Source organism: Urtica dioica, chromosome 3 (assembly GCF_054948205.1).
Source record: "Urtica dioica subsp. dioica isolate 48M chromosome 3, U.dioica_male_clone48M_v1_H2, whole genome shotgun sequence".
Lineage (NCBI taxonomy): Eukaryota > Viridiplantae > Streptophyta > Magnoliopsida > Rosales > Urticaceae > Urtica > Urtica dioica.
The window spans coordinates 25120862-25264354 of record NC_142758.1 but is presented as its reverse complement, the minus strand read 5'-3'; the positions used below and the strand labels follow the sequence as shown (position 1 = coordinate 25264354).

Here is a 143493-nt window from a genome sequence, read left to right as displayed (position 1 = left end):
CGAAGAGTGAACTAAACTCGAGGAGTCATGTTAAGAGTCAACACGTGGACTTAGCAGTCGACTCGTGGACTCGAAGCTCAACTCGAGGAGTCATGTGAACAGTCAGCACGAGGGCTTAGTAGTTAACTCGTGGACTCGAAGCTCAACTCGAGGAGTGAACTTAACTCGAGGAGTCATGTGAAAAGTCAACACGAGGACTTAGCAGTCGACTCGTGGACTCGAAGCTCAACTCGAGGAGTTATGTGAACAGTTAGCAGGAGAACTTAGCAGCCGACTCGTGCACTCGAAGCTCAACTCGAGGAGTGAACTCAACTCGAGGAGTCATGGGAAAAGTCAGCACGAGGGCTTAGCATTTGACTCGTGGACTTGGAGCTCAACTCGAGGAGTGAACTAAACTCGAGGAGTCATGTGAACAGTCAACACGAGGGCTTAGCAGTTAACTCGTGGACTCGAAGCTCAACTCGAGGAGTTAACTCAACTCGAGGAGTCATGTGAAAAGTCAACACGAGGACTTAGCAGTCGACTCGTGGACTCGAAGCTCAACTCGAGGAGTTATGTGAACAGTCAGCAGGAGGACTTAGCAGCCGACTCGTGGACTCGAACCTCAACTCGAGGAGTGAACTCAACTCGAGGAGTCATGGGAAAAGTCAGCTCGAGGGCTTAGCAGTTGACTCGTGGACTTGGAGCTCAACCCGAGGAGTGAACTTAACTCGAGGTGTCATGTGAAGAGTCAGCACGAGGGCTTAGCAGTTTACTCGCGGACTTGAAGCTCAACTCGAGGAGTTAACTAAACTCGAGGACTCATGTGAAGAGTAAGCACGAGGACTTAGCAATCGACTCGTGGACTCGAAGCTCAACTCGAGGAGTGAACTCAACTCGATTAGTCATGTGAACAGTCAGCACGAGGACTTAGCAGAAGACTCGTTGACTCGAAGCTCAACTCGAGGAATCATGTGAACAGTCAACACGAGGGATTAGCAGTTGACTCGTGGACTTGGAGCTCAACTCGAGGAATAAACTCAACTCGAGGAGTCATGTGAAGAGTCAGCACGAGGACTTAGTAGTCGACGCGTGGATTCCAAACTCAACTTTAGGAGTCAACTCAACTCGTGGAGTCATGTTAAGAATCAACACGAGGACTTAGCAGCCGACTCGTGGACTCGAAGCTCAAATCGAGGAGTGAACTCAACTCGAGGAGTCATGGGAAAAGTCAGCTCGAGGGCTTAGCAGTTGACTCGTGGACTTGGAGCTCAACTCGAGGAGTGAACTCAACTCGAGGAGTCATGTGAAGAGTCAACACGAGGGCTTAGCAGTTTACTCGCGGACTTGAAGCTCAACTCGAGGAGTGAACTAAACTCGAGGAGTCATATGAAGAGTCAGCACGAGGACTTAGCAGTCGACTCGTGGACTCGAAGCTCAACTCGAGGAGTGAACTCAACTCGAGGAGTCATGTGAACAGTCAGCACGAGGAGTTAGCAGAAGCCTCGTTGACTCGAAGCTCAACTCTAGGAATCATATGAACAGTCAGCACGAGGGCTTAGCAGTTGACTCGTGGACTTGGAGCTCAACTCGAGGAATAAACTCAACTCAAGGAGTCATGTGAAGAGTCAGCACGAGGGCTTAGTAGTCGACGCGTGGACTCCAAACTCAACTTTAGGAGTGAACTCAACTAGAGGAGTCATGTTAAGAGTCAACACGTGGACTTAGCAGTCGACTCGTGGACTCGAAGCTCAACTCGAGGAGTCATGGGAAAAGTCAGCTCGAGGGCTTAGCAGTTGACTCGTGGACTTGGAGCTCAACTCGAGGAGTGAACTCAACTCGAGGAGTCATCTGAAGAGTCAGCACGAGGGCTTAGCAGTTTACTCGCGGACTTGAAGCTCAACTCGAGGAGTGAACTAAACTCGAGGAGTCATGTGAAGAGTAAGCACGAGGACTTAGCAGTCGACTCGTGGACTCGAAGCTCAACTTGAGGAATCATGTGAACAGTCAGCACGAGGACTTAGCAGAACACTCATTGACTCGAAGCTCAACTCGAGGAATCATGTGAACAGTCAACACGAGGGCTTAGCAGTTGACTCGTGGACTTGGAGCTCAACTCGAGGAATAAACTCAACTCGAGGAGTCATGTGAAGAGGCAGCACGAGGGCTTAGTAGTCGACGCGTGGACTCCAAACTCAACTTTAGGAGTGAACTCAACTCGTGGAGTCATGTTAAGAGTCAACACGTGGACTTAGCAGTCGACTCGTGGACTCGAAGCTCAACTCGAGGAGTGAACTCAACTCGAGGAGTCATGTGAACAGTCAGCACGAGGGCTTAGCAGTTAACTCGTGGACTCGAAGCTCAACTCCAGGAGTGAACTCAACTCGAGGAGTCATGTGAAAAGTCAACACGAGGACTTAGCAGTTGACTAGTGGACTCGAAGCTCAACTCGAGGAGTTATGTGAACAGTCAGCAAGAGGACTTAGCAGTCGACTCGTGGACTCGAAGCTCAACTCGAGGAGTGAACTCAACTCGAGGAGTCATGGGGAAAGTCAGCACGAGGGCTTAGCAGTTGACTCGTCGACTTGGAGCTCAACTAGAGGAGTGAACTCAACTCGAGGAGTCATGTGAAGAGTCAGCACGAGGGCTTAGCAGTTTACTCGTAGACTCGAAGATCAACTCGAGGAGTGAACTAAACTCGAGGAGTCATGTGAAGAGTCAGCACGAGGACTAAGCAGTCGACTCGTGGACTCGAAGCTCAACTCGAGGAGTGAACTCAACTCGAGGAGTCATGTGAACAGTCAGCACGAGGACTTAGCAGAAGGCTCGTTGACTCGAAGCTCAACTCGAGGAGTGAACTCAACTCGAGGAATCATGTCAACAGTCAGCACGAGGGCTTAGCAGTTGACTCGTGGACTTGGAGCTCAACTCGAGGAATGAACTCAACTCGAGGAGTCATGTGAAGAGTAAGCACGAGGGCTTAATAGTCGACTCGTGGACTCCAAACACAACTCAAAGAGTGAAATCAACTCGAGGAGTCATGTTAAAAGTCAACACGTGGAGTTAGCAGTCGACTCGTGGACTTGAAGCTCAACTCGAGGAGTGAACTCAACTCGAGGAGTCATGTGAACAGTCAACACGAGGGCTTAGCAGTTAACTCGTGGACTCAAAGCTCAACTCGAGGAGTGATCTCAACTCGAGGAGTCATGTGAAAAGTCAACACAAGGACTTAGCAGTCGACTCGTGGACTCGATGCTCAACTCGAAGAGTTATGTGAACAGTCAGCAGGAGAACTTAGCAGTCGACTCGTGGAATCGAAGCTCAACTCGAGGAGTGAACTCAACTCGAGGAGTCATGGGAAAAGTCAGCACGAGGGCTTAGCAGTTGACTCGTGGACTTGGAGCTCATCTCGAGGAGTCATGTGAACAGTCAGCACGAGGGCTTAGCAGTTAACTCGTGGACTCGAAGCTCAACTCTAGGAGTGAACACAACTCGAGGAGTCATGTGAAAAGTCAACACGAGGACTTAGCAGTCGACTCGGGGACTCGAAGCTCAACTCGAGGAGTTATGTGAACAGTCAGCAGGAGGACTTAGCAGCCGACTCGTGGACTCGAAGCTCAACTCGAGGAGTGAACTCAACTCGAGGAGTCATGGGAAAAGTCAGCTCGAGGGCTTAGCAGTTGACTCGTGGACTTGGAGCTCAACTCGAGGAGTGAACTCAACTCGAGGAGTCATGTGAAGAGTCAACACGAGGGCTTAGCAGTTTACTCGCGGACTTGAAACTCAACTCGAGGAGTGAACTAAACTCGAGGAGTCATATGAAGAGTCAGCACGAGGACTTAGCAGTCGACTCGTAGACTCGAAGCTCAACTCGAGGAGTGAACTCAACTCGAGGAGTCATGTGAACAGTCAGCACGAGGACTTAGCAGAAGCCTCGTTGACTCGAAGCTCAACTCTAGGAATCATATGAACAGTCAGCACGAGGGCTTAGCAGTTGACTCGTGGACTTGGAGCTCAACTCGAGGAATAAACTCAACTCAAGGAGTCATGTGAAGAGTCAGCACGAGGGCTTAGTAGTCGACGCGTGGACTCCAAACTCAACTTTAGGAGTGAACTCAACTAGAGGAGTCATGTTAAGAGTAAACACGTGGACTTAGCAGTCGACTCGTGGACTCGAAGCTCAACTCGAGGAGTGAACTCAACTCGAGGAGTCATGTGAACAGTGAGCACGAGGGCTTAGCAGTCGTGGACTCGAAGCTCAACTCGAGGAGTGAACTCAACTCGAGGAGTCATGGGAAAAGTCAGCACGAGGGCTTAGCAGTTGACTCGTGGACTTGGAGCTCATCTCGAGGAGTCATGTGAACAGTCAGCACGAGGGCTTAGCAGTTAACTCGTGGACTCGAAGCTCAACTCTAGGAGTGAACACAACTCGAGGAGTCATGTGAAAAGTCAACACGAGGACTTAGCAGTCGACTCGGGGACTCGAAGCTCAACTCGAGGAGTTATGTGAACAGTCAGCAGGAGGACTTAGCAGCCGACTCGTGGACTCGAAGCTCAACTCGAGGAGTGAACTCAACTCGAGGAGTCATGGGAAAAGTCAGCTCGAGGGCTTAGCAGTTGACTCGTGGACTTGGAGCTCAACTCGAGGAGTGAACTCAACTCGAGGAGTCATGTGAAGAGTCAACACGAGGGCTTAGCAGTTTACTCGCGGACTTGAAACTCAACTCGAGGAGTGAACTAAACTCGAGGAGTCATATGAAGAGTCAGCACGAGGACTTAGCAGTCGACTCGTAGACTCGAAGCTCAACTCGAGGAGTGAACTCAACTCGAGGAGTCATGTGAACAGTCAGCACGAGGACTTAGCAGAAGCCTCGTTGACTCGAAGCTCAACTCTAGGAATCATATGAACAGTCAGCACGAGGGCTTAGCAGTTGACTCGTGGACTTGGAGCTCAACTCGAGGAATAAACTCAACTCAAGGAGTCATGTGAAGAGTCAGCACGAGGGCTTAGTAGTCGACGCGTGGACTCCAAACTCAACTTTAGGAGTGAACTCAACTAGAGGAGTCATGTTAAGAGTAAACACGTGGACTTAGCAGTCGACTCGTGGACTCGAAGCTCAACTCGAGGAGTGAACTCAACTCGAGGAGTCATGTGAACAGTGAGCACGAGGGCTTAGCAGTCGTGGACTCGAAGCTCAACTCCAGGAGTGAACTCAACTCGAGGAATCATGTGAAAAGTCAACACGAGGACTTAGCAGTCGACTCGTGGACTCGAAGCTCAACTCGAGGATTTATGTGAACAGTCGGTAGGAGGACTTAGCAGCCGACTCGTGGACTCGAAGCTCAACTGGAGGAGCGAACTCAACTCGAGGAGTCATGTGAAGAGTCAGCACGAGGACTTAGCAGTCGACTCGTGGACTCGAAGCTCAACTCGAGGAGTGAACTCAACTCGAGGAGTCATGTGAACAGTCAGCACGAGGGCTTAGCAGTCGTGGACTCGAAGCTCAACTCCAGGAGTGAACTCAACTCGAGGAATCATGTGAAAAGTCAACACGAGGACTTAGCAGTCGACTCGTGGACTCGAAGCACAACTCGAGGATTTATGTGAACAGTCGGTAGGGGGACTTAGCAGCCGACTCGTGGACTCGAAGCTCAACTCGAGGAGCGAACTCAACTCGAGGAGTCATGTGAAGAGTCAGCACGAGGACTAAGCAGTCGACTCGTGGACTCGAAGCTCAACTCGAGGAGTGAACTCAACTAGAGGAGTCATGTGAACAGTCAGCACGAGGACTTAGCAGAAGGCTCGTTGACTCGAAGCTCAACTCGAGGAGTGAACTCAACTCGAGGAATCATGTGAACAGTCAGCACGAGGGCTTAGCAGTTGACTCGTGGCCTTGGAGCTCAACTCGAGGAATGAACTCAACTCGAGGAGTCATGTGAAGAGTCATCACGAGGGCTTAATAGTCGACTCGTGGACTCCAAACTCAACTCGAAGAGTGAACTCAACTCGAGGAGTCATGTTAAGAGTCAACACGTGGACTTAGCAGTCGACTCGTGGACTCGAAGCTCAACTCGAGGAGTCATGTGAACAGTCAGCACGAGGGCTTAGCAGTTAACTCGTGGACTCGAAGCTCAACTCCAGGAGTGAACTCAACTCGAGGAGTCATGTGAAAAGTCAACACGAGGACTTAGCAGTTGACTAGTTGACTCGAAGCTCAACTCGAGGAGTTATGTGAACAGTCAGCAAGAGGACTTAGCAGTCGACTCGTGGACTCGAAGCTCAACTCGAGGAGTCATGGGAAAAGTCAGCACGAGGGCTTAGCAGTTGACTCGTGGACTTGGAGCTCAACTAGAGGAGTGAACTCAACTCGAGGATACATGTGAAGAGTCAGCACGAGGGCTTAGCAGTTTACTCGTGGACTCGAAGCTCAACTCGAGGAGTGAACTAAACTCGAGGAGTCATGTGAAGAGTCAGCACGAGGACTAAGCAGTCGACTCGTGGGCTCGAAGCTCAACTCAAGGAGTGAACTCAACTCGAGGAGTCATGTGAACAGTCAGCACGAGGACTTAGCAGAAGGCTCGTTGACTCGAAGCTCAACTCGAGGAGTGAACTCAACTCGTGGAATCATGTCAACAGTCAGCACGAGGGCTTAGCAGTTGACTCGTGGACTTGGAGCTCAACTCGAGGAATGAACTCAACTCGAGGAGTCATGTGAAGAGTCAGCACGAGGGCTTAATAGTCGACTCCTGGACTCCAAACACAACTCAAAGAGTGAACTCAACTCGAGGAGTCATGTTAAGAGTCAACACGTGGAGTTAGCAGTCGACTCGTGGACTTGAAGCTCAACTCGAGGAGTGAACTCAACTCGAGGAGTCATGTGAACAGTCAGCACGAGGGTTTAGCAGTTAACTCGTGGACTCGAAGCTCAACTCGAGGAGTGAACTCAACTCGAGGAGTCATGTGAAAAGTCAACACAAGGACTTAGCAGTCGACTCGTGGACTCGATGCTCAACTCGAGGAGTTATGTGAACAGTCAGCAGGAGAACTTAGCAGTCGACTCGTGGAATCGAAGCTCAACTCGAGGAGTGAACTCAACTCGAGGAGTCATGGGAAAAGTCAGCACGAGGGCTTAGCAGTTGACTCGTGGACTTGGAGCTCAACTCGAGGAGTCATGTCAATAGTCAGCACGAGGGCTTAGCAGTTAACTCGTGGACTCGAAGCTCAACTCGAGGAGTGAACTCAACTCGAGGAGTCATGTGAAAAGTCAACACGAGGACTTAGCAGTCGACTCGAGGACTCGAAGCTCAACTCGAGGAGTTATGTGAACAGTCAGCAGGAGGACTTAGCAGCCGACTCGTGGACTCGAAGCTCAACTCGAGGAGTGAACTCAACTCGAGGAGTCATGGGAAAAGTCAGCTCGAGGGCTTAGCAGTTGACTCGTGGACTTGGAGCTCAACTCGAGGAGTGAACTCAACTCGAGGAGTCATGTGAAGAGTCAGCACGAGGGCTTAGCAGTTTACTCACGGACTTGAAGCTCAACTCGAGGAGTGAACTAAACTCGAGGAGTCATATGAAGAGTCAGCACGAGGACTTAGCAGTCGACTCGTGGACTCGAAGCTCAACTCGAGGAGTGAACTCAACTCGAGGAGTCATGTGAACAGTCAGCACGAGGACTTAGCAGAAGACTCGTTGACTCGAAGCTCAACTCTAGGAATCATATGAACAGTGTTACCGGTCCGTCTCGGTCCGGTAGATCGACGACGGCCACGCTGGCGGCCGTCCTGAGCCCGGCGCTCGCCCGGGGCCGGCACTCGCCGTGGCCGGCTCTCCACGGCCGGCTCTCCAGGACCGGCGCTCCAGGACCGGCGCTCCAGGGCCGGCGCTCCAGGACCGGCCCTCCACGGCCGGTGCTCCAAGGCCGGCCCTCCACGGCCGGCGCTCCAAGGCCGGCCCTCCACGGCCGGCGCTCCAAGGCCGGCCCTCCAAGGCTGGCCCTCGGCCAAGGGGTTCCTCAAACACCTCTTGGCCGCCTATAAATATGAGGGTCTCTCCCTCGACCCAGGTAATCCGAATTTGAGTACTGAAACGCTGTCGAACTCGTACCTCGCTCGTTTCTCTCAAGTCTCGACCTCTAAACACTAAACCCTCTACAAACCACCTCAATCCTACTAATGTTGAGCGTCGGAGAGGTAAACAGAGGCAACCCCTCTGTTTCCCCTTTGTAGTTCACACCTTTCTGTTCACGTTTCAGGTGCTTGGACGAGATAGAGATCATCTACAGCTAAGGGACGGCTTGGGATACCAAGCCCGAAACGCTCGAGTCGAGACGAGACCACTTGGTCCGGCCTTGGGTCTAACCGTCTGCGACTCCTAAATCGTTGTCCGAAAAACTGCGACAACATTTTGGGGCTAGAAGGAGGGGATCTCTCGACCTTGACGACGCATTCCCTCTACCAGTTTTCTCCCTTTGTTCTCACGACTCTCGAGAGATTAGTCACATTCCCACTACCTCCGCGGGTACCCGAGCGACGAGCTTGAGGTACGGTCTTCGACGCCTCGCACATCGTCTTGAAGGGCAACCTCGCGATAGCGAGAGCCAGCCCAAAGACCCGATGATTGACCCCGAGGCCGTGCTCCGAGAGGACACGGCCCGGCGGCTTGCAGAGCTCCTTGACCGCCCTGGCGTCGACGTTGAAGATAGGTCCGCCAAAGACTACTCCGACTCCGAATATGTGGGGGAGTCGAGGACCAACGAGGCAACGCCTAGCCTCGCCCCTTCGCGGCCCGAGAGGCCCAACGACGCTTTGGCCGGGCCGTCGCACCTAGCGCGGTAGCAGGCGCGGTCACATTCCCGGGGACTCGCCCCCTCGGTTTCAAGAGGTGGCCGGACACGGCCCCTCGCCGAGGAGAGAGCGACTCTGGTAGACGATGGGGCCGACAGCCGAAGCGCCCGCCGGACGGCCCGACCAAGGGCGACCTCACCTCGCCCCGCACCGAGTGCGGACCTTAGAGAGCGCTTGACGGCGCAGAGAAACTCCCGAGGGGAGGATCTCCGCCAAAGGCTAAACTCTCGAAGGGACGCGCTCCCCGCCGCAACTCTCGGCCGGCCGCAGGCCAATGTCGTGGACCAAGCGTCCAACGAACGCCAACCGGTGACTCCCGTGGCCCCGACGGTCGGCCCCGCTGACGGGCTCGACATGGTCACGATGATTCAAAGCCTCCAGAATCAAATCATCGAAATGAGGGAGTCTGGGAGGCAAAGGCCGTACGGAGGGATCGAGGAATCATACTCTCCCTTCGCCGCGCAAATCCTCGCGCAACCATGCGTGGGGAACTTCAAGTTACCGTCCATTCCCCCCTACGATGGACGTACGGACCCCCACTTCCACGTCCAACACTATGAGACGTGGATGACTATGCAGGGGCAGGCGGACGCCACCCTCTGCCAAGCCTTCAGCCTGACCCTCACAGGCTCGGGGTTTGTGTGGTTCCGAAGCTTGAGGCCGGGAAGCATCCCGTCTTTCCGGGCCTTGCGAGAGGCTTTCCTCGCCCGATTCGCCACCCTCGTGGCGCAAAAGAAGCCGAAGACCCACCTCCTCTCTATCCGACAAGGAAGAGACGAGACGTTGAGACAATACCTCGCTCGCTTCACCGAGGAGTCGCACAAGGTCGAAGGGTTCGACGACAGGGACGCCATCACGGCGATCACCGAGGGAGTGCGCACGAGCGACTTCCTCAAGTCTATTGTTGGCCAAGTCCCGCGTGACATGGCGGAGCTGATGACAAGAGCCCGCACATACATGGGAGTCGAGGACTATCTCGATGGCCGAGATGGCCGAAAGGCAGGAGGACAGGGGAGTCACCGCCGCGACGATCGAGATGAAGATCGTCCCGACCCCCGAAAGAGGAGGAATAAGGGAAGCCAGGCCCCTAACGGCCGTTCCCTCCCCGGGCCGAAGCCGTCGCATGTCGACAGCTTCCGGAGGTTCTCGCCATTCACTCCTCTGAACACTCCGCCGGAGCAAATCCTAGCTCTGCACCGTGACAAGTTGGGGAGCCCGACCCCGCTCACGAAGGATCCCGCCAAGAGGGATCAAAGCAAGTACTGTGACTACCATCAAGATCACGGGCACCTGACATCCGAATGCTATCAACTCAAGCGTCAGATTGAGGCCCTGATTTAAGATGGGAAGCTGAAAGAGTACGTCCTGAGAACTATCGGGACGGCCGCGGCGCACGGAGGTCGCCCGCGGCAAGGGAAGAAAGGCCCGGCGACGGTGACTGTCACGGACCGCGCGACAAACGAAGAGCCGGAGAGCTCGCAACTTCACGTCGTGGGTGCAATCTTGGGTGGCCCGGAGTTCGGAGACTCGGCTACGCAAAGGAAGAAGTACGTGCGCGAAGTTTCCCAAGGGAAAATAGCGCACTACATCAACCACACGTACGAGGTCCCTCCTCCGGCCCCCTTCGAGTCCATGTTCTTCACCGGACAAGAAGCAACACGAGTTCTCCATCCACACAACGACGCGATAGTCGTCTCTGCCCCGGTCGCCAACAACCTCGTCCGGAGAATCCTGATCGACAATGGGAGCTCCGCCGACATAATCTTCAAATCGGCGTTGGACAGGATGAAGCTATCCGGGGTAAGACCGACCCCGATCTCAACCCCGCTCTTCGGCTTCTCTGGGGAGAGGGTTATGACGGAGGGAACTATCGACCTCCCGGTTACCTTCGGTACGCCGGGAGGGCTCGAGGTTACCCACATCGTGTCGTTCCTAGTGGTGGACCAGCCCTCGGCTTACAACATCATCGTCGGCCGCCCGACTCTCAATCGGTTGAAGGCCATAACGTCTACGTACCACCTGATGATGAAGTTCCCGACTGAGAAAGGGATCGCCGTGATGTTGGGAGACCAATCCATGGCAAGGATGTGCTACATCCAGGGCGTGGACGGAAAAGGGAAAGGGAAGGTGGTGAGCACCGTCTTCCAACTCGGAGACAAATTCCCGTGCAAGTTAGAGGAAGGAGGCACCTTCGGAGAGCTAGACCAAAGGGACGAAGTCGAGCGTCGAAAGGTGGAGACACCGGACGACCTCGTTCCCGTCGTGTTGGACGACGCCAAACCTGACCAAGTAGTCAAGGTAGGCGCCCAACTCCCGTCTGAGACCCGAATCGAGCTCGCCGCTTTCCTCCGAGAGCACAAAGATGTCTTTGCGTGGACACACGCCGACATGCCGGGGATCGACCCCGAGATCATGGTTCATCGTCTCAACGACGACAAGAGGGTGGCCGAGCGCGTTCAGCCGCGACGGGCGTTCAGTGGGGAGAGGTACCAAGCCATTGGTGAAGAAGTTGACAAACTTCTCGCCGCCGACTTCATCAGGGAGGCGGAGCACCCCAAGTGGGTGTCCAACGTGGTGATGGTAAAGAAGCCAAACGGGAAGTGGCGGATCTGTATCGATTACAAAGATCTCAACAAAGCCTGCCCGAAAGACAGCTTCCCTCTCCCGAGGATCGAGCAGCTCATGGACGCCACGGCGGGCCACGAGTTGCTGAGCTTCATGGACGCCTATTCAGGCTACAACCAGATCCGCATGCACGAGCCGGATCAAATTAAAACCACCTTTGTTACGAACCGCGGACTTTACTGTTACAAGGTCATGCCCTTTGGCCTAAAAAACGCGGGAGCAACGTATCAGAGGCTGGTGAACCGCATGTTCGCCAATCAAATTGGCAAAACTATGGAGGTCTACGTGGATGACATGCTTGTCAAAAGCCTCAAAGCCCACGACCACGTTCGAGACCTTAGGGAAATGTTCACGATCCTGCGGCGCTACAAGACGAAGCTTAACCCCAACAAGTGTGCTTTCGGGGTCGAGTCTGGAAAGTTTCTGGGCTACATGGTGAGCCGCCGCGGGATCGAGGCCAATCCTGAGAAGATTAAGGCGATCTTAGAGATGAGGTCGCCACAAAAGGTCAAAGAAGTTCAAAGCTTGACGGGAAAGATCGCCGCCCTGACGCGATTTGTTTCCAAAGCCACTGACAGGTGCCAACCGTTCTTCAAGGCACTGAAGAAGACCGATGGGTTCGTATGGACGGAGGAGTGCGAGGAAGCATTCCGCGATATGAAAGCCTATTTCACCTCCCCCCCGTTCCTCGCAAAGCCGAAGAATGGCGAAACCTTGTTCCTCTACCTCGCGGTTTCCGATAGGGCCGTGAGCGCGGTTCTCATACGCGAAGAAGACAAGGTGCAGTGGCCAGTCTACTACGTTAGCAAGGCGCTCCTCGACGCCGAAACCCGATACCCCGAGATCGAGAGACTGTCCCTCGCCCTCGTCATGAGCGCGAGAAAGCTCCGGCCCTACTTCCAGGCGCACCCCATCGTGGTCCGCTCGGGGCATCCCATCGAGAAGGCCCTTCAAAAAGGGACCTCCTCTCGAATGGCGATATGGTCCCAAGAGCTGGGCGAATACGGGGTCGAGTTCCAACCGAGAACCGCCATTAAGGGTCAGGCCCTCGCCGACTTCATCGCCGAGTTCACAAGCGCGCCCCCAACCAACGAGGGCGACGAAAGAAGTAAGACCACGGAAGACAAGGAGGACGACCATAGCGAGTCGTCAAGGAAGAGAACCAACGACTCGATAGGGCCGATCTGGGACTTACACGTGGATGGCGCGTCAAACGCCCGGGGGGCTGGCGCCGGCATTGTGCTCACAAATCCCGATAGGGAAAAGCTGAGGTACGCCCTGCGGTTCGAGTTTAAGGCTTCCAACAACGAGGCAGAGTACGAGGCTCTGATTGTTGGCTTGGAGCTAGCGAACAAGTTGGGCGCCCAAAACTTGCGCATCCATTGCGACTCGCAATTGATCGTGAATCAGGTTAAGGGCGACTACGCCGCAAAGGAGCCACACATGATCGCCTACTTGTCCAAGGCCCAAAAGAACTTGGAGGCCCTGTCGTGGTTCGAGATCGTCCAGGTCCCTCGAGAGGCGAACGTTGACGCCGACGCCCTAGCTCGCCTCGCGTCTGGGATAGACGAGGAAGGCGAGGGCAGCGTCCCAATCGAAGTGTTGACCCGACCCTACGTCTCGAGAGGCGATGTAGGGGTCATTGACGAGACTCCGCCTCCCTCATGGATGACCCCGCTCGTGGAATTCCTTAAACGAGGAGTCGTCCCCGAGGATAAAGATGAAGCTAGAAAGCTGAGAAGCCTAGCCCCAAAGTACACGATGAGGGAGGATAGTTTGTTCAAGAGAGGCTACTCCATGCCCCTTCTCCGTTGCCTGACCGAGGTGGAGGCGAGGAAAGCACTCCACGAGGTGCACGAGGGGGTGTGCGGTAACCACGCCGCCGGGCAATCTTTGGCATTGAAGTTGCTAAGACTTGGATATTTCTGGCCAACCTTGAAAAAGGACTCCCACGAGTGGGCCAAGAAGTGTGACAAGTGCCAAAGGTTCGCCCACATTCCGCGCCAAGCACCGGCCCCTTTGTGTCCGATTATCGTGCCGCGACCTTTCGCGAAGTGGGGAATCGACCTCATCGGCGAGCTACCTACGGCCCCGAGACAATACAAGCATGCGATCGTGGCTATCGATTACTTCACGAAGTGGGTAGAGGCTGAACCGCTAGCAAAGATCACCGAGGCGAACACGACAAGCTTCATTTGGAGAAACATCATCTGCCGCTTCGGGATCCCTGCGTCAATTGTAACCGACAACGGAAAACAATTCGACAATGCGCGCCTCCGAGAAATGTGCGAACAGCTTGGCATTAGCAAGACTTTCTCCTCTCCCCGCCATCCCCAAGCCAACGGTCAGGTCGAGGCTGTGAATAAGACGATCAAGGAGAACCTGAAGAAGAAGCTGGAGGCAAGAAATGGGGCTTGGGCTGACGAGCTCCCCATGGTCTTATGGGCATACCGCACCACCGCCCGAAACGCGACCGGCGAAACCCCTTTCGCTCTCGCGTTCGGCGTCGAGGCTGTGGTACCCGTCGAGATCAAGTTGCCAACCTTGCGCATCGAGGAGTACGACGAAGCCGCCAACGATGACGCGATCAGGCTCGAGCTAGACCTCATAGCCGAAAGGAGGGCGGACGCACTTACCCGGCTTGCTGCGCAGAAGAGGAAGGTCGAGAAGTACTACAACTCGAAGATCAAGCTGCGGAAGTTCGCCGACGGAAGCCTCGTCCTTCGAAGGGTGTTCCAAAACACCAAAGTGCAAGGTGCGGGAGTTCTAGGCCCCACCTGGGAAGGCCCGTACCGTGTGCGCCGAGCCATCCACAATGGCACATACGAGCTCGAAAAAATGGAGGGACTCGTGTTCACACACCCGTGGAATGCGGAGCATCTCCGGCAATATTATCAATAAATGTTCATTCGTCCATTTTTACGCTTTGTTGTTCTCATGTAACTTTCGATTCTAGCAAAGTCAATTTTAAATTTCAAGTTTGGCCAAAGGCCTGGGATGTAATTTTTGAACCATTTCGATAATTTAATGAATTACATTTCACTTCAAAACATTGTATCTTAGTTTCTAGCCTCCTCTACGAGCACCCAAGAAACTCGGGGGGCTAAGGGGGATAGGGCGAGAGTAACGAGCTCGCTTACTCTACTTTCCACGCGCCAAGCGGTAACAAAACACCCGTAAATCGGATCCGCGCACCGGATCTCCGACTTCGTACCCTCCTCGTGCGACGCTCTCGCACGGGTCGAGGCCGTATGCCGAGAGATAGCAAAACGTCGACGAGTTGGATCCGCGCACCGGACCTCCGGCCTCGCACGTCTTTTGCTGCGACCCTCTCGTGCACCGATGCACCTTGCGCACCGATAGGCGGCAAGGCATCGATGGATCACGTCCGCGCACCGGATTGTCGATCTCGGCAGCCAAAACCCAAAACGTGACACGCGTACCAACGAGTACCACGCTCACTGGGAGCTGCAAACCCGTCCCGATACGCACGCCGATAGGTAGCGTACTCGCCGGAGGATGAGCGCGACGGCCACCCAGCTCGCGCACGCCGATAGGCAGCGAGTCACGAATGGATGGTCGGAAATCACACCCGCCGGATAAAACTGGTCTAGCCAGCGTCCGCGGGAAACTTCGCCGCCGAATGCGGCAGTAAGCCGTGCAAACCGGTTACGCTAAGCATAGTAAGCCGGGCTCGTAAGACACGCACTATTCAAATTGCGCAAATCGATTACACTAAGCGTAGCAAGTCGAGAAAATAAGACGCACGATGAAAAGAAAGCTTCAATTAAAGCAAAACGATATTGCATAAGCAACCCAATAAGAAAAGTACGAAAGTACGACGCAAACATAACAATAATCCGAAAGAAAGCACAAAGCGAGCGCTAAACAAGTGCGCGAAAAAACCAAAGAAAACTTGGCTACTCCGAGCCATAATCGACCTGCTCTTCGTCGTCCTCAAGGTGAGGGACGCCCGACCCGTCAACGGTTCCTCCACCAGACCGACAGTTTGACGACTGGGCGACCTCCGTAGGGACTTCGGGAGGCAGGTCGTCCTCCGGCAACTCGTCCTCCAAGGGAGGAAACATGGCGTCAAAGAAGGAAAATGTGATCCCTCGAGACGCGTTCTCCTCCGCAGTCGCATCCTTGACCCGCATAGCCACCTCGTAACGGGCCACCTCTAGCGAGAGATCCCAGTCCTCCTCCAACTCTGTCTTCAATCGCACGGCGTCGTCCTTCTCCTCGATGAGGGTCTGCACCTCCGCCCGCAGGGTTTCCCTCTCCCTCTCGGCCCTGACCCGGGAGATCTCGCTTGCCGACAATCGGGCGTGGACGATGTTCAGCTCTTCATCTCGGCTCGAGAGGGCCACCTGGAGTTTCTTGGTCTCCCCTAAGAAAGTCTCGGCCGCCTGCTCAGCCTTCTCCCGAGACGCCTTCTCGGCCGCCGCCTTCTCGCGGGCTCGCTTTAGTTCCTCCTCAAGCGCTTGGAACTCTTGGACGGGGCGGACCCCCGCCAAGGCAGCGGCATGGGCGGCCGCTGTATCCTCCTTGTCTTTTTCCATGATCTGCATGCGACGCAGCAAGTCCCGGAGAATGCGGTCGCTCCGTTCTTGGCGTGCGAGCATCTGTGGGAGCAAACAACGTACATGCAATCGAAATAAGCACAACAAATCACAAATGAGGAAAACAAGCGAGTCATACCTTTCGGGCGTCGCCGATCCCGCTCTGGAAATGCTCAAGGTCGCTCACCGTCAGGAGACTCTTGAAATACTGTAGAGAGGTTTCAAGGATCCCCTGAGAGCATCGGTCCCTCAGCTCCGCCGCCTCCGCCAGGAGCATCGACTCCATGCCATCTGGCGTCGCCGACGTATGAGCGCGCTTGTGGCCGGAGGACGAGCCGGGAAGGATCGTCGACGACGGTCGCTTATTCGAGGAGTTCGCCTCGGTCCTCGCCCGCGTTGGAAGCCCCCCATGGCGGGCCTCAGCTTGTGGTTGAGCCGCGATCACGGCCTCGGCGTCAGGCGCCACCCTCGGTGCCTGCGTGCGTGGTCGGTGTCGTCGGGTCATCGTATCTGAAAAAGATGAAGAGGTAACAGGTTAGAGTGCAAAACAGTGGAATATACATTAACTAGAAGCTTGTGTGTGGTCGGTACCCCCCACGTCAGGGGGAGGAGCGGACGAGCCCCCCGCCTCTGATTCGGGGTCCTCCGTAGCCTCCGCGACGAGGCCCGAGCTCGGAAGGGCGTCGTCTCCAGGCGGGAACCACCCAGTCCTTGCCATTAGGTCTGGGGACTCGAAGTGCGGTCCTTGCCGCCTCGATTCCGGGAGCGCCCTGATCACCGCGTGAAGCTCAGAGCCTTCGATATCGCCCATAGGTGGAAAATCAGCCGCAACACCAAAGAAGAGAGGCGCGACCCCGAAGGCTGATTCGGACACCCATATCCAAGGATATCGGTGCTTCGAATTAACGTTGCTGACGATGACGAAGCGCTTGCGGTGTAGCGCTAGGTAGAAGCCCGGCTTCCCCGGCACCCCTCGTATCGTCATGAGGTCCTGGATGTCGTCGGCGGTGACAGCCCTCTTCTTCGCCAGGTAAACCATCATGTGGCACGCTGCGACCACCCGATAGAAGGCCGGAGACATCTGTAAGGCGTGCACCCCCAGTCGAACTAGCAACTCCTGGATAACCGGCTGAAAAGGCAACCTTAGCCCACCGCGGAGGCTCGCCTCGTGGACCGCGGCGTACCCCCTTCGAGGGCGGGACGGAAGATCGTCAGGCAACGGTCTGAAGATTGACACAGAGTCCGGGATGCTGTAGCGCTTCCTGAGGCTCTTGAAGCTGACGATGGAGATCAGGCTCGGGACATCGACGCCCGAGCAGTCAAGGTTACCCCGCACGGCTGACTCTCCTACCGGGAAGGACGAGGTCCGCGTTTCCTCCTGCGCAGTAGAGGAAAGTCCCCTCGCCGCGGGTGCTGCACGACGGCTCGACGAGTCGCCGGAGTGCCCGGAGTCCGGGGCGGTGCCCGAGCGCTCGACCGGCTGCCGGCCAGCCGGGTCACTGCCATCGGGCCAGCTCGTCCTGTGGCCGGCAACGTCCTCTCCTGCGTGCGCGTCAAGCCCGAGGACCCAGCCCGCCTCCTGGCTAGGTGGCTCCTCCACGCGCGGCCCCGGCGACCTCCGGCCTTCGGCGCACGCGCCAGGCCCGTCGGCCCGGCCCGGCTCTCGGCCAATCGGGTCTCCGGCGTTTGAGGCCTGCCCGGGCGTCCCGGCGTTCAGCCCAGGCGCGTCCTGCACGCCGGCCCGGCCCAGCTCGCGGGTTGCTGGGTCCTCCTCGCACGCATGTCGCCCAGCGGCCCTGTCCGGCCTTCGGCCGGTTGGGCCCTCCTCGCGCACGTCGGCCCGGCCCGACTCCCGGCCGGCTGCAGTCTCCTCACCTAGGCCCGGCCCATTGGGCCCTAGGGTTTGCAGGGCCACCAGGATGGCCGCCTCTTCCTCTCCGGCGTTGGGCGGCCGGCACTCCTCCTGTCCGGCGCCGCCGACCCCACCTGCAGCGTCGGCCGCCGCCGGCGGCGCTCCCCCGTCGTAGACGCGCTCCAGCCCGGCTGGGGCCGACCCGCCTGGGCTCCCATGGCCGCCGACCACCTGCAGCACAGCCCCACCCGAGGGGGTGGGGTCCCCCCTGATGCCAACGCCGCCCCGGGCGGCGCTCCTCTGCGCCAGCGCGTCCTCGCCGGCGTCGGCCTCGCCAGACGCGTCGCCCGCGTCCTCCACGACCGGCTCGGCCCCCCCGGGACGAGGGACGTCTCCCCCAAGTCTGGGTTCGCCCTAGACGGCGCCGACTCGGCCGGGCTCGGCCTCCTCCACGCCGGCGTCGGCCTCCTCTGCCTGGTCGGCGTGCTCCCCGGTCGGGATCGTCGCGCGCGACTCTTCTGGCGCGATCCCGGGGCTGGGTCCAGCGCAGACGGCGCCGACCCAGCCAGGCGCGACTCCCCCGGCGTTGGCGGCGGCCTGCACAGCGCCGCCGGTCTACTGGGTGGTCGGCCCCACGCGCGCGGCCTCCATGGCGCGTCCCTCGGCCAAGCCGGCCTCGTGCTGGTCGGCCCGGCTGTCCCCGGCGGCTGGTGCCATCAGGCCGGCGCTTTCCTGCCGGCGCTGGCCGTCTCCGGCACGCGCGCCCTCACCCTCGTCGGCCAGCCACGCTTCAACCAGTGAAAGATCCTCTCCGGTCATCTCAATAGCGTTGAACGAATGCGATGAGTGTCGTGTGTCGGGTGGTGTTGATGGGGGCGAAAATTGAGCCCAAAAAGCATCCAAATCCACGTGGTTTTCCTCAAACAAATCGTGTAAGCCATCGTCAACGGTCTCACATCCCGGGTCAATGGGGTCCATGGGCGCGAATAACGAAGCGAGCACGATCGACAAAAAATATAATAATAAAAATAACATGAAAGGACGTCGGAGCATACCTCTTGACGGCGGGCTTCTCCGATGGGCCAACGTCGGACTCTGAGTTTACCACGCGATTTACAATCGATGATAAACTCGGGGGGCTAATGTTTCCGTCTCGGTCCGGTAGATCGACGACGGCCACGCTGGCGGCCGTCCTGAGCCCGGCGCTCGCCCGGGGCCGGCACTCGCCGTGGCCGGCTCTCCACGGCCGGCTCTCCAGGACCGGCGCTCCAGGACCGGCGCTCCAGGGCCGGCGCTCCAGGACCGGCCCTCCACGGCCGGCGCTCCAAGGCCGGCCCTCCACGGCCGGCGCTCCAAGGCCGGCCCTCCACGGCCGGCGCTCCAAGGCCGGCCCTCCACGGCCGGCCCTCCACGGCCGGCGCTCCAAGGCCGGCCCTCCAAGGCCGGCGCTCCAAGGCCGGCCCTCCACGGCCGGCGCTCCAAGGCCGGCCCTCGGCCAAGGGGTTCCTCAAACACCTCTTGGCCGCCTATAAATATGAGGGTCTCTCCCTCGACCCAGGTAATCCGAATTTGAGTACTGAAACGCTGTCGAACTCGTACCTCGCTCGTTTCTCTCAAGTCTCGACCACTAAACACTAAACCCTCTACAAACCACCTCAATCCTACTAATGTTGAGCGTCAGAGAGGTAAACAGAGGCAACCCCTCTGTTTCCCCTTTGTAGTTCACACCTTTCTGTTCACGTTTCAGGTGCTTGGACGAGATAGAGATCATCTACAGCTAAGGGACGGCTTGGGATACCAAGCCCGACACGCTCGAGTCGAGACGAGACCACTTGGTCCGGCCTTGGGTCTAACCGTCTGCGACTCCTAAATCGTTGTCCGAAAAACTGCGACAACAAACAGTCAGCACGAGGGCTTAGCAGTTGACTCGTGGACTTGGAGATCAACTCGAGGAATAAACTCAACTCAAGGAGTCATGTGAAGAGTTAGCACGAGGGCTTAGTAGTCGACGCGTGGACTCCAAACTCAACTTTAGGAGTGAACTCAACTAGAGGAGTCATGTTAAGAGTCAACACGTGGACTTAGCAGTCGACTCGTGGACTCGAAGCTCAACTCGAGGAGTGAACTCAACTCGAGGAGTCATGTGAACAGTCAGCACGAGGGCTTAGCAGTCGTGGACTCGAAGCTCAACTACAGGAGTGAACTCAACTCGAGGAGTCATGTGAAAAGTCAACACGAGGACTTAGCAGTCGACTCGTGGACTCGAAGCTCAACTCGATGATTTATGTGAACAGTCAGTAGGAGGACTTAGCAGCCGACTCGTGGACTCGAAGCTCAACTCGAGGAGTGAACTCAACTCGAGGAGTCATGTGAAGAGTCAGCACGAGGACTAAGCAGTCGACTCGTGGACTCGAAGCTCAACTCGAGGAGTGAACTCAACTAGAGGAGTCATGTGAACAGTCAGCACGAGGACTTAGCAGAAGGCTCGTTGACTCGAAGCTCAACTCGAGGAGTGAACTCAACTTGAGGAATCATGTGAACAGTCAGCACGAGGGCTTAGCAGTTGACTCGTGGCCTTGGAGCTCAACTCGAGGAATGAACTCAACTCGAGGAGTCATGTGAAGAGTCATCACGAGGGCTTAATAGTCGACTCGTGGACTCCAAACTCAACTCGAAGAGTGAACTCAACTCGAGGAGTCATGTTAAGAGTCAACACGTGGACTTAGCAGTCGACTCGTGGACTCGAAGCTCAACTCGAGGAGTGAACTCAACTCGAGGAGTCATGTGAACAGTCAGCACGAGGGCTTAGTAGTTAACTCGTGGACTCGAAGCTCAACTCGAGGAGTGAACTCAACTCGAGGAGTCATGTGAAAAGTCAACACGAGGACTTAGCAGTCGACTCGTGGACTCGAAGCTCAACTCGAGGAGTTATGTGAACAGTCAGCAGGAGAACTTAGCAGCCGACTCGTGGATTCGAAGCTCAACTCGAGGAGTCATGGGAAAAGTCAACACGAGGGCTTAGCAGTTGACTCGTGGACTTGGAGCTCAACTCGAGGAGTGAACTCAACTCGAGGAGTCATGTGAACAGTCAACACGAGGGCTTAGCAGTTAACTCGTGGACTCGAAGCTCAACTCGAGGAGTGAACTCAACTCGAGGAGTCATGTGAAGAGTCAGCACGAGGGCTTAGCAGTTAACTCGTGGACTCGAAGATCAACTCGAGGAGTGAACTCAACTCGAGGAGTCATGTGAAGAGTCAACACGTGGGCTTAACAGTCGACTCGTGGACTCGATGCTCAACTCGAGGAGTGAACTCAACTCGAGGAGTCATGTGAAGAGTCAGCACGAGGGCTTAGCAGTTTACTCGCGGACTTGAAGCTCAACTCGAGGAGTTAACTAAACTCGAGGAGTCATGTGAAGAGTAAGCACGAGGACTTAGCAGTCGACTCGTGGACTCGAAGCTCAACTCGAGGAGTGAACTCAACTCGAGGAGTCATGTGAACAGTCAGCACGAGGACTTAGCAGAAGAGTCGTTGACTAGAAGCTCAACTCGAGGAATCATGTGAACAGTCAACACGAGGGATTAGCAGTTGACTCGTGGACTTGGAGCTCAACTCGAGGAATAATCTCAACTCGAGGAGTCATGTGAAGAGTCAGCACGAGGGCGTAGTTGTCGACGCGTGGACTCCAAACTCAACTTTAGGAGTGAACTCAACTCGTGGAGTCATGTTAAGAGTCAACACGTGGACTTAGCAGTCGACTCGTGGACTCGAAGCTCAACTCGAGGAGTGAACTCAACTCGAGGAGTCATGGGAAAAGTCAGCTCGAGGGCTTAGCAGTTGACTCGTGGACTTGAAGCTCAACTCGAGGAGTGAACTAAATTCGAGGAGTCATGTGAAGAGTAAGCACGAGAACTTAGCAGTCGACTCGTGGACTCGAAGCTCAACTCGAGGAGTCATGTGAACAATCAGCACGAGGACTTAGCAGAAGACTCGTTGACTCGAAGCTCAACTCGAGGAATCATGTGAACAGTCAACACGAGGGCTTAGCAGTTGACTCGTGGACTTGGAGCTCAACTCGAGGAATAAACTCAACTCGAGGAGTCATGTGAAGAGTCAGCACGAGGGCTTAGTAGTCGACGCGTGGACTCCAAACTCAACTTTAGGAATGAACTCAACTCGTGGAGTCATCTTAAGAGTCAACACGTGGACTTAGCAGTCGACTCGTGGACTCGAAGCTCAACTCCAGGAGTGAACTCAACTCGAGGAGTCATGTGAACAGTCAGCACGATGGCTTAGCAGTTAACTCGTGGACTCGAAGCTCAACTCCAGGAGTGAACTCAACTCGAGAAGTCATGTGAAAAGTCAACACGAGGACTTAGCAGTCGACTAGTGGACTCGAAGCTCAACTCGAGGAGTTATGTGAACAGTCAGCAAGAGGACTTAGCAGTCGACTCATGGACTCGAAGCTCAACTCAAGGAGTGAACTCAACTCGAGGAGTCATGGGAAAAGTCAGCACGAGGGCTTAGCAGTTGACTCGTGGACTTGGAGCTCAACTAGAGGAGTGAACTCAACTCGAGGAGTCATGTGAAGAATCAGAACGAGGGCTTAGCAGTGTACTCGTGGACTCGAATCTCAACTCGAGGAGTGAACTAAACTCGAGGAGTCATGTGAAGAGTCAGCACGAGGACTAAGCAGTCGACTCGTGGACTCGAAGCTCAACTCGAGGAGTGAACTCAACTAGAGGAGTCATGTGAACAGTCAGCACGAGGACTTAGCAAAAGGCTCGTTGACTCGAAGCTCAACTCGAGGAGTGAACTCAACTCGAGGAATCATGTCAACAGTCAGCACGAGGGCTTAGCAGTTGAATCGTGGACTTGGAGCTCAACTCCAGGAATGAACTCAACTCGAGGAGTCATGTGAAGAGTCAGCACGAGGGCTTAATAGTCGGCTCGTGGACTCCAAACACAACTCAAAGAGTGAACTCAACTCGAGGAGTCATGTTAAGAGTCAACACGTGGAGTTAGCAGTCGACTCGTGGACTCGAAGCTCAACACGAGGAGTGAACTCAACTCGAGGAGTTATGTGAACAGTCAGCACGAGGGCTTAGCAGTTAACTCGTGGACTCGAAGCTCAACTCGAGGAGTGAACTCAATTCGAGGAGTCATGTGAAAAGTCAACACGAGGACTTAGCAGTCGACTCGTGGACTCGAAGCTCAACTCGAGGAGTTATGGGAACAGTCAGCAGGAGAACTTAGCAGCCGACTCGTGGACTCGAAGCTCAACTCGAGGGGTGAACTCAACTAGAGGAGTCATGGGAAAAGTCAGCACGAGGGCTTAGCAGTTGACTCGTGGACTTGGAGCTCAACTCGAGGAGTCATGTGAACAGTCAGCACGAGGGCTTAGCAGTTAACTCGTGGACTCGAAGCTCAACTCGAGGAGTGAACTCAACTCGAGAAGTCATGTGAAAAGTCAACACGAGGACTTAGGAGTCGACTCGTGGACTCGAAGCTCAACTCGAGGAGTTATGTGAACTGTCAGCAGGAGGACTAAGCAGCCGACTCGTGGACTCGAAGCTCAACTCGAGGAGTGAACTCAAATCGAGGAGTCATGGGAAAAGTCAGCTCGAGGGCTTAGCAGTTGACTCGTGGACTTGGAGCTCAACTCGAGGAGTGAACTCAACTCGAGGAGTCATGTGAAGAGTCAGCACGAGGACTTAGCAGTCGACTCGTGGACTCGAAGCTCAACTCCAGGAATTATGTGAACAGTCAGCAGGAGGACTTAGCAGCTGACTCGTGGACTCGAAGCTCAACTCGAGGAATGAACTCAACTCGAGGAGTCATGGGAAAAGTCAGCACGAGGGCTTAGCAGTTGACTCGTGGACTTGGAGCTCAACTAGAGGAGTGAACTCAACTCGAGGAGTCATGTGAAGAGTCAGCACGAGGGCTTAGCAGTTTACTCGTGGACTCGAAGTTCAACTCGAGGAGTGAACTAAACTCGAGGAGTCATGTGAAGAGTCTGCACGAGGACTTAGCAGTCGACTCGTGGACTCGTGGAGTGAACTCAACTCGAGGAGTCATGTGAACAGTCAGCACGAGAACTTAGTAGAAGGCTCGTTGACTCGAAGCTCAACTCGAGGAGTGAACTCAACTCGAGGAATCATGTGAACAGTCAGCACGAGGGCTTAGCAGTTGACTCGTGGACTTGGAGCTCAACTCGAGGAATGAACTCAACTCGAGGAGTCATGTGAAGAGTCAGCACGAGGGCTTAATAATCGACTCGTGGACTCCAAACTCAACTCGAAGAGTGAACTCAACTCGAGGAGTCATGTTAAGAGTGAACACGTGGACTTAGCAGTCGACTCGTGGACTCGAAGCTCAACTCGAGGAGTGAACTCAACTCGAGGAGTCATGTGAACAGTCAGCACGAGGGCTTAGCAGTTAACTCGTGGACTCGAAGCTCAACTCCAGGAGTGAACTCAACTCGAGAAGTCATGTGAAAAGTCAACACGAGGACTTAGCAGTCGACTCGTTGGACTTAACAGTCAGCAGGAGGACTTAGCAGCCGGCTCGTGGACTCGAAGCTCAACTCGAGGAGTGAACTCAACACGAGGAGTCATGGGAAAAGTCAGCACGAGGGCTTAGCAGTTGACTCGTGGACTTGGAGCTCAACTCGAGGAGTGAACTCAACTCGAGGAGTCATGTGAAGAGTCAACACGAGGGCTTAGCAGTTTACTCGTGGACTCGAAGATCAACTCGAGGAGTGAACTAAACTCGAGGAGTCATGTGAAGAGTTAGCACGAGGACTTAGCAATCGACTCGTGGACTCGAAGCTCAACTCGAGGACTGAACTCAACTCGAGGAGTCATGTGAATAGTCAGCACGAGGACTTAGCAGAAGACTCGTTGACTCGAAGCTAAACTTGAGTAATCATGTGAACAGTCAGCACGAGGGCTTAATAGTCGACTCGTGGAGTCCAAACTCAACTCGAGGAGTGAACTCAACTTGAGGAGTCATGTTAAGAGTCAACACGTGGAGTTAGTAGTCGACTCGTGGACTCGAAGCTCAACTCGAGGAGTTATGTGAACAGTCAGCAGGATGACTTAGCAGCCGACTCGTAGACTCGAAGCTCAACTCGAGGAGTGTACTCAACTCGAGGAGTCATGGGAAAAGTAAGCAAGTGGACTTACCAGTTGACTCGTGGACTTTGAGCTCAACTCAAGGAGTCATGTGAAGAGTCAGCACGAGGGCTTAGCAGTTTACTCATGGGCTCGAAGCTCACCTCGAGGAGTGAACTAAACTCGAGGAGTCATGTGAAGAGTCAGCACGAGGACTTAGTAGTCGACCGTGGACTCGAAGCTGAACTTGAGGAGTGAACTCAACTCGAGGAGTCATGTGAACAGTCCGCACGAGGACTTAGCAGAAGACTCGTTGACTCGAAGCTCAACTCGAGGAATCATGTGAACAGTCAGCACGAGGGCTTAGCAGTTGACTCGTGGACTTGGAGCTCAACTCGAGGAATAAACTCAACTCGAGGAGTCATGTGAAGAGTCAGCACGAGGGCTTAGTAGTCGACGCGTGGACTCCAAACTCAACTCGAGGAGTGAACTCAACTCGAGGAGTCATGTTAAGAGTCAACAGGTGGACTTAGCAGTCGACTCGTGGACTCAAAGCTCAACTCGAGGAGTGAACTCAACTCGAGGAGTCATGGGAAAAGTCAGCACGAGGGCTTAGCATGTGACTCGTGAACTTGGAGCTCAACTCGAGGAGTGAACTCAACTTGAGGAGTGATGTGAAGAGTCAGCACGAGGGCTTAGCAGTTTACTCGTGGACTCGAAGCTCAACTCGAGGAGTGAACTAAACTCGAGGAGTCATGTGTAGAGTCAGCACGAGGACTTAGCAATCGACTCGTGGAGTCGAAGCTCAACTCGAGGAGTGAACTCAACTCGAGGAGTCATGTGAATAGTCAGCACGAGGACTTAGCAGAAGACTCGTTGACTCGAAGCTCAACTTGAGGAATCATGTGAACAGTCAGCACGAGGGCTTAATAGTCGATTCGTGGACTCCAAACTCAACTCGAGGAGTGAACTCAACTCGAGGAGTCATGTTAAGAGTCAACACGTGGACTTAGCAGTCGACTCGTGGACTCGAAGCTCAACTCGAGGAGTCATGTGAACAGTCAGCACGAGGGCTTAGCAGTTAACTCGTGGACACGAAGCTCAACTCGAGGAGTCATGTGAAAAGTCAACACGAGGACTTAGCAGTCGACTCGTGGACTCGAAGCTCAACTCGAGGAGTGAACTCAACTCGAGGAGTCATGGGAAAAGTAAGCAAGAGGACTTACCAGTTGACTCGTGGACTTGGAGCTCAACTCGAGGAGTCATGTGAAGAGTCAGCACGAGGGCTTAGCAGTTTACTCGTGGACTCGAAGCTCACCTCGAGGAGTGAACTAAACTCGAGGAGTCATGTGAAGAGTCAGCACGAGGACTTAGTAGTCGACTCGTGGACTCGAAGCTCAACTTGAGGAGTGAACTCAACTCGAGGAGTCATGTGAACAGTCAGCACGAGGACTTAGCAGAAGACTCGTTGACTCGAAGCTCAACTCGAGGAATCATGTGAACAGTCAGCACGAGGGCTTAGCAGTTGACTCGTGGACTTGGAGCTCAACTTGAGGAATAAACACAACTCGAGGAGTCATGTGAAGAGTCAGCACGAGGGCTTAGTAGTCGACGCGTGGACTCCAAACTCAACTCGAGGAGTGAACTCAACTCGAGGAGTCATGTTAAGAGTCAACACGTGGACTTAGCAGTCGACTCGTGGACTCAAAGCTCAACTCGAGGAGTGAATTCAACTCGAGGAGTCATGGGAAAAGTCAGCACGAGGGCTTAGCAGTTGACTCGTGAACTAGGAGCTCAACTCGAGGAGTGAACTCAACTCGAGGAGTCATGTGAAGAGTCAGCACGAGGGCTTAGCAGTTTACTCGTGGACTCGAAGCTCAACTCGAGGAGTGAACTAAACTCGAGGAGTCATGTGTAGAGTCAGCACGAGGACTTAGCAATCGACTCGTGGACTCGAAGCTCAACTCGAGGAGTGAACTCAACTCGAGGACTCATGTGAATAGTCAGCACGAGGACTTAGCAGAAGACTCGTTGACTCGAAGCTCAACTTGAAGAATCATGTGTACAGTCAGCACGAGGGCTTAATAGTCGACTCGTGGACTCCAAACTCAACTAGAGGAGTGAACTCAACTCGAGGAGTAATGTTAAGAGTCAACACGTGGACTTAGCAGTCGACTCGTGGACTCGAAGCTCAACTCGAGGAGTGAACTCAACTCGAGGAGTCATGTGAACAGTCAGCACGAGGGCTTAGCAGTTAACTCGTGGACTCGAAGCTCAACTCGAGGATTCATGTGAAAAGTCAACACGAGGACTTAGCAGTCGACTCGTGGACTCGAAGCTCAACTCGAGGAGTTATGTGAACAGTCAGCAGGATGAGTTAGCAGCCGACTCGTGGACTCGAAGCTCAACTCGAGGAGTGAACTCAACTCGAGGAGTCATGGGAAAAGTCAGCAAGAGGGCTTACCAGTTGACTCGTGGACTCGAAGCTCAACTCGAGGAGTGAACTCAACTCGACGAGTCATGTGAACAGTCAGCACGAGGACTTAGCAGAAGACTCGTTGACTCGAAGCTCAACTCGAGGAATCATGTGAACAGTCAGCACGAGGGCTTAGCAGTTGACTCGTGGACTTGGAGCTCAACTCGAGGAATAAACTCAACTCGAGAAGTCATGTGAAGAGTCAGCACGAGGGCTTAGTAGTCGACTCGTGGACTCAAAGCTCAACTCGAGGAGTGAACTCAACTCGAGGAGTCATCTGAAAAGTCAGCACGAGGGCTTAGCAGTTAACTCATGGACTCGAAGCTCAACTCGAGGAGTGAACTCAACTCAAGGAGTCAGGTGAAAAGTCAACACGAGGACTTAGCAGTCGACTCGTGGACTCGAAGCTCAACTTGAGGAGTTATGTGAACAGTCAGCAGGAGGACTTAGCAGCCGACTCATGGACTCGAAGCTCAACTCGAGGAGTGAACTCAACTCGAGGAGTCATGTGAAAAGTCAGCACGAGGGCTTAGCAGTTGACTCGTGGACTTGGAGCTCAACTCGAGGAGTGAACTCAACTCGAGGAGTCATGTGAAGAGTCAGCACGAGGGCTTAGCAGTTTACTTGTGGACTCGAAGCTCAACTCGAGGAGTGAACTAAACTCGAGGAGTCATGTGAAGAGTCAGCACGAGGACTTAGCAGTCGACTCGTGGACTCGAAGCTCAACTCGAGGAGTGAACTAAACTCGAGGAGTCATGTGAACAGTCAGCACGAGGACTTAGCAGAAGACTCGTTGACTCGAAGCTCAACTCGAGGAATCATGTGAACAGTCAGCACGAGGGCTTAGCAGTTGACTCGTGGACTTGGAGCTCAACTCGAGGAATAAACTCAACTCGAGAAGTCATGTGAAGAGTCAGCACGAGGGCTTAGTAGTCGACGCGTGGACTCCAAACTCAACTCGAGGAGTGAACTAAACTCGAGGAGTCATGTTAAGAGTCAACACGTGGACTTAGCAGTCGACTCGTGGACTCAAAGCTCAACTCGAGGAGTGAACTCAACTCGAGGAGTCATCTGAAAAGTCAGCACGAGGGCTTAGCAGTTAACTCATGGACTCGAAGCTCAACTCGAGGAGTGAACTCAACTCAAGGAGTCAGGTGAAAAGTCAACACGAGGACTTAGCAGTCGACTCGTGGACTCGAAGCTCAACTTGAGGAGTTATGTGAACAGTCAGCAGGAGGACTTAGCAGCCGACTCATGGACTCGAAGCTCAACTCGAGGAGTGAACTCAACTCGAGGAGTCATGTGAAAAGTCAGCACGAGGGCTTAGCAGTTGACTCGTGGACTTGGAGCTCAACTCGAGGAGTGAACTCAACTCGAGGAGTCATGTGAAGAGTCAGCACGAGGGCTTAGCAGTTTACTTGTGGACTCGAAGCTCAACTCGAGGAGTGAACTAAACTCGAGGAGTCATGTGAAGAGTCAGCACGAGGACTTAGCAGTCGACTCGTGGACTCGAAGCTCAACTCGAGGAGTGAACTCAACTCGAGGAGTCATGTGAACAGTCAGCACGAGGGCTTAGCAGAAGACTCGTTGACTCGAAGCTCAACTCGAGGAGTGAACTTGTTGTACTTTTAGCCCTAATCTATGCAACCAAAATGATCTAGCAACAACTACTCAGATTCGTGCAAGAAAGTAAAGTACTGAAATGAAAAGACACAACCAGATTTTTCCCGTGCTTCGATCCAAAAAGATCTACGTGCACGTTGAGCTTCGTAGGAGATACTCGGTCTGTACTAGCTTTGTCTCGATTACACCCTCAAGATCACCAATCTCTCAAACTCACGAATACAACCTCACACTCTCAATCACAGGCAATTCTTTTTACCCGTTTCACACAAGAAACACGATCAAGCCGATCGCTCAAGAACAAACCACTCAGAGAGAAGAAGAATAGAGAAAACCCTAACACAGTATTCGAACAGGACACAATGACTCGAACAAAAGGTCTTGAGCTCATTTATAAGAGATAGGCTATCACGAAGAAATGCTCGACTGTCAGATCAGGTGAGATCAACGGCTTCTGTTCTTTTATGCGCTACGATGTCGTTTCACCGACAGAGCACAACCCTAAGAAGCTGAGGCCTTTTGATCTTCATCCCAGTGGGCCTCAGCTAATGGGCTTCGGCAAAAGAGTTGCTGGGCTTCCAAATCCAACAATCTCCATCTGAAGCTCAGCAAGCTCCACCTTAATCGAGACATCACCAATACAGACCGGCTTCTTCAACCACATCATCGCTCGGTACCTGCAAACACATCACTCAACAAACAATAAGTCTAAGCAGTGCTTAAACTTAGTGTTAGTAACCACTTTAGTACCCATATCAGTTGGATTACTTTCAGTATCAATTTTCTGGAGCTTTACCACGTCAGAGGCGATCAAATCCCTGATGTAGTGAAACCTTATGTCCACATGTTTTGTTCTTTCATGATACACAGGATTTTTACTTAAGTGTATAGCACTTTGACTATCTAAATAAACATCCACAGTGTTACTGATAAGATGAGCTTCTTTCAATAAGCCCTGAAGCCAAACAACTTCCTTAAAAGCATCACACACAGCAATATATTCAGATTCAGTGGTAGACAAGGCAACAACAGACTGCAAGTTAGACTTCCAAGAAATACAATTGCTCCCAAGAGTGAAACAGAACGAAGTAGTAGACTTTCTATTGTCCCTATCACCACCATAATCAGCATCAACATAGCCAATCAGATCAAACAAAGAGCTACGCTTGCCATAGCACAAACCAATATCAATAGTACTACTTACATATGCAATAACACATTTCAACGCATTCCAATGCACATTTCCAGGATTAGACATAAACCTACTCAGAACAGATATAGCATAAGATAAATCAGGCCTAGTGCTAATCATGGCATACATCAAAGAACCTATAGCATTTGCATAAGGCACAGATTCCATTTTCAGGATTTCAGACCTGGATTGAGGGCACTGTGTCTTATCAAGAATAAAATGAGGAGCAAGAGGCATCAGAACAGTTTTGCAATTCAAATTACCAAACTTAGAAACAACCTTTTCAAGATAAGGCTTTTGATGAACACGAAGCATGCAATTTTTCCTATCTCTATCAATAATCATACCAAGAATTTTTCTAGCAGGGCCTAGATCTTTCATATCAAAAGCAGAATTAAGATCACTCTTAAGCTTGTTTATCTTAACAACAGACTTGCTAGCTATAAGCATATCATCAACATAAAGTAACAGATAAACAGGCATATCATTCAGAGAAGAGAAATAAAAGCAACTATCATATTCACTCCGAGTAAAACCAATACCAAGGACAAAAAAATCAAATTTCTTATACCATTGCCTGGGGCTCTGTTTCAAGCCATACAGAGATTTCTTGAGGAGGCAAACCTGTTCTGCATTTGCTTTGTCAATAAATCCCTCAGGTTGTCTCATATAAATTTTTTCCTCCAAGTCACCATGGAGAAAAGCAGTCTTGACATCTAACTGTTCCAATTCAAGATCAAAGCAAGCAACCAGAGAGAGGATGATTCTAATCGTTTTGAATTTGACCACAGGGGAGAAAATCTCCGTGAAGTCAATTCCCTCTCTCTGGGTGTAGCCTTTTGCAACCAATCTAGCTTTAAATCTAGGAGGGTCCTGATCAAATAGACCCTCTTTGATTTTGTAAAGCCACCTGCACTCCACCAATTTCTGTGTCTTTGGCTTTTCAACCAAAATCCAAGTCTTATTAATTTCCAAAGACTTCATCTCATCTTTCATGGCCTCAAGCCATTTTTCTTTGTGTTCAGAACCCATGGCATCCACATAAGACTCAGGCTCAAAGGTTTTCAGGTCTTGGGCAGCTATCAGGGCAGTGTAAACTAGGTCAGCATATGAGAACCTGGCAGGTGGTCTAATGTCCCTCCTAGTTCTATCTCTAGTCAACTGATAGTTTTCTAGCTCTTCCTGAGCTGAAACATCATGATGTTCAGTTTGATCAGTGTGCTCTAACCTGATAGGTGGCTCCTAATCAGTGGCCTGATCATCATTGTGCTCAACATCAGGTTGAGGTTCCCTATAAGGCTCAGGGGCAAGGACACTAGGCTCCACCTCAATGGTTGGACTCTCAGTTTCAGGGGCAGACTCATCAAGGGGGGTGTCAACAGGTTCAGACGGTAATTTACAAGGAAAGTTTTTCTCATCAAACACTACATCCCTGCTAATGATGATCTTAATACCCTTAGAGTCTCTATCCCATAACCTATAACCTTTGGTTCCCTGTTGCTGTTGGTATCCTACCAGGACACATCTGATGGATCTCGGGTCTAACTTACCTTCTCTATGGTGAGCATAGGCAGCACAGCCAAAGATCCTAAGGTGACTCAGGTCTGGCTTCCTATTGGTCCAAACTTCTATGGGGGTCTTAAACTCTAAGGTTCTGTTTGGGCTCCTACTGATGAGGTAGGTAGCAGTGTATAAGGCTTCACCCCAAAAGGCTTTAGGCAGACCAGAGGTAAACAGGAGGCCCCTAACTTTTTCTAGCAGGGTCCTATTCATTCTCTCAGCAACCCCATTTTGCTGAGGGGTACTCCTAACAGTTCTATGCCTAAGGATGCCATGTTCTTTACAGAAATTATCAAATTCAGTGTTGCAAAATTCCAAACCATTGTCAGTTCTAAGTGTTTTCAGAGTCTTGTTGATTTGATTTTCCTCAAGGAGTTTCCATTCTGTAAATCTAAGGAAAGCTTCATCCTTAGTTTTAAGAAGGAAGGTCCACACTCTCCTTGAGTAATCATCAACAATACTCATAAAATACTTGTTTCCACCATGAGTTTCATGACTTTCTGGACCCCACAAATCAGCATGTACATAGTCCAGGTTGGCACATGAGAGATGAGTGCCAGCCGTGAATCTAAGTCTATGTTGTTTTGACATGACACAGGGTTCACAGAAAGACAAGTCAGATAGAGAGTTCTTACCCAACATACCTTGCTTATGCAGAACAGTCAAGCCCTTTTGACTCATATGTCCCAGCCTCAGATGCCAAAGTTGGGTCTTTGCATTGTTAGTATCAACAAACAACGAACTATGCACATCAAGATTGTAATATTTACCATCAAGAATATACAGACCATTGGTAAGAGTAGCAGACAGAACATGCTTATTATTTTTGCAAACAGTAAGAACACCATTTTGAGCACCATAAGAGAAAACTAACTTATTAAGCACTCCCAAGGAAATGAGATTCCTTTTAAGGTCAGGAATGAACCTAACCTCAGTCAGAGTTATCACTTTTCCATTGTTCAACATCAGATTAACAGAACCAATACCAACCACACCACACATGTTGTTATTTCCCATATACACATATTGGTTAGACACAGGAGACAAGTCAACAAACCAATCACTATGAGGACACATATGGAAAGTACAACCTGTATCTAACACCCAATTATCAAAGCTAGTATTCTCAGATACATTCAACACTTCAGAAGATTCAATCACAGGGTTAGAAGAGGAGGCAACATTGGTTTCAGGGTTAGTATTACTCTTGTTCTTTTCAAGCCATTTGAAACAATCTTTTCTCAAGTGACCAGCCTTACCACAGTGATAACATTTTCTGGTTTCTGACTGGTTCTTGGAAGATTTTTCTTTGGCTTTCTTGTTCTTGTTATTTCCATTACCAGACTTATTCTTAACAAACAGATTAGTACCAGACTTAGACTTTTGAGTCTTCAATTCCATCTCCCTAGTCTTAAGAGCAGAACATAACAGATCATAACTAGGAACAGTACCAGAGTATTGAAAAGCATCCTTGACAACTTGATAACTATCAGGTATTGAGTTCATCAAAATCATAACAGTGCTGGTGTCATCTAACTCGTGATCAGTCCCTTTAAGCACAAGGGTGCGCTTAAGGAACTCATCCAAGTTGTCATCGACAGACTTTGATGAATCCATCTTATAAGAAAATAAAGATGCTTTCAAATAAGCCAGATTAGGAGCAGACTGATTAGAGAACAGGGTCTCAAGTTTACCCCAAAGAGCAAGATGGGTCTTACTGCCATATACCTTTCTGATGACGCCATCTGAGAGGTTGAGAATGAGGAGATTGAAGGCTTCTTCATCGATCTCCGACTTTCTCTTTCTGCAATCTTCAGTCCTGAACTCTTCTTTGGGCTCAAGGGTAATCAACACCTTGTGGTGAGAGAGCAGGGCTCGAATCTTAGTGCTCCACACTCCAAAGTCAGTCTTTCCGTCATAAGCAGAGATTTCCAATCGTCCAATCCCCATCCTCAGTTTCTGGGATTCAAAGAAACAAACACAGAAGCAACACAACAAGAACTGAGCGAGAACTTAACACACAAGAACAGTAGATATATAAAACAGATCAATCAAAGAAACAAAGAAAACCCTAGGATCCAGCGAAACTAGGGTTAGGGCAAGGATCGCTCGAAGAACACGGGTCTACGAGAAGAAAAAGGCTCTGATACCACTGTCGTACTTTTAGCCCTAATCTATGCAACCAAGATGATCTAACAACAACTACTCAGATTCGTGCAAGAGAGTAAAGTACTGAAATGAAAAGACACAACCAGATTTTTCCCGTGCTTCGATCCAAAAAGATCTACGTGCACGTTGAGCTTCGTGGGAGAAACTCGGTCTGTACTAGCTTTGTCTCGATTACACCCTCAAGATCACCAATCTCTCAAACTCACGAATACAACCTCACACTCTCAATCACAGGCAATTCTTTTTACCAGTTTCACACAAGAAACACGATCAAGCCGATCGCTCAAGAACAAACCACTCAGAGAGAAGAAGAATAGAGAAAACCCTAACACAGTATTCGAACAGGACACAATGACTCGAACAAAAGGTCTCGAGATCATTTATAAGAGATAGGCTATCACGAAGAAATGCTCGACCGTCAGATCAGGTGAGATCAACGGCTTCTGTTCTTTTATGCGCTACGATGTCGTTTCACCGACAGAGCACAACCCTAAGAAGCTGAAGCCTTTTGATCTTCATCCTAGTGGGCCTCAGCTAATGGGCTTCAGCAAAAGAGTTGCTGGGCTTCCAAATCCAACAGAACTCAACTCGAGGAGTGAACTCAACTCGAGGAGTCATGTGAACAGTCAGCACGAGGGCTTAGCAGTTGACTCGTGGACTTAGAGCTCAACTCGAGAAATGAACTCAAATCGAGGAGTCATGTGAAGAGTCAGCACGAGGGCTTAGTAGTCGACTCGTGGACTTCAAGCTCAACTCGAGGAGTGAACTCAACTCGAGGAGTCATGTTAAGAGTCAACACGTGGACTTAGCAGTCGACTCGTGGACTCGAAGCTCAACTCGAGGAGTGAACTCAACTCGAGGAGTCATGTGAACACTCAGCACGAGGGCTTAACAGTTGACTCATGGACTCGAAGCTAAACTCGAGGAGTGAACTCAAATCAAGGAGTCATGTGAAAAGTCAACACGAGGACTTAGCAGTCGACTCGTGGACTCGAAGCTCAACTCGAGGAGTGAACTCAACTGGAGGAGTCATGTGAAGAGGCAACACGAGGACTTAGCAGTCGACTCGTGGACTAGAAGCTCAACTCGAGGAGTGAACTCAACTCGATTAGGCATGTGAAGAGTCAGCACGAGGGCTTAGCAGTTGACTCGTGGACTTGGAGCTCAACTCGAAGAGTGAACTCAACTCGAGGAGTCATGTGTACAGTCAGCATAAGGGCTTAGCAGTTGACTCGTGGACTTGGAGCTCAACTCGAGGAGTGAATTCAACTCGAGGAGTTATGTGAAGAGTCAGCACGAGGGTTGAGCAGTTGACTCGTGGACTCGAAGCTTAGCTCGAGGAGAGAACTCAACTCGAGGAGTCATGTGAAGAGTCAGCACGAGGGCTTAGCAGTTGACTCGTGGATTCGAAGCTCAACTCGAGGAGTGAACTCAACTCGAAGAGTCATGTGAACAGTCAGTGTTGTCGCTGTTTTTCAGACAACGATTTAGGAGTCAAAGGCGGTTAGACCCAAGGCCGGACCAAGTGGTCTCGTCTTGACTCGAGCGTGTCGGACTTGGTATCCCAAGTCGTCCCTTAGCTGTGAATGTCCCTTGAGTTCGTAAGAGTACCTGAGAAGGAGTAAAGAACAAGTGAACTAGGAAGGGAAAACAGAGGGGGGGCCTCTGTTTACCTCTCCGACGCTCAACATTAGTAGGATTGAGGTGGATTATAGAGGTTTTAGAGGTGGTGAGAGGCTAAAGATGAGCGAAACGAGTGAAGTACGAGTTCGACAGCGTTTCGGGACTCAAAATTGGATTACCTGTGTCGGGGGCTGAACACCTATATTTATAGATGACCAAGGGGTGTTTGAGGAACCCCTTGGCCGAGGGAAGACTCCAGAGTCGGCCATTGGCCGGGGGAAGACTCTAGAGTCGGCCAATGGCCGAGGGAACACTTTAGAGCCGGCCATTGGCCGAGGGAAGACTCTAGAGCCGGCCATTGTCCGAGGGAAGACTCTAGAGTTGGACAATGGCTGAGGGAAGACTCTAGAGCCGGCCATGGCCGAGGGAAGACTCTAGAGTCGGCCAATGGCCGAGGGAAGACTCTAGAGCCGACCATGGCCGAGGGAAGACTCTAGAGCCGGCAATTGGCCGAGGGAAGACTCTAGAGTCGGCCAATGGCCGAGGGAAGACTCTAGAGTCGGCCAATGGCCGAGGGAAGACTCTAGAGCTGGCCATGGCCGAAGGAAGACTCTAGAGCGTCGGCCATTAGCCGAGGTCGAGCTGAGGCCGAGGTTGAGCTCATCAGGCTGAGGTCGAGCTGAGGCCGAGGTATAGCTTGTCAGGCCGAGGGATGCGAAGTCGAGCTGAGGTCGAGGTCGAGCTCGTCAGGCCGAGGTCGAGCTCACCAGGCCGAGGTCGAGCTCGTCAGGCCGAGTTGAGGCCGAGCTAAGCAGGCCGAGCTAAGGCCGAGCTAAGGAGGCCGAGCTTAGGAGGCCGAGCTGAGGCCGAGCTCATCAGGCCGAGGTCGAGCTCATCAGGCCGAGGTCGAGCTGAGGCCGAGGTCGAGCTCAAGAAGTTGGAGGTCGGCCATGGAGCTGGAGGCCGAGCTCATGAGGCCGGAGGTCAGCCATGCGTCGGGGTAGTCCCGGGGTGGTTTCTATCACGGTCGTCGCTGCTCTACCGGGCCGAGATGGACCGGTAACATTAGCCCCCTGAGTTTCCGGTCGAGCGTAGGTTGAGTGGAAACTCAAAATCTACACTTTCATGCGGATGCGGGATGAACGCTCTTGGGTTTGTGTCACGGGGGACGGCCTTTGCGCATCGCGATGGACGGCCTTTGTGCATCACGAGGAACGGCCTTTGTGCGTCACGAGGGATGGCCTTTGTGCGTCGCGAGGGACGGCTTTGTGCGTCACGAGGGACGGCCTTTGTGCGTCGCGAGGGACGACTTTTGTACGTCGCGAGGGACGACTTTTGTTTCGAGTTGATCGCGCGTGGCTTATTTTCTCGACCTACCAATGAAGGTGTGATCTATTTGCACGGCTTTACTGTGCGCGGCTTATTTTCTCGACCTACCAATGAAGGCGTGATCGATTAGCACGACTTTATTGTGCGTGGCTTATTTTCACGACCTACCAATGAAGGCGTGATCGATTTGCACGGCTTGGGCCTCGGCGAGCGCGATGCCACTTTTGTGTGGCCGGGTTTCCCGTGGGCGCTGGCTAGACCAGATACGTCCGACGGACGCAAGCCTTTGAAACCCATTTGAAACTCGCTGCCTTTCGGCTCACGAGCTGGGCGGCGAGCGCGGTGCCACATTTGCGTGACGAGGTTTCCCGTGGACGCTGGCTAGACCAGATACGTCCTGCGGACGCAAGCCTTTGAAACCCATTTGAAACTCCCTGCCATTCGGCTCACGAGCTAGGCAGCGAGCGTGGTGCCACATTTGCGTGACGAGGTTTCCCGTGGACGCTGGCTAGACCAGATACGTCCTGCGGACGCAAGCCTTTGAAACCCATTTGAAACTCGCTGCCTTTCGACTCACGAGCTGGGCGGCGAGCGCGGAGCAACATTTGCATGGCGATGTTTCCCGTGGACGCTGGCTAGACCAAATACGTCCGACGGACGCAAGCCCTTGAAACCCATTTGAAACTCGCTGCCTTTCGGCTCACGAGCTGGGCGGCGAGCGCGGAGCCACATTTGCATGGCGAGGTTTCCCGTGGATGCTGGCTAGACCAGGTACGTCCGGCACGCAAGCCTTTGAAACCCATTTGAAACTCGCTGCCTTTCGGCTCACGAGCTTGGTGGCAAGCGCGGAGCCATATTGCGTGGCGAGGTTTTCCGTGGACACTGGCTAGACCAGATATGTCCGGCGGACGCAAGCCTTTGTAACCCATTTGAAACTCGCTGCCTTTCGGCTCACGAGCTGGGCGGCGAGCGCGGTGCCACATTTGTGTGGCCGGGTTTCCCGTGGGGCGTTGGCTGGACCGGATACGCCCGGTGGACGCAAGCCTTTGAAACCCATTTGTAACTCGCTGCCTTTCGGCTCATGAGCTGGGTGGCGAGCGCGGACTCGGGACTCAACTCGAGGACTCATGTAGAGCCTGCACGAGGAGTATCAGTCGACTTGTGGACTCGGGACTCAACTCGAGGACTCATGTAGAGCCTGCACGAGGAGTTACGTGAAGAGTCGGCACGAGGAGTATCAGTCGACTTGTGGACTCGGGACTCAACTCGAGGACTCATGTAGAGCCTGCACGAGGAGTTACGTGAAGAGTCGGCACGAGGAGTATCAGTCGACTCGCGGACTCGGGACTGAACTCGAGGACTCATGTAGAGCCTGCATGAGGAGTTACGAGAAGAGTCGGTACGAGGAGTAGCAGTCGACTCGCGGACTCGAAACTCAACTCGAGGACTCATGTAGAGCCTGCACGAGGAGTTACGTGAAGAGTCGGCACGAGGAGTATCAGTCGACTCGCGGACTCGAAACTCAACTCGAGGACTCATGTAGAGCCTTCATGAGGAGTTACGTGAAGAGTCGGCACGAGGAGTATCAGTCGACTCGCGGACTCGAAACTCAACTCGAGGACTCATGTAGAGCCTTGCACGAGGAGTTACGTGAAGAGTCGGCACGAGGAGTATCAGTCGACTCGTGGACTCGAACTCCACTTGAGGAATGAACTCATCTCGAGGAGACATGTATAGGGTGTTTTTCTCTTTGGGACCTCCGGCCTGACCATCGGCCCCTTGAGACTTTGCTACACTTTTGTTTTTGTTTGTTGTTTTGTTTTTTTTTTTTTTTGAGCGAGTGAGTTTTAGTTTCGTTGAGCATTGTTTCCCATTAGCCCCCCGAGTTTATTGTGTACTCGTAGAGGAGACTAGAAATTATAATGCAACAAGATAAAGGCTTCGAGGCGAAATGTAATCTAATTACCATGTCGAAATAGTCAAAAATTACATTCCCAGGCCATTGGCCTTATTGAAATTTGAAATTGTCTTTAAACCGAAAATAAAATGATACGACGAGAACGGGAGCGGGCTTCTACTGTAGTACCAGCTTCCGCAGCTTGATCGAGCTAGAGGATGGTGCTCACCATTTTTGCCTTCCCTTTCCCGTCCACGCCTTGGATGTAGCACATCCTCGCCATCGACAGGTCTCCCAACATGATGGCAATCCCCTTCTCAGTCGGGAACTTCATCATCAGGTGATAGGTGGACGTTATGGCCTTCAACCGGTTGAGAGTCGGGCGGCCGATGATGATGTTGTACGCTGAGGGCTGGTCCACAACTAGGAAGGATACGATGCGAGTGACCCTCTCCCCTGAGAAGCCGAAGAGCGGGGTCGAGATCGGGGTTGGTCTCATTCCGGATAGCTTCATCCTGTCCAGCGCCGACTTAAAAATTATATCGGCGGAGCTCCCGTTGTCGATGAGGATTCTCCGGACGAGGTTGTTGGCGACCGGGGCCGAGACGACTATCGCGTCGTTGTACGGGTGAAGAACATGGACTCGAATGGGGTCAGAGGAGGAGCCTCGTATGTGTGGTTGATGTAGTGCGTTATTTTCCCTTGGGAAACTTCACGCACGTACTTCTTCCTTTGCGTGGCCGAGTCTGCGTACTCCGGACCGCCCATGATCGAGCCCACAATGTGCAGTTGCGAGCTCTCTGGTTCTTCAATTGCCGCTCGGTCCGTGATGGTCACTGTCGTCGGACCTTTTTTTCCTTGCCGCGGGCGCCCTCCGTGTGCCGCGGCCGTCCCGATTGTTCTATGGACGTACTTTTCCGGCTTCCCATCCTGAATGAGGGCTTCGATCTGGCGCTTGAGCTGGTAACACTCGGACGTCGGGTGCCCATGGTATTGGTGGTACTCACAGAACTTGCTTCGTTCCCGCTTCGCAGGATCCTTCGTGAGTGGAGCGGGGCTTCCTAGTTCGTCGCGGTGCAAAGCTAGGATCCGCTCTCGCGAAGTGTTCAGAGGGGTGAATGCCGAGAACGTTCGGAAGCTATCGACGTGTGGGGGTCTAGGACCCGGGCGGGAGCGATCGCCAGGGGCCTGGCCTCCCTTGCTCCTCTTCTTTTGAGGGTCGGGACAATCTTCATCTTGACTGTCACGGCGGCGACTGTTCTGCCCCTCCGTCCCCCGGCCACCTCGGCCGTCGAGGTAGTCCTCGATTCCCATGTAGGTGCGGGCTCTTGACATAAGCTCCGCCATGTCTTGCGGGACCTTTCCAACAATAGACATGAGGAAGTCGCCCATGCGAGCTCCCTCGGTGATCACCGTGATGGCGTCCTTATCGTCGAACACTTCGACTTTGTGAGACTCCTCGGTAAAGCGAGCGAGGTATTGTCTCAAGGTCTCGTCTCTCCCTTGTCGGATAGACAAGAGGTAGGTCTTCGACTTCTTCTGTGCCACACGAGCAAGGAAAGCTCCTCGCAAAACCTGGAAGGACGAGATGCTCCCTGGTCTCAGACTCCGGAACCATTCAAATTCCGACCCTGTGAGAGTCAGGCTGAAGGCTTGACATAGGGTGGCGTCTGACTGTCCCTACATCGTCATCCATGTCTCGTAGTGTTGGATGTGGAAGTTCGGGTCCGTCCGCCCGTCGTAAGGGGGAATGGATGGGAGTTTGATGTTCCCCACTCAAGGCTGCGCGAGGATTTGAGCGGCGAAGGGAGAGTATGACTCCTCGATCCCTCCATGAGGCCTCTGCCTCCACGACTGTTGTCAATGGTGCCCACAAGAAGAGTTGTAGTGTGTATTTATGTACATTTGATGTCATATAGTCTTATGAAGACTCTTGCTTGTAATTGCTTATCCATTAATAAAAAGTTGAAACGTTCATTCAATCTTCCTTGTTTGATGCTTTATGATAAAACATTAGTCTTTAGTCCATAAACAAACTAAACAACTTACGAAGAGACAAATGTAGATTTGCATGAACAAACTCTTCGTAGTTTGCTTAAAACGATATATTCGCAATCTAAGGGTCAAAGGACTATTGACCTCAGTATGATTGTTAGAAGAATATATGATGTCTGGTTATGAGGCATTGAGAGTTGGAGACTCTATAGTTCTTCTAGGTATCTTCCGAAGGTACTGAATTGACCAGTTCACTTCTAGAGACAAGATAAGAACAAACCATTTAACCTCTTATGTCTCGAAGTCACTACGTATGAATTGCATCGTGCTTACCTTAATCCTAAAATGAGACATGTCATTTCACACCTTAGTATTCTCATTTGAGAAAGTCAGAGTTCGGACTCACTATGTTATTCCGAACAAGGCCTATTGGTGAAGTACTAAGTTGTGAGAATGTCATGAGTAACTTTGTGAAGTTCTCATAGATATTGAATTCATGTACAAGATTGCTGAAATGCAATGTATATCACCTCATGCTTAGTTCCTTGGAGTGTGAATAAATGAACTGGCCAGTGTACAAATTGAGTCTTGACTCTTTTGGATGAAACAATGTGACTTGTTAGCTCCTCGTCAATACATTGTTTCTAACTTATTCACAAGCGACAAAGGAGTTGAGGAAATAACAGCTAGAAGGGTAAAATGGTAATTTTGTAAATCCCGACTAGCTGATGATATTCATGAAGGGTAAACACAGATAATATTCAGTGGATCCGCTCATCATAATTAGGTTGAATTCTTGAGTAGAAAATAAATTCATTTGAACCGAGAGATTTTCAGTGTCAACTCTTTAGTGGAGTCAGTTGGCATTAAGCTAAACTTGGAAAAGGTTTGTGAACTTTTGAGTCCAAGTGTTTAGCTCAAGCTTTGTTCATTTGGATCCATGAGGTCACTGTCACAAATCATATCGAGTAGGAATAGTTAAACTAGAAGCTAAGTCAAAACAAGAACGAGACAAGTTTTACGAAAATTGTCAAAAGGGTAAATTTGTCTTTTTGGACATAGCATGAAATGAATGTCTATAAATTTTTTTACATGGTCATATGATGGCCTAGATCACATGGCCATGATGTGTTCATTGGGCCTTGTGGACGCTACTACAAATGTTGGATTACACAACGGAAATTCCACAACGGAACACAGTATCGTTGTGGAATCTATATGCTTCCACAACGGTACAGTCGTACCGTTGTGGAATGTCCAAGATTCAACAACGGGACACCGTACCGTTGTGGAATATCCAGGATTCCACAACGGTACCACAGTACCGTTGTGGAATCTTTATGATTCCACAACGGTACTGTAGTACCGTTGTGGAATTCTGGACATTCCACAACGGTACAGTGACCCGTTGTTGGATCTCGCCGCGGCCAAGGCTCAAACTCGCCGCGGCCAAACTTTTCCACAACGGTACACTGTACCGTTGTGGGAAAGGTATGAAGTCAGACATCTCGCCGCGGCGAAACTTATGAGTCGCCGCGGCGAATCGATTCCACAACGGGACAATAACCCGTTGTGGAAATTTTTTACGACATTTCGCCGCGGCGAAGGCTTAAACTCGCCGCGGCGAAATGTCGTAAAAAAATTTAGGGCTTCACTATAAAAGCCTCATTTCGATTTCTTTTTTCATTTTTTACACTTTCTCTCGCCTCAGACCTTCATTTCGGCCGATTCTGTGCCATTTCTCCTCCCAAACCAACCTTGAAACTTCGCCGCCATTTCGCCGCCGCCAAATCTCGCCGCCCTCCTCGCCGAAGCAAAATCTCGCCGTGCTCTTCTTTCTTTCTCTCGGTGTCGCCTCCCTTGCTCTCTCTCCCACCAAATTCTTTTATCAAGGTATGTTTTTATCTCAATTTCATATCAAAATCCTAATTTTTATGAATACTTTGTGTGATTTATAAACTAATTTATGATTTTGGTTGTAATTTATGATATTGGGGGTGTAGATTTGGCCGAAATTAGGGTTTTTTATTTTGGGTTTTTTGTTCTAATTTATGATTTTGGGTATAATGTTATTTTAGATTTAAAATGAGTTGTATTTTGATATTGTAGTTAAATTGAGGTCGGATTTGAGTTTGAATTTGTGTTTGTGATGAGTTTTATGTTTTATTTATTTGAATATAATGTGTTTTTATATGTATTTAGTGTTGAATTGAGTTTAATTTTGTGTTGAAGATGATTTATTGTTTGAAAATGTTGTTGAATTTGAGTTTGAAATCATTTGTTCAATTAGGTGAAAATGGGCCGTTCAAAGACAACCGCCGGTCACAAAGAAGCCGCCCCTAGCTCTTCTCGCCCCCCCACAAAAAAAATAAGAGGTCTCGTCAAGCCGAACCCGAACCCGTAGTGGATTATAATAGTCGGGTATTCACTAGCAAGGCCGCAGAAGAACGCTATGACATCCTCGTTCAACGAAGTTCGATCTTTGAACGAGGGTTGAAGGTGAGCTCAACCACGCCTATAGGGTCTCAAATCAACAATACCATCGAAGGTTTCTCTTGGAGAAAATTTTGTGCCACACCCGAGCACAAAGCAAACGTTACGCTCATGTACGAATTCTACGCGAACTTACCAGATCACGAGGATGATGTGGTGACGGTTCGTGGTGTAGACGTTGATTGTAGTGTCGGAGCCATCAACGCATTGCTAGGAACCCCGGACATCGAATTCGAGAATGAGGGTTATCGACAATGGTTGAGAAATCCTAATCTCGATGAAATGTTGAGTGTGTTGACTACTCCAGGAGAGAATTGGGTCATGGACAAAGGAGTTAGAAAGCTTTTCCGTAAATCACTGACGAGGTTAGACTTTTCTTCTTTTTTGCGCATATTATTTTATCTATTGTATGTTTTAAATAGAACGGTGTTTATTTTTTCTATTAATTGCATGTTTTAAATATAACGGTGTTTAATTTACAGGCTCGCAAAAACGTGGATTTATTTCATTTGCTCCCGTCTCTTTCCGATAAAGCACTTCACCCGTCTCGACGAGGAACATGTCCATCTTTTGTTTTGTATCATTCGTGGTAACACCATCAACGTCGGTCGATTCATCTACAATTGGATGAAGAGAATCGACTACAAGAATATCAAAAATGGGTTGCCGTATCCGTCAATCATCTACGGCTTGTGTCTGAATGCCGGTGTTGGAGGCGCAAAACACGACACAACCAAGAAGTGTGGGGCGCCTATTAATGACAAGACGATCGAGAGATACATTGTCAAAGAGCCGGAAGAGGAGGAAGAGGATGAAGAAGATGAGGATGAACTGTCACTCAACGAGCCACTGTTGTGTTTACAACCACCTCCGGGGTATGATCCCGCCACCCAAGAGTACATTGCTCGGTGTAGCCACTATCTCGTTGGCGGGTATCAACACACCCAAGATTACATGTACCAACAAGGACAATATGGCGCCGCGGCTTTCGAAAGATTGAACGAGATGATTGGTCGATGGGACATCAATCAGGAGAATCAATACCGGTTTCCTCCATATCCTCAATACACATACTATCAGGCGCAAGCACCGCAATGGCCACCGCATATGGCACCTCCTCAGTACCCGGGGCCACCACCACCACCACCACAACCACCTACGAATGACAACGACGACAACGAGTAAATTTTTTTATGTGTTTTTTGAAACCTTCTAAGTTTAATAATTGTTTTCATCTTTTTTTTATGTGTGTGAGACTTAAATATTTATGTCTTTATGTGTGTTTGATACTTGTTTCAGATTTTAATTTGTGTTTGAGACTCGTTATGGTATTGTATGAATTTATGTTTGAGACTTGTTATGGTATTGAATGGATGATTTGAGTATTTAAAATTTATGTATTGATTGTGTTTGATATTACTTCAGATTAAAAAGTAATAACTATAGATTCTCCCCGATGAAGAAGACATTAGCCGCGGCCACATGTTGTTTTGGCTGCGGCGAGTCATCTTCGCCGCGGCGTGTTTATAAATGGCCGCGGCGAATTGGGTTTCTAAAAAAACATAGACTCTGGAACTTATTTCGCCGCGGCCAGGTGTTCTATTTGCCGCGGCGAGACATCTTGGCCGCGGCGTGTTTTGTACATGGCCGCGGCGAAGTGGGTTCCTAAAAAAACATAGACTCTGGAACTTATTTCGCCGCGGCCAGGTGTTCTATTGGCCGCGGCGTGACATCTTGGCCGCGGCGTGTTTTGTACATGGCCGCGGCGAGACATCTTGGCCGCGGCGTGTTTTGTACATGGCCGCGGCGAAGTGGGTTCCTAAAAAAACATAGACTCTGGAACTTATTTCGCCGCGGCCAGGTGTTCTATTGGCCGCGGCGAGACATCTTGGCCGCGGCGTGTTTTGTACATGGCCGCGGCGAAGTGGGTTCCTAAAAAAACATAGACTCTGGAACTTATTTCGCCGCGGCCAGGTGTTCTATTGGCCGCGGCGAGACATCTTGGCCGCGGCGGGTTTTGTACATGGCCGCGGCGAAGTGGGTTCCTAAAAAAACAAAGTATCTGGAACTTATTTCGCCGCGGCCAGTTGGTCTATTGGCCGCAGCGTGTTTTCATCATGGCCGCGGCGAGTTATCATGGCCGCGGCGGAATATTAAGCCTTGACGTTTTATAGTCTTGGAAGCGGCCATATTAGTATTTATCAACAGGATATTAACAATAATTATATAAAGTATATATCATAAAATAAACTAAAATACATATTTTTTTTGTTTTCACACTAAAATATGATTGATATCCGAACGATGTAAATGAGAAACATCATCATCATCAAAATCTTCGATCTCTTCATCAACAAGTGGCAAGCCGGATGTGAATGGGGGGATATTAGACATGTTGTCGTCTTCATCTTCTTCAATATTTCTCGCTTTCATGTGAACCACTAATGACAAATCTGGATTGACGGGTTCTGGTACGTAAAACACTTGAGTTGCTTGTGAGGCCAAAATAAATGAATCATTCTCGTAACTTGTACGTCGAAAGTCGACAATTGTAACTCCGTCTTTATCAACTTTAACATGATTGTTGTCTGCCCATTTGCACTTAAACAAAGCTATTCGTAGCCCACAATAATCAAGTTCCCAAATGTCTTCAATGTACCCATAATAGTTCATAAAAGCTTTTTTTGGATTTTTATCCTTTGCCGAAGAAACGTGTAATGCTTCAGCAAGTAATGTAACACCACTATTTTGAACGGGATGCTTGTTGTCTCTTTCTTTGGTGTAAAAAGTAAAACCATTAACAGACCAAGCAGTGTACCTTGTAACCATTGACGAAGGACCGCCAGATATTTTACTCAACGTTTCTGAATGTCCTGATTCTTGAAATAATCGTTTTCCAAGCCACTTCTGAAACAAACGATTGTGCTCTTCTTGTAACCATTTTTCATTTTTAGCTCTTTTTGGATCATTTGCCCTCAATTCTTTCAAATGAATATCCACAAACGGCGTGACCTCGGAAACGTTATGCAAGACATGGAGACTGGCTTGCTCCCACTCTTTCCGGTTGACGATAGAATAAGTACCTATACATAACCACTCATATAAGTAGTGGTCCTCTCATGAATAAGTTAAATACACAAAAGAAAGTGTCAGAAAACATACCTGTAGATAAAGCTTTTGATTCATGACTTGTGTTCTTTGGCAACCCAATCGCATCTGCATTAGTTAAATACTCCGAACAAAATTCAACGGACTCCTCAGCTATATAGTTTTCTACTATGCTCCCTTCCGGTCTATTGTAGTTCTTCACATAACTCTTCAACACTTTCATGTAACGTTCGATTGGATACATCCAACGTAAAAATACGGGCCCACATAATTTCACTTCACGTACCAAGTGAACAGTTAAGTGAATCATGATGTCAAAAAACGAAGGTGGGAAAAACTTCTGTAGCATGCATAGAGTTTTTACCAACTCCGATTGCATGGAATCCAACCGAGTAGGATCAATAACCTTCGAGCAAATCGAGTTGAAGAATACACATATCTTGGATATTGCAAATCTCACATCGGGTGACAAAATTCCACGCAAGGCGAGAGGTAACATTTGTTGTAGAAGCACATGACAATCGTGAGTCTTCATTCCAATAAGTCTCAAATCTTTCATAGATACAAATCTCGTATAGTTTGAAGAATGACCATCGGGAACTTTGATAGACGCAAACCATTTACACAACTTCTTCTTCTCCTTCCGATCTAGAGTATACTTAGCCGCTGGAAATTTAGTTTTTTGTCCGACCTCCTCATCGGCGTGTAAAATACTTCTTATATTCAGCTCCTTGAGATCACTTCTAGATTTTATTCCGTCTTTCGATTTATGTGGATCATCAAGAAGAGTACCGATAACGGATTCGCAAACATTTATCTCGATATGCATAACATCCAGACAATTCCGAACGTAGTGCGTCTTCCAATACGGAAGGTCATAAAATATCGATTTCTTCTTCCAAGGATTCTCTTGAAACGACTCTTTAGTACTAGCACGACGCTTTCTTTTTCCAAGGACTTCATTGACGTTTTTTACCATCTCGTAGACATCTTCACCAGACAAAATTCGAGGAGGGAGCCGTTCTTCTGTGTTGCCATCAAATGCTTGTTTTAACCTTCTAAATGGGTGGTCTCTTGGTAAAAATCTTCTATGCCCGAGAAAAACAGTCTTCTTACTATGCTTCAACCGAATGGAAGATGTGTCTTTCATACAAATAGGACAACCAATCGAGCATTTCACAGAATATCCTGACAAATTTCCATAGGCCGGAAAGTCGTTAATAGTCCACAATAACATTGCCCGTAAGTTGAAAGAATCTCGACGATAAGCGTCTTTAACCTCATAGCCCTTATCCCATAACATCTTCAAATCATCAACAAGCGGTGCCAAATAAACATCGATATCATTACCTGGTTGACTCGGTCCTGATATCAGAAGCGTTAACATCAAGAACTTTCTCTTCATACAGAGTTTTGGAGGGAGATTGTAGTTCACCAATATAACCGGCCAAACACTGTATTTACTGCTCATCATGCTAAACGGGTTCATACCATCAGTTGCTAAACCAAGATGAAGATTTCGGGGATCAGCACTGAAATCCTTATACTCAAAATCAAAGGATTTCCATTGGGCAGCATCGGCAGGATGTCTGAGAACACCATCATTGACACGTTTTTCGGAGTGCCAAACCATGTTCTTCGCGTGTTTGGCACTATTAAACATTCGTCGGAAGCGTGGCATTGGAGGAATGTACCATAACGACTGTAATCATAAAAAAACAATAAGAAGCATACCATTATAGGCTATACATGTATTTGATAATCGAGTAGTGAAAACATACCTTAACTGGAACTCCTTTGACTCCGTCACGTGGCATTTTACCCTTCTTCCACCTCGACTCTTTGCAGATCGGACATTCATCTAGATTTTCATGCTCGTGTCTGTATAAAATACAATCATTCGGGCACGCATGGAACTTCTCGTACTTCATACCTAATGTGCCCAAAGTCTTCTTCGCCTCATACATACTTAAAGGAACTTTATTGTCTTTCGGAAAGGCTTCTTTAAGTGTTTCCAACAATTTTGTAAAGCTAGTGTTTGTCCAACCACCCGACGCCTTCAAATGAAACAACGTAACTAAAAACGACAACTTCGAAAAGCTTGTACACCCTTCGTATAATGGTGTCTCCGCATCAATCATCATCGACTCAAACAACTCCGGCCGGTCAACAAAATCGTCCTCCAAATCATTCATCATTCCGGGCATATCATCAACATCATTTTCAATATCATCAACGCTATTGTTTATCGTCGAACGAAAAACCTCACCATGATAGTACCATCTTTGATAGGAGGTCATTATTCCATACGCAAACAAATGGGTTCTAACAACATCAAGCGAAAAATGCCTATGATTTCCACATCGAACACAAGGGCAACGAATAGATTTCACGACGTCCATATTATCTCTAGCGAATTTACAAAACTCATCTACACCTTCTTGATATATCTCAGTTAATCTATTCTCCCACATCCATTTTTTCATCTTCAATGATAGAAAATCCTAGATTTTACAACAAATACCCATTCTAATTACCAAGTTATAAAAAACAAGTATATTCAAAGCAAGTAGGAGAATAACTTACAAGATTTGGACGTATAGTTGAGAGTGATAACCAAGAATGGCGCAGAACAGGTCAGAATTAGGTTTGGAGTGGGTTTCCGAATGAGGTTTTGAGATTAGAAAGTGAAAATGACGAGAAATTTTAATTTATAGATCCAGTGCGCGATGTTTCGCCGCGGCTAACACTATACCTAGCCGCGGCGAATAGATTCCACAATGGGACAATCGTCCCGTTGTGGAATACACTCGCCGCGGCGAAAGAAATACATTGCCGCGGCGAAATGAGTTCCAGTAAATCTGAGAACTGTTCGCCGCGGCTATACTATACTTTGGCTGCGGCCAGGTATACGTGGCCGCGGCGAACTGCATACGTGGCCGCGGCGAAATGAGTTCCAGGGGCTATGTAAATCTGTGAACTATTTCGCCGCGGCCACGTATAAAGATCGCCGCGGCGTGAATGTTTCGCCGCGGCTAAGTATCTACATGGCCGCGGCGAAATGAGTTCCAGGGGCTATGTAAATCTGTGAACTATGTCGCCGCGGCCACGTATGAAGATCGCCGCGGCCAGAATGTTTCGCCGCGGCGAATCAGATACGTGGCCGCGGCGAAATATTCCACAACGGGACGGTCATACCGTTGTGGAATGAACTCGCCGCGGCGACGTTGGACTTTGGCCGCGGCGAAATATCGCGGTCAGACCCTAAAACAGTTTTCCCACTCGATTTTTTTCAAAATTTTCAGAAATTTCATTTTTCTTCTTCTTCTCTCTTTCTCTCTGACCCACCCTCTTCTTCTCTCTTTCTCTCCGACCCACACCCACTACGTCGCCGTCGTCTCTCTCTCTCCTCTTCTTTCTCGGCCGCCGTCCCTCTCTCTTCTCTCTTCTTCCTCGGTCGCCGTCCCTCTCTCTCCTCTCTTCTTCCTCGGCCGCCGTCCCTCTCTCTCCTCTCTTCTTCCTCGGCCGCCGTCCCTCTCTCTCCTCTCTTCTTCCTCGGCCGCCGTCCCTCTCTCTCCTCTCTTCTTCCTCGGCCGCCGTCCTTCTCTCTCCTCTCTTCTCCACAAATTTCTAAGTCCACAAAACCTTGCCTCCGACCACAACCCTCCGACCAAAAGTCCCGACAACGTCATTGACGTTTTATCTCTCCACCACGCCTCCGTGCTCGTCATCTTCACTCCGGGTAAGTGTTTTTTCTATGTAATTTGTATTTTTATGTTGAAATTAGGTTATGGGTAAGTGTTTTTTTTATGTAATTTGTATTTTTATGTTGAAATTAGGTTAGAATTGTGTATTTGTGTTTAAGTTATATAGAAATTGAATATGGAATTTGATATTTATGTAGAAAATTAGTGTGGAATCGAATTTCGATTTGAGTTTATATTGAAATTGGTTTGAATTGAAATTGAATTTAAGTTTGAGTTTGTGTTGGAATTGGTTTGAATTGAGTTTATGTTGAATTTTGTTTTTTCATAGATTATGTCTAATACTTCCACTAGTACCGTTAGCGGTAAACGGAGATCCACCAATATCGATGGTCCCGGGAAAAGAAGAAATACTCTTATGCCCAAGATTAATAAGGTTAAAACTCTTGGTAAAAAGATAAACGTCAAATTTAATGATAGAGATGAACCATTGGATAAGGAGGGTGATGAGTTATCGAGTTATTTTGGCGTGTTAGCTAGAGAACACGTTCCAATTTCGATGATCGATTGGAGACTAAAAGAGCATAAACAGCTAAAAGAAAGGATTTGGAACGAAATATGTGAAGCATTTACGGTCCCTATCGAACTTAAGAATAATTTTCTTATGAGAGTTGGAGAAGCGGCGAGGTTATTCCGTCACGAGCTATACAACGATCTAGTCAAAGACAACCTCAATGATCCAAGCGTCTTGAAGAGGCCGGAATACGTTTTAAAACGCTATGGAAATATCACCGAAGAAGATTGGATAAAATTTGTTGAGTATAGACGTTCCGATATGTTCAAAAAATCATCGGACAATGGGAAAGAAATAGCGAGGAAGAACGTGTACAAATCTAGAACCGGCCGAAATGGATATCGAAAACTTGATCAACAAAAGGTTAGATTTACATGTTTTATTTTGTTGTCCATGTTTCATAATATTTATTAATTAATTTGTGGTATTGCTTGATAATAGTACGAGGAAACGGGTGAATGGCCTACAAAAGAGGTATTATGGGTTGAGTCGAGAATGAAGGGAAAATCATCTCAAGAAGTTACGGATGAGTCTATGGAAAGTGTCTTGCAATCTAAGGAACATCCCGGTCGTGTTCGTGGGCAATCTAAATACTCGTCCTGTTGCAATTCCGTATCTCGTCGGTCAAACTCGAGTGACGAGGTAACTAAGTTACGTCGAGAAATGTGTGAGTTAAAATCTTTCATTATGAAAGCCTTAACTCAAAATGGTTTGAGCCTCAAAGATGCTAATGACGAGTTGCCTAGTGTCCTACGTCCCACAAATGAAGAGGAAAATATTGGTGTTGATGAAGAGATGCCTAAGGGTGATGATGTAGAGATGGCTAAGGGCGGTGATGAAGACATGGCTAAAGATGGTGATGAAGACAAGGCTAATGAAGTAACGTCTTTAGGTAATTTTTAATTTTTTAATATAAGTAAAAAAGTCAAATATTTTTATATATATTTTTTAATAACATTAGTGAATTTATTAGATAAACAATCTCAACATGAAGTTGCCGACAAACCCGATAGTGTTCGAGCAAGTTGCTCAATGAATCCAACCACGCCGGTGACACCGTGTTCGGATGAAAGCATAGAATGCATTCTCCTCCTTGATGATTTCATGAATGGAGGCACGATTCATGTAGCAAACGGGCGAGCGTACATGAATGCCGAACACGTTCATTTTTCATCTTTGGAGGATGTAAACGTTCGAGTGAGCATTGCGACGGCTTTGATTAAGAAAGCTTTTTTGCCGATTCCCACCGATGAAGCCAAGACTATTGAAGAAGCCGTAGGGGGCTTCGTTAAGTGGCCAAAGAGATTAATAGAAACTGAAATTGCAAAAGAGAGTCGCGGCTCGGTGGTCACACAAGTGTTGAAGGTCGGTGGTGGTAGTGAACCTAGCGCCGATGACGATAAGAAGATTTCATATACGTTGATTAATCCAAAGTTTCGATTGCTCGCCCAACATGCCAACCGAGTAATGTTACCGAAAGGGGATGCAATCAATGTCAAAGTTTGTGCAAGTATCGCCGTAGAGCGTATTCCGGTGATGTTTGACGATGTTAAAGAATTCCTTACATACGAGGAAATAGGCGCGTCATGCATAACGGTTTACATGGGGTAAATATTTCTTTTATATTCTTTTTCTTATATCAATATACAATATTTCATTTTATTAACTAATCCAATAATTGTTTTTCGTAGTTATCTACAATCCATATTAGACAAAAATAAGCGGAGTGAAGTAATGTGTTTTGTTGAAGCGGGTTTGAGTTGCTACCTCCAAACCAACAACGATGAGGCCCATTTATCCGAACGCGTCAAGCAAATCGGTAAAATAGTACGAAATTGCAAACCAAAACAACTAGTTTTGATGCCGTACAATTTAAATGAACATTGGATGCTTGTTGTCTTCGATCTTTGGAAAGATCAAGCGATGTTCTTCGATCCGTTGAAAAATAAAATCCCATTGGATTTAAGGATGTTGATAAAAAAGGTAAATTAATTACATGTTATTTGAAATATTTCATTTCCACTAATGCTTCTTTTCTAATTTGTTTTTTTTTTGGCGTATAAGGATTTTTTCGGATTTCAAGCTTCACAATCAAGAAGCCCGAAGTAACGGTCAATCAACCTTAATCACAAATGCCTCGGCTCCCAAACAAATCGGAAACACGGAATGCGGGTATTATGTTTTAAGTTATATGCGTGATATTGTTGGAGTTGGTATAGATAAATTACAAATGAAGAAGTCATATACACCGGATAACTTAGAGAGAGTTCGAGAAGAGTGGGTGTTATACGTACAAACTTTTATAGAATGTGAATATTAGTTTGATTTTGGATATAGATATTTATTTTTGGATTTTTTGGATATATATTTGGTTTTGGATGTTATGTATATATTTTGGATGTTATGGATGTATTTGGATTTTTTGGATATATATTTGGTTTTGGATATATTTAATTTTCAGGTTTTTAATTGGAAAACAAAAAAATAGCTCTCAGGTACAATTTGGCCGCGACGTGTAATCATTACGCCACGGCAAAGTTTCATGGGAATTCATCTCGCCGCAGCCAAAGGTATTCCTTGCCGCGGCGAGAATTTTTAAAAAAACAAAATTTTTGTTCCCCGCGGCCATGTATGTCATTGGCCGCGGCGAACTATTCCACAACGGTATGTCTGTACCGTTGTGGAAGATCACGCCGCGGCGAGTACGTACCGTTGCCGCGGCGAGAAACGGAAATCAACATAATTCTTGTTCACCGCGGCCATGTATGTCATTGGCCGCGGCGAACTATTCCACAACGGTACGTCTGTACTGTTGTGGAAGATCACGCCGCGGCAAAGTCAATACGTGGCCGCGGCGAGTGTTAAAAAAAATTGATTCATTTTTCACAACGGGACCGTCCCGTTGTGGAAACGTGGAGGTTTCCACAATGGTACTGTACCGTTGTGGAATCCCTAAGATTCCACAACGGTACGAGTACCGTTGTGGAATCATTACACAGCGGAGGATTCCACAACGGTACAGAACCGTTGTGGAATCCACTGTTTGTAGTAGTGGGATTAATTTCATTTCATAGAATTTTACTTGAAAATTCTCAATGGGCTTTTCTTATGTTGTCATGAACAAGTAAAGAAAAATCTAGAAAGTCTTTCTAGAAGCCCTTTGGCCGTCCAACCCAAGAGAATGGGAGACTAATTTCGTGCAGCCCCGTAGAGAAAAAGAGAGTTTATTTTGTGCATTGATGTATGAAGATACTTGCCAAAAGAAAAAAGAGGAAACAAATTTCCTTTAGAAGGAAAGTGCATTTTCGGCCAACTAAGAGAGAAAGCAAATGAGGAAACAAATCCAAAGGCTTCTAGAAGCTCATTTGGACGTGCAAGAGGTATGAGGAAACAACCTTTTGAAGGTAATCCTCCTCCTATAAATATCCCACCTCATTCCTCTCATTTCATTCATTCCACATAAGTTAGAGATTGAGAGTCTCTCTCTCTAGAACTTGTTGCCACCCCTCTCCTCTCTCTCTCTAGTCAATTTCCTTTTATTGTTTTGGCACCTAGGTCCTCATTTGACCTAGAGTTTAACTCTGTAACTTCAAGACTCGTTCTTAAGTCGTAGTGTTTAAAAGTGCCCACTCACTAATTCCTTTTATTTCGAGTGATTTAGTGATAGAAACTATCGTGGTTGCTCGAGGTGCCGAGGAAAGAATGAGAGACGTGCTGCGAGGAGACGAGCGTTGCAAACTTTCCAAAAGCTTCTCAAAGTTCAAGCTTCAAGAAAGGTTAGTAAACTTCTTAGCTCATAATAGTTTTTATTTATATGTACTTTCTCTTTGTCTAGGTTAGTAAAAACTGTTTTACTTGTAAAAGAAAATTTTTAAAATTCCGCCGCTTACCGAAGCGTTAATTATTTTCTTAAACCCTAGATCGATTCCAACAAATGGTATCAGAGCTATGGTCAAAGATATGCATGTACATGTTTTTAAAATTATGAGCTTGAAAATCGTTTTCGAAAGTTTACTAATTTTGTGACAAGTTAGAATTGTAATCTTAGATTTTTTTTTAATTTAATGCTCTTGTCTTTAAATTAAAAAGCATGTTGATTTTCTATGAGTTTGGGATGTTTTTAAAACACATTAGAATCAGTTCTAAAAGTTTTTAATTTTTTATATTGAAAAACGTGTTTTAAAGGTTTGAGAAATTTCGAGTAAAATTTTGTGACTAGTTTTGATATCTTGCTAGTTTCTTATTTTTACTTGAATCGTTTTGTGCTTGTTGTTATTTCTTTTATTCTATGTTATTACCCTGATAATAAAACACAAATAAAAGCTTTAACAACCTTCATAAAACGTTCCGTTACACTCGATTCTTTTTCGCACCTAAAAAGGACCAAGCTTTAATTTATTTCTTTTTCTTCGAGCTGGAGTAAACCCGCATTAAAAGTGGCATAACTCTCTGCTCAGAAATCTAAATTTAATGATTCTTGAATCAAATTAAAGCTCTGTCTGTCCTCTGTCCAATCCCACCGGTTTCGGCTCAAAAGGACATCGGAGCCGCCAGATATGGCGATTTTACTCCGAGGTGCGCGGCTGTCTGAAACTCCAGTTTTTTTAGAAATCCGGATTTTCAAACCCCACTACCATGAGTTATAGAACTCTAATGAGAAAATTTTCTTGAGCAAAAATGTTTTTCATATGATTATAAACATGATGTGTAAGATTAAAATGTTTTGATTTTTGAAAGTTTAATTGAAATTGAGTTTTTACAAAATTAGTTTGAATTTTGAAAAACCGTTTTCACTTTCAAACTTGAAAATATTTTGTCATCCAAATCAAATAAATTTTCAAAATGTTTTCAAAAATATATCTATATCACATATGTTCAAAATCTATATGCTCTTGAAAATTTGAGTGGGAGGTCTCCTTGTAGACAAGCCGAAAAATAAAAAGATGTGTAATCTCAAACTTCAAGTGTTCGAGTGAGTTGAAGTTCACACTTCCCTCACGCACTTTCCCGAAATAGAAAATAGGAAAAGATCGAGTATGTACCTTGTGCCTTTATGCACTAATACTGCTCTGAACATGTCGATCTAGGATTCTCTTCTAGTTGTCCGCTCTGTCGCTCTCTAACTAGGAAATCTATTTCCGAACTTATAAGAGTCGATGAACCAACTCCAAAAACTAAGTGGGAGGGTTATACTTGTTGTTTGTAACCCACGATCCCCAACACTAATGAAAAGTGCAAGTGTCGCCGGACTAAGAGTCACCCTCGTGGCCCTCTCTTAAATGAGAGTACTCAAGGGCGCTTTGCTCTGATCATTGCTCAATGAGCTACGTCCGAGAGTGAGACGATGATGGCAAGGCCTCCCCTTGGGGGATTGTTTTTCAAAGTTGATCTTTTGGACTAAGTGGTTGGTTGCACACTTAGGCTCAATCCCTAGTAATCCTCCCTCGAGGCCCTGCGAAAGGATGTGAGTGATCAAACCAATTTACAAGGTGGCTAGTCAAAATAGATGTATTGACATCTTGGCTTAGCATTAATGATGTGTCATTTACTTATAAAAGGAGATTTTTTGCGGCCTTCTCTTGAGGGAGTAAATTATCGTTTGGTTTATAACACCTTTGGATTTTATAAAAGTCTTAATAAAACTTAAATCCTAAACCAAAGACTAATCATAAACTTGTTTCAACTTATATACGCAATATGTCTCTCAACCATCTCTCAATCTTTCTTTCCTCGATCAAACTCGAAAACGAAAACTACGTAGATTCGAAACGTAACCTCGACATAATACCTACCGTTAACAAGCACAAATGGTACTCACCACCCCGTGTCCTCCTCTGACGAATGATGATTCAACTCAAGAGGACAATGACGCCTTAGCGGCCTGGCTTCGATCCGATAAGATTGTGAGGTGCTATATCTTGGCATCTATGAACAATGTGCTGAAAGAGCAACATCGTGACATCGAGACTGCCGCTGACATGCTCACCAATCTCCATGAGATGTTTGGAGGGCAAAGGCGTCAAACAAGGCAACAAGCAGTCCGACAGTTTATAAACTGTCGCATGAAGGCTAGGACTCCTGTTGGAGACTTTATGATATTGATCATTAGTCATCTGAGTCAAATGGAAATCCTAGGATCTGAGATTGATGGGAAGAATGTCATAGATACGATCTTAGAAACTCTCCCCGCATCTCTTGATACCTCCAATATGAACTACTCCATTAACAAGCTAGTGTACACTGTTACCAAGCTTATGGAGGAACTTCACACTGCTGTAGGTCTCACTAAGAGAAAGAGGAATCAAGGAGAGGCACATGCTACTGAGTACAACGCCTCCGCCTCTAGAACTGAGAAGGGACCTTACAAGGCCGATAAAAAGAACTGTCCCGCCTATCTCAAAGCAAAGGAACATAGTATTGTACTAGTTACCGGAGCATGCTTAGTAGCTGATAATGTATCAACGTGGATTCTTGACTCCGCTTCTACTAACCATATTTGTTGTTCCTTGAATGGTTTCAAGAAAACCAAAAGCTTAGAGGAAGGCGAGTTCAGTTTCAAATGGGGTGATGGGAGCCTGGTGTCTGCAAAGGCTGTGGGATCCGTGACGCTGTCTTTTGAAGACCGCACTTTAAACTTGAATAATGTTTATTTTGTTCCTACCTTTGGGAAGAACTTAATATCTGTTGCTCGTCTTCGTGAGCAAGATTATCGTTTAAAGTTCATTAAGAATGGAATTCGTATTTCGTTTCCTGATAATTCTTTTGTCACTGATGCATGTATGAAGAATGCTCTTTTCTACATCTATCCCACTCAACCTTCTCTTTTAGACACCGAAATAGATAATGATCTAATTAGGGAGCCAAAGAGGATCAAACTTTCTGAATCCTCCGATCTAACAAAATCAACATACCTATGGCACTTAAGACTTGGTCATATCACTCTGGATAGGATTAAGAGACTTGTGAGGGATGGTCCACTCCAAGCCTCTGCAATAGGTTCACTACCTACTTGTGAATCCTACACAGAAGGAAAAATGACTGAGCGACCTTTCTCCGATAAAGGTCGAAGAGCCACTGACTTGCTGGAACTAATACATTCTGATGTATGTGGTCCGCTCAGCCAACAGGCACGTGGGGGATACGAATACTTCGTTACCTTCACCGATGATTACTCGCGATATGGTTTTGTCTATTTGCTCAAACACAAATCCGAGACCTTTAACGTATTTAAGGTCTTTAGGGCTTTAGTGGAAAAGCAAACTGGCAAAGTGATCAAAACACTTCGATCTGATCGAGGTGGTGAGTATATGTCTGGAGAGTTCGATGACTTTCTTAAAGAAGAAGGAATCGCTTCTCAACTTACCGCACCTGGCACACCTCAACAAAACGGAGTGTCAGAGAGAAGGAACCGAACTCTTATGGAGATGGTTAGATCAATGATGAGTTACTCATCACTCCCTCTTTCCTTTTGGGGATATGCCCTCAAAACAGCCGCTTACATTCTGAACCAAGTTTCGTCCAAGACGGTTCCTGGTACTCCCTATGAACGATGGACTGGCCGTAAAGTAAGTTTGGGCCACATCCGAATTTGGGGTTGCCCTGCACACGTGCTAAGGCAAAAGACTAGCAAGTTGGCTAGTAGGTCAGAATTGTGCTTGTTTGTGGGATATCCAAAGGAAACCAAGGGTTTTACCTTCAATAGTCCCGAGGACGATAAGACTTTCGTTAGCACGAATGCTCGTTTCCTTGAGGAGGACTTTATGAAGGATGCAAAACCTAGAAGCAAAATTGTGCTTGAAGAAAAGTTGGGTGAGGAAGCTTCTACCTCATCTGTAAGAACTGTTCTTACCCCAACTGAAACACAACCTAACTCATCAGAATCTCGTCAAGTAGTACTTAGACGTAGTGGGAGGGCTACTCAAAAGTCGGACAGGTACATGTCTTATGGAGACTCTCATGTAGCCGTCTCTGACATGGATGATCCTATTTCCTATAGCCAAGCGATGGCTTGTTTTGAATCAAACATTTGGCTTGACGCCATGAAAGTTGAAATGCACTCGATGTATGTCAAAAAAGTCTGGAAACTTGTAGACCTTCCTGAAGGGATTAAACCCGTAGGGTGTAAGTGCATATACAAGAAGAAAAGTGGTCCTGATGGGAACGTCGAGACGTTCAAAGCACGACTTGTGGCGAAAGGTTATACCCAACAAGAAGGGATTGACTATGAAGAAACCTTCTCGCCAGTCGCGATGCTAAAATCCATCCACATACTCCTATCCATAGCTGTAGCTCTCGACTATGAGATCTGGCAAATGGATGTCAAGACAGCTTTCCTGAATGGCAATCTTGACGAGCGCATTTACATGGCTCAACCAGACGGTTTCGTGGAAGAAGGTCAAGAGACCAAGGTTTGTGAGTTGCTTGAGTCCATTTATGGACTAAAGCAAGCATCTAGGTCATGGAATATTAGATTCGATGAAACTGTAAAGAGCTTCGGCTTTGAACAGTCAATAGATGAGCCTTGTGTTTACAAGTTAATACACGAAGGCAAAGTTGTGTTTCTGGTACTATATGTCGATGATATACTACTCATTGGTAATGACGTGGGTAAGTTATCTGAGGTTAAGGTCTGGCTGGCAAAGCAATTCGATATGAAGGATCTAGGAGAAGCCGCGTACATTCTGGGAATCCAAATCTTTTGAGATAGGAAAAACCGGACCATGTCGCTCTCTCAAGCATCTTATATTGATAAGGTAATGAATCGCTTCTCGATGCATGACTCCAAGAAGAGCCAAACACCCTTTAGGCATGGAGTTTCACTCTCTAAGGACCAGTCTCCCAAGACTGCACAAGAGATTAAAGACATGAGGAAAATTCCTTACGCCTCTGCCGTAGAAAGCCTCATGTACGCTATGCTTTGCACTAGACCTGACATCTGTTTCGCCGTTGGCGTAGTTAGCCGTTTCCAATCCAACCCTGGACCCGAGCACTGGATTGCTGTTAAGCATGTTCTTAAGTATCTTCGAAGAACTAGGAACTTGATGCTTACATACTCAAGTACTGACCTGACTATGACGGGATATACCGACTCCGATTTTCAAGCGGATAAGGATTCCAGGAAATCCACTTCGGGATCTGTGTTCATCCTTAATGGTGGAGCTGTTGTGTGGAGGAGTGTTAAGCAATCTTGCATTGCTGACTCCACAATGGAAGCAAAATATGTGGCTGCTTGTGAAGCATCCAAAGAGGCTGTATGGCTTAGAAAATTCCTTAAGTATTTGGAAATTGTTCCAAACGTCGACAAGCCCATGACCCTTTATTGTGATAATAGTGGGGCTGTCGCTAACTCAAAGGAACCTCGAAGCCATAAGCACTCTAAGCATATTGAGAGCAAATACCATTTGATTCGAGAGATCACGCAGCGCGGAGACGTGGAGGTGAAGTAGATCTCTGGCAGATCCATTCACCAAGGCCCTAGCGAACAAGGTCTTCGACCAACATCGAGAGGGATTAGGCATGAACGACTACACACATCTTCTTTGAGTCAAGTGGGAGTTTGTTGTCAATGGTGCCCACAAGAAGAGTTGTAGTGTGTATTTATGTACATTTGATGTCATATAGTCTTATGAAGACTCTTGCTTGTAATTGCTTATCCATTAATAAAAAGTTGAAACGTTCATTCAATCTTCCTTGTTTGATGCTTTATGATAAAACATTAGTCTTTAGTCCATAAACAAACTAAACAACTTACGAAGAGACAAATGTAGATTTTCATGAACAAACTCTTCGTAGTTTGCTTAAAACGATATATTCGCAATCTAAGGGTCAAAGGACTATTGACCTCAATATGATTGTTAGAAGAATATATGATGTCTGGTTATGAGGCATTGAGAGTTGGAGACTCTATAGTTCTTCTAGGTATCTTCCGAAGGTACTGAATTGACCAGTTCATTTCACACCTTAGTATTCTCATTTGAGAAAGTCAGAGTTCGGACTCACTATGTGATTCCGAACAAGGCCTATTGGTGAAGTACTAAGTTGTGAGAATGTCATGAGTAACTTTGTGAAGTTCTCATAGATATGGAATTCATTGTTGGAATCGATCTAGGGTTTAAGAAAAAGTTTAACGCTTCGTTAAGCGGCGGAATTTTAAAAATTTTCTTTTTAAGTAAAACTAGTTTTTACTAACCTAGACAAGAGCATGTGCATGTAAATAAAAACTAATATGAGCTATTAAAGTTACTAACCTTTCTTGAAGCTTGAACTTTGAAGAAGCTTGTGGAAAGTTTGCAACGCTCGTCTCCCCTCGCAGCACGTCTCTCTTTCTTTCCTCGGCACCTCGAGCAACCACGAAAGTTTCTATCACTAAATCACTCGAAAAGAAGGAATCAGTGAGTGGGCACTTTTAAACACTACGACTTAAGAACGAGTCTCGAAGTCGCAGAGCTAAACACTAGGTCGAGTGAGGACCTAGGTGCCAAGACAAAAAAAATTGAAAATAAACTAGAGAGAGAGAGAGAGGATTTCGGCCACAAGTTCTAGAGAGAGAGTCTCTCAAATCTCTTAAACTTGGATGAATGAATTGTGAGGAAATGAGGCTCCTATTTATAGGAGAGGTCTCACCTTCAATAAGGTAGTTTCCTCTTCTATAGAATATCACATATTCATGAGCAAAATAACCCTTATTTCCCATTCCTCTTAGGCGCCCAAGGCAGCCTTCTAGAAGGCTAGGATTTGTTTCCTTTTTTGTTCCTTGGCTTGCCTATTAGCCTCTTGGCCGAAATTCCCATTGCATGTGTGGGAAATTTGTTTCCTCTTTTTCTTTTGGCAAGTATCTAAATACATTTATGCACAAAATATTCTCTCTTGGTTGGGTATGTTGGGCGCCCAAGGCCTTCTAGAAAAGGCTTCTAGAAGCTTTTCCATTTGTTCATGACAACATGAAAAAGGCCCAATAAGAATTTTCAATAAAATTCTTATGAAATGAAATTAATTCACAAGGCCCAATGATCAAGTCATGGCCGAGTGAAACATGTCATAAAATGACCTTGTCAAAAAATTTATTGACATTCATTTCTTCCTTTGTCTCAAAAGACAAAAATACCCTTTTAACTATTTTCGTTCTTGTTTTGGCTTAGCTTCCAGTTTAACTATTCCTATCGATGTGATTCGTGACAGTGACCTCATGGACCCAAATGAACAAAGCTTTAGCTAAACACTTGGACTCAAAAGTTCACAAACCTTTTCCAAGTTTAGCTTAATGCCAGCTGACTCCACTAAAGAGCTGACACTGAAAATCTCTCGGTTCAAATGAATTTGTTTTCTACTCAAGAATTCGACCTAATTATAATGAGCGGATCCACTGAATATTATCTATGCTACCCTTCATGAATGTCATCAGCTAGTCGGGATTTACTAAATTACCATTTTACCCTTCTAGCTGTTATTTCCTCAACTCCTTTGTCGCTTGTGAATAAGTTAGAAACAATGTATTGACGAGGAGCTAACAAGTCACATTGTTTCATCCAAAAGAGTCAGGACTCAATTTGGACACTGGCCAGTTCATTTATTCACACTCCAAGGAACAAAGCATGAGGTGACATACATTGCATTTCAGCAATCTTGTACATGAATTCCATATCTATGAGAACTTCACAAAGTTACTCATGACATACTCACAACTTAGTACCTCACCAATAGGCCTTGTTCGGAATCACATAGTGAGTCCGAAATTTGACTTTCTCAAATGAGAATACTAAGGTGTGAAATGACATGTCTCATTTCAGGATTAAGGTAAGCATGATGCAATTCATACATAGTGACTTCGAGACATAAGAGGTTAAATGGTTTGTTCTTATATTGTCTCTAGAAGTGCACTGGTCAATTCAGTATCTTCGGAAGATACCTAGAAGAACTATAGAGTCCCAAACTCTCAATGCCTCATAACCAGACATCATAGATTCTTCTAACAATCATACTGAGGTCAATAGTCCTTTGACCCTTAGATTGCGAATATATCGTTTTAAGCAAACTACGAAGAGTTTGTTCATGCAAATCTACATTTGTCTCTTCGTAAGTTGTTAAGTTTGTTTATGGACTAAAAGACTATGGTTTTATCATAAAGCTTCAAACAAAGAAGATTGAATGAACGTTTCAACTTTTTATTAATGAATAAGCAATTACAAGCAAGAGTCTTCGTAAGACTATATGACATCAAATGTACATAAATAGACACTACTACTCTTCTTGTGGGCACCATTGACAACAAACTCCCACTTGACTCAAAGAAGATGTGAGTAGTCCTACATGCCTAATCCCTCTCGAAGTTGGTCGAAGACCATGTTCGCTAGGGCCTTGGTGAATGGATCTTCCAGAGATCTACTTCACATCCACGTCTCCGCGTTGCGCGATCTCTCGAATCAAATGGTATTTCCTCTCAATATGTTTAGAGCGCTTATGGCTTCTAGGTTCCTTTGAGTTAGCGACAGCCCCACTATTATCACAATAAAGGGTCATGGGCTCGTCGACGTTTGGAACAACTTCCAAATACTTAAGGAATTTTCTAAGCCATACAGCCTCTTTGGATGCTTCAAAAGCAGCCACATATTCTGCTTCCATTGTGGAGTCAGCAATGCAAGATTGCTTAATACTTCTCCACACAACAGCTCCACCATTAAGGATGAACACAGATCCCGAAGTGGATTTCCTGGAATCCTTATCCGCTTGAAAATCGGAGTCGGTATATCCCGTCATAGTCAGGTCAGTACCTGAGTATGTAAGCATCAAGTTCCTAGTTCTTCGAAGATACTTAAGAACATGCTTAACAGCAATCCAGTGCTCGGGTCCAGGGTTGGATTGGAAACGACTAACTACGCCAACGGCGAAACATATATCAGGTCGGGTGCAAAGCATAGCATACATGAGGCTTCCTACGGCAGAGGCGTAAGGAATTTTCCTCATGTCTTCAATCTCTTGTGCAGTCTTGGGAGACTGGTCCTTAGAGAGTGAAACTCCATGCCTAAAGGGTGTTTGACCCCTCTTGCAGTCTTGCATCGAGAAGCGATCCATCACCTTATCAATATAAGATGCTTGAGAGAGCGACAGGGTCCGGTTTTTCCTATCTCGAAAGATTTGGATTCCCAGAATGTACGCGGCTTCTCCTAGATCCTTCATATCGAATTGCTTTGCCAGCCAGACCTTAACCTCAGATAACTTACCCACGTCATTACCAATGAGTAGTATATCATCGACATATAGTACCAGAAACACAACTTTACCTTCGTGTATTAACTTGTAAACACAAGGCTCATCTATTGACTGTTCAAAGCCGAAGCTCTTTACAGTTTCATCGAATCTAATATTCCATGACCTAGATGCTTGCTTTAGTCCATAAATGGATTTAAGCAACTCACAAACCTTGGTCTCTTGACCTTTATCCACGAAACCGTCTGGTTGAGCCATGTAAATGCGCTCGTCAAGATTGCCATTCAGAAAGGCTGTCTTGACATCCATTTGCCAGATCTCATAGTCGAGAGCTGCAGCTATGGATAGGAGTATGCGGATGGATTTAAGCATCGCGACTGGCGAGAAGGTTTCTTCATAGTCAATCCCTTCTTGTTGGGTATAACCCTTCGCCACAAGTCGTGCTTTGAACGTCTCGACGTTCCCATCAGGACCCCTTTTCTTCTTGTATATCCACTTACACCCTACGGGTTTAATCCCTTCAGGAAGGTCTACAAGTTTCCAGACTTTGTTGACATACATCGAGTGCATTTCAACTTTCATGGCGTCAAGCCAAAGGTTTGATTCAGAACAAGCCATCGCTTGGCTATAGGAAACAGGGTCATCCATGTCGGAGACGGCTACAAGAGAGTCTCCATAAGACATGTACCTGTCAGGCTTTTGAGTAGCCCTCCCACTACGTCGAAGTACTACTTGACGAGATTCTGATGAGTTAGGTTGTGTTTCAGTTGGGGTAAGAACAGTTCTTACAGATGAGGTAGAAGCTTCCTCACCCAACTTTTCTTTAAGCACAATTTTGCTTCTAGGTTTCGCATCATTCATAAAGTCCTCCTCAAGGAAACGAGCATTCGTGCTAACGAAAGTCTTATCGTCCTCGGGACTATAGAAGATGAAACCTTTGGTTTCCTTTGGATATCCTACAAACAGGCACAATTCTGACCTACTAGCCAACTTGCTAGTCTTTTGCCTTAGCACATGTGCAGGGCAACCCCAAATTCGGATGTGGCCCAAACTTACTTTACGGCCAGTCCATCTTTCATAAGGAGTACCAGGAACCGTTTTAGACGGAACTTGGTTCAGAATGTAAGCGGCTGTTTCGAGGGCATATCCCCAAAAGGAAAGCGGGAGTGATGAGTAACTCATCATCGATCTAACCATCTCCATAAGAGTTCGGTTTCTTCTCTCTGACACTCCGTTTTGTTGAGGTGTGCCAGGTGCGGTAAGCTGAGAAGCAATACCTTCTTCTTTAAGAAAGTCGTCGAACTCTCCAGACATATACTCACCACCTCGATCAGATCGAAGGGTTTTGATCACTTTGCCAGTTTGCTTTTCCACTAAAGCCCTAAAGACCTTAAATACGTTAAAGGTCTCGGATTTGTGTTTGAGCAAATAGACAAACCCATATCGTGAGTAATCATCAGTGAAGGTAACGAAGTATTCGTATCCTCCACGTGCCTGTTGGCTGAGCGGACCACATACATCAGAATGTATTAGTTCCAGCAACTCAGTGGCTCTTCGACCTTTATCAGAGAAAGGTCGCTTAGTCATTTTTCCTTCTATGCAGGATTCACAAGTAGGTAGTGAACCTATTGCAGAGGCTTGGAGTGGACCATCCCTCACAAGTCTCTTAATCCTTTCTAGACTGATATGACCAAGTCTTAAGTGCCATAGGTGTGTTGATTTTGTTAGATCGGAGGATTCAGAAAGTTTGATCCTCTTTGGCTCCCTAATAAGATCATTATCTATTTCGGTGTCTAAAAGAGAAGGTTGAGTGGGATAGATGTAGAAAAGAGCATTCTTCATACATGCGTCAGTGACAAAAGAATTATCAGGAAACGAAATACGAATTCCATTCTTAATGAACTTTAAACAATAATCTTGCTCACGAAGACGAGCAACGGATATTAAGTTCTTCCCAAAGGTAGGAACAAAATAAACATTATTCAAGTTTAAAGTGCGGTCTTCAAAAGACAGCGTCACGGATCCCACAGCCTTTGCAGACACCAGGCTCCCATCACCCCATTTGAAACAGAACTCGCCTTCCTCTAAGCTTTTGGTTTTCTTGAAACCATTCAAGGAACAGCAAATATGGTTAGTAGCAGCGGAGTCAAGAATCCACGTTGATACATTATCAGCTACTAAGCATGCTTCGGTAACTGGTACAATACTATGTTCCTTTGCTTTGAGATAGGCGGGACAGTTCTTTTTATCGGCCTTGTAAGGTCTCTTCACAGTTTCAGAGGCGGAGGCTTTTTGCTCAGTAGCATGTGCCTCTCCTTGATTCCTCTTTCTCTTAGTGAAACCTACAGCAGTGTGAAGTTCCTCCATAAGCTTGTTTATGGAGTAGTTCATCTTGGAGGTATCAAGAGACGCGGGGAGAGTTTCTAAGATCATATCTATGAGATTCTTCCCATCAGTCTCAGATCCTAGGATTTCCATTTTATTTAGAAAACTAATGATCAGTATCATAAAGTCTCTAACAGGAGTCCTAGCCTTCATATGACAGTTCATAAACTGTCGGACTGCTTTTTGCCTTGCTTGACGCCTTTGCCCTCCAAAACTCTCAAGGAGATTGTAGAGCATGTCAGCGGCAGTCTCGATGTCACGATGTTGCTTGTTCAGCATATTGTTCATAGATGCTAAGATATAGCACCTCACAATCTCATCGGATCGAAGCCAGGCCGCTAAGGCGTCATTGTCCTCTTGAGTTGAATCATCATTCGTCAGAGGAGGACACGGGGTGGTGAGTACCCATTTGTGCTTGTTAACGGTAGGTATTATGTCGAGGTTATGTTTCGAATCTATGTAGTTTTCATTTTCGAGTTGGTTCGAGGAAAGAAAGATAGAGAGAGGGTTGAGAGACATATTGCCTATATAAGTTGAAACAAGTTTATGATTAGTCTTTGGTTTAGGATTTAAGTTTCATTAAGACTTTTGTAAAATCCAAAGGTGTTATGAACGAAATGACACTTTACTCCTTCGAGGGAAGGCCGCAACGAGTCTCCTTTCATAAGTAAATGACTCATCATTAATGCATAGCCAAGATGTCAATACATCAATTTTGACTAGCCACCTTGTAAATTGGTTTGATCACTCACATCCTTTCGCAGGGCCTCGAGGGAGGATTACTAGGGATTGAGTCTAAGTGTGTAACCAACCACTTAGTCCAAAAGATTGACTTTGAAAAACAATCCGCCGAGGGGAGGTCTTGTCATCATCGTCTCACTCTCGAACGTAGCTCATTGAGCAATGATCAGAGCAAAGCGCCCTTGAGTACTCTCATTTAAGAGAGGGCCACGAGGGTGACTCTTAGTCCGGCGACACTTGCACTTTTCATTAGTGTTGGGGATCGTGGGTTACAAACAACAAGTATAACCCTCCCACTTAGTTTTTGGAGTTGGTTCATCGACTCTTATAAGTTCGGAAACAAATTTCCTAGTTAGAGAGCGACAGAGCGGACAACTAGAAGAGAATCCTAGATCGACATGTTCAGAGCAGTATTAGTGCATAAAGGCACAAGGGACATACTCGATCTTTTCCTATTTTCTATTTCGGGAAAGTGCGTGAGGGAAGTGTGAACTTCAACTCACTCGAACACTTGAGAGTTTGAGATTACACATCTTTTTATTTTTCGGCTTTGTCTACAAAGAGACCTCCCACTCAAAATTTCAAGAGCATATAGATTTTGAACATATGTGATATAGATATAGTTTTGAAAACATTTTGAAAACTTATTTGATTTGGATGACAAAATATTTTCAAGTTTGAAAGTGAAAACGGTTTTTCAAAATTCAAACTAGTTTTGTAAAAATTCAATTTCAATTAATCTTTCAAAAATCAAAACTTTTAATCTTTACACATCATGTTTATAATCATATGAAAAACATTTTTGCTCAAGAAAATTTTCTCATTAGAGTTCTATAACTCATGGTAGTGGGGTTTGAAAATCCGGATTTCTAAAAAACTGGAGTTTCAGACAGCCGCGCACCTCGGAGTAAAATCGCCATAACTGGCGGCTCCGATGTCCTTTTGAGCCGAAACCGGTGGCATTGGACAGAGGACAGACAGAGCTTTAATTTGATTCAAGAATCATTAAATTTCGATTTCTGAGCAGAGAGTTATGCCGCTTTTAATGCGGGTTTACATTCCAGCTCGAAGAAAAAGAAATAAATTAAAGCTTTGTCCTTTTAGATGCGAAAAAGAATCGAGTGTAACGGAACGTTTTAAGATGTTGTTTAAAGCTTTTATTTGTGTTTTATTAGCAAGGTAATAACAAGGCATAAAAGAAATAACAACAAGCATAAAACGATTCAAGTAAAATTAAGAAACTAGCAAGAAAATAAAACTAGTCACAAAATTTACTCGAAAATTCTCAAACCTTTAAAACACGTTTTTCAAAATAAAAAATTAAAAACTTTTAGAACTGATTCTAATGTGTTTTAACATCATCCCAAACTCATAGAAAATCAACATGGTTTTTAATTTAGAGACAAGAGCAATAAATTAAAAAAAATCTAAGATTACAATTCTAACTTGTCACAAAATTAGTAAACTTTCGAAAACGATTTTCAAGCTCATAATTTAAAAACATGCACATGCATTCCTTTGACCATAGCTCTGATACCATTTGTTGGAATCGATCTAGGGTTTAAGAAAAAGTTTAACGCTTCGTTAAGCGGCGGAATTTTAAAAATTTTCTTTTTAAGTAAAACTAGTTTTTACTAACCTAGACAAGAGCATGTGCATGTAAATAAAAACTAATATGAGCTATTAAAGTTACTAACCTTTCTTGAAGCTTGAACTTTGAAGAAGCTTGTGGAAAGTTTGCAACGCTCGTCTCCCCTCGCAGCACGTCTCTCTTTCTTTCCTCGGCACCTCGAGCAACCACGAAAGTTTCTATCACTAAATCACTCGAAAAGAAGGAATCAGTGAGTGGGCACTTTTAAACACTACGACTTAAGAACGAGTCTCGAAGTCGCAGAGCTAAACACTAGGTCGAGTGAGGACCTAGGTGCCAAGACAAAAAAAATTGAAAATAAACTAGAGAGAGAGAGAGAGGATTTCGGCCACAAGTTCTAGAGAGAGAGTCTCTCAAATCTCTTAAACTTGGATGAATGAATTGTGAGGAAATGAGGCTCCTATTTATAGGAGAGGTCTCACCTTCAATAAGGTAGTTTCCTCTTCTATAGAATATCACATATTCATGAGCAAAATAACCCTTATTTCCCATTCCTCTTAGGCGCCCAAGGCAGCCTTCTAGAAGGCTAGGATTTGTTTCCTTTTTTGTTCCTTGGCTTGCCTATTAGCCTCTTGGCCGAAATTCCCATTGCATGTGTGGGAAATTTGTTTCCTCTTTTTCTTTTGGCAAGTATCTAAATACATTTATGCACAAAATATTCTCTCTTGGTTGGGTATGTTGGGCGCCCAAGGCCTTCTAGAAAAGGCTTCTAGAAGCTTTTCCATTTGTTCATGACAACATGAAAAAGGCCCAATAAGAATTTTCAATAAAATTCTTATGAAATGAAATTAATTCACAAGGCCCAATGATCAAGTCATGGCCGAGTGAAACATGTCATAAAATGACCTTGTCAAAAAATTTATTGACATTCATTTCTTCCTTTGTCTCAAAAGACAAAAATACCCTTTTAACTATTTTCGTTCTTGTTTTGGCTTAGCTTCCAGTTTAACTATTCCTATCGATGTGATTCGTGACAGTGACCTCATGGACCCAAATGAACAAAGCTTTAGCTAAACACTTGGACTCAAAAGTTCACAAACCTTTTCCAAGTTTAGCTTAATGCCAGCTGACTCCACTAAAGAGCTGACACTGAAAATCTCTCGGTTCAAATGAATTTGTTTTCTACTCAAGAATTCGACCTAATTATAATGAGCGGATCCACTGAATATTATCTATGCTACCCTTCATGAATGTCATCAGCTAGTCGGGATTTACTAAATTACCATTTTACCCTTCTAGCTGTTATTTCCTCAACTCCTTTGTCGCTTGTGAATAAGTTAGAAACAATGTATTGACGAGGAGCTAACAAGTCACATTGTTTCATCCAAAAGAGTCAGGACTCAATTTGGACACTGGCCAGTTCATTTATTCACACTCCAAGGAACAAAGCATGAGGTGACATACATTGCATTTCAGCAATCTTGTACATGAATTCCATATCTATGAGAACTTCACAAAGTTACTCATGACATACTCACAACTTAGTACCTCACCAATAGGCCTTGTTCGGAATCACATAGTGAGTCCGAAATTTGACTTTCTCAAATGAGAATACTAAGGTGTGAAATGACATGTCTCATTTCAGGATTAAGGTAAGCATGATGCAATTCATACATAGTGACTTCGAGACATAAGAGGTTAAATGGTTTGTTCTTATATTGTCTCTAGAAGGGCACTGGTCAATTCAGTATCTTCGGAAGATACCTAGAAGAACTATAGAGTCCCAAACTCTCAATGCCTCATAACCAGACATCATAGATTCTTCTAACAATCATACTGAGGTCAATAGTCCTTTGACCCTTAGATTGCGAATATATCGTTTTAAGCAAACTACGAAGAGTTTGTTCATGCAAATCTACATTTGTCTCTTCGTAAGTTGTTAAGTTTGTTTATGGACTAAAAGACTATGGTTTTATCATAAAGCTTCAAACAAAGAAGATTGAATGAACGTTTCAACTTTTTATTAATGAATAAGCAATTACAAGCAAGAGTCTTCGTAAGACTATATGACATCAAATGTACATAAATAGACACTACTACTCTTCTTGTGGGCACCATTGACAACATTCATGTACAAGATTGCTGAAATGCAATGTATATCACCTCATGCTTTGTTCCTTGGAGTGTGAATAAATGAACTGGCCAGTGTACGAATTGAGTCTTGACTCTTTTGGATGAAACAATGTGACTTGTTAGCTCCTCGTCAATACATTGTTTCTAACTTATTCACAAGCGACAAAGGAGTTGAGGAAATAACAGCTAGAAGGGTAAAATGGTAATTTTGTAAATCCCGACTAGCTGATGATATTCATGAAGGGTAAACACAGATAATATTCAGTGGATCCGCTCATCATAATTAGGTTGAATTCTTGAGTAGAAAATAAATTCATTTGAACCGAGAGATTTTCAGTGTCAACTCTTTAGTGGAGTCAGTTGGCATTAAGCTAAACTTGGAAAAGGTTTGTGAACTTTTGAGTCCAAGTGTTTAGCTCAAGCTTTGTTCATTTGGATCCATGAGGTCACTGTCACAAATCATATCGAGTAGGAATAGTTAAACTAGAAGCTAAGTCAAAACAAGAACGAGACAAGTTTTACGAAAATTGTCAAAAGGGTAAATTTGTCTTTTTGGACATAGCATGAAATGAATGTCAATAAATTTTTTGACATGGTCATATGATCGCCTAGATCACATGGCCATGATGTGTTCATTGGGCCTTGTGGATTAATTTCATTTCATAGAATTTTACTTGAAAATTCTCAATGGGCTTTTCTTATGTTGTCATGAACAAGTAAAGAAAAATCTAGAAAGTCTTTCTAGAAGCCCTTTGGCCGTCCAACCCAAGAGAATGGGAGACTAATTTCGTGCAGCCCCGTAGAGAAAAAGAGAGTTTATTTTGTGCATTGATGTATGAAGATACTTGCCAAAAGAAAAAAGAGGAAACAAATTTTCTTTAGAAGGAAAGTACATTTTCGGCCAACTAAGAGAGAAAGCAAATGAGGAAACAAATCCAAAGGCTTCTAGAAGCTCATTTGGACGTGCAAGAGGTATGAGGAAACAACCTTTTGAAGGTAATCCTCCTCCTATAAATATCCCACCTCATTCCTCTCATTTCATTCATTCCACATAAGTTAGAGATTGAGAGTCTCTCTCTCTAGAACTTGTGGCCACCCCTCTCCTCTCTCTCTCTAGTCAATTTCCTTTTATTGTTTTGGCACCTAGGTCCTCATTTGACCTAGAGTTTAGCTCTGCAACTTCAAGACTCGTTCTTAAGTCGTAGTGTTTAAAAGTGCCCACTCACTAATTCCTTTTATTTCGAGTGATTTAGTGATAGAAACTATCGTGGTTGCTCGAGGTGCCGAGGAAAGAATGAGAGACGTGCTGCGAGGAGACGAGCGTTGCAAACTTTCCAAAAGCTTCTCAAAGTTCAAGCTTCAAGAAAGGTTAGTAAACTTCTTAGCTCATAATAGTTTTTATTTATATGTACTTGCTCTTTGTCTAGGTTAGTAAAAACTGTTTTACTTGTAAAAGAAAATTTTTTAAATTCCGCCGCTTACCGAAGCGTTAATTATTTTCTTAAACCCTAGATCGATTCCAACACCGACTCCCTCATATCAATGATTTGATTCTAGAGGTTTTGAATCATTGTCAACATGTCGAGCCCGTTCGTGGGGCTGACCGCCGGGACCGCGTGAGTCGCCTGCTGGCGCTCGTTAGACGCTTGGTCCCCGACATTGGCCTGAGGTCGGCCGAGAGTTGTGGCGGGGAGCGCGTCCCTCCGAGAGTTGAGCCTCCGGCGGAGATCCTCCCCTCAGGAGTTTCTCTGCGCCGTCAAGCGCTCTCTAAGGTCCACACTCGGCGCGTGGCGGGGCGAGGTCGCCCTCGGTCGGATCGTTCGGCGAGCGCTTCGGCTATCGGCCCCATCATCCACCGGAGTCGCTCTCTCCCCGGTGAGGGGCCGTGTCCGACCGCCTCTTGAAACCGAGGGGGCGAGTCCCCGGGAATGCGACCGTGCTTGCCGTCGCGCCGGGTGCGAAGGATCTGCCAAAGCACCATTGGACCTCCCGGGACGTGAAGGGGCGAGGCTAGGAGTTGCCTCATCGGTCCTTGACTCCCCCACGTAGTCGGGGTCGGAGTCGTCTCGGGCGGATCGATCCTCGACGTCGTAGCCGAGGAGATCGGCGATGAGCGAGCCGTCGACGCCAGGACGGTCAAGGACCTCCGCAAGCCGCCGGGCCGTGTCCTCTCGGAGCTCGGCCTCGGGGTCATTCACCGGGTCTTGGGGCTGGCTCTCGCTATCGGGAGGTTGCCCTTCAAGACGGTGCGCGAGGCGTCGGAGACCGTATCTCGAGCTCGTCGCTCGAGTACCAGCGGAGGTGACGAGCAATTGACTCATCTATCGAGAGTTTTGCCGTTGGAGGATGAAGAAGAGTGGTAGAGGGAATGTGACGCAAAGGTCGAGAGATCCCCTCCTTCTAGCACCAAAATGTTGTCGCTGTTTTTCAGACAACGATTTAGGAGTCAAAGGCGGTTAGACCCAAGGCCGGACCAAGTGGTCTCGTCTTGACTCGAGCGTGTCGGACTTGGTATCCCAAGTCGTCCCATAGTTGTGAATGTCCCTTGAGTTCGTAAGAGTACGTGAAAAGGAGTAAAGAACAGGTGAACTAGGAAGGGAAAACAGAGGGGGGGCCTCTGTTTACCTCTCCGACGCTCAACATTAGTAGGATTGAGGTGGATTATAGAGGTTTTAGAGGTGGTGAGAGGCCAAAGATGAGCGAAACGAGTGAAGTACGAGTTCGACAGCGTTTCGGGACTCAAAATTGGATTACCTGTGTCGGGGGGTGAACACCTGTATTTATAGATGACCAAGGGGTGTTTGAGGAACCCCTTGGCCGAGGGAAGACTCTAGAGTCGGCCATTGGCCGGGGGAAGACTCTAGAGTGGGCCAATGGCCGAGGGAACACTCTAGAGCCGGCCATTGGCCGAGGGAACACTCTAGAGCCGGCCATTGGCCGAGGGAACACTCTAGAGTCGGCCAATGGCCGAGGTAAGACTCTAGAGCCGGCCATGGCCGAGGGAAGACTCTAGAGTCGGCCAATGGCCGAGGGAAGACTCTAGAGCCGGCCATGGCCGAGGGAAGACTCTAGAGCTGGCCATTGGCCGAGGGAAGACTCTGGAGTCGGCCAATGGCCGAGGGAAGACTCTAGAGCCGGCCATGGCTGAGGGAAGACTCTAGAGCGTCTGCCATTGGCCGAAGTCGAGCTCGTCAGGCCGAGGTCGAGCTGAGGTCAAGGTCGAGCTCGTCAGGCCGAGGTCGAGCTGAGGTCGAGGTCAAGCTCGTCAGGCCGAGGTCGAGCTGAAGCCGAGGTCGAGCTTGTCAGGCCGAGGGATGCGAAGTCTAGCTGAGGTTGAGGTCGAGCTCGTCAGGCCGAGGTCGAGCCGAGGTCGAGCTGAGGCCGAGGTCGAGCTCATCAGGTTGAGGTCGAGCTCACCAGGCCGAGGTCGAGCTGAGGCCGAGGCCGAGCTCGTCAGGCCGAGTTGAGGCCGAGCTAAGGAGGCCGAGCTAAGGCCGCGCTAAGGAGGCTGAGCTGAGGCCGAGCTAAGGAGGCTGAGCTGAGGCCGAGCTAAGGAAGCCGAGCTGAGGCCGAGCTAAGGAGGCCGAGCTGAGGCCGAGCTCATCAGGCCGAGGTCGAGCTCATCAGGCCGAGGTCGAGCTAAGGCCGAGCTCATCAAGCCGAGGTCGAGCTCGTCAGGCCGAGGCCGAGCTTGTCAGGCCGAGGGATGCGTAGTCTAGCTGAGGTTGAGGTCGAGCTCGTAAGGCCGAGGTCGAGCCGAGGTCGAGCTGAGGCCGAGGTCGAGCTCATCAGGCTGAGGTCGAGCTCACCAGGCCGATGTCGAGCTGAGGCCGAGGTCGAGCTCGTTAGGCCGAGTTGAGGCCGAGCTAAGGAGGCCGAGCTAAGGCCGCGCTAAGGAGGCTGAGCTGAGGCCGAGCTAAGGAGGCCGAGCTGAGGCCGAGCTAAGGAGGCCGACCTGAGGCCGAGCTAAGGAGGCCGAGCTGAGGCCGAGCTCATTAGGCCGAGGTCAAGCTCATCAGGCCGAGGTCGAGCTCATCAGGCCGAGGTCGAGCTAAGGCCGAGCTTATCAAGCCGAGGTCGAGCTGAGGCCAAGGTCGAGCTCAAGAGGTTGGAGGTCGGCCATGGAGCTGGAGGCCGAGCTCATGAGGCCGGAGGTCGGCCATGAGTCGGGGGAGTCCCGGGGTGGTTGCTATCACGGCCGTCGCTGCTCTACCGGGCCGAGATGGACCGGTAACACTCAGCACGAGGACTTAGCAGCCGACTCTTGGACTCGAAGCTCAACTCAAGGAGTGAACTCAAGTCGAGGAGTCATGTGAACAGTCAGCATAAGGGCTTAGCAGTTGACTCGTGGACTTGGAGCTCAACTCGAGGAGTCATGTGAAGAGTCACCACGAGGGCTTAGAAGTTTACTCGTGGACTTGAAGCTCAACTCGAGGAGTGAATTCAACTCGAGGAGTCATGTGAAGAGTCAGCACGAGGGCTTAGCAGTCGACTCGTGGACTTGAAGCTCAACTCGACGAGTGAACTCAACTCGAGGAGTCATGTGAAAAGTTACCGCGACGGCTTAGAAGTCGAATCGTGGACTCGAACCTCAGCTCGAGGAGTCATGTGAAGAGTTAGCATGAGGGCTTAGCAGTTGACTCGTTGACTCGAAGCTCAACTCGAGGAGTGAACTCAACTCCAGGAGTCATGTGAAGAGTCAACACGAAGGCTTAGCAGTCGACTCGTGGACTCGAAGCTCAACTCGAGGAGTGAATTCAACTCGAGGAGTCATGTCAACAGTCAGCACGAGGGCTTAGCAGCCGACTCGTGGACTCGAAGCTCAACTCGAGGAGTTATGTGAACAGTCAGCAGGAGGACTTAGCAGCCGACTCGTGGACTCAAAGCTCAACTCGAGGAGTCATGTGAAAAGTCAGCACGAGGGCTTAGCAGTTGACTCGTGGACTTGGAGCTCAACTCGAGGAGTGAACTCAACTTGAGGAGTCATGTGAAGAGTCAGCACGAGGGCTTAGCAGTCGACTCGTGGACTAGAAGCTCAACTCGAGGAGTGAACTCAACTCGAGGAGTCATGTGAAGAGTCAACACGAGGACTTAGCAGTCGACTCGTGGACTCGAAGCTCAGCTCGAGGAGTGAACTCAATTCGAGGAGTCATGTGAAGAGTCACCACGAGGACTTAGCAGTCGACTCGTGGACTCGAAGCTCAACTCGAGGAGTGAACTCAACTCGAGGATTCATGTGAACAGTCTGCACGAGGACTTAGCAGAAGACTCGTTGACACGAATCTCAACTCGAGGAGTGAACTCAACTCGAGGAGTCATGTGAACAGTCAGCACGACGGCTTAGCAGTTGACTCGTGGACTTGGAGCTCAACTCGAGGAATGAACTCAACTCGAGGAGTCATGTGAAGAGTCAGCACGAGGGCTTAGTAGTCGACTCGTGGACTCCAAACTCAACTCGAGGAGTGAACTCAACTCGAGGAGTCATGTTAAGAGTCAACACGTGGACTTAGCAGTCGACTCGTGGACTCGAAGCTCAACTCGAGGAGTGAACTCAACTCGAGGAGTCATGTGAACAGTCAGCACGAGGGCTTAGCAGTTAACTCGTGGACTCAAAGCTCAACTCGAGGAATCATGTGAAAAGTCAACACGAGGACTTAGCAGTCGACTCGTGGACTCGAAGCTCAACACGAGGAGTTATGTGAACAGTCAGCAGGAGGACTTAGAAGCCGACTCGTGGACTCGATGCTCAACTCGAGGAGTCATGTGAAAAGTTAGTGATAAGTGGGATTCATTCACACTTATCTATGACTCTTAGATAAGAATCGAAGCTTGTTCTTAATGTTTTTGATATTATTTTGTAGTTTTCATTTCATTTTCAGGTTTGAGAGAGTATGAGAAGGTGGTGGTTCTAAAACGGACTGAATCGGAGCTAAATCGAGCAAGTTATGGTCATTTGAAGTCAAGTCAACAAAAGTCAATGGCGGTCAACAAGAAGTCAGCGTTTCATGTCTAGCGCGCCGCGCCCTGGTGACCAAATTTACACCCGAGAGCTTGAGCGGCCAACGCGCAAGAGAGGCGCGGCGCGCCTTCAGAAATTCAAGAGTGGCGCGGCGCGCCTGTTATGTGGAGCGTCGCACCAGGTGCTTTTTCAGAATTCTTGGAGCTCATCTTTTAAATCATTTTTGGCCCTTGGATCTCATCCAAGGGTCCTTATTTGCTCCGAAAACCTCTCCTAAACCCTCATATACACTTATTCAAAGAAGAAAAGGGAAGCTTTAGCATAGAACATTTTTAGTTTTTGTTTTGAAACCGTGAGAGAGAAAGTGAGAGAGAGAAAGCTAGGGTTTGACACTCATTTTGTTCTTGAGCTTGGAAGTGAAGAAGAAGAGGGAGAAGTGACAACCTCCATCATCCTCATCATCTCCATTTGTTCATCCTTAACTCTATCTCTTTTATTTATTGTTATTTATTTATTTACTCCACCTAATGCTTGTTGAACATATTTTAAGCTTTCAAGTATTCTATTTGAGTTTTTGTTGATTACTTTTATCTATTGAGCATTGAGTGTTGTGATTACTTTATTGTTTTATCTAAGTGGAATATTGAAGTAGAGCTTGAGTTTAATGAAAGTTTTGTTTGGTTGTTGAGATTAGCATTCAATGTCTTGTTTCTTTATTGTTTTGTTTCTTTTACTTATTTCAATTTTACTTTGTTTATTCTTAATTATGAGTAGCTAAATAGATTTGGGGTGCGATGTAGTTGAGTAGTTGAGTTGGTTGGTCAAACCTTTAGATTAGATTTTGTGCTTCATGGTTGGGTTGAGAGTGAAATATTATGGGTACGGGTTGTGTGTTAACGCTAATTAGAGTAGCTAACTAATTAGTGAACCTTAGACGAGTTTAGAAACCGAGAGGTAATAAACGAGTGAGCTCTACCCGTCCCATCATTAACCTTCCTAGAGCTATAGAAAGACTAGGGGGTAGATGTAGTTGATTGAAATCCCGGGCTAAATGCGGTTTTGTGTTTTAGTACGACCCAAACCGAGAGGTGTAAGTTCGACACGTAGCTAGATTCCTAAAGACTCGAGAGAGATTAGTGAATGTTTTAAGAGGGATTGAGACTAAATTTTATAACTCTAAACCCGAGCTTAGAATCGTACCAAGACCGACCGACTCGATGAAATAACGAAATCGCGCCCCTTCCTTTTAACTTGTGTTTAAATATTGTTTTCACTCTTGTTTACATTTCATCTTGTTCTCAAAACAATCAAAAACCCCCATTTTTCAATTCCATAACTCGAAAAAGAAAGCTAGTGAGTTTGCTTCGGAAATAGTCTAGAGTACTTGTGGGATCGATATCCGTGCTTTTGCACTCTATTACTTGACGACACGTTCGCTTGCGTCGTGTAGAATTTTTCTTTAGTTAAGAAAATTCCCATCAGTCAGCACGAGGGCTTAGCAGTTGACTCGTGGACTTGGAGCTCAACTCGAGGAGTGAACTCAACTCGAGGAGTCATGTGAAGAGTCAGCACGAAGGCTTAGCAGTTTACTCGTGGACTCGAAGCTCAACTCGAGGAGTAAACTAAACTCGAGGAGTCATGTGAAGAGTCAACATGAGGACTTAGAAGTCGACTCGTTGACTCGAAGCTCAACTCGAGGAGTGAACTCAACTCGAGGAGTCATGTGAACAGTCAGGACGAGGACTTAGCAGAAGACTCGTTGACTAGAAGCTCAACTCGAGGAGTGAACTCAACTCGAGGAGTCATGTGAACAGTCAGCACGAGGGCTTAGCAGTTGACTCGTGGACTTGGAGCTCAACTCGAGGAATGAACTCAACTCGAGGAGTCATGTTAAGAGTCAGCACGAGGGCTTAGTAGTCGACTCGTGGAGTTCAAACTCAACTCGAGGAGTCATGTTAAGAGTCAACACGTGGACTTAGCAATCGACTCGTGGACTCGAAGCTCAACTCGAGGAGTGAACTCAACTCGAGGAGTCACGTGAACATTCAGCACGAGGGCTTAGCAGTTAACTCGTGGAATCGAAGCTCAACTCGAGGAGTGAACTCAACTCAAGGAGTCATGTGAAAAGTCAACACGAGGACTTAGCAGTCGACTCGTGGACTCGATGCTCAACTTGAGGAGTTATGTGAACAGTCAGCAGGAGGACTTAGCAGCCGACTCGTGGACTAGAAGCTCAACTCAAGGAGTGAACTCAACTCGAGGAGTCCTGTGAAAAGTCAGCACGAGGGCTTAGCAGTTGACTCGTGGACTTGAAGCTCAACTCGAGGAGTCATGTGAAGAGTCAGCAGGAGGGCTTAGCAGTTTACTCGTGGACTCGAAGCTCAACTCGAGGAGTGAACTAAACTCGAGGAGTCATGTGAAGAGTCAGCACGAGGACTTAGCAGTCGACTCGTGGACTCGAAACTCAACTCGAAGAGTGAAGTCAACTCGAGGAGTCATGTGAACAGTCAGCACGAGGACTTAGCAGAAGACTCGTTGACTCGATGCTCAACTCGAGGAGTGAACTCAACTCGAGGAGTCATGTGAAGAGTCAGCACGAGGGCTTTGCAGTTGACTCGTGGACTTGGAGCTCAAGTCGAGGAGTGAACTCAACTCGAGGAGTCATGTGAAGAGTCAGCACGAGGGCTTAGCAGTCGACTCGTGGACTCCAACCTCAACTCGAGGAGTGAACTCAACTCGAGGAGTCATGTTAAGAGTCAGCACGAGGGCTTAGTAGTCGACTCGTGGAATCCAAACTCAACTCGAGGAGTGAACTCAACTCGAGGAGTCATGTTAAGAGTCAACACGTGGACTTAGCAGTCGACTCGTGGACTCGAAGCTCAACTCGAGGAGTGAACTCCACTCGAGGAGTCATGTGAACAGTCAGCACGAGGGCTTAGCAGTTTACTTGTGGACTCGAAGCTCAACTCGAGGAGTCATGTGAAAAGTCAACACGAGGACTTAGCAGTCGACTCGTGGACTCGAAGCTCAACTCAAGGAGTTATGTGAACAGTCAGTAGGAGGACTTAGCAGCCGACTCGTGGACTCGAAGCTCAACTCGAGGAGTGAACTCAACTCGAGGAGTCATGTGAAAAGTCAGCACGAGGGCTTAGCAGTTGACTCGTGGACTTGGAGCTCAACTCGAGGAGTGAACTCAACTCGAGGAGTCATGTGAAGAGTTAGCACGAGGGCTTAGCAGTTTACTCCTGGACTCGAAGCTCAACTCGAGGAGTGAACTAAACTCGAGGAGTCATCTTAAGAGTCAGCACGAGGACTTAGCAGTTGACTCGTGGACTCGAAGCTCAACTCGAGGAGTGAACTCAACTCGAAGAGTCATGTGAAGAGTCAGCACGAGGACTTAGCAGAAGTCTCGTTCACTCGAAGCTCATCTCGAGGAGTGAACTCAACTCGAGGAGTCATGTGAATAGTCAGCACGAGGGCTTAGCAGTTGACTCGTGAACTTGGAGCTCAACTCGAGGAATGAACTCAACTCGAGGAGTCATGTGAAGAGTCAGCACGAGGGCTTAGTAGTCGACTCGTGGACTCCAAGCTCAACTCGAGGAGTGAACTCAACTCGAGGAGTCATGTTAAGAGTCAACACGTGGACTTAGCAGTCGACTCGTGGTCTCGAAGCTCAACTCGAGGAGTGAACTCAACTCGAGGAGTCATGTGAACAGTCAACACGAGGGCTTAGCAGTTGACTCGTGGACTCGAAGCTCAACTCGAGGAGTGAACTCAACTCGAGGAGTCATGTGAAAAGTCAACACGAGGACTTAGCAGTCGACTCGTGGACTCGAAGCTCAACTCGAGGAGTTATGTGAACGGTCAGCAGGAGGACTTAGCAGCCGACTCATGGACTCGAAGCTCAACTCGAGGAGTCATGTGAAGAGTAAGCATGAGGGCTTAGCAGTCGACTCGTAGACTTGGAACTCAACTCGAGGAGTGAACTCAACTCGAGGGGTCATGTGAAGAGTTAGCACGACGGCATAGCAGTCGACTCGTGGACTCGAAACTTAGCTCGAGGAGTGAACTCAACTCGATGAGTCATGTGAAGAGTTAGCATGAGGGCTTAGCAGTTGACTCGTTGACTCGAAGCTCAACTCGAGGAGTCATGTGAAGAGTCAACACGAGGACTTAGCAGTCGACTCGTGGATTCGAAGCTCCACTCGAGGAGTGAACTCAACTCGAGGAGTCATGTGAACAGTCACTACGAGGGCTTAGCACCCGACTCGTTGACTCGTAGCTCAACTCGAGGAGTGAACTCAACTCGAGGAGTTATGTGAACAGTCAGCACGAAGGCTTAGCAGTTGACTCGTGAACTCGAAGCTCAACTCGAGGGGTGAACTCAACTCGAGGAGTCATGTGAAAAGTCAGCACGAGGGCTTAGCAGTTGACTCGTGGACTTAGAGCTCAACTCGAGGAGTGAACTCAACTCGAGGAGTCATGTGAAGAGTCAGCATGAGGGCTTAGCAGTTTACTCGTGGACTCGAAGCTCAACTCGAGGAGTGAACTAAACTCGAGGAGTCATCTTAAGAGTCAGCACGAGGACTTAGCAGTCGACTCGTGGACTCGAAGCTCAACTCGAGGAGTGAAGAAACTCGAAGAGTCATGTGAAGAGTCAGCACGAGGACTTAGCAGAAGTCTCGTTGACTCGAAGCTCATCTCGAGGAGTGAACTCAACTCGAGGAGTCATGTGAATAGTCAGCACGAGGGCTTAGCATTTGACTCGTAGACTTGGAGCTCAACTCGAGGAATGAACTCAACTCGAGGAGTCATGTGAAGAGTCAGCACGAGGGCTTAGTAGTCGACTCGTGGACTCCAAGCTCAACTCGAGGAGTGAACTCAACTCGAGGAGTCATGTTAAGAGTCAACACGTGGACTTAGCAGTCGACTCGTGGACTCGAAGCTCAACTCGAGGAGTGAACTCAACTCGAGGAGTCATGTGAACAGTCAGCACGAGGGCTTAGCAGTTGACTCGTGGACTCGAAGCTCAACTCGAGGAGTGAACTCAACTCGAGGAGTCATGTGAATAGTCAACACGAGGACTTAGCAGTCGACTCGTGGACTCGAAGCTCAACTCGAGGAGTTATGTGAACGGTCAGCAGGAGCAGGTAGCAGCCGACTCGTGGACTCGAAGCTCAACTCGAGGAGTCATGTGAAGAGTCAGCATGAGGGCTTAGTAGTCTACTCGTAGACTTGGAACTCAACTCGAGGAGTGAACTCAACTCGAGGGGTCATGTGAAGAGTTAGCACGACGGCATAGCAGTCGACTCGTGGACTCGAAGCTCAACTCGAGGAGTGAACTCAACTCGAGGAGTCATGTGAACACTCAACACGAGGGCTTAGCAGTTAACTTGTGGACTCGAAGCTCAACTCGAGGAGTGAACTCAACTCGAGGAGTCATGTGAAAAGTCAACACGAGGACTTAGCAGTCGACTCGTGGACTCGAAGCTCAACTCAAGGAGTTATGTGAACAGTCAGTAGGAGGACTTAGCAGCCGACTCGTGGACTCGAAGCTAAACTCGAGGAGTGAACTCAACTCGAGGAGTCATGTGAAAAGTCAGTACGAGGGCTTAGCAGTTGACTCGTCGACTTGGAGCTCAACTCGAGGAGTGAACTCAACTCGAGGAGTCATGTGAAGAGTCAGCACGAGGGCTTAGCAGTTTACTCGTGGACTCGAACCTCAACTCGAGGAGTGAACTAAACTAGAGGAGTCATCTTAAGAGTCAGCACGAGGACTTAGCAGTCTACTCGTGGACTCGAAGCTCAACTCGAGGAGTGAACTCAACTCGAAGAGTCATGTGAAGAGTCAGCACGAGGACTTAGCAGAAGTCTCGTTGACTCGAAGCTCATCTCGAGGAGTGAACTCAACTCGAGGAGTCATGTGAATAGTCAGCACGAGGGCTTATTAGTTGACTCGTGGACTTGGAGCTCAACTCTAGGAATGAACTCAACTCGGAGAGTCATGTGAAGAGTCAGCACGAGGGCTTAGTAGTCGACTCGTGGAGTCCAAGCTCAACTCGAGGAGTGAACTCAACTCGAGGAGTCATGTTAAGAGTCAACACGTGGACTTAGCAGTCGACTCGTGGACTCGAAGCTCAACTCGAGGAGTTATGTGAACAGTCAGCAGGAGGACTTAGTAGCCGACTCGTGCACTAGAAGCTCAACTCAAGGAGTGAACTCAACTCGAGGAGTCCTGTGAAAAGTCAGCACGAGGGCTTAGCAGTTGACTCGTGGACTTGAAGCTCAACTCGAGGAGTGAACTCAACTCGAGGAGTCATGTGAAGAGTCAGCACGAGGGCTTAGCAGTTTACTCGTGGACTCGAAGCTCAACTCGAGGAGTGAACTAAACTCGAGGAGTCATGTGAAGAGTCAGCACGAGGACTTAGCAGTCGACTCGTGGACTCGAAGCTCAACTCGAAGAGTGAAGTCAACTCGAGGAGTCATGTGAACAGTCAGCACGAGGACTTAGCAGAAGACTCGTTGACTCGATGCTCAACTCGAGGAGTGAACTCAACTCGAGGAGTGAACTCAACTCGAGGAGTCATGTGAAGAGTCCGCACGTGGGCTTAGCAGTTGACTCGTGGAGTTGGAGCTCAACTCGAGGAGTGAACTCAACTCGAGGAGTCATGTGAAGAGTCAGCACGAGGGCTTAGCAGTCGACTCATGGACTCCAAGCTCAACTCGAGGAGTGAACTCAACTCGAGGAGTCATGTTAAGAGTCAGCACGAGGGCTTAGTAGTCTACTCGTGGACTCCAAACTCAACTCGAGGAGTGAACTCAACTCGAGGAGTCATGTTAAGAGTCAACACGTGGACTTAGCAGTCGACTCGTGGACTCGAAGCTCAACTCGAGGAGTGAACTCAACTCGAGGAGTCATGTGAACAGTCAGCACGAGGGCTTAGCAGTTAACTTCTGAACTCGAAGCTCAACTCGAGGAGTCATGTGAAAAGTCAACACGAGGACTTAGCAGTCGACTCGTGGACTCGAAGCTCAACTCAAGGAGTTATGTGAACAGTCAGTAGGAGGACTTAGCAGCCGACTCGTGGACTCGAAGCTCAACTCGAGGAGTTATGTGAAAAGTCAGCACGAGGGCTTAGCAGTTGACTCGTGGACTTGGAGCTCAACTCGAGGAGTGAACTCAACTCGAGGAGTCATGTGAAGAGTCAGCACGAGGGCTTAGCAGTTTACTCGTGGACTCGAAGCTCAACTCGAGGAGTCATCTTAAGAGTCAGCACGAGGACTTAGCAGTCGACTCGTGGACTCGAAGCTCAACTCGAGGAGTGAACACAACTCGCAGAGTCATGTGAAGAGTCAGCACGAGGACTTAGCAGAAGTCTCGTTGACTCGAAGCTCATCTCGAGGAGTGAACTCAACTCGAGGAGTCATGTGAATAGTCAGCACGAGGGCTTAGCATTTGACTCGTGGACTTGGAGCTCAACTCGAGGAATGAACTCAACTCGAGGAGTCATGTGAAGAGTCAGCACGAGGGCTTAGTAGTCGACTCGTGGACTCCAAGCTCAACTCGAGGAGTGAACTCAACTCGAGGAGTCATGTTAAGAGTCAACACGTGGACTTAGCAATCGACTCGTGGACTCGAAGCTCAACTCGAGGAGTGAACTCAACTCGAGGAGTCATGTGAACAGTCAGCACGAGGGCTTAGCAGTTGACTCGTGGACTCGAAGCTCAACTCGAGGAGTGAACTCAACTCGAGGAGTCATGTGAATAGTCAACACGAGGACTTAGCAGTCGACTCGTGGACTCGAAGCTCAACTCGAGGAGTTATGTGAACGGTCAGCAGGAGGACTTAGCAGCCGACTCGTGGACTCGAAGCTCAACTCGAGGAGTCATGTGAAGAGTCAGCATGAGGGCTTAGCAGTCTACTCGTAGACTTGGAACTCAACTCGAGGAGTGAACTCAACTCGAGGGGTCATGTGAAGAGTTAGCACGACGGCATAGCATTCGACTCGTGGACTCGAAGCTCAACTCGAGGAGTGAACTCAACTCGAGGAGTCATGTGAACACTCAGCACGAGGGCTTAGCAGTTAACTTGTGGACTCGAAGCTCAACTCGAGGAGTCATGTGAAAAGTCAACACGAGGACTTAGCAGTCGACTCGTGGACTCGAAGCTCAACTCAAGGAGTTATGTGAACAGTCAGTAGGAGGACTTAGCAGCCGACTCGTTGACTCGAAGCTAAACTCGAGGAGTCATGTGAAAAGTCAGTACGAGGGCTTAGCAGTTGACTCGTCGACTTGGAGCTCAACTCGAGGAGTGAACTCAACTCTAGGAGTCATGTGAAGAGTCAGCACGAGGGCTTAGCAGTTTACTCGTGGACTCGAACCTCAACTCGAGGAGTGAACTAAACTCGAGGAGTCATCTTAAGAGTCAGCATGAGGACTTAGCAGTCGACTCGTGGACTCGAAGCTCAACTCGAGGAGTGAACTCAAATCGAAGAGTCATGTGAAGAGTCAGCACGAGGACTTAGCAGAAGTCTCGTTGACTCGAAGCTCATCTCGAGGAGTGAACTCAACTCGAGGAGTCATGTGAATAGTCAGCACGAGGGCTTATTAGTTGACTCTTGGACTTGGAGCTCAACTCTAGGAATGAACTCAACTCGGAGAGTCATGTGAAGAGTCAGCACGAGGGCTTAGTAGTCGACTCGTGGAGTCCAAGCTCAACTCGAGGAGTGAACTCAACTCGAGGAGTCATGTTAAGAGTCAACACGTGGACTTAGCAGTCGACTCGTGGACTCGAAGGTCAACTCGAGGAGTGAACTCAAATCGAGGAGTCATGGGAACAGTCAGCACGAGGGCTTAGCAGTTGACTCGTGGACTCGAAGCTCAACTCGAGGAGTGAACTCAACTCGAGGAGTCATGTGAAATGTCAACACGAGGACTTAGCAGTCGACTCGTGGACTCAAAGCTCAACTCGAGGAGTTATGTGAACGGTCAGCAGGAGGACTTAGCAGCCGACTCGTGGACTCGAAGCTCAACTCGAGGAGTCATGTGAAGAGTCAGCATGAGGGCTTAGCAGTCGACTCGTAGACTTGGAACTCAACTCGAGGAGTGAAGTCAACTCGAGGGGTCATGTGAAGAGTTAGCACGACGGCATAGCAGTCGACTCGTGGACTCGAAGCTCAACTCGAGGAGTGAACTCAACTCGAGGAGTCATGTGAACACTCAGCACGAGGGCTTAGCAGTTAACTTGTGGACTCGAAGCTCAACTCGAGGAGTGAACTCAACTCGAGGAGTCATGTGAAAAGTCAACACGAGGACTTAGCAGTCGACTCGTGGACTCGAAGCTCAACTCAAGGAGTTATGTGAACAGTCAGTAGGAGGACTTAGCAGCCGACTCGTTGACTCGAAGCTAAACTCGAGGAGTCATGTGAAAAGTCAGTACGAGGGCTTAGCAGTTGACTCGTCGACTTGGAGTTCAACTCGAGGAGTGAACTCAACTCTAGGAGTCATGTGAAGAGTCAGCACGAGGGCTTAGCAGTTTACTCGTGGACTCGAACCTCAACTCGAGGAGTGAACTAAACTCGAGGAGTCATCTTAAGAGTCAGCACGAGGACTTAGCAGTCGACTCGTGGACTCGAAGCTCAACTCGAGGAGTGAACTCAACTCGAAGAGTCATGTGAAGAGTCAGCACGAGGACTTAGCAGAAGTCTCGTTGACTCGAAGCTCATCTCGAGGAGTGAACTCAACTCGAGGAGTCATGTGAATAGTCAGCACGAGGGCTTATTAGTTGACTCGTGGACTTGGAGCTCAACTCTAGGAATGAACTCAACTCGGAGAGTCATGTGAAGAGTCAGCACGAGGGCTTAGTAGTCGACTCGTGGAGTCCAAGCTCAACTCGAGGAGTGAACTCAACTCGAGGAGTCATGTTAAGAGTCAACACGTGGACTTAGCAGTCGACTCGTGGACTCGAAGGTCAACTCGAGGAGTGAACTCAACTCGAGGAGTCATGTGAACAGTCAGCACGAGGGCTTAGCAGTTGACTCGTGGACTCGAAGCTCAACTCGAGGAGTCATGTGAAATGTCAACACGAGGACTTAGCAGTCGACTCGTGGACTCAAAGCTCAACTCGAGGAGTTATGTGAACGGTCAGCAGGAGGACTTAGCAGCCGACTCGTGGACTCGAAGCTCAACTCGAGGAGTCATGTGAAGAGTCAGCATGAGGGCTTAGCAGTCGACTCGTAGACTTGGAACTCAACTCGAGGAGTGAAGTCAACTCGAGGGGTCATGTGAAGAGTTAGCACGACGGCATAGCAGTCGACTCGTGGACTCGAAGCTTAGCTCGAGGAGTGAACTCAACTCGATGAGTCATGTGAAGAGTTAGCATGAGGGCTTAGCAGTTGACTCGTTGACTCGAAGCTCAACTCAAGGAGTCATGTGAAGAGTCAACACGAGGACTTAGCAGTCGACTCGTGGAGTCAAAGCTCCACTCGAGGAGTGAACTCAACTCGAGGAGTCATGTGAACAGTCAGTACGAGGGCTTAGCACCCGACTCGTTGACTCGTAGCTCAACTCGAGGAGTGAACTCAACTCGAGGAGTCATGTGAATAGTCAACACGAGGACTTAGCAGTCGACTCGTGGACTCGAAGCTCAACTCGAGGAGTTATGTGAACGGTCAGCAGGAGGACTTAGCAGCCGACTCGTGGACTCGAAGCTCAACTCGAGGAGTCATGTGAAGAGTCAGCATGAGGGCTTAGCAGTCTACTCGTAGACTTGGAACTCAACTCGAGGAGTGAACTCAACTCGAGGGGTCATGTGAAGAGTTAGCACGACGGCATAGCAGTCGACTCGTGGACTCGAAGCTCAACTCGAGGAGTGAACTCAACTCGAGGAGTCATGTGAACACTCAGCACGAGGGCTTAGCAGTTAACTTGTGGACTCGAAGCTCAACTCGAGGAGTGAACTCAACTCGAGGAGTCATGTGAAAAGTCAACACGAGGACTTAGCAGTCGACTCGTGGACTCGAAGCTCAACTCAAGGAGTTATGTGAACAGTCAGTAGGAGGACTTAGCAGCCGACTCGTTGACTCGAAGCTAAACTCGAGGAGTCATGTGAAAAGTCAGTACGAGGGCTTAGCAGTTGACTCGTCGACTTGGAGCTCAACTCGAGGAGTGAACTCAACTCTAGGAGTCATGTGAAGAGTCAGCACGAGGGCTTAGCAGTTTACTCGTGGACTCGAACCTCAACTCGAGGAGTGAACTAAACTCGAGGAGTCATCTTAAGAGTCAGCACGAGGACTTAGCAGTCGACTCGTGGACTCGAAGCTCAACTCGAGGAGTGAACTCAACTCGAAGAGTCATGTGAAGAGTCAGCACGAGGACTTAGCAGAAGTCTCGTTGACTCGAAGCTCATCTCGAGGAGTGAACTCAACTCGAGGAGTCATGTGAATAGTCAGCACGAGGGCTTATTAGTTGACTCGTGGACTTGGAGCTCAACTCTAGGAATGAACTCAACTCGGAGAGTCATGTGAAGAGTCAGCACGAGGGCTTAGTAGTCGACTCGTGGAGTCCAAGCTCAACTCGAGGAGTGAACTCAACTCGAGGAGTCATGTTAAGAGTCAACACGTGGACTTAGCAGTCGACTCGTGGACTCGAAGGTCAACTCGAGGAGTGAACTCAACTCGAGGAGTCATGTGAACAGTCAGCACGAGGGCTTAGCAGTTGACTCGTGGACTCGAAGCTCAACTCGAGGAGTCATGTGAAATGTCAACACGAGGACTTAGCAGTCGACTCGTGGACTCAAAGCTCAACTCGAGGAGTTATGTGAACGGTCAGCAGGAGGACTTAGCAGCCGACTCGTGGACTCGAAGCTCAACTCGAGGAGTCATGTGAAGAGTCAGCATGAGGGTTTAGCAGTCGACTCGTAGACTTGGAACTCAACTCGAGGAGTGAAGTCAACTCGAGGGGTCATGTGAAGAGTTAGCACGACGGCATAGCAGTCGACTCGTGGACTCGAAGCTTAGCTCGAGGAGTGAACTCAACTCGATGAGTCATGTGAAGAGTTAGCATGAGGGCTTAGCAGTTGACTCGTTGACTCGAAGCTCAACTCAAGGAGTCATGTGAAGAGTCAACACGAGGACTTAGCAGTCGACTCGTGGAGTCAAAGCTCCACTCGAGGAGTGAACTCAACTCGAGGAGTCATGTGAACAGTCAGTACGAGGGCTTAGCACCCGACTCGTTGACTCGTAGCTCAACTCGAGGAGTGAACTCAACTCGAGGAGTCATGTGAACAGTCAGCACGAAGGCTTAGCAGTTGACTCGTGAACTTGGAGCTCAACTCGAGGAGAGAACTCAACTCGAGGAGTCATGTGAACAGTCAGCACGAGGGCTTAGCAGTTGACTCATCGACATGGAGCTCATCTCGAGGAGTGAACTCAACTCGAGGAGTCATGTGAAGAGTCAGCAAGAGGGCTTAGTAGTCGACTCGTGGACTTGGAGATCAACTCGAGGAGTGAACTCAACTGGAGGAGTCATGTGAAGCATTAGCACGAGGGCTTAGCAGTCGACTCCTGGACTCGAAGCTCAGCTCGAGGAGTAAACTCAACTCGAGGGGTCATGTTAAGAGTTAGCACGACGGCTTAGCAGTCGACTCGTGGACTCGAAGCTCAGCTCGAGGAGTGAACTCTACTCGAGGTGTCATGTGAAGAGTTAGCATGAGGGCTTAGCAGTTGACTCGTTGACTCGAACCTCAACTCGAGGAGTGAACTTAACTCGAGGAATCATGTGAAGAGTCAACACAAGGACTTAGCAGTCGACTCGGTGGACTCGAAGCTCAACTCGAGGAGTGAACTCAACTCAAGGAGTCATGTCCATAGTCAGCACGAGGGCTTAGCAGCCGACTCGTGGACTCGTAGCTCAACTCGAGGAGTGAACTCAACTCAAGGAGTCATGTGAACAGTCAGCACGAGGGCTTAGCAGTTGACTCGTGGACTTGGAGCTCAACTCGAGGAGTGAACTCAACTCGACGAGTCATATGAACAGTCACCACGAGAGCTTAGCAGTTGACTCGTGGACATGGAGCTCAACTCGAGGAGTGAACTCAACTCGAGGAGTCATGTGAAGAGTCAGCACGACGGCTTAGCAGTCGACTCGTGGACTCCAACCTCAACTCGAGGAGTGAACTCAACTCGAGGAGTCATGTTAAGAGTCAACACGAGGACTTAGGAGTCGACTCGTGGACTCGAAGCTCAACTCGAGGAGTTAACTCAACTCGAGCAGTCATGTGAACAGTCAGCACGAGGGCTTAGTAGTTGACTTGTGGACTCGAAGCTCAACTCGAGGAGTTAACTCAACTCAAGGAGTCATGTGAAAAGTCAACATGAGGACTTAGCAGTCGACTCGTGGACTCGAAGCTCAACTCAAGGAGTCATGTGAACAGTCAGCACGAGGGCTTAGCAGTTGACTCGTGGACTTGGAGCTCAACTCGAGGAGTGAACTCAACTCGAGGAGTCATATGAACAGTCAGCACGAGAGCTTAGCAGTTGACTCGTGGACATGGAGCTCAACTCGAGGAGTGAACTCAACTCGAGGAGTCATGTGAAGAGTCAGCACGACGGCTTAGCAGTCGACTTGTGGACTTCGAGATCAACTCGAGGAGTGAACTCAATTCTAGGAGTCATGTGAAGCGTCAGCATGAGGGCTTAGCAATCGACTCCTGGACTCGAAGCTCAGCTCGAGGAGTAAACTCAACTCGAGGACTCATGTGAAGATTCAGCACGAGGGCTTAGCAGTTGACTCGTGGACTCGAAGCTCAACTCGAGGACTGAACTCAACTCGAGGAGACACGTGAAGAGTCAACACGAGGACTTTGCAGTCGACTCGTGGACTCGTAGCTTAACTCGAGGAGTGAACTCAACTCGAGGAGTCATGTGAACAGTCAGCACGAGGGCCTAACAATTGACTCGTGGACTTGGAGCTCAACTCAAGGAGTGAACTCAACTCAAGGAGTCTTGTGAAGAGTCAGCACGAGGCCTTAGCAGTTGACTCGTAGACTTGGAGCTCAACTCGAGGAGTGAATTCAAGTCGAGGAGTCATGTGAAATGTCAACACCAGGACTTAGCAGTCGACTCGTGGACTCGAAGCTCAACTCGAGGAGTTATGTGAACGGTCAGCAGGAGGACTTAGCAGCCGACTCGTGGACTCGAAGCTCAACTCGAGGAGTCATGTGAAGAGTCAGCATGAGGGCTTAGCAGTCGACTCGTAGACTTGGAACTCAACTCGAGGAGTTAACTCAACTCGAGGGGTCATGTGAAGAGTTAGCACGACGGCATAGCAGTCGACTCGTGGACTCGAAGCTTAGCTCGAGGAGTGAACTCAACTCGATGAGTCATGTGAAGAGTTAGCATGAGGGCTTAGCAGTTGACTCGTTGACTCGAAGCTCAACGCAAGGAGTCATGTGAAGAGTCAACACGAGGACTTAGCAGTCGACTCGTGGATTCGAAGCTCCACTCGAGGAGTGAACTCAACTCGAGGAGTCATGTGAACAGTCAGTACGAGGGCTTAGCACCCAACTCGTTGACTCGTAGCTCAACTCGAGGAGTGAACTCAACTCGAGGAGTCATGTGAACAGTCAGCACGAAGGCTTAGCAGTTGACTCGTGCACTTGGAGCTCAACTCGAGGAGAGAACTCAACTCGAGGAGTCATGTGAACAGTCAGCACGAGGGCTTAGCAGTTGACTCATCGACATGGAGCTCATCTCGAGGAGTGAACTCAACTCGAGGAGTCATGTGAAGAGTCAGCAAGAGGGCTTAGCAGTCGACTCGTGGACTTGGAGATCAACTCGAGGAGTGAACTCAACTGGAGGAGTCATGTGAAGCATTAGCACGAGGGCTTAGCAGTCGACTCCTGGACTCGAAGCTCAGCTCGAGGAGTAAACTCGACTCGAGGGGTCATGTTAAGAGTTAGCACGACGGCTTAGCAGTCGACTCGTGGACTCGAAGCTCAGCTCGAGAAGTGAACTCTACTCGAGGTGTCATGTGAAGAGTTAGCATGAGGGCTTAGCAGTTGACTCGTTGACTCGAACCTCAACTCGAGGAGTGAACTTAACTCGAGGAGTCATGTGAAGAGTCAACACAAGGACTTAGCAGTCGACTCGGTGGACTCGAAGCTCAACTCGAGGAGTGAACTCAACTCAAGGAGTCATGTGCATAGTCAGCACGAGGGCTTAGCAGCCGACTCGTGGACTCGTAGCTCAACTCGAGGAGTGAACTCAACTCAAGGAGTCATGTGAACAGTCAGCACGAGGGATTAGCAGTTGACTCGTGGACTTGGAGTTCAACTCGAGGAGTGAACTCAACTCGAGGAGTCATATGATTAGTCAGCACGAGAGCTTAGCAGTTGACTCGTGGACATGGAGCTCAACTCGAGGAGTGAACTCAACTCGAGGAGTCATGTGAAGAGTCAGCACGAGGGCTTAGCAGTCGACTTGTGGACTTCGAGATCAACTCGAGGAGTGAACTCAATTCTAGGAGTCATGTGAAGCGTCAGCATGAGGGCTTAGCAGTCGACTCCTGGACTCGAAGCTCAGCTCGAGGAGTAAACTCAACTCGAAGAGTCATGTGAAGATTCAGCACGAGGGCTTAGCAGTTAACTCGTGGACTCGAAGCTTAACTCGAGGAGTGAACTCAACTCGAGGAGTCATGTGAACAGTCAGCACGAGGGCCTAACAATTGACTCGTGGACTTGGAGCTCAACTCAAGGAGTGAACGCAACTCAAGGAGTCATGTGAAGAGTCAGCACGAGGCCTTAGCAGTTGACTCGTAGACTTGGAGCTCAACTCGAGGAGTGAATTCAACTCTAGGAGTCATGTGAAGAGACAGCACGAGGGCTTAGCAGTCGACTCGTGGACTCGAAGCTCAGCTCGAGGAATGAACTCAACTCGAGGAGTCATGTGAAGAGTCAGCACGAGGACTTAGCAGTCGACTCTTGGACTCGAAGCTCAACTCGAGGAGTGAATTCAACTCGAGGAGTCATGTGAACAGTCAGCACGAGGACTTAGCAGAAGACTCGTGGACTCGAAGCTCATCTCGAGGAGTGAACTCAACTCGAGGAGTCATGTGAACAGTCAGCACGAGGGCTTAGCAGTTGACTCGTGGACTTGGAGCTCAACTCGAGGAGTGAACTCAACTCGAGGAGTCATGTGAAGAGTCAGCACGAGGGCTTAGTAGTCGAACTCGAGGAGTCATGTCAAGAGTCAGCACGAGGGCTTAGCAGTCGACTCATGGACTCCAAGCTCAACTCGAGGAGTGAACTCAACTTGAGGAGTCATGTTAAGAGTCAACACGAGAACTTAGCATTCGACTCGTGGACTCAAAGCTCAACTCGAGGAGTGAACTCAACTCGAGGAGTCATGTGAACAGTCAACACGAGGACTTAGCAGTCGACTCGTGGACTTGGAGCTCAACTCGAGGAGTTATGTGAACAGTCAGCAGGAGGACTTAGCAGCCGACTCGTGGACTCGAAGCTCAACTCGAGGAGTGAACTCAACTTGAGGATTCATGTTAAATGTTAGCACGAGGGCTAAGCAGTTGACTAGTGGAATGTGAGCTCAACTCGAGGAGTGAACTCAACTTGAGGAGTCATGTGAAGAGTCAGCACGAGGGCTTAGCAGTCGACTCGTGGACTCGAAGATCAACTCAAGGAGTGAACTAAACTCGAGGAGTCATGTGAAGAGTCAATTCGAGGGCTTAGCAGTCGACTCGTGGACTTGGAGATCAACTCGAGGATTGAACTCAACTCGAGGAGTCATGTGAAGCGTCAGCACGATGGCTTAGCAGTCGACTCCTGGACTAGAAGCTCAGCTCGAGGAGTAAACTCAACTAGAGGGGTCATGTGAAGAGTTAGCACGACGGCTTAGCAGTCGACTCGTGGACTCGAAGCTCAGCTTGAGGAGTGAACTCAACTCGAGGAGTCATGTGAAGAGTTAGCATGAGGGCTTAGCAGTTGACTCGTTGAATCGAAGCTCAACTCGAGGAGTGAACTTAACTCGAGGTGTCATGTGAAGAGTCAACACGAGAACTTAGCAGTCGACTCGTGGACTCGAAGCTCAACTCGAGGAGTGAACTCAACTCGAGGAGTCATGTGAACAGTCAGCACGAGGGCTTAGCAGCCGACTCGTGGACTCGTAGTTCAACTCGAGGAATGAACTCAACTCGAGGAGTCATGTGAACAGTCAGCACGAGGGCTAAGCAGTTGACTCGTGGACTTGGAGCTCAACTCGAGGAGTGAACTGAACTCGAGGAGTCATGTGAAGAGTCAGCACGAGGGCTTAGTAGTCGAACTCGAGGAGTCATGTGAAGAGTCAGCACGAGGGCGTAGCAGTCGACTCGTGGACTCCAAGCTCAACTCGAGGAGTGAACTCAACTCGAGGAGTCATGTTAAGAGTCAACACGAGGACTTAGGAGTCGACTCGTGGACTCGAAGCTCAACTCGAGGAGTTAACTCAACTCGAGCAGTCATGTGAACAGTCAGCACGAGGGCTTAGTAGTTGACTTGTGGACTCGAAGCTCAACTCGAGGAGTTAACTCAACTCAAGGAGTCATGTGAAAAGTCAACATGAGGACTTAGCAGTCGACTCGTGGACTCGAAGCTCAACTCGAGGAGTTATGTGAACAGTCAGCAGGACGACTTAGCAGCCGACTTGTGCACTCAAAGGTCAACTCGAGGAGTGAACTCAACTCGAGGATTCATGTGAAAAGTCAGCACGAGGGCTTAGCAGTTGACTAGTGGAATGTGAGCTCAACTCGAGGAGTGAACTCAACTTGAGGAGTCATGTGAAGAGTCAGCACGAGGGCTTAGCAGTCGACTCATGGACTCGAAGTTGAATTCAAGGAGTGAATTCTACTCGAGGACTCATGTGAAGAGTCAGCACGAGGGCTTAGCTGTCGACTCGTGGACTTGGAGATCAACTCGAGGATTGAACTCAACTCGAGGAGTCATGTGAAGCGTCAGCACGAGGGCTTAGCAGTTGACTCCTGGACTCGAAGCTCAGCTCGAGGAGTAAACTCAAATCGAGGGGTCATGTGAAGAGTTAGCACGACGGCTTAGCAGTCACCTCGTGGACTCGAAGCTCAGCTCGAGGAGTTAACTCAACTCGAGGAGTCATGTGAAGAGTTAGCATGAGGGCCTAGCAGTTGACTCTTTGACTCAAAGCTCAACTCCAGGAGTGAACTTAACTCGAGGAGTCATGTGAAGAGTCAACACTAGAACTTAGCAGTCGACTCGTGGACTCGTAGCTTAAGTCGAGGAGTGAACTCAACTCGAGGAGTCATGTGAACAGTCAGCACGAGGGCCTAGCAATTGACTCATGGACTTGGAGCTCAACTCAAGGAGTGAACTCAACTCAAGGAGTAATGTGAAGAGTCAGCACGAGGCCTTAGCAGTTGACCAGTAGACTTGGAGCGCAACTCGAGGAGTGAATTCAACTCTAGGAGTCATGTGAAGAGATAGCACAAGGGCTTAGCAATCGACTCGTGGACTCGAAGCTCAGCTCGAGGAGTGAACTCAACTCGAGGAGTCATGTGAAGAGTCAGCACGAGGACTTAGCAGTCGACTCTTGGACTCGAAGCTCAACTCGAGGAGTGAATTCAACTCGAGGAGTCATGTGAACAGTTAGCACGAGGACTTAGTAGAAGACTCGTGGACTCGAAGCTCATCTCGAGGAGTGAACCCAACTCGAGGAGTCATGTGAACAGTCAGCACTAGGGCTTAGCAGTTGACTCGTGGACTTGGAGCTCAACTCGAGGAGTCTTGTGAAGAGTCAGCACGTGGGCTTAGCAGTCGACTCGTGGACTCCAAGCTCAACTCGAGGAGTGAACTCAACTCGAGGAGTCATGTTAAGAGTCAACACGAGGACTTAGGACTCGACTCGTGGACCCGAAGCTCAACTCGAGGAGTGAACTCAACTCGAGGAGTCATGTAAACAGTCAGCACGAGGGCTAAGTAGTTGACTTGTGGACTCGAAGCTCAACTCGAGGAGTTAACTCAACTCGAGGAGTCATGTGAAAAGTCAACACGAGGACTTAGCAGTCGACTTGTGGACTCGAAGCTCAACTCGAGGAGTTATGTGAACAGTCAGCAGGACGACTTAGCAGCCGACTCGTGCACTTGAAGGTCAACTCGAGGAGTGAACTCAACTCGAGGATTCATATGAAAACTCAGCACGAGGGCTTAGCAGTTGACTAGTGGAATGTGAGCTCAACTCGAGGAGTGAACTCAACTTGAGGAGTCATGTGAAGAGTCAGCACGAGGGCTTAGTAGTCGACTCATGGACTCGAAGCTGAACTCAAGGAGTGAATTCAACTCGAGGAGCCATGTGAAGAGTCAGCACGAGGGCTTAGCAGTCGACTCGTGGACTTGGAGATCAACTCGAGGATTGAACTCAACTCGAGGAGTCATGTGAAGCGTCAGCACGAGGGCTTAGCAGTCGAGTCCTGGACTCGAAGCTCAGCTCGAGGAGTAAACTCAACTCGAGGGGTCATGTGAAGCGTTAGCACGACGGCTTAGCAGTCGCCTCGTGGACTCGAAGCTCAGCTCGAGGAGTTAACTCAACTCGAGGAGTCATGTGAAGAGTTAGCATGAGGGCCTAGCAGTTGACTCTTTGACTCGAAGCTCAACTCCAGGAGTGAACTTAACTCGAGGAGTCATGTGAAGAGTCAACACGAGAACTTAGCAGTCGACTCGTGGACTCGTAGCTTAACTCGAGGAGTGAACTCAACTCGAGGATTCATGTGAAAACTCAGCACGAGGGCTTAGCAGTTGACTAGTGGAATGTGAGCTCAACTCGAGGAGTGAACTCAACTTGAGGAGTCATGTGAAGAGTCAGCACGAGGGCTTAGTAGTCGACTCATGGACTCGAAGCTCAACTCAAGGAGTGAATTCAACTCGAGGAGTCATGTGAAGAGTCAGTACGAGGGCTTAGCAGTCGACTCGTGGACTTGGAGATCAACTCGAGGATTGAACTCAACTCGAGGAGTCATGTGAAGCGTCAGCACGAGGGCTTAGCAGTCGAGTCCTGGACTCGAAGCTCAGCTCGAGGAGTAAACTCAACTCGAGGGGTCATGTGAAGAGTTAGCACGACGGCTTAGCAGTCGCCTCGTGGACTCGAAGCTCAGCTCGAGGAGTTAACTCAACTCGAGGAGTCATGTGAAGAGTTAGCATGAGGGCCTAGCAGTTGACTCTTTGACTCGAAGCTCAACTCCAGGAGTGAACTTAACTCGAGGAGTCATGTGAAGAGTCAACACGAGAACTTAGCAGTCGACTCGTGGACTCGTAGCTTAACTCGAGGAGTGAACTCAACTCGAGGAGTCATGTGAACAGTCAGCACGAGGGCCTATCAATTGACTCGTGGACTTGGAGCTCAACTCAAGGAGTGAACTCAACTCAAGGAGTCATGTGAAGATTCAGCACGAGGCCTTAGCAGTTGAGTCGTAGACTTGGAGCTCACCTCGAGGAGTGAATTCAACTCTAGGAGTCATGTGAAGATACAGCACGAGGGCTTAGCAATCGACTCGTGGACTTGAAGCTCAGCTCGAGGAGTGAACTCAACTCGAGGAGTCATGTGAAGAGTCAGCACGAGGACTTAGCAGTCGACTCTTGGACTCGAAGCTTAACTCGAGGAGTGAATTCAACTCAAGGAGTCATGTGAACAGTCAGCATGAGGACTTAGCAGAAGACTCGTGGACTCCAAGCTCATCTCGAGGAGTGAACTCAACTCGAGGAGTCATGTGAACAGTCAGCACGAGGGCTTAGCAGTTGACTCGTGGACTTGGAGCTCAACTCGAGGAGTGAACTCAGCTCGAGGAGTCATGTGAAGAGTCAGCACGAGGGCTTAGCAGTCGAACTCGAGGAGTCATGTCAAGAGTCAGCACGAGGGCTTAGCAGTCGACTCGTGGACTCCAAGCTCAACTCGAGGAGTGAACTCAACTCGAGGAGTCATGTTAAGAGTCTACAAGAGAACTTAGCATTCGACTCGTGGACTCGAAGCTCAACTCGAGGAGTGAACTCAACTCGAGGAGTCATGTGAACAGTCAACACGAGGACTTAGCAGTCGACTCGTGGACTCGAAGCTCAACTCGAGGAGTTATGTGAACAGTCAGCAGGACGACTTAGCAGCCGACTCGTGGACTCGAAGCTCAACTCGAGGAGTGAACTCAACTCGAGGATTCATGTGAAAACTCAGCACGAGGGCTTAGCAGTTGACTAGTGGAATGTGAGCTCAACTCGAGGAGTGAACTCAACTTGAAGAGTCATGTGAAGAGTCAGCACGAGGGCTTAGCAGTCGACTCATGGACTCGAAGCTCAACTCAAGGAGTGAATTCAACTCGACGAGTCATGTGAAGAGTCAGCACGAGGGCTTAGCAGTCGACTCGTGGACTTGGAGATCAACTCGAGGATTGAACTCAAGTCGAGGAGTCATGTGAACCGTCAGCACGATGGCTTAGCAGTCGACTCCTGGACTCGAAGCTCAGCTCGAGGAGTAAACTCAACTCGAGGGGTCATGTGAAGAGTTAGCACGACGTCTTAGCAGTCGCCTCGTGGACTCGAAGCTCAGCTCGAGGAGTTAACTCAACTCGAGGAGTCATGTGAAGAGTTGGCATGAGGGCCTAGCAGTTGACTCTTTGACTCGAAGCTCAACTCCAGGAGTGAACTTAACTCGAGGAGTCATGTGAAAAGTCAACACGAGAACTTAGCAGTCGACTCGTGGACTCATAGCTTAACTCGAGGAGTGAACTCAACTCGAGGAGTCGTGTGAACAGTCAGCACGAGGGCCTTGCAATTGACTCGTGGACTTGGAGCTCAACTCAAGGAGTGAACTCAACTCAAGGAGTCATGTGAAGAGTCATCACGAGGCCTTAGCAGTTGACTCGTAGACTTGGAGCTCAACTCGGGGAGTGAATTCAACTCTAGGAGTCATGTGAAGAGACAGCACGAGGGCTTACCAATCGACTCGTGGACTCGAAGTTAAGCTCGAGGAGTGAACTCAACTCGAGGAGTCATGTGAAGAGTCAGCACGAGGACTTAGCAGTCGACTCTTGGACTCGAAGCTCAACTCGAGGAGTGAATTCAACTCGAGGAGTCATGTGAACAGTCAGCACGAGGACTTAGCAGAAGACTCGTGGACTCGAAGCTCATCTCGAGGAGTGAACTATACTCGAGGAGTCATGTGAACAGTCAGCACGAGGGCTTAGCATTTGACTCGTGGACTTAGAGCTCAACTCGAGGAGTGAACTCAACTCGAGGAGTCATGTGAAGAGTCAGCACGAGGGCTTAGCAGTCGAACTCGAGGAGTCATGTCAAGAGTCAGCACGAGGGCTTAGCAGTCGACTCGTGGACTCCAAGCTCAACTCAAGGAGTGAACTCAACTCGAGGAGTCATGTTAAGAGTCAACACGAGAACTTAGCATTCGACTCGTGGACTCGAAGCTCAACTCGAGGAGTGAACTCAACTCGAGGAGTCATGTGAACAGTCAACACGAGGACTTAGCAGTCGACTCCTGGACTCGAAGCTCAACTCGAGGAGTTATGTGAACAGTCAGCAGGACGACTTAGCAGCCGACTCGTGGACTCGAAGATCAACTCGAGGAGTGAACTCAACTCGAGGATTCATGTGAAAACTCAACAGGAGGGCTTAGCAGTTGACTAGTGGAATGTGAGCTCAACTCGAGGAGTGAACTCAACTTCAGGAGTCATGTGAAGAGTCAGCACGAGGGCTTAGCATTCGACTCATGGACTCGAAGCTCAACTCAAGGAGTGAATTCAACTCGAGGAGTCATGTGAAGAGTCAGCACGAGGGCTTAGCAGTCGACTCATGGACTTGGAGATCAACTCGAGGATTGAACTCAACTCGAGGAGTCATGTGAAGCGTCAGCACGAGGGCTTAGCAGTCGACTCCTGGACTCGAAGCTCAGCTCGAGGAGTAAACTCAACTCGAGGGGTCATGTGAAGAGTTAGCACGACGGCTTAGCAGTCGCCTAGTGGACTCGAAGCTCAGCTCGAGGAGTTAACTCAACTCGAGGAGTCATGTGAAGAGTTACATGAGGGCCTAGCAGTTGACTCTTTGACTCGAAGCTCAACTCCAGGAGTGAACTTAACTCGAGGAGTCATGTGAAGAGTCAACACGAGAACTTAGCAGTCGACTCGTGAACTCGAAGCTCAACTCGAGGAGTGAACTCAACTCGAGGAGTCATGTGAACAGTCAGCACGAGGGCTTAGCAGGCGACTCGTGGACTCGTAGCTCAACTCGAGGAATGAACTCAACTCAAGGAGTCATGTTAACAGTCAGCACGAGGGCTTAGCAGTTGACTCGTGGACTTGGAACTCAACTCGAGGAGTGAACTCAACTCGAGGAGTCATGTGAACAGTTAGCACGAGGGCTTAGCATTTGACTCGTGGACATGGAGCTCAACTCGAGGTGTGAACTCAACTCGATGAGTCATGTGAAGAGTCAGCACGAGGGCTTAGTAGTCGAACTCGAGGAGTCATGTCAAGAGTCAGCACGAGGGCTTAGCAGTCGACTCGTGGACTCCAAGATCAACTCGAGGAGTGAACTCAACTCGAGGAGTCATGTTAAGAGTCTACAAGAGAACTTAGCATTCGACTCGTGGACTCGAAGCTCAACTTGAGGAGTGAACTCAACTCGAGGAGCCATGTGAACAGTCAACACGAGGACTTAGCAGTCGACTCGTGGACTCGAAGCTCAACTCGAGGAGTTATGTGAACAGTCAGCAGGACGACTTAGCAGCCGACTCGTGGACTCGAAGCTCAACTCGAGGAGTGAACTCAACTCGAGGATTCATGTGAAAACTCAGCACGAGGGCTTAGCAGTTGACTAGTGGAATGTGAGCTCAACTCGAGGAGTGAACTCAACTTGAAGAGTCATGTGAAGAGTCAGCACGAGGGCTTAGCAGTCGACTCATGGACTCGAAGCTCAACTCAAGGAGTGAATTCAACTCGACGAGTCATGTGAAGAGTCAGCACGAGGGCTTAGCAGTCGACTCGTGGACTTGGAGATCAACTCGAGGAGTGAACTCAACTCGAGGAGTCATGTGAAGCGTCAGCACGAGGGCTTAGCATTCGACTCCTGGACTCGAAGCTCAGCTCGAGGAGTAAACTCAACTCGAGGAGTCATGTGAAGAGTCAGCACGAGGGCTTAGCAGTTGACTCGTGGACTCGAAGCTCAACTCGAGGAGTGAACTCAACTCGAGGAGTCATGTGAAGAGTCAACACGAGGACTTAGCAGTCGACTCGTGGGCTCGTAGCTCAACTCGAGGAGTGAACTCAACTCGAGGAGTCATGTGAACAGTCAGGACGAGGGCTTAGCAATTCACTCGTGGACTTGGAGCTCAACTCAAGGAGTCATGTGAAGATTCAGCACGAGGGCTTAGCAGTTGATGTTGTCGGGCCGTCTCGAACCGACGAGGACAAAGGAGTCACTTCGACCCGCACGAGACGGCGAAACTTGGCCTCAACCAATGGCCGGCTCTAGAGCCTTCCCTCGGCCATTGGCCGGCTCTAGAGTCTCCCCCCAGCTAATGGCCGGCTCTAGAGTCTCCCCTCGACCAATGGCCGGCTCTAGAGCCTTCCCTAGGCCATTGGCTGGCTCTAGAGTCTCCACTCGGCCAACGGCCCGCTCTAAAGCCTTCCCTCGGCCATTGGCCGGCTCTAGAGCCTTCCCCCGGCCAATGGCCGGCTCTAGAGGCTTCCCTCGGCCAATGGCAGGCTCTAGAGCCTTCCCTCGACGATTGGCCGGCTCTAGAGCCTTCCCTCGGCCAATGGCCGGCTCTAGAGCCTGCCCTCGGCCATTGGCCGGCTCTAGAGCCTTCCCCCGGCCAATGGCCGACTCTAGAGCCTTCCCTCGGCCAATGGCCGACTCTAGAGCCTTCCCTCGGCCATTGCCCGGCTCTAGAGCCTTCCCTCGGCCATTGGCGGGCTCTAGAGCCTTCCCCCGGCCAATGGCCGGCTCTAGAGCCTTCCCCCGGCCAATGGTCGCCTCTAGAGCCTTCCCCCGGCCAATGGCCGGCTCTAGAGTCTCCCCTCGGCCAATGGCCGGCTCTAGAGCCTTCCCTCGGTGATTGGCCGGCTTTAGAGCCTTCCCTCGGCCAATGGCCGGCTCTAGAGCCTTCCCTCGGCCATTAGCCGGCTCTAGAGCCTTCCCCCGGCCAATGGCCGACTCTAGAGCCTTCCCTCGGCCAATGGCCGACTCTAGAGCCTTCCCTCGGCCATTGCCCAGCTCTAGAGCCTTCGCTCGGCCATTGGCTGGCTCTAGAGCCTTCCCCCGGCCAATGGTCGGCTCTAGAGCCTTCCCCCGGCCAATGGTCGGCTCTAGAGCCTTCCCCCGGGCAATGGCCGGCTCTAGAGTCTCCCCTCGCCCAATGGCCGGCTCTAGAGTCTCCACTCGGCCAACGGCCCACTCTAAAGCCTTCCCTCGGCCATTGGCCGGCTCTAGAGCCTTCCCCCGGCCAATGGCCGGCTCTAGAGCCTTCCCTCGGCCAATGGCAGGCTCTAGAGCTTTCCCTCGGCGATTGGCCGGCTCTAGAGCCTTCCCTCGGCCAATGGCCGGCTCTAGAGCCTTCCCTCGGCCATTGGCCGGCTCTAGAGCCTTCCCTCAGCCAATGGCCGGCTCTAGAGCCTTCCCTCAGCCATTGGCCGGCTCTAGAGCCTTCCCCCGGCCAATGGCCGACTCTAGAGCCTTCCCTCGGCCAATGGCCGACTCTAGAGCCTTCCCTCGGCCATTGGCCGGCTCTAGAGCCTTCCCTCGGCCATTGGCTGGCTCTAGAGCCTTCCCCCGGCCAATGGCCGGCTCTAGAGCCTTCCCCCGGCCAATGGTCGGCTCTAGAGCCTTCCCCCGGCCAATGGCCGGCTCTAGAGTCTCCCCTCGGCCAATGGCCGGCTCTAGGGCCTTCCCTCGGCCATTGGCCGGCTCTATAGCCTTCCCCGGCCAATGGTCGGCTCTAGAGTCTTCTCTCGGCCAATGGTCGGCTCTAGAGTCTTAACTCGGCCATTGGCCGGCTCTAGAGCCTTCCCTCGGCCATTGGCCGGCTCTAAGTGCCCACTCGGCCAAGGGGTCCCCCAAACACCCCTTGGCCGCTTATAAATAGAGAGGTCTGCCCTCTCCCAAAGGTAATCCATTTTTGAGTCCCGAAACGCTGTCGAACTCGTACTTCACTCGTTTCGCTCATCTTTGGCCTCTCACCACCTCTAAACCCTCTATATCCACCTCAATCCTACTAATGTTGAACGTCGGAGAGGTAAACAGAGGCATCCCCTCTGTTTCCCATTTGTAGTTCACAATCTCTTTCTTGCTTTTCAGCTATCGAGACGAGGTGAGCTTCACCCACAGCTAAGGGACGACTTGGGATACCAAGTCCGACACGCTCGAGCCGGAGTGAAACCACTTGGTCCGACCTTGGGTCTAACCACTCTGGGCTCCTAAATCGTTGTCCGAAAAACAGCGACAACAGGAGTCATGTGAACAGTCAGCACGAGGGCTTAGCAGTCGACTCGTCGACTTGGAGCTCAACTCTAGTAGTGAAATCAACTCGAGGAGTCATGTGAATAGTCAGCAAGAGGGCTTAGCTGTTGACTCGTGGACTCGAAGCTCAGCTCGAGGAGTGAACTCAACTCGAGGAGTCATGTAAGGAGTCAACACGAGGACTTAGCAGTCGACTCGTGGACTTGGAGCTCAACTCAAGGAGTCATGTGAAGATTCAGCACGAGGGCTTAGCAGTTGATGTTGTCGGGCCGTCTCGAACCGACGAGGACAAAGGAGTCACTTCGACCCGCACGATCGGCGCGAGGCCGCAGACGGCGAAACTTGGCCTCAACCAATGGCCGGCTCTAGAGCCTTCCCTCGGCCATTGGCCGGCTCTAGAGTCTCCCCCCAGCTAATGGCCGGCTCTAGAGTCTCCCCTCGACCAATGGCCGGCTCTAGAGCCTTCCCTAGGCCATTGGCCGGCTCTAGAGTCTCCACTCAGCCAACGGCCCGCTCTAAAGCCTTCCCTCGGCCATTGGCCGGCTCTAGAGCCTTCCCCCGGCCAATGGTCGGCTCTAGAGGCTTCCCTCGGCCAATGGCAGGCTCTAGAGCCTTCCCTCGGCGATTGGCCGGCTCTAGAGCCTTCCCTCGGCCAATGGCCGGCTCTAGAGCATTCCCTCGGCCATTGGCCGGCTCTAGAGCCTTCCCCCGGCGAATGGCCGACTCTAGAGCCTTCCCTCGGCCAATGGCCGACTCTAGAGCCTTCCCTCGGCCATTGCCCGGCTCTAGAGCCTTCCCTCGGCCATTGGCTGGCTCTAGAGCCTTCCCCCGGCCAATGGCCGGCTCTAGAGCCTTCCCCCGGCCAATGGTCGCCTCTAGAGCCTTCCCCCGGCCAATGGCCGGCTCTAGAGTCTCCCCTCGGCCAATGGCCGGCTCTAGAGCCTTCCCTCGGTGATTGGCCGGCTCTAGAGCCTTCCCTCGGCCAATGGCCGGCTCTAGAGCCTTCCCTCGGCCATTGGCCGGCTCTAGAGCCTTCCCCCGGCCAATGGCCGACTCTAGAGCCTTCCCTCGGCCAATGGCCGACTCTAGAGCCTTCCCTCGGCCATTGCCGGGCTCTAGAGCCTTCCCTCGGCCATTGGCTGGCTCTAGAGCCTTCCCCCGGCCAATGGCCGGCTCTAGAGCCTTCCCCCGGCCAATGGTCGGCTCTAGAGCCTTCCCCCGGCCAATGGCCGGCTCTAGAGTCTCCCCTCGGCCAATGGCCGGCTCTAGAGTCTCCACTCGGCCAACGGCCCACTCTAAAGCCTTCCCTCGGCCATTGGCCGGCTCTAGAGCCTTCCCCCGGCCAATGGCCGGCTCTAGAGCCTTCCCTCGGGCAATGGCAGGCTCTAGAGCCTTCCCTCGGCGATTGGCCGGCTCTAGAGCCTTCCCTCGGCCAATGGCCGGCTCTAGAGCCTTCCCTCGGCCATTGGCCGGCTCTAGAGCCTTCCCTCGGCCAATGGCCGGCTCTAGAGCCTTCCCTCGGCCATTGGCCGGCTCTAGAGCCTTCCCCCGGCCAATGGCCGACTCTAGAGCCTTCCCTCGGCCAATGGCCGACTCTAGAGCCTTCCCTCGGCCATTGGCCGGCTCTAGAGCCTTCCCTCGGCCATTGGCTGGCTCTAGAGCCTTCCCCCGGCCAATGGCCGGCTCTAGAGCCTTCCCCCGGCCAATGGTCGGCTCTAGAGCCTTCCCCCGGCCAATGGCCGGCTCTAGAGTCTCCCCTCGGCCAATGGCCGGCTCTAGGGCCTTCCCTCGGCCATTGGCCGGCTCTATAGCCTTCCCCGGCCAATGGTCGGCTCTAGAGTCTTCTCTCGGCCAATGGCCGGCTCTAGAGTCTTAACTCGGCCATTGGCCGGCTCTAGAGCCTTCCCTCGGCCATTGGCCGGCTCTAAGTGCCCACTCGGCCAAGGGGTCCCCCAAACGCCCCTTGGCCGCTTATAAATAGAGAGGTCTGCCCTCTCCCAAGGGTAATCCATTTTTGAGTCCCGAAACGCTGTCGAACTCGTACTTCACTCGTTTCGCTCATCTTTGGCCTCTCACCACCTCTAAACCCTCTATATCCACCTCAATCCTACTAATGTTGAACGTCGGAGAGGTAAACAGAGGCATCCCCTCTGTTTCCCATTTGTAGTTCACAATCTCTTTCTTGCTTTTCAGCTATCGAGACGAGGTGAGCTTCACCCACAGCTAAGGGACGACTTGGGATACCAAGTCCGACACGCTCGAGCCGGAGTGAAACCACTTGGTCCGACCTTGGGTCTAACCACTCTGGGCTCCTAAATCGTTGTCCGAAAAACAGCGACAACAGGAGTCATGTGAACAGTCAGCACGAGGGCTTAGCAGTCGACTCGTCGACTTGGAGCTCAACTCTAGTAGTGAAATCAACTCGAGGAGTCATGTGAATAGTCAGCAAGAGGGCTTAGCTGTTGACTCGTGGACTCGAAGCTCAGCTCGAGGAGTGAACTCAACTCGAGGAGTCATGTAAGGAGTCAACACGAGGACTTAGCAGTCGACTCGTGGACATGGAGCTCAACTCGAGGAGTGAACTCAACTCTAGGAGTAATGTGAAGAGTCATCACGAGGGCTTAGCAGTTTACTCGTGGACTTGGAACTCGACTCGAGGAGTTAATTCAACTCGAGGAACCATGTGAAGAGTCAGCACGAGGGCTTAGCAGTTTACTCGTGGACTTGGAGCTCAACTCGAGGAGTGAATTCAACTCGAGGAGTCATGTGAAGAGTCATCACGAGGGCTTAGCAGTTTACTCGTGGACTTGGAGCTCAAATCGAGGAGTGAACTCAATTCTAGGAGTCATGTGAAGAGTCATCACGAGGGCTTAGCAGTTTACTCGTGGACTTGGAGCTCGACTCGAGGAGTGAATTCAACTCGAGGAGTCATGTGAAGAGTCATCACGAGGGCTTAGCAGTTTACTCGTGGACTTGGAGCTCAACTCGAGGAGTGAACTCAACTCTAGGAGTCATGTGAAGAGTCATCACGAGGGCTTAGCAGTTTACTCGTGGACTTGGAGCTCGACTCGAGGAGTGAATTCAACTTGAGGAGTCATGTGAAGAGTCATCACGAGGGCTTAGCAGTTTACTCGTGGACTTGGAGCTCGACTCGAGGAGTGAATTCAACTCTAGGAGTCATGTGAAGAGTCAGCACGAGGGCTTAGCTGTCGACTCGTGGACTCGAAGCTCAGCTCGAGGAGTGAACTCAACTCGAGGAGTCATGTAAGGAGTCAATAGGAGGACTTAGCAGTCAACTCGTGGACTTGGAGCTCAACTCGAGGACTCATGTGAAGAGTCAGGATGAGGGCTTAGCAGTTTACTCGTGGACTTGGAGCTCAACTCGAGGAGTGAATTCAACTCGAGGAGTTATGTGAAGAGTCAACACGAGGGCTTAGCTGTCGACTCGTGGACTCGAAGCTCAGCTCGAGGAGTGAACTCAACTCGAGGAGTCATGTAAGGAGTCAACAAGAGAGCTTAGCAGTCGACTCGTGGACTCGAAGCTCAACTCGAGGAGTGAAGTCAACTCGAGGAGTCATGTGAAGAGTCAACACGAGGGCTTAGCTGTCAACTCGTGGACTCGAAGCTCAGCTCGAGGAGTGAACTCAACTCGAGGAGTCATGTAAGGAGTCAACAAGAGAGCTTAGCAGTCGACTCGTGGACTCGAAGCTCAACTCGAGGAGTGAAGTCAACTCGAGGAGTCATGTGAAGAGTCAACACGAGGGCTTAGCTGTCGACTCGTGGACTCGAAGCTCAGCTCAAGGAGTGAACTCAACTCGAGGAGTCATGTAAGGAGTCAGCACGAGGGCTTAGCTTTCGACTCGTGGACTCGAAGCTCAGCTCGAGGAGTGAATTCAACTCGAGGAGTCATGTAAGTAGTCAACACGAGAGTTTAGCAGTCGACTCGTGGACTCGAAGCTCAACTCGAGGAGTGAAGTCAACTCGAGGAGTCATGTGAACAGTCAGCACGAGGGCTTAGCAGTTGACTCGTGGACTTGAAGCTCAACTCGAGGAGTCATGTGAAGAGTCAGCACGAGGGCTTAGCAGTTTACTCGTGGACTTGGAGCTCAACTCGAGGGGTGAATTCAACTTAAGGAGTCATGTGAACAGTCAGCACGAGGGCTTAGCTGTCGACTCGTTGTCTTGGAGCTCAACTCTAGTAGTGAACTCAACTAGAGGAGTCATGTGAAGAGTCAGCACGAGGGCTTAGCTGTCGACTTGTGGACTTGAAGCTCAGCTCGAGGAGTGAACTAACGTCGAGGAGTCATGTAAGGAGTCAACACGAGGACTTAGCAGTCGAGTCGTAGACTTGGAGCTCAACTCGAGGAGTGAACTCAACTCTAGGAGTAATGTGAAGACTCATTACGAGGGCTTAGCAGTTTACTCGTGGACTTGGAGCTCAACTCGAGGAGTGAATTCAACTCGAGGAGTCATATGAAGAGTCAGCACGAGGGCTTAGTTGTCGACTCGTGGACTCGAAGCTCAGCTCGAGGAGTGAACTCAACTCGAGGAGTCATGAAAGGAGTCAACACGTTGACTTAGCAATCGACTCTTGGACTTGGACCTCAACTCGAGGAGTGAACTCAACTCGAGGAGTCGTGTGAAGAGTCAGCACGAGGGCTAAGCAGTTTACTCGTGAACATGGAGCTCAACTCGAGGAGTGAATTCAACTCGAGGAGTCATGTGAAGAGTCAGCACGAGGGCTTCGCAGTTGACTCATGGACTTGGAGCCCAACTCTAATAGTGAACTCAACTCGAGGAGTCATGTGAAGAGTCAGCACGAGGGCTTAGTTGTCGACTCGTGGACTCGAAGCTCAACTCGAGGAGTGAACTCAACTCGAGGAGTCATGTAAGGAGTCAACACGATGACTTAGCAGTCGACTCGTGGACTTGGAGCTAAACTCGAGGAGTGAACTCAACTCTAGGAGTCATGTGAAGAGTCATCACGAGGGCTTAGCAGTTTACTCGTGGACTTGGAGCTCGACTCGAGGAGTGAATTCAACTCGAGGAGTCATGTGAAGAGTCATCACGAGGGCTTAGCAGTTTACTCGTGGACTTGGAGCTCAACTCGAGGAGTGAACTCAACTCTAGGAGTCATGTGAAGAGTCATCACGAGGGCTTAGCAGTTTACTCGTGGACTTGGAGCTCGACTCGAGGAGTGAATTCAACTTGAGGAGTCATGTGAAGAGTCATCACGAGGGCTTAGCAGTTTACTCCTGGACTTGGAGCTCGACTCGAGGAGTGAATTCAACTCTAGGAGTCATGTGAAGAGTCAGCACGAGGGCTTAGCTGTCGACTCGTGGACTCGAAGCTCAGCTCGAGGAGTGAACTCAACTCGAGGAGTCATGTAAGGAGTCAATAGGAGGACTTAGCAGTCAACTCGTGGACTTGGAGCTCAACTCGAGGACTCATGTGAAGAGTCAGGATGAGGGCTTAGCAGTTTACTCGTGGACTTGGAGCTCAACTCGAGGAGTGAATTCAACTCGAGGAGTTATGTGAAGAGTCAACACGAGGGCTTAGCTGTCGACTCGTGGACTCGAAGGTCAGCTCGAGGAGTGAACTCAACTCGAGGAGTCATGTAAGGAGTCAACAAGAGAGCTTAGCAGTCGACTCGTGGACTCGAAGCTCAACTCGAGGAGTGAAGTCAACTCGAGGAGTCATGTGAAGAGTCAACACGAGGGCTTAGCTGTCAACTCGTGGACTCGAAGCTCAGCTCGAGGAGTGAACTCAACTCGAGGAGTCATGTAAGGAGTCAACAAGAGAGCTTAGAAGTCGACTCGTGGACTCGAAGCTCAACTCGAGGAGTGAAGTCAACTCGAGGAGTCATGTGAAGAGTCAACACGAGGGCTTAGCTGTCGACTCGTGGACTCGAAGCTCAGCTCAAGGAGTGAACTCAACTCGAGGAGTCATGTAAGGAGTCAGCACGAGGGCTTAGCTTTCGACTCGTGGACTCGAAGCTCAGCTCGAGGAGTGAACTCAACTCGAGGAGTCATGTAAGGAGTCAACACGAGAGCTTAGCAGTCGACTCGTGGACTCGAAGCTCAACTCGAGGAGTGAAGTCAACTCGAGGAGTCATGTGAACAGTCAGCACGAGGGCTTAGCAGTTGACTCGTGGACTTGAAGCTCAACTCGAGGAGTCATGTGAAGAGTCAGCACGAGGGCTTAGCAGTTTACTCGTGGACTTGGAGCTCAACTCGAGGGGTGAATTCAACTTAAGGAGTCATGTGAACAGTCAGCACGAGGGCTTAGCTGTCGACTCGTTGTCTTGGAGCTCAACTCTAGTAGTGAACTCAACTAGAGGAGTCATGTGAAGAGTCAGCACGAGGGCTTAGCTGTCGACTTGTGGACTTGAAGCTCAGCTCGAGGAGTGAACTAACGTCGAGGAGTCATGTAAGGAGTCAACACGAGGACTTAGCAGTCGAGTCGTAGACTTGGAGCTCAACTCGAGGAGTGAACTCAACTCTAGGAGTAATGTGAAGAGTCATTACGAGGGCTTAGCAGTTTACTCGTGGACTTGGAGCTCAACTCGAGGAGTGAATTCAACTCGAGGAGTCATATGAAGAGTCAGCACGAGGGCTTAGTTGTCGACTCGTGGACTCGAAGCTCAGCTCGAGGAGTGAACTCAACTCGAGGAGTCATGAAAGGAGTCAACACGTTGACTTAGCAATCGACTCTTGGACTTGGACCTCAACTCGAGGAGTGAACTCAACTCGAGGAGTCGTGTGAAGAGTCAGCACGAGGGCTAAGCAGTTTACTCGTGAACATGGAGCTCAACTCGAGGAGTGAATTCAACTCGAGGAGTCATGTGAAGAGTCAGCACGAGGGCTTCGCAGTTGACTCATGGACTTGGAGCCCAACTCTAATAGTGAACTCAACTCGAGGAGTCATGTGAAGAGTCAGCACGAGGGCTTAGTTGTCGACTCGTGGACTCGAAGCTCAACTCGAGGAGTGAACTCAACTCGAGGAGTCATGTAAGGAGTCAACACGATGACTTAGCAGTCGACTCGTGGACTTGGAGCTAAACTCGAGGAGTGAACTCAACTCTAGGAGTCATGTGAAGAGTCATCACGAGGGCTTAGCAGTTTACTCGTGGACTTGGAGCTCGACTCGAGGAGTGAATTCAACTCGAGGAGTCATGTGAAGAGTCATCACGAGGGCTTAGCAGTTTACTCGTGGACTTGGAGCTCAACTCGAGGAGTGAACTCAACTCTAGGAGTCATGTGAAGAGTCATCACGAGGGCTTAGCAGTTTACTCGTGGACTTGGAGCTCGACTCGAGGAGTGAATTCAACTTGAGGAGTCATGTGAAGAGTCATCACGAGGGCTTAGCAGTTTACTCCTGGACTTGGAGCTCGACTCGAGGAGTGAATTCAACTCTAGGAGTCATGTGAAGAGTCAGCACGAGGGCTTAGCTGTCGACTCGTGGACTCGAAGCTCAGCTCGAGGAGTGAACTCAACTCGAGGAGTCATGTAAGGAGTCAATAGGAGGACTTAGCAGTCAACTCGTGGACTTGGAGCTCAACTCGAGGACTCATGTGAAGAGTCAGGATGAGGGCTTAGCAGTTTACTCGTGGACTTGGAGCTCAACTCGAGGAGTGAATTCAACTCGAGGAGTTATGTGAAGAGTCAACACGAGGGCTTAGCTGTCGACTCGTGGACTCGAAGGTCAGCTCGAGGAGTGAACTCAACTCGAGGAGTCATGTAAGGAGTCAACAAGAGAGCTTAGCAGTCGACTCGTGGACTCGAAGCTCAACTCGAGGAGTGAAGTCAACTCGAGGAGTCATGTGAAGAGTCAACACGAGGGCTTAGCTGTCAACTCGTGGACTCGAAGCTCAGCTCGAGGAGTGAACTCAACTCGAGGAGTCATGTAAGGAGTCAACAAGAGAGCTTAGAAGTCGACTCGTGGACTCGAAGCTCAACTCGAGGAGTGAAGTCAACTCGAGGAGTCATGTGAAGAGTCAACACGAGGGCTTAGCTGTCGACTCGTGGACTCGAAGCTCAGCTCAAGGAGTGAACTCAACTCGAGGAGTCATGTAAGGAGTCAGCACGAGGGCTTAGCTTTCGACTCGTGGACTCGAAGCTCAGCTCGAGGAGTGAACTCAACTCGAGGAGTCATGTAAGGAGTCAACACGAGAGCTTAGCAGTCGACTCGTGGACTCGAAGCTCAACTCGAGGAGTGAAGTCAACTCGAGGAGTCATGTGAACAGTCAGCACGAGGGCTTAGCAGTTGACTCGTGGACTTGAAGCTCAACTCGAGGAGTCATGTGAAGAGTCAGCACGAGGGCTTAGCAGTTTACTCGTGGACTTGGAGCTCAACTCGAGGGGTGAATTCAACTTAAGGAGTCATGTGAACAGTCAGCACGAGGGCTTAGCTGTCGACTCGTTGTCTTGGAGCTCAACTCTAGTAGTGAACTCAACTAGAGGAGTCATGTGAAGAGTCAGCACGAGGGCTTAGCTGTCGACTTGTGGACTTGAAGCTCAGCTCGAGGAGTGAACTAACGTCGAGGAGTCATGTAAGGAGTCAACACGAGGACTTAGCAGTCGAGTCGTAGACTTGGAGCTCAACTCGAGGAGTGAACTCAACTCTAGGAGTAATGTGAAGAGTCATTACGAGGGCTTAGCAGTTTACTCGTGGACTTGGAGCTCAACTCGAGGAGTGAATTCAACTCGAGGAGTCATATGAAGAGTCAGCACGAGGGCTTAGTTGTCGACTCGTGGACTCGAAGCTCAGCTCGAGGAGTGAACTCAACTCGAGGAGTCATGAAAGGAGTCAACACGTTGACTTAGCAATCGACTCTTGGACTTGGACCTCAACTCGAGGAGTGAACTCAACTCGAGGAGTCGTGTGAAGAGTCAGCACGAGGGCTAAGCAGTTTACTCGTGAACATGGAGCTCAACTCGAGGAGTGAATTCAACTCGAGGAGTCATGTGAAGAGTCAGCACGAGGGCTTCGCAGTTGACTCATGGACTTGGAGCCCAACTCTAATAGTGAACTCAACTCGAGGAGTCATGTGAAGAGTCAGCACGAGGGCTTAGTTGTCGACTCGTGGACTCGAAGCTCAACTCGAGGAGTGAACTCAACTCGAGGAGTCATGTAAGGAGTCAACACGATGACTTAGCAGTCGACTCGTGGACTTGGAGCTAAACTCGAGGAGTGAACTCAACTCTAGGAGTCATGTGAAGAGTCATCACGAGGGCTTAGCAGTTTACTCGTGGACTTGGAGCTCGACTCGAGGAGTGAATTCAACTCGAGGAGTCATGTGAAGAGTCATCACGAGGGCTTAGCAGTTTACTCGTGGACTTGGAGCTCAACTCGAGGAGTGAACTCAACTCTAGGAGTCATGTGAAGAGTCATCACGAGGGCTTAGCAGTTTACTCGTGGACTTGGAGCTCGACTCGAGGAGTGAATTCAACTTGAGGAGTCATGTGAAGAGTCATCACGAGGGCTTAGCAGTTTACTCCTGGACTTGGAGCTCGACTCGAGGAGTGAATTCAACTCTAGGAGTCATGTGAAGAGTCAGCACGAGGGCTTAGCTGTCGACTCGTGGACTCGAAGCTCAGCTCGAGGAGTGAACTCAACTCGAGGAGTCATGTAAGGAGTCAATAGGAGGACTTAGCAGTCAACTCGTGGACTTGGAGCTCAACTCGAGGACTCATGTGAAGAGTCAGGATGAGGGCTTAGCAGTTTACTCGTGGACTTGGAGCTCAACTCGAGGAGTGAATTCAACTCGAGGAGTTATGTGAAGAGTCAACACGAGGGCTTAGCTGTCGACTCGTGGACTCGAAGGTCAGCTCGAGGAGTGAACTCAACTCGAGGAGTCATGTAAGGAGTCAACAAGAGAGCTTAGCAGTCGACTCGTGGACTCGAAGCTCAACTCGAGGAGTGAAGTCAACTCGAGGAGTCATGTGAAGAGTCAACACGAGGGCTTAGCTGTCAACTCGTGGACTCGAAGCTCAGCTCGAGGAGTGAACTCAACTCGAGGAGTCATGTAAGGAGTCAACAAGAGAGCTTAGAAGTCGACTCGTGGACTCGAAGCTCAACTCGAGGAGTGAAGTCAACTCGAGGAGTCATGTGAAGAGTCAACACGAGGGCTTAGCTGTCGACTCGTGGACTCGAAGCTCAGCTCAAGGAGTGAACTCAACTCGAGGAGTCATGTAAGGAGTCAGCACGAGGGCTTAGCTTTCGACTCGTGGACTCGAAGCTCAGCTCGAGGAGTGAACTCAACTCGAGGAGTCATGTAAGGAGTCAACACGAGAGCTTAGCAGTCGACTCGTGGACTCGAAGCTCAACTCGAGGAGTGAAGTCAACTCGAGGAGTCATGTGAACAGTCAGCACGAGGGCTTAGCAGTTGACTCGTGGACTTGAAGCTCAACTCGAGGAGTCATGTGAAGAGTCAGCACGAGGGCTTAGCAGTTTACTCGTGGACTTGGAGCTCAACTCGAGGGGTGAATTCAACTTAAGGAGTCATGTGAACAGTCAGCACGAGGGCTTAGCTGTCGACTCGTTGTCTTGGAGCTCAACTCTAGTAGTGAACTCAACTAGAGGAGTCATGTGAAGAGTCAGCACGAGGGCTTAGCTGTCGACTTGTGGACTTGAAGCTCAGCTCGAGGAGTGAACTAACGTCGAGGAGTCATGTAAGGAGTCAACACGAGGACTTAGCAGTCGAGTCGTAGACTTGGAGCTCAACTCGAGGAGTGAACTCAACTCTAGGAGTAATGTGAAGAGTCATTACGAGGGCTTAGCAGTTTACTCGTGGACTTGGAGCTCAACTCGAGGAGTGAATTCAACTCGAGGAGTCATATGAAGAGTCAGCACGAGGGCTTAGTTGTCGACTCGTGGACTCGAAGCTCAGCTCGAGGAGTGAACTCAACTCGAGGAGTCATGAAAGGAGTCAACACGTTGACTTAGCAATCGACTCTTGGACTTGGACCTCAACTCGAGGAGTGAACTCAACTCGAGGAGTCGTGTGAAGAGTCAGCACGAGGGCTAAGCAGTTTACTCGTGAACATGGAGCTCAACTCGAGGAGTGAATTCAACTCGAGGAGTCATGTGAAGAGTCAGCACGAGGGCTTCGCAGTTGACTCATGGACTTGGAGCCCAACTCTAATAGTGAACTCAACTCGAGGAGTCATGTGAAGAGTCAGCACGAGGGCTTAGTTGTCGACTCGTGGACTCGAAGCTCAACTCGAGGAGTGAACTCAACTCGAGGAGTCATGTAAGGAGTCAACACGATGACTTAGCAGTCGACTCGTGGACTTGGAGCTAAACTCGAGGAGTGAACTCAACTCTAGGAGTCATGTGAAGAGTCATCACGAGGGCTTAGCAGTTTACTCGTGGACTTGGAGCTCGACTCGAGGAGTGAATTCAACTCGAGGAGTCATGTGAAGAGTCATCACGAGGGCTTAGCAGTTTACTCGTGGACTTGGAGCTCAACTCGAGGAGTGAACTCAACTCTAGGAGTCATGTGAAGAGTCATCACGAGGGCTTAGCAGTTTACTCGTGGACTTGGAGCTCGACTCGAGGAGTGAATTCAACTTGAGGAGTCATGTGAAGAGTCATCACGAGGGCTTAGCAGTTTACTCCTGGACTTGGAGCTCGACTCGAGGAGTGAATTCAACTCTAGGAGTCATGTGAAGAGTCAGCACGAGGGCTTAGCTGTCGACTCGTGGACTCGAAGCTCAGCTCGAGGAGTGAACTCAACTCGAGGAGTCATGTAAGGAGTCAATAGGAGGACTTAGCAGTCAACTCGTGGACTTGGAGCTCAACTCGAGGACTCATGTGAAGAGTCAGGATGAGGGCTTAGCAGTTTACTCGTGGACTTGGAGCTCAACTCGAGGAGTGAATTCAACTCGAGGAGTTATGTGAAGAGTCAACACGAGGGCTTAGCTGTCGACTCGTGGACTCGAAGGTCAGCTCGAGGAGTGAACTCAACTCGAGGAGTCATGTAAGGAGTCAACAAGAGAGCTTAGCAGTCGACTCGTGGACTCGAAGCTCAACTCGAGGAGTGAAGTCAACTCGAGGAGTCATGTGAAGAGTCAACACGAGGGCTTAGCTGTCAACTCGTGGACTCGAAGCTCAGCTCGAGGAGTGAACTCAACTCGAGGAGTCATGTAAGGAGTCAACAAGAGAGCTTAGAAGTCGACTCGTGGACTCGAAGCTCAACTCGAGGAGTGAAGTCAACTCGAGGAGTCATGTGAAGAGTCAACACGAGGGCTTAGCTGTCGACTCGTGGACTCGAAGCTCAGCTCAAGGAGTGAACTCAACTCGAGGAGTCATGTAAGGAGTCAGCACGAGGGCTTAGCTTTCGACTCGTGGACTCGAAGCTCAGCTCGAGGAGTGAACTCAACTCGAGGAGTCATGTAAGGAGTCAACACGAGAGCTTAGCAGTCGACTCGTGGACTCGAAGCTCAACTCGAGGAGTGAAGTCAACTCGAGGAGTCATGTGAACAGTCAGCACGAGGGCTTAGCAGTTGACTCGTGGACTTGAAGCTCAACTCGAGGAGTCATGTGAAGAGTCAGCACGAGGGCTTAGCAGTTTACTCGTGGACTTGGAGCTCAACTCGAGGGGTGAATTCAACTTAAGGAGTCATGTGAACAGTCAGCACGAGGGCTTAGCTGTCGACTCGTTGTCTTGGAGCTCAACTCTAGTAGTGAACTCAACTAGAGGAGTCATGTGAAGAGTCAGCACGAGGGCTTAGCTGTCGACTTGTGGACTTGAAGCTCAGCTCGAGGAGTGAACTAACGTCGAGGAGTCATGTAAGGAGTCAACACGAGGACTTAGCAGTCGAGTCGTAGACTTGGAGCTCAACTCGAGGAGTGAACTCAACTCTAGGAGTAATGTGAAGAGTCATTACGAGGGCTTAGCAGTTTACTCGTGGACTTGGAGCTCAACTCGAGGAGTGAATTCAACTCGAGGAGTCATATGAAGAGTCAGCACGAGGGCTTAGTTGTCGACTCGTGGACTCGAAGCTCAGCTCGAGGAGTGAACTCAACTCGAGGAGTCATGAAAGGAGTCAACACGTTGACTTAGCAATCGACTCTTGGACTTGGACCTCAACTCGAGGAGTGAACTCAACTCGAGGAGTCGTGTGAAGAGTCAGCACGAGGGCTAAGCAGTTTACTCGTGAACATGGAGCTCAACTCGAGGAGTGAATTCAACTCGAGGAGTCATGTGAAGAGTCAGCACGAGGGCTTCGCAGTTGACTCATGGACTTGGAGCCCAACTCTAATAGTGAACTCAACTCGAGGAGTCATGTGAAGAGTCAGCACGAGGGCTTAGTTGTCGACTCGTGGACTCGAAGCTCAACTCGAGGAGTGAACTCAACTCGAGGAGTCATGTAAGGAGTCAACACGATGACTTAGCAGTCGACTCGTGGACTTGGAGCTAAACTCGAGGAGTGAACTCAACTCTAGGAGTCATGTGAAGAGTCATCACGAGGGCTTAGCAGTTTACTCGTGGACTTGGAGCTCGACTCGAGGAGTGAATTCAACTCGAGGAGTCATGTGAAGAGTCATCACGAGGGCTTAGCAGTTTACTCGTGGACTTGGAGCTTAACTCGAGGAGTGAACTCAACTCTAGGAGTCATGTGAAGAGTCATCACGAGGGCTTAGCAGTTTACTCGTGGACTTGGAGCTCGACTCGAGGAGTGAATTCAACTTGAGGAGTCATGTGAAGAGTCATCACGAGGGCTTAGCAGTTTACTCCTGGACTTGGAGCTCGACTCGAGGAGTGAATTCAACTCTAGGAGTCATGTGAAGAGTCAGCACGAGGGCTTAGCTGTCGACTCGTGGACTCGAAGCTCAGCTCGAGGAGTGAACTCAACTCGAGGAGTCATGTAAGGAGTCAATAGGAGGACTTAGCAGTCAACTCGTGGACTTGGAGCTCAACTCGAGGACTCATGTGAAGAGTCAGGATGAGGGCTTAGCAGTTTACTCGTGGACTTGGAGCTCAACTCGAGGAGTGAATTCAACTCGAGGAGTTATGTGAAGAGTCAACACGAGGGCTTAGCTGTCGACTCGTGGACTCGAAGGTCAGCTCGAGGAGTGAACTCAACTCGAGGAGTCATGTAAGGAGTCAACAAGAGAGCTTAGCAGTCGACTCGTGGACTCGAAGCTCAACTCGAGGAGTGAAGTCAACTCGAGGAGTCATGTGAAGAGTCAACACGAGGGCTTAGCTGTCAACTCGTGGACTCGAAGCTCAGCTCGAGGAGTGAACTCAACTCGAGGAGTCATGTAAGGAGTCAACAAGAGAGCTTAGAAGTCGACTCGTGGACTCGAAGCTCAACTCGAGGAGTGAAGTCAACTCGAGGAGTCATGTGAAGAGTCAACACGAGGGCTTAGCTGTCGACTCGTGGACTCGAAGCTCAGCTCAAGGAGTGAACTCAACTCGAGGAGTCATGTAAGGAGTCAGCACGAGGGCTTAGCTTTCGACTCGTGGACTCGAAGCTCAGCTCGAGGAGTGAACTCAACTCGAGGAGTCATGTAAGGAGTCAACACGAGAGCTTAGCAGTCGACTCGTGGACTCGAAGCTCAACTCGAGGAGTGAAGTCAACTCGAGGAGTCATGTGAACAGTCAGCACGAGGGCTTAGCAGTTGACTCGTGGACTTGAAGCTCAACTCGAGGAGTCATGTGAAGAGTCAGCACGAGGGCTTAGCAGTTTACTCGTGGACTTGGAGCTCAACTCGAGGGGTGAATTCAACTTAAGGAGTCATGTGAACAGTCAGCACGAGGGCTTAGCTGTCGACTCGTTGTCTTGGAGCTCAACTCTAGTAGTGAACTCAACTAGAGGAGTCATGTGAAGAGTCAGCACGAGGGCTTAGCTGTCGACTTGTGGACTTGAAGCTCAGCTCGAGGAGTGAACTAACGTCGAGGAGTCATGTAAGGAGTCAACACGAGGACTTAGCAGTCGAGTCGTAGACTTGGAGCTCAACTCGAGGAGTGAACTCAACTCTAGGAGTAATGTGAAGAGTCATTACGAGGGCTTAGCAGTTTACTCGTGGACTTGGAGCTCAACTCGAGGAGTGAATTCAACTCGAGGAGTCATATGAAGAGTCAGCACGAGGGCTTAGTTGTCGACTCGTGGACTCGAAGCTCAGCTCGAGGAGTGAACTCAACTCGAGGAGTCATGAAAGGAGTCAACACGTTGACTTAGCAATCGACTCTTGGACTTGGACCTCAACTCGAGGAGTGAACTCAACTCGAGGAGTCGTGTGAAGAGTCAGCACGAGGGCTAAGCAGTTTACTCGTGAACATGGAGCTCAACTCGAGGAGTGAATTCAACTCGAGGAGTCATGTGAAGAGTCAGCACGAGGGCTTCGCAGTTGACTCATGGACTTGGAGCCCAACTCTAATAGTGAACTCAACTCGAGGAGTCATGTGAAGAGTCAGCACGAGGGCTTAGTTGTCGACTCGTGGACTCGAAGCTCAACTCGAGGAGTGAACTCAACTCGAGGAGTCATGTAAGGAGTCAACACGATGACTTAGCAGTCGACTCGTGGACTTGGAGCTAAACTCGAGGAGTGAACTCAACTCTAGGAGTCATGTGAAGAGTCATCACGAGGGCTTAGCAGTCAACTCGTGGACTCGCAGCTCAATTCGAGGAGTGAACTCAACTCAAGAAGTCATGTGAAGAGTCAACACGAGGGCTTAGCAGTCGACTCGTGGACTCGAACTCAACTCGAGGAGTGAACTCAACTCGAGGAGTCATGTGATAGGTCATCACGAGGGCTTAGCAGTCGACTCGAGGACCTAAAGCTCAACTCGAGGAGTGAACTCAACTCGAGGAGTCATGTGAAGAGTCAACACGAGGACTTAGCAGTCGACTCGTGGACTCGAAGCTCAACTCGAGGAGTGAAGTCAACTCGAGGAGTCATGTGAACAGTCAGCACGAGGTCTTAGCAGTTGACTCGTGGACTTGGAGCTCAACTCGAGGAGTGAACTCAACTCGAGGAGTCATGTGAAGAGTCAGCACGAGGGCTTAGCAGTTTACTCGTGGACTTGGAGCTCAACTCGAGGAGTGAATTCAACTTAAGGAGTCATGTGAAGAGTCAGCACGAGGGCTTAGAAGTCAACTCGTGAACTTAGAGCTCAACTCTAGGAGTGAACTCAACTCGAGAAGTCATGTGAAGAGCAAGCACGAGGGCTTAGCTGTCGACTCGTGGACTCGAAGCTCAGCTCGATGAGTAAAAACTCAACTCGAGGAGTTATGTAAGGAGTCAACATGAGGACTTAGCAGTCGACTCATAGACTTGGAGCTCAACTCGAGGAGTGAACTCAACTCGAGGAGTCATGTGAAGAGTCAGCACGAGGGCTTAGCAGTTTACTCGTGGACTTGGAGCTCAACTCGAGGAGTGAATTCAACTTGAGGAGTCATGTGAAGAGTCAGCACGAGGGCTTAGCAGTCGACTCGTGGACTTGGAGCTCAACTCTAGGACTGAACTCAACTCGAGGAGTCATGTGAAGAGTCAACACGAGGGCTTAGCAGTCGACTCGTGGACTCGAAGCTCAGCTCGATGAGTAAAAACTCAACTCGAGGAGTTATGTAAGGAGTCAACATGAGGACTTAGCAGTCGACTCATAGACTTGGAGCTCAACTCGAGGAGTGAACTCAACTCGAGGAGTCATGTGAAGAGTCAGCACGAGGGCTTAGCAGTTTACTCGTGCACCTGGAGCTCAACTCGAGGAGTGAATTCAACTTGAGGAGTCATGTGAAGAGTCAGCACGAGGGCTTAGCAGTCGACTCGTGGACTTGGAGCTCAACTCTAGGACTGAACTCAACTCGAGGAGTCATGTGAAGAGTCAACACGAGGGCTTAGCTGTCGACTCGTGGACACGAAGTTCAGCTCGAGGAGTGAACTCAACTCGAGGAATCATGAAAGGAGTCAACATGAGGACTTAGCAGTCGACTCGTGGACTTGGACCTCAACTCGAGAAGTGAACTCAACTCGAGGAGTCATGTGAAGAGTCAGCACGAGGGCTTAGCAGTTGACTCGTGGACTTGGAGCTCAACTCGAGGAGTGAATTCAACTCGAGGAGTCATGTGAAGAGTCAGCACGAGGGCTTAGCAGTCGACTCGTGGACTTGGAGCTCAAGTCTAGGACTGAACTCAACTCGAGGAGTCATGTGAAGAGTCAACACGAGGGCTTAGCAGTCGACTCGTGGACTCGAAGCTCAGCTCGATGAGTACAAACTCAACTCGAGGAGTTATGTAAGGAGTCAACATGAGGACTTAGCAGTCGACTCATAGACTTGGAGCTCAACTCGAGGAGTGAACTCAACTCGAGGAGTCATGTGAAGAGTCAGCACGAGGGCTTAGCAGTTTACTCGTGGACCTGGAGCTCAACTCGAGGAGTGAATTCAACTTGAGGAGTCATGTGAAGAGTCAGCACGAGGGCTTAGCAGTCGACTCGTGGACTTGGAGCTCAACTCTAGGACTGAACTCAACTCGAGGAGTCATGTGAAGAGTCAATACGAGGGCTTAGCTGTCGACTCGTGGACTCAAAGTTCAGCTCGAGGAGTGAACTCAACTCGAGGAGTCATGTAAGGAGTCAACATGAGGACTTAGCAGTCGACTCGTGGACTTGGACCTCAACTCGAGAAGTGAACTCAACTCGAGGAGTCATGTGAAGAGTCAGCACGAGGGCTTAGCAGTTGACTCGTGGACTTGGAGCTCAACTCGAGGAGTGAATTCAACTCGAGGAGTCATGTGAAGAGTCAGCACGAGGGCTTAGCAGTCGACTCGTGGACTTGGAGCTCAACTCGAGGAGTCATGTGAACAGTCAGCACGAGGGCTTAGCAATCAACTCGTGGACTCGAAGCTCAACTCAAGGAGTGAAGTCAACTCGAGGAGTCATGTGAACAGTCAGGACGAGGGCTTAGCAGTTGACTCGTGGACTTGGAGCTCAACTCGAGGAGTGAATTCAACTTAAGGAGTCATGTGGAGAGTCAGCACGAGGGCTCAGTAGTCGACTCGTGGACTTGGAGCTCAACTCTAGGAGTGAACTAAACTTGAGGAGTCATGTGAAGAGCAAGCAGGAGGGCTTAGCTGTCGACTCGTGGACTCGAAGCTCAGCTCGATGAGTGAACTCAACTCGAGGAGTCATGTAAGGAGTAAACACGAGGACTTAGCAGTCGACTCGTGGACTTGGAGCTCAACACGAGGAGTGAACTCAACTCGAGGAGTCATGTGAAGAGTCAGCACGAGGGCTTAGCAGTTTACTCGTGGACTTGGAGCTCAACTCGAGGAGTGAATTCAACTCGAGGAGTCATGTGAAGAGTCAGCATGAGGGCTTAGCAGTCGACTCGTGGACTTGGAGCTCAACTCGAGGAGTCATGTGAAAAGTCAGCACGAGGGCTTAGCTGTCGACTCCTGGACTCGAAACTCAGCTCGTGGAGTCAACTGAACTCGAGGAGTCACGTAAGGAGTCAACATGAGGACTTAGCAATCGACTCGTGGACTTGGAGCTCAACTCGTGCAGTGAACTCAACTCGAGGAGTCATGTGAAGAGTCAGCACGAGGGCTTAGAAGTTTACTCGTGGACTTGGAGCTCAACTCGAGGAGTGAATTCAACTCGAGGAGTCATGTGACGAGTCATCACGAGGGCTTAGCGGTCGACTCGTGGACTTGGAGCTCAACTCTAGTAGTGAACTCAACTCGAGGAGTCATGTGAAGAGTCATCACGAGGGCTTAGCTATCGACACGTGGACTCGAAGTTAAGCTCGAGGAGTGAACTCAACTCGAGGAGCAATGTAAGGAGTCAACACGAGGATTTTGCAGTCGACTCGTGGACTTGGAGCTCAATTGGAGAAGTGAAGAGTCATCACGAGGGCTTAGCATTCGACTCGTGGACTCGCAGCTCAACTCGAGGAGTGAACTCAACTCGAGAAGTCATGTGAAGAGTCAGCACGAGGGCTTAGCAGTAGACTCGTGGACTCGAACTCAACTCGAGGAGTGAACTCAACTCGAGGAGTCATGTGAAAGGTCATCACGAGGGCTTAGCAGTCGACTCGTGGACTCAAAGCTCAACTCGAGGAGTGAAGTCAACTCGAGGAGTCATGTGAATAGTCAGCACGAGGGCTTAGCAGTTGACTCGTGGACTCGCAGCTCAACTCGAGGAGTGAACTCAACTCAAGAAGTCATGTGAAGAGTCAGCACAAGGGCTTAGAAGTAGACTCGTGGACTCGAACTCAACTCGAGGAGTGAACTCAACTCGAGGAGTCGTGTGAAGAGTCAGCACGAGGGCTAAGCAGTTTACTCGTGAACATGGAGCTCAACTCGAGGAGTGAATTCAACTCGGGGAGTCATGTGAAGAGTCAGCACGAGGGCTTCGCAGTTGACTCATGGACTTGGAGCCCAACTCTAATAGTGAACTCAACTCGAGGAGTCATGTGAAGAGTCAGCACGAGGGCTTAGTTGTCGACTCGTGGACTCGAAGCTCAACTCGAGGAGTGAACTCAACTCGAGGAGTCATGTAAGGAGTCAACACGATGACTTAGCAGTCGACTCGTGGACTTGGAGCTCAACTCGAGGAGTGAACTCAACTCTAGGAGTCATGTGAAGAGTCATCACGAGGGCTTAGCAGTCAACTCGTGGACTCGCAGCTCAACTCGAGGAGTGAACTCAACTCGAGAAGTCATGTGAAGAGTCAAGACGAGGGCTTAGCAGTCGACTCGTGGACTCGAACTCAACTCGAGGAGTGAACTCAACTCGAGGAGTCATGTGATAGGTCATCACGAGGGCTTAGCAGTCGACTCGAGGACCTAAAGCTCAACTCGAGGAGTGAACTCAACTCGAGGAGTCATGTGAAGAGTCAACACGAGGACTTAGCAGTCGACTCGTGGACTCGAAGCTCAACTCGAGGAGTGAAGTCAACTCGAGGAGTCATGTGAACAGTCAGCACGAGGGCTTAGCAGTTGACTCGTGGACTTGGAGCTCAACTCGAGGAGTGAACTCAACTCGAGGAGTCATGTGAAGAGTCAGCACGAGGGCTTAGCAGTTTACTCGTGGACTTGGAGCTCAACTCGAGGAGTGAATTCAACTTAAGGAGTCATGTGAAGAGTCAGCACGAGGGCTTAGAAGTCAACTCGTGAACTTAGAGCTCAACTCTAGGAGTGAACTCAACTCGAGAAGTCATGTGAAGAGCAAGAACGAGGGCTTAGCTGTCGACTCGTGGACTCGAAGCTCAGCCCGATGAGTAAAAACTCAACTCGAGGAGTTATGTAAGGAGTCAACATGAGGACTTAGCAGTCGACTCATAGACTTGGAGCTCAACTCGAGGAGTGAACTCAACTCGAGGAGTCATGTGAAGAGTCAGCACGAGGGCTTAGCAGTTTACTCGTGGACTTGGAGCTCAACTCGAGGAGTGAATTCAACTTGAGGAGTCATGTGAAGAGTCAGCACGAGGGCTTAGCAGTCGACTCGTGGACTTGGAACTCAACTCTAGGACTGAACTCAACTCGAGGAGTCATGTGAAGAGTCAACACGAGGGCTTAGCAGTCGACTCGTGGACTCGAAGCTCAACTCGATGAGTAAAAACTCAACTCGAGGAGTTATGTAAGGAGTCAACATGAGGACTTAGCAGTCGACTCATAGACTTGGAGCTCAACTCGAGGAGTGAACTCAACTCGAGGAGTCATGTGAAGAGTCAGCACGTGGGCTTAGCAGTTTACTCGTGGACCTGGAGCTCAACTCGAGGAGTGAATTCAACTTGAGGAGTCATGTGAAGAGTCAGCACGAGGGCTTAGCAGTCGACTCGTGGACTTGGAGCTCAACTCTAGGACTGAACTCAACTCGAGGAGTCATGTGAAGAGTCAACACGAGGGCTTAGCTGTCGACTCGTGGACACGAAGTTCACCTCGAGGAGTGAACTCAACTCGAGGAGTCATGTAAGGAGTCAACATGAGGACTTAGCAGTCGACTCGTGGACTTGGACCTCAACTCGAGAAGTGAACTCAACTCGAGGAGTCATGTGAAGAGTCAGCACGAGGGCTTAGCAGTTGACTCGTGGACTTGGAGCTCAACTCGAGGAGTGAATTCAACTCGAGGAGTCATGTGAAGAGTCAGCACGAGGGCTTAGCAGTCGACTCGTGGACTTGGAGCTCAACTCTAGGACTGAACTCAACTCGAGGAGTCATGTGAAGAGTCAACACGAGGGCTTAGCAGTCGACTCGTGGACTCGAAGCTCAGCTCGATGAGTAAAAACGCAACTCGAGGAGTTATGTAAGGAGTCAACATGAGGACTTAGCAGTCGACTCATAGACTTGGAGCTCAACTCGAGGAGTGAACTCAACTCGAGGAGTCATGTGAAGAGTCAGCACGAGGGCTTAGCAGTTTACTCGTGGACCTGGAGCTCAACTCGAGGAGTGAATTCAACTTGAGGAGTCATGTGAAGAGTCAGCACGAGGGCTTAGTAGTCGACTCGTGGACTTGGAGCTCAACTCTAGGACTGAACTCAACTCGAGGAGTCATGTGAAGAGTCAACACGACGGCTTAGCTGTCGACTCGTGGACTCGAAGTTCAGCTCGAGGAGTGAACTCAACTCGAGGAGTCATGTAAGGAGTCAACATGAGGACTTAGCAGTCGACTCGTGGACTTGGACCTCAACTCGAGAAGTGAACTCAACTCGAGGAGTCATGTGAAGAGTCAGCACGAGGGCTTAGCAGTTGACTCGTGGACTTGGAGCTCAACTCGAGGAGTGAATTCAACTCGAGGAGTCATGTGAAGAGTCAGCACGAGGGCTTAGCAGTCGACTCGTGGACTTGGAGCTCAACTCGAGGAGTCATGTGAACAGTCAGCACGAGGGCTTAGCAATCAACTCGTGGACTCGAAGCTCAACTCAAGGAGTGAAGTCAACTCGAGGAGTCATGTGAACAGTCAGGACGAGGGCTTAGCAGTTGACTCGTGGACTTGGAGCTCAACTCGAGGAGTGAATTCAACTTAAGGAGTCATGTGGAGAGTCAGCACGAGGGCTCAGTAGTCGACTCGTGGACTTGGAGCTCAACTCTAGGAGTGAACTAAACTTGAGGAGTCATGTGAAGAGCAAGCAGGAGGGCTTAGCTGTCGACTCGTGGACTCGAAGCTCAGCTCGATGAGTGAACTCAACTCGAGGAGTCATGTAAGGAGTAAACACGAGGACTTAGCAGTCGACTCGTGGACTTGGAGCTCAACACGAGGAGTGAACTCAACTCGAGGAGTCATGTGAAGAGTCAGCACGAGGGCTTAGCAGTTTACTCGTGGACTTGGAGCTCAACTCGAGGAGTGAATTCAACTCGAGGAGTCATGTGAAGAGTCAGCATGAGGGCTTAGCAGTCGACTCGTGGACTTGGCGCTCAACTCGAGGAGTCATGTGAAAAGTCAGCACGAGGGCTTAGCTGTCGACTCCTGGACTCGAAACTCAGCTCGTGGAGTCAACTGAACTCGAGGAGTCACGTAAGGAGTCAACACGAGGACTTAGCAATCGACTCGTGGACTTGGAGCTTATCTCGTGCAGTGAACTCAACTCGAGGAGTCATGTGAAGAGTCAGCACGAGGGCTTAGAAGTTTACTCGTGGACTTGGAGCTCAACTCGAGGAGTGAATTCAACTCGAGGAGTCATGTGACGAGTCATCACGAGGGCTTAGCGGTCGACTCGTGGACTTGGAGCTCAACTCTAGTAGTGAACTCAACTCGAGGAGTCATGTGAAGAGTCATCACGAGGGCTTAGCTATCGACACGTGGACTCGAAGTTAAGCTCGAGGAGTGAACTCAACTCGAGGAGCCATGTAAGGAGTCAACACGAGGATTTTGCAGTCGACTCGTGGACTTGGAGCTCAATTGGAGAAGTGAAGAGTCATCACGAGGGCTTAGCATTCGACTCGTGGACTCGCAGCTCAACTCGAGGAGTGAACTCAACTCGAGAAGTCATGTGAAGAGTCAGCACGAGGGCTTAGCAGTAGACTCGTGGACTCGAACTCAACTCGAGGAGTGAACTCAACTCGAGGAGTCATGTGAAAGGTCATCACGAGGGCTTAGCAGTCGACTCGTGGACTCAAAGCTCAACTCGAGGAGTGAAGTCAACTCGAGGAGTCATGTGAATAGTCAGCACGAGGGCTTAGCAGTTGACTCGTGGACTCGCAGCTCAACTCGAGGAGTGAACTCAACTCAAGAAGTCATGTGAAGAGTCAGCACAAGGGCTTAGAAGTAGACTCGTGGACTCGAACTCAACTCGAGGAGTGAACTCAACTCGAGGAGTCATGTGAAAGGTCATCACGAGGGCTTAGCAATCGACTCGTGGACTCGAAGGTCAACTCAAGGAGGAAAGCTTCGACGAGCGCCAAAGTCGGCCTACGCGCGCCAGGGCCGAATAGGTCTGCGGCGCCGGCGGGTGTCGAGGCTGGATCACGAGTGCCGGGTCGGCTGCGTTCGTGGCTTCGGAATCTCTGAGAATGAGAAATCGAGGAGAATCCACTTCAGGCTAAGGATGGCATCAAGGGAAGCGTAGAGAAGTCTCAAGTTTTTTCTCAGAAGGAATGGTCTCTCGCTTTCCCCTCAATGAGAGGGGGTATTTATAGTCTTGGGGTTACGTGTTTTACGGATTTGGTGGGGTCCAGCCGAAATGGGTTTTAAGAATGATAAAGATAATGCTCTTGGTGGGGAAAGCTTGGTGTTGGGATGATACTATGGTGTTTATTGGCGAGTCCCAGAAAACAAATAAGCGGAGCTCATTTGCGTGTGGCCGTGCCTTTTGGCAAGTGGGGGTTGTTGTACCTTTTTGAGTTGTCGGAAATTATGGGCTGGGACTTTTCCTTTTCGGCCCTTGGCATGGCTGGGCCGAGGTGGAGCTCGTGAGGCCGGGTCGAGCTTGTGAGGCCGGGGCGAGCTCGTGAGGTCGGGGCGAGCTCGTGAGGCCGGGGTCGAGCTCGTGAGGCCGGGGTCGAGCTCGTGAGGCCGGGGTCGAGCTCATGAGGCCGAGGTCGAGCTCGCCTGGAGGTCGAGGTTGAGCTCATGAGGCCGAGGCCGAGCTCATGAGGCAATGGTCAAGCTGAGGACGAGGTCGAGCTCGCCTGGAGGCTGAGGCCGAACTCATGAGGCCGAGGTCGAACTGAGGCCGAGGTCGAGCTCACCTGGAGGTCGAGATCGAGCTCGCCTTGAGGTTGAGGTCGAGCTCGTGAGGCCGAGGTCGAGCTCGTCAGGCCGAGGTCGAGCTGAGGCCTAGGTCGAGCTCACCTGGAGGTCGAGGTCGCCTGGAGGTTGAGGTCGATCTCGTGAGGCCGAGGTCGAGCTCGTGAGGCCGAGGTCGAGCTAAGGCTAAGGTCGAGCTGAGGTCGAGGTCGAGCTCACCTGGCCGAGGCCGAGCTCCTGTCGCCAAGGTCGAGTTGGAGGACGAGGTCGAGCTCGCCTCGGGTTGAGGCCGAGGTCGAGCTGAGGCCGAGGTCGAGCTCATGAGGCCGAGGCCGAGCTCCTGTGGCTGAGGTCGAGCTCGCCTGGAGGTCGAGGTTGAGCTCATGAGGCCGAGACCGAGCTCATGAGGCCAAGGTCGAGCTGAGGACGAGGTCGAGCTCGCCTGGAGGTCGAGCTCGCCTGGAGGTTGAGGCCGAACTAATGAGGCCGAGGTCAAGCTGAGGCCGAGGTCAAGCTCACCTGGAGGTCGAGGTCGAACTCGCCTGCAGGTCGAGCTCGCCTGGAGGTTGAGGTCGAGCTCGTGAGGCCGAGGTGGAGCTCGTGAGGCCGAGGTCAAGCTCACCTGGAGGTCGAGGTCGAGCTCACCATGAGTCCGAGGCCGAGCTCATGAGGCCAATGTCGAGCTGAGGACGAGGTCGAGCTCGCCTGGAGGTTGGGGCCGAACTCATGAGGCCGAGGTCGAGAACCAGCTCGCCTGGAGGTCGAGCTCGCCTGGAGGTTGAGGTCGAGGTCGTGAAGCCGAGGTCGAGCTGAGGACGAGGTCGAGCTCTCCTAGAGGTCGAGCTCGCCTGGAGGTCGATGTCGCCTGGAGGTCGAGCTCGCCTGGAGGTCGAGCTCACCTGGAGGTCGAGCTCGTGAGGCCGAGGTCGAGCTGAGGCTAAGCTCGAACTGAGGTCGAGGTCGAGCTCACCTGGAGGTCGAGGTCGAGCTCATGAGGCCGAGGCCGAGCTCCTGTGGCCAAGGTCGAGCTGGAGGACTAGGTCGAGCTCGCCTCGGGTTGAGGCCGAGGTCGAGCTGGGGCCGAGGTCGAGCTCATGAGGCCGAGGCCGAGCTCCTGTGGCCGAGGTCGAGCTCGCTTGGAGGTCGAGCTCGCCTGGAGGTCAAGGTCGAGCTCGCCTGGAGGTCGAGGTTGAGCTCATGAGGCCGAGGCCGAGCTCATGAGGCCAAGGTCGAGCTGAGGACGAGGTCGAGATCGGCTGGAGGTCGAGCTCGCCTGGAGGTTGAGGCCGAACTCATGAGGCCGAGGTCAAGCTCACCTGGAGGTCGAGGTCGAACTCGCCTGCAGGTCAAGCTCGCCTGGAGGTTGAGGTCGAGCTCGTGAGGCCGAGGTGGAGCTCGTGAGGCCGAGGTTGAGCTCACCTGGAGGTCGAGGTCGAGCTCACCATGAGGCCGAGGCCGAGCTCATGAGGCTAATGTCGAGCTGAGGACGAGGTCGAGCTCGCTTGGAGGTTGGGGCCGAACTCATGAGGCCGAGGTCGATCTCACCTGGAGGTCGAGAACCAGCTCGCCTGGAGGTCGAGCTCGCCTGGAGGTTGAGGTCGAGCTCGTGAGGCCGAGGTCGAGCTGAGGCCGAGGTCGAGCTAAGGACGAGGTCGAGCTCGCCTGGAGGTCGAGCTCGCCTGGAGGTCGAGGTCGCCTTGTCTTAATCCCGGGCTCTACTCTTTGGGCCGGGGTCGCCATGTACCCTTGGTTGAGTTGGGCCTTGAATGTTTTTTTATGGGAAAAATCTCTCATAACATTAGCCCCCCAGTTTTTTGGAGGACTTTGTCGTTCAAGAAACTTCGTGTTTTCGGGCGGATCGTTGCCTGCCAGGGCGTTACCCCGACCGTCCTTGGTTTCCTAGCTGGAGTGCGTTGACGATGAGCGCTCCCCACATGCCTTCGCTCGTTGTTGGGTTGCCCGTACAACATTGTTTGCTTTAGTTAAAGCTTTTTTGCCTATTATGCGTCTTATTTTCTCGACTTGCTATGCTTAGCGTAATCGTTTTGCGCCATTTGATTAACGCGCGTTGTACGAACTTGGCTTACTATATCTAGCATAACCAGTTTGCACGGCTTACTGCCACACTTGTCGGTGAAGTTTCCCGCAGACGCTGGCTAGACCAGTTTCGCCCGACGTGTGCGACTTTCGGCCATCCATTCGTGACTCATTGCCTATCGGCGTGTGCGAGCTAGGTGGCCGCCGCGCTCATCTTCCGGCGAGTACGCTACCTATCGGTGTGCGCGTTGGGACAAGCTTGTTGTGGTACTTGTCGGTACGCGTGTCACGTTTTGGGTTTTGACTGCCGGGATCGACGATCCGGTGCACGAACGTGATCCGTCGACGTCTTACTGCCTATCGGTGTGCAAGGCGCGACATTGCGCGAGAGTGTCGCAGCGAAAGACGTGCGAGGTCGGAGGTCCGGTGAGCGGATCCAACTCGTCGACGTTTCGGGATCGACGATCCGGTGCGCGAAAGTGATCCGTCGACGCCTTACTGCCTATCGGTGTGCAAGGCGCGACATTGCGCGAGAGTGTCGCAGCGCAAGACGTGCGAGGTCGGAGGTCCGGTGTGCGGATCCAACTCGTCGACGTTTCGGGATCGACGATCCGGTGTGCGGACGTGATCCGTCGACGCCTTACTGCCTATCGGTGTGCAAGGCGCGACATTGCGCGAGAGTGTCGCAGCGCAAGACGTGCGAGGTCGGAGGTCCGGTGCGCGGATCCAACTCGTTGACGTTTCAGGATCGACGATCCAGTGCGCGGACGTGATCCGTCGACGCCTTACTGCATATCGGTGTGCAAGGCGCGACATTGCACGAGAGTGTCGCGGCGAAAGACGTGCGAGGTCGGAGGTCCGGTGCGCGGATCCAACTCGTCGACGTTTCGGGATCGACGATCCAGTGCGCGGACGTGATCCGTCGACGCCTTACTGCCTATCGGTGTGCAAGGCGCGACATTGCGCGAGAGTGTCGCAGCGAAAGACGTGCGAGGTCGGAGGTCCGGTGCGCGGACCCAACTTGTTGACGTTTCGCTACCTTTCGGCGCGTAAAACGTGTCGTTGCACGAGCCTGTTACCCCGAGTTTCTTGTGTACTCGTAGAGGAGACAAGAAATTATAATACAACAGGGTAGAGGTTTCGGAGTGAAATGTAATTAGATTATCATGTGGAAATAGTCAAAAAATTACATTCCCAAGCCGTTGGCCGTACTTGAATTTTTTTTTTTTTTTTTTGTCTTTGCAAAAATCGAAAATAAAATGAAAACAACAAAACATAGAGTAAGCAGGAACGGGCATCTATTGGTGGTATTGCCGAAGGTGCTCCGCGTTCCAAGGGTGCGTGAATACGAGTCCTTCTAGGTTCTCGAGCTCGTACGTGCCGTTGTGGATGGCTCGGCGCACACGGTACGGGCCTTCCCAGGTGGGACCCAGAACTCACGCACCTTGCACCTTGGTGTTTTGGAATACCCTTCTGAGGACAAGGCTTCCATCGGCGAACTTTCGCAACTTGATCTTGGAGTTGTAGTACTTTTCGACCTTCCTCTTTTGCGCGGCAAGGCGGGTGAGTGCGTCCGTCCTCTTCTCATTTATGAGGTCTAGCTCGAGCCTGATTGCGTCGTCGTTGGCGACTTCTTTGTATTCCTCGATGCGCAGGGTCGGTAGCTTGGTCTCGACAGGTACCACGGCCTCGATGCCGAACGTGAGAGCGAAAGGGGTTTTGCCGGTCGCGTTTCGAGCGGTGGTTCGGTATGCCCACAAGACCATAGGAAGCTCGTCGGCCCAAGCCCCCTTTCTTTCTTCCAGCTTCTTTTTCAGGTTCTCCTTGATTGTTTTGTTGACCGCCTCGACTTGACCGTTGGCTTGTGGGTGGCGGGGAGAAGAGAAAGTCTTGCTAATGCCCAAATGCTCGCACATTTCTCGGAGGCGCGTGTTGTCAAATTGCTTTCCGTTATCGGTCACAATCGACGCGGGGATCCCGAAGCGGCAGACAATGTTCTTCCAGATGAAGTTCGTCGTGTTCGCCTCGGTGATCTTTGCTAGCGGCTCGGCCTCTACCCACTTCGTGAAATAGTCGATTGCCACGATCGCGTGCTTGTATTGCCTTGGGGCCGTGGGTAGCTCACCGATGAGGTCGATTCCCCATTTCACGAAGGGTCGCGGCACGACGATCGGGCATAAAGGGGCCGGCGCTTGGCGCGGGATGTGGGCGAACCTTTGGCACTTGTCGCATTTTTTGGCTCACTCGTGGGAGTCCTTTTTCAAGGTTGGCCAAAAATATCTGAGTCTCAGTAGCTTTAACGCCAAAGATTGTCCGGCGGCGTGGTTTCCGCACACCCCCTCATGCACCTCATGGAGCGCTTTCTTCGCCTCGACTTCGGTCAAGCAACGGAGGAGAGGCATGGAGTAGCTTCTCTTGAACAAGACGTCTTCCCTCATCGTGTACTTCGGTGCCAAGCTTCTCAGTTTTTTGGCCTCTTTTTTGTCTTCGGGGACGACTCCTCGCTTAAGGAATTCCACGAGCCGAGTCATCCATGTGGGAGGCGGAGTTTCATCAACTACCCCTACGTCGCTCCTCGAGACGTAGGGTCGGGTCAATACTTCGATCGGGACGCTGCATTTGCCCTCCTCGTCTATCCCGGACGCGAGGCGAGCTAGGGCGTCGGCGTCGATGTTCGCTTCTCGAGGAACTTGGACGATCTCGAACCACGACAGGGCTTCTAGGTTCTTTTGGGTTTTGTACAAGTACGCGATCATGTTCGGTTCTTTAGCGGCATAGTCGCCCTTAACCTGGTTCACGATCAACTACGAGTCGCAGTGGATACGCAGGTTCCGGATGCCTAGCCTTTTCGCCAGCTCCAAGCCAACGATCAGAGCCTCGTACTCTGCCTCGTTGTTGGAAGCCTTGAACTCAAACCGCATGGCGTATTTCAGTCTTTCCCTATAAGGATTTGTGAGTACGACGCCGGCGCCAGCCCCCCGTGCGTTCGACGCGCCATCTACGTGCAAGTCCCAGACCGGCCCTATCGGGCTGTTGGTTCTCTTCTTCGATGACTCGATGCGGTCGTTCTCCTTGTCTTCCTTGTTCTTATTATCTTTGTCTCCTTCGTCAATCAAGGGTGCGCTTGTGAGCTCTGCTATGAAGTCGGCGAGGGCTTGGCCTTTGATGGCGGTTCTCGGCTGAAACTCGACCCCGTACTCGCCCAACTCTTGGAACCATATGGCCATTCGAGAGGAGGTCCCTTTTTGAAGCGCCTTCTCGATGGGATGTCCCGTGCGCACCACGATGGGGAGCGCTTGGAAGTAGGGTCGCAGCTTTCTCGCGCTCATGACGAGGGCGAGGGACAATTTCTCGATTTCCGGGTATCGGGTCTCGGCGTCGAGGAGCGCCTTGCTAGCGTAATAGACCGGCCATTGCACCTTGTCCTCTTCGCGTATGAGGACCGCGCTCACGGCCCTACCAGAAACCGCGAGGTAGAGGTACAAGGTTTCGCCATTCTTTTGCTTCGCGAGGAACGGGGGGGAGGTGAAGTAGGCTTTCATTCTGCGGAACGCTTCCTCGCACTCCTCCGTCCATACGAACCCGTCGGTCTTCTTCAGTGCCTTGAAGAACGGTTGGCACCTATCGGTGGCTTTGGAAACGAATCGCGTCAGGGCGGCGATTCTTCCCGTCAAACTTTGCACTTCTTTCACTTTTCGCGGCTACCTCATCTCTAAGATCGCCCTAATCTTTTCAGGGTTAGCCTCGATCCTGTGGCGGCTAACCATGTAGCCTAAGAATTTTCCGGACTCGACCCCAAAGGCGCACTTGTTGGGGTTGAGCTTCATCTTGTAACGTCGCAAGATCGCGAGCATCTCTCTTAGGTCTCGAACGTGGTCGTGGGTCTTGAGGCTTTTGACGAGCATATCGTTGTCGTAGACCTCCATAGTTTTGCTGATTTGATCGGCGAACATTCGGTTCACCAACCTTTGATACGTCGCCCCCATGTTTCTGAGGCCAAAGGGCATGACCTTGTAACAGTAGAGTCCGCGGTTTGTAACAAAGGTGGTCTTGATCTGATCCGGCTCGTGCATGCGGATCTGATTGTAGCCTGAGTAGGCGTCCATGAAGCTTAATAACTCGTGGCCCGCCGTGGCGTCCACAAGTTGCTCGATCCTCGGGAGAGGGAAGCTGTCCTTCGGGCAGGCTTTGTTGAGATCTTTGTAGTCGATGCAGATCCGCCACTTCCCGTTTGGCTTTTTGACCATCACCATGTTGGACACCCACTTGGGGTGTTCCGCCTCCCTGATGAAGTCGGCGGCGAGAAGTTTGTCAACCTCTTCACCAATGGCTTGGTACCTCTCTCCACTGAACGTCCGTCGTGGTTGAACGTGCTCAGCCACTCTCTTGTCGTCGTTGAGACGGTGAACCATTATCTCGGGGTCGATCCCCGGCATGTCGACGTGTGTCCATGCGAAGACGTCTTTGTGCCCGCGAAGGAAGGTGGCGAGCAGGGCTCGAACTTCAGACGGGAGTTGGGCACCCACCTTGACTACTTGGTCAGGCTTGGCGTCGTCCAACACGACGGGAACGAGTTCGTCGGGTGTCTCCACCTTTCGACGCTCGACATCGTCCCTTTGGTCCAGTTCCCCGAAGGTGCCTCCTTCCTCTATCTCACACGGGAACTTGTCCCCGAGCTGGAAGACGGTGCTCACCATCACACCTTTCCCCTTTCCGTCCACGCCTTGGATGTAGCACATCCTTTCCATTGATTGGTCTCCCAACATTGTGGCGATCCCCTTCTCGGTCGGGAATTTCATCATCAGATGGTATGTGGACGTTATGGCCTTTAACCGATTGAGAGTCGGGCGGCCGACGATGATGTTGTATGCTGAGGGCTGGTCCACGACCAGGAACGACACGATGTGGGTCACCTCGAGCCCCCCCCGGTATACCGAAGTTAACCGGGAGGTCGATTGTTCCCTCCGTCATGACCCTTTCCCCGGAGAAGCCGAAGGGCGGGGTCGATATCGGGGTCGGTCTCATCCCGGATAGCTTCATCTTGTCCAACGCCGACTTGAAGATTATATCGGCGGAGCTCCCATTGTCGATTAGGATTCTCCGGACGAGGTTGTTGGCGACCGGGGCCGAGACGACTATCGCGTCGTTGTGTGGATGGAGGACTCGTGCCGCCTCTTGGCCGGTGAAGAACATGGACTCGGATGGGGTCGGAGGTGGAGCCTCGTACGTATGGTTGATGTAGTGCGCTATTTTCCCTTGGGAAACCTCACGCACGTACTTCTTCCTTTGCGTGGACGAGTCTTCAAACTCCGGGCCGCCCATGATTGAGCCCACGACGTGCAGTTGCGAGCTCTCCGGTTCTTCAATGGTTTCTCGGTCCGCGATGGTTACCGTCGCCGAACCCTTCCTTTCTTACCGCGGGCGCTCATCGTGTGCCGCGGCCGTCCCGATCGTTCTAAGGACGTATTCCTTCAGTTTCCCGTCTTGGATCAGGGCCTCGATCTGACGTTTGAGTTGATAGCATTCGGACGTCAAATGCCCGTGATCTTGGTGGTAATCACAGAACTTGTTTCCATCCCTCTTAGCGGGATCCCTCGTGAGAGGAGTTGGACTTCCTAGCTTGTCACGGTGCAGAGCCGGGATCCGCTCTGGCGGAGTGTTCAGGGGGGTGAACGTCGAGTTTCGGAAGTTGTCGACGTGCGACAGTCTCGTCCCGGAGAGGGAGCGACCGTTAGGGGCCTGGCCTCCCTTGTTCCTCCTCTTTCGAGGGTCGGAACGATCTTCATCTTGGTCGTCGCGGCGTCGACTACCCTGTCCCCCCGACTTTCGGCCATCTCGGCCATCGAGATAGTCCTCGATTCCCATGTACGCACGGGCTCTCGCCATTAGCTCCGCCATGTCTCGCGGGACCTTTCCAACAATAGACTTGAGGAAGTCACTCGTGCGGACTCCCTCGGTGATCGCCGTGATGGTGTCCCTATCGTCGAACCCTTCGACCTTGTGAGACTCCTCGGCGAAGCGAGCGAGGTACTGCCTCAACGTCTTGTCATTCCCTTGCCGGATGGAAAGGAGATGGGCCTTTGGTTTCTTCTGTGCCACGAGGGTGGCGAATCGAGCAAGGAACACCTCCCACAAGGCCCGGAAAGACGAGATCCTTCCCGGTCTCAGGCTTCGGAACCACTCAAATCCCGACCCTGTAAGGGTCAGGCTGAAGGCCTGATAGAGGGTGGCGTCCGTCTGCCCTTGCATCGTCATCCACGTCTCGTAGTGTTGGATGTGGAAGTTGGGGTCCGTCCGTCCATCATAGGAGGGAATGGACGGCAATTTGAAGTTCCCCACACAAGGTTGTGCGAGGATTTGAGCGGCAAAGGGAGAGTATGATTCCTCGATCCCTCCGTAAGGCATTTGCCCTCTCGATTCCCTCATCTCGATGATTTGATTTTGGAGGCTCTGAATCATCGTGACCATGTCAAGCCCGCTAGCAGGGCTGACTGCCGGGGCTACGGGAGTCGCCGGTTGGCGCTCATTGGACGCTTGGTCCACGACATTGGCCTGAGGCCGGCCGAGAGTTGCGGCGGGGAGCGCGTCCCTCCGAGAGTCAAGCCTTTGGCGGAGATCCTTCCCTCGGGAGTTTCTCTGCGCCGTCAAGCGCCCTCTAAGGTCCACACTCGGAGCGTGGCGGGGCGAGGCCGCCCTTGGTCGTGCCGTCCGGCGAGCACTTCGGCTATCGGCCCCATCATCTACCAGAGTCGTTCTCTCCTCGGCGAGGGGCCGTGTCCGGTCACCTCTTGAAACCGAGGGGGCGAGTCCCCGGGAGTGGGACCGTGCCTGTTGTCGCGCTAGGTGCGACGTCCTGACCAAAGCACCGTTAGACCTCTCGGGCCGTGAAGGGGCAAGGTTGGAGGTTGCCTCATCGGTCCTCGACTCCTCCACATAGTCGGGGTCGGAGTCGTCTCAGGCGGACCTATCTTCGATATCATAGCCAAGGAGGTTGGCGACGAGCGTACCGTCGACGCCGGGACGGTCAAGAAGCTCTGCAAGCCGCCGGGCCGTGTCCTCACGGAGCTCGGCCTCGGGGTCATTCACCGGGTCTCAGGGCTGGCTATCGCTATCGCGGGGTCGCCCTTCAAGGCGATGTGCAAGGCGTCGGAGACCGTACGTCGAACTAGTCGCTCGGGCGCCCACGGTGGTGGTAGGGACATGACTCATCTCTCGAGAGTCGTAGAAGTGAGAAGAAGAATGGTGGAGGGAGTCTTGTGATGGTCCCGCGGAGGGAGATGGATTTGCTGGTGGAGAACTCGTGGCTGTTTTCGGGTAGCCCCTCCTTCTAGCGCCAAAATGTTGTCACAGTTTTTCGGACAACGATTTAGGAGTCGAAGACGGTTAGACCCAAGGCCGGACCGAGTGGTCTCGCCTCGACTCGAGCGTGTCGGACTCGATGTCCCGAGTCGTCTCTCAGCTATGAATGTCCGTGGAGTTCGTCCAAAAACCTCCAAATGAGGAATCTGGAGGGTGAATGGGGGCGTGACCGCGCCAAAGGTTGGCGGCCTACGTACCCTTTAGTCGGGATCAGGTCATGACGTAGTTCACGGCAAGTGTCGTGGCTGGGTCGCGAGCACCGGGTTGGCTAGATCTGCGGCGTCGGTCGAGATGAAAGCTTCGGCGAGCGCCAGAGTCAGCCTACGCGCGCCGGGGCCAAACAGGTCTGCAGCGCCGGTGGGGTCAAGGCTTCGGCGGGCGTCGAGGCTGGATCGCGAGCACCGGGTCGGCCGGATCTGCGGCGTCGGTCGGGATGAAAGCTTCGGCGAGCGCCAGAGTCGGCCTACGCGCGCCGGGGCCGAACAGGTCTGCGGCGCCGGAATCTCTGAGAATGAGAAATCGAGGAGAATCCACTTCAGGCCAAGGATGGCATCAAGGGAAGCAGAGAGAAGTCTCAAGTTTTTTCTCAGAAGGAATGGTCTCTCGCTTTCCCCTCAATGAGAAGGGGTATTTATAGTCTTGGGGTTACGTGTTTGAGGGATTTGGTGGGGTCCAGTCGAAATGGCTTTTAAGAATGATAAAGATAATGCTCTTGGTGGGGAAAGCTTGGTGTTGGGATGATACTATGGTTTATTGGCGGGTCCCAGAAAACAAATAAGCTGAGCTCATTTGCGTGTGGCCGTGCCTTCTGGCAAGTGGGGGCTGCTGTACCTTTTTGAGTTGTGGGAAATTATGGGCTGGGACTTTTCCTTTTCGGCCCTTGGCATGGCTGGGCCGAGGTCGAGCTCGTGAGGCTGATGCCGAGCTCGTGAGGCCGGGTGGAGCTCATGAGGCCGGGGTGAGCTCGTGCGGCTGGGGTGAGCTCGTGAGGCCGGGGTCGAGCTCGTGAGGCCGGGGTCGAGCTCATGAGGCCGGGTCGAGCTCGCCTGGAGGTCGAGGTTGAGCTCATGAGGCCGAGGCCGAGCTCATGAGGCCAAGGTCAAGCTAAGGACGAGGTCGAGCTCGCCTGGAGGCTGAGGCCAAACTCATGAGGCCGAGGTCGAGCTGAGGCCGAGGTCGAGCTCACCTGGAGGTCGAGGTTAAGCTCATGAGGCCGAGGCCGAGCTCATGAGGCCAAGGTCAAGCTGAGGATGAGGCCGACCTCGCCTGGAGGTTGAGGCCGAACTCATGAAGCCGAGGTCGAGCTGAGGCCGAGGTCGAGCTCACCTGGAGGTCGAGGTCGAGCTCGCCTGGAGGTCGAGGTCGAGCTGAGGTCGAGGTCGAGCTCACCTGGAGGTCGAGGTCGAGCTCGTGAGGCTGAGGTCGAGCTGAGGCCTAGGTCGAGTTCACCTGGAGGTCGAGGTCACCTGGAGGTTGAGGTCGAGCTCATGAGGCCGAGGTCGAGCTGAGGTCGAGGTCGAGCTCACCTGGAGGTCGAGGTCGAGCTCATGAGGTCGAGGCCGAGCTCCTGTGGCCAAGGTCGAGCTGGAGGACGAGCTCGAGCTCGCCTGCAGGTTGAGGCCGAACTCATGAGGCCGAGGTCAAGCTCATGAGGCCGAGGCCGAGCTCCTGTGGCCGAGGTCGAGCTCGCCTGGAGGTCGAGGTCGAGCTCGCCTGGAGGTCGAGGTTGAGCTCATGAGGCCGAGGCCGAGCTCATGAGGCCAAGGTCGAGCTGAGGACGAGGTCGAGCTCGCTTGGAGGTCGAGCTCGCCTGGAGGTTGAGGCCAAACTCATGAGGCCGAGGTCGAGCTGAGGCCGAGGTCGACTCACCTGGAGGTCGAGGTCGAGCTCGCCTGGAGGTCGAGCTCGCCTGGAGGTTGAGGTCGAGCTCGTGAGGCCGAGGTCGAGTTCACCTGGAGGTCGAGGTTGAGCTCATGAGGCCGAGGCCGAGCTCATGAAGCCAAGGTCGAGCTGAGGACGAGGTCGAGCTCGCCTGGAGGTTGGGGCCGAACTGATGAGGCCGAGATCGAGCTCACCTGGAGGTCGAGGACCAGCTCGGCTGGAGGTCGAGCTCGCCTGGAGGTTGAGGTCGAGCTCGTGAGGCCGAGGTCGAGCTGAGGACGAGGTCGAGCTCGCCTGGAGGTCGAGGTCGCCTTGTCTTAATCCCGGGCTCTACTCTTTGGGCCGGGGTCGCCATGTACCGTTGGTTGAGTTGGGCCTTGAATGTTTTTTTATGGGAAAAATCTCTCATAACAGTTCATAAACTGTCGGACTGCTTGTTGCCTTGCCTGACGCCTTTGCCCTCCAAACATCTCAAGGAGATTGTAGAGCATGTCGGGGGCAGTCTCGATGTCACGATGTTGCTTTTTCAGCATATTGTTCATAGATGCTAAGATATAGCACCTCACAATCTCATCGGATCGAAGCCAGGCCGCTAAGGCGTCATTGTCCTCTTGAGTCGAATCATGTTGATGGTCCCAAGGTTGACTCTTCCTGCCCTCTCCCAGATTTTGGGGGGGCGGCCAAGGGTCCCTTTGAGGAACTCGACGGGATTCCCATTTTGTCGAGGAAGACTCTCGTGCAGCCGACAAATGGCTCGCAGAGTTGGAGACTGACGCCGCGGCGATAGCCGAGCCAGCGGGGCCCGGGAGCGGCCTACCTACTAGGTGCGGCCCCGAAGGGGAGGACGAAGGGTCCAAGGACTCGCGTTCGTCGTGGCAAGCCTTCCATCACAAGTCGACTGGCAAGTCCTTGCTCCTTGAGTCGAGTCATAACTCCCCGAGTCGAGATAATTCCTCATGTTGAGTCACCTTCCTCGAGTCGAGCCTTGCTCCTCGAGGCGAGTCATAACTCCTCGAGTCGAGTCATAACTCCTCGAGTCGAGTCATAACTCCTCGAGTTGAGATAACTCCTCAAGTTGAGCTACTGTCCTCAAGTCGAGCCTCGAGTCGAGTCATGCGTCCACAAGTCGATTAGCAAATCCTCGTGTCGACCTTGATTCCTCGAGTAAAGACTTTCATGCGCCATGCGATTTGCGTGACATCCCGAATCCCGAATGCCCAAGCCAGGTCCTCAAGGATCTCTAAAGGCCCAAAAAAGATCCACGAGGTGAGCCATATGCCTCTCGGAAAAGGAACAAGCGCGCTACTTAAAAAAGGACGCACGCGAACAAACTGCACGCTACTAACGGAAGGCGCGCGCCGCGCTAAGGGGCTGAGCACCGTGCCAAGAGAGCTGCACACCGCACCAGAAGGTCAGCGCATGAGCCGTCTGGAAAGCACGCCCCGTGCGCCGCACACCCCGCCGCACCGGGGTTCTTGCACGCCGCGCCCCCCCCCCCCCCCCCCCGCCGCAGCTCCTTTCAAGGAGAGCGCGCTCCTCCTTGAAGGGAGCACGCCCCCGAGTCCAACATGGACGACAAACACGCCTCTTAAGGCCCTCCAAACACTATAAATACCCCCTCTCATTGAGGGGAAAGCCATCACATTCCTTCTCAACAAACTTGACACTTCTCTCTGCTTTTCTGGATGCCATCCTTGGCCTGAAGCGGATTCTCCTGGATTTCTTGTTCTCAGATATTCCGAACCACCCCCGGGGACTCCCGAGTGCCGCCTCTCTTGATCAAATGACTAATCTCGAGCCCGCGAGTGCTCCTGCAGTTTTCGACTGAAAATTGCCTACGCGTCTACCACACTAGACGCGTCCACCATTTATGACAAGAAATTGCCTACGCGTCCGAAATCTCCGCCATGACAAGGAACTATTGACTTAGAGTCTCCCGCGTCTCCAAAAGAGAGAAAACACACATTCTCTCTCGGGTCACTCGATCCCAGAGTTCTGAGATCTCGCCGAGGACACCTCCGCGCTCCGTCTCCTCTGTCGAGCACACCCTCCAGGCTCCGCGCCTCATTCCGCATTACATACGCCTTGAACTACATTCTGACTTGATCCTGCACAGTCACTTCCCCTCCTCACCCTTTCCCTCCTCTGAGAGGTGGGTTGATTGGAGAAAACCTAGCTCGAGACGTTCGAGTTCACGCTTTTGGCCCGGGTGCGATCACTTGGTCCGGCCTTGTATCGAACCGCCCGAAGTAGATAATCGTTGTTCATTTTTGTGCGACAACATTTTGGCGCTAGAAGGAGGGGACTTCCCGACCTGTTCAGCTCGAAATCCCTTCTATCCATCTTCTTCTTTTTCTTGGAGACTAGATTTTCTCAGACTCGAGAAATGATGAGTAGTCAACCACCCATACGTTCTGAGGGCGTTAACAACCCCGATAACGTCACTGGAACCAAAAAAATATTTCTTGCGCTCCGAAGCGCATGGTGACGAAGAGTGGCTCCATGAAAAGAGCTCGACCCCCTCGCCATCTCTATTTTTAGATAGCAGGGACGACCGCATCATGGAGTTAGAGGAGAATATCCGCCAACTGAAGGCGAAGAATGTGAGGTACCACATCCGATTGGCTACAGAGCAATCTACGCATGACGCGGTGATCAACAACGGGGATCTCGAAAACCTCAACGAGGAGAGTTGCAACCGCGACCCTGATTACGAGGGTACTGGCGATTCCCAGGATATCGGGACTTCTCTCATGTAGGACGGGGAACTCCCTGCCATGTTTGAACCCGGTCCTTCGAATCCCCTTCCCAAGACAAGGGACGTACCTGCGGCCTCCAAAGAGGGGAACTCCCGACGTTCGGCCCTGTTGTCAATGGTGCCCACAAGAAGAGTTGTGTGTATTTATGTACATTTGATGTCATATAATCTCATGAAGACTCTTGCTTGTAATTGCTTATTCATTAATGAAAAGTTGAAACGTTCATTCATTCTTCCGTGTCTGTTTGAAGCTTTATGATAAAACATTAGTCTTTAGTCCATAAACAAAGTAAACAACTTACAAAGAGACAAATGTAGATTTGCATGAACAAACTCTTCGTAGTTTGCTTAAAACGATATATTCGCAATCTAACGGTCAAAGGACTATTGACCCCAGTATGATTGTTAGAAGAATCTATGATGTCTGGTTATGAGGCATTGAGAGTTGGAGACTCTATAGTTCTTCTAGGTATCTTCCGAAGGTACTGAATTGACCAGTGCAACTTCTAGAGACAAGATAAGAACAAACCATTTAACCTCTTATGTCTCGAAGTCACTACGTATGAATTGCATCGTGCTTACCTTAATCCTGAAATGAGACATGTCATTTCACACCTTAGTTCTGAAATGAGACATGTCAGAGTTCGGACTCACTATGTGATTCTGAACAAGGCCTATTGGTGAAGTACTAAGTTGTGAGAATTGTTGGAATTGATCTAGGGTTTAAGAAAAAGATTAAACGCTTCGGGAAGCGGCGGAATTTTAAAAAACTTCTTTTCAAGTAAAAACAGTTTTTACTAACCTAGACAAAGAAGCAAGTACATCTAATTAAAAAACAATATGAGCTAAGAGTTTACTAACCTTTCTTGAAGCTTGAACTTTGAAGAAGCTTTTGGAAAGTTTGCAACGCTCGTCTCCCCTCGCAGCACGTCTCTCTTCCTTTCCTCGGCACCTCGAGCAACCACAAAAGTTTCTATCACTAAATCACTCGAAATAAAGGAATTAGTGAGTGGGCACTTTTAAACACTACGACTTAAGAACAAGTCTTGAAGTCGCAGAGCTAAACACTAGGTCGAGTGAGGACCTAGGTGCCAAGACAAGAAAAATCGAAAATAAACTAGAGAGAGAGAGAGAGGATTTCGGCCACAAGTTCTAGAGAGAGAGTCTCTCAAATCTCATAAACTTGGATGAATGAAATGTGAGGAAATGAGGCTCCTATTTATAGGAGAGGTCTCACCTTCAATAAGGTAGTTTCCTCTTCTATAGAATATCACATATTCATGAGCTAATTTCCCTATTTCCTACTTGAGACACACGGCCAAAACAAGTCTTCTAGAAGCCTTGATTTGTTGCCTATTTTGTTCAAGGCTTGCCTTTTCTCTCAACATGGCCGATTCCTTATGCATCCCATATGCAAAATTTGTTTCCTCTCTTTCTTTTGGCAAGTATCTAAATACATTTATGCACAAAATAAACTCTCTTTCCTTAGGTATGTTGAGCTCCCAACATGTCTCTAGAAGGAGCTTCTAGAAGCTTCTTCATTTATTCATGAGAACATGAAAAAGGCCCATTAAGAATTTTCAATAAAACTCTTATGAAATGAAATTAATTCACGAGGCCCAATGATCAAGTCATGGCCGAGTGATATTAAGTCATCAAATGAACTTGTCAAAATTTATTGACATTCATTTCATCCTTTGTCTCAAAAGACAAAAATACCCTTTTGACTATTTTCGTTCTTGTTTTGACTTAGCTTCCAGTTTAACTATTCCTATCGATGTGATTCGTGACAGTGACCTCATGGACCCAAATGAACAAAGCTTGAGCTAAACACTTGGACTCAAAAGTTCACAAACCTTTTCCAAGTTTAGCTTAATGCCAACTGACTCCACTAAAGAGCTGACACTGAAAATCTCTCGGTTCAAATGAATTTATTTTCTACTCAAGAATTCGACCTAATTATGATGAGCGGATCCACTGAATATTATCTATGTCTACCCTTCATGAATGTCATCAGCTAGTCGGGATTTACTAAATTACCATTTTACAATTCTAGCTGTTATTT

The 143493-nt window shown here is 50.0% G+C and overlaps 1 protein-coding gene across 1 annotated transcript; it reads left to right on the top strand.

The window, feature by feature from the left end:
• Positions 1–43334: 43334 nt before the first annotated feature.
• On the top strand, positions 43335–141429 carry LOC149402517 (uncharacterized). The gene is made up of 4 exons (XM_089608414.1): positions 43335–43699; positions 43817–44209; positions 44760–44767; positions 141302–141429. The coding sequence occupies exons 1-4, from the start codon at positions 43446–43448 to the stop codon at positions 141427–141429; spliced, it is 783 nt and encodes a 260-aa protein (XP_089464540.1). The 5' UTR covers positions 43335–43445.
• The last annotated feature ends 2064 nt before the right edge of the window (positions 141430–143493 follow it).

Bases quoted from the DNA above. Each gene is read 5' to 3' on its own strand.
- LOC149402517 (XM_089608414.1), top strand. From the start codon at position 43,446: ATGTACGAATTCTACGCGAACTTACCAGATCACGAGGATGATGTGGTG. The intron at 43,700-43,816 runs GTTAGACTTTTC...TTTAATTTACAG, and splicing joins TTCCGTAAATCACTGACGAG to GCTCGCAAAAACGTGGATTT.